Source organism: Nuphar pumila, chromosome 8, assembly GCF_984573655.1.
Source record: "Nuphar pumila chromosome 8, dmNupPumi1.hap1.1, whole genome shotgun sequence".
NCBI classification, from domain to species: domain Eukaryota; kingdom Viridiplantae; phylum Streptophyta; class Magnoliopsida; order Nymphaeales; family Nymphaeaceae; genus Nuphar; species Nuphar pumila.
Window position 1 is genome coordinate 126,320,715 of NC_143256.1, and position 144,179 is coordinate 126,464,893.

At 38.8% G+C, this 144,179-nt stretch overlaps 3 protein-coding genes across 7 annotated transcripts; 1 reads left to right on the plus strand and 2 right to left on the minus strand.

The window, feature by feature from the left end:
- Positions 1–17,809: 17,809 nt before the first annotated feature.
- On the minus strand, positions 17,810–98,301 carry LOC149830669 (uncharacterized). 3 transcript variants are annotated; one of them, XM_090016674.1, is made up of 43 exons: positions 97,993–98,301; positions 97,227–97,412; positions 83,384–83,473; positions 83,235–83,308; positions 82,962–83,117; positions 82,706–82,826; positions 82,439–82,494; positions 82,041–82,095; positions 81,888–81,944; positions 81,648–81,749; positions 79,153–79,233; positions 79,018–79,070; positions 77,364–77,433; positions 75,584–75,647; positions 60,417–60,565; positions 60,203–60,330; positions 60,065–60,122; positions 59,881–59,978; positions 58,260–58,344; positions 58,073–58,138; positions 57,920–57,979; positions 57,461–57,547; positions 57,148–57,376; positions 55,758–55,801; positions 55,544–55,675; positions 55,327–55,455; positions 55,172–55,224; positions 55,007–55,055; positions 30,181–30,239; positions 29,734–29,897; positions 29,413–29,606; positions 28,805–28,933; positions 28,641–28,726; positions 28,424–28,539; positions 28,207–28,319; positions 27,434–27,557; positions 27,224–27,345; positions 26,531–27,042; positions 20,957–21,278; positions 20,733–20,872; positions 19,943–20,064; positions 18,729–18,933; positions 17,810–18,282 (listed from the first exon to the last, which is right to left on the minus strand). In XM_090016674.1, exons 1-43 carry the CDS (start codon positions 98,095–98,097, stop codon positions 18,195–18,197), a joined length of 5,133 nt encoding a protein of 1,710 aa, XP_089872800.1. In that variant the 5' UTR covers positions 98,098–98,301; the 3' UTR covers positions 17,810–18,194. The 3 variants fall into 3 exon arrangements, with proteins under 3 accessions (XP_089872800.1, XP_089872802.1, XP_089872801.1); XM_090016675.1 differs by having other exon boundaries at positions 18,123–18,282; positions 18,781–18,933; XM_090016676.1 differs by lacking the exons at positions 82,041–82,095; positions 82,962–83,117; positions 83,235–83,308; ... (1 more) ...; positions 97,227–97,412; positions 97,993–98,301 and having other exon boundaries at positions 82,706–82,736.
- Positions 98,302–103,917: 5,616 nt separating this feature from the next.
- Positions 103,918–105,470, plus strand: LOC149830670 (transcription repressor OFP16-like). Its single transcript, XM_090015897.1, has one exon. It carries the CDS (start codon positions 104,254–104,256, stop codon positions 104,872–104,874), a length of 621 nt encoding a protein of 206 aa, XP_089872023.1. The 5' UTR covers positions 103,918–104,253; the 3' UTR covers positions 104,875–105,470.
- A 1,229-nt stretch (positions 105,471–106,699) lies between these two features.
- LOC149830671 (uncharacterized) lies at positions 106,700–138,556 on the minus strand. Of its 3 annotated transcripts, none has more exons than XM_090016679.1 (3): positions 137,458–138,553; positions 132,904–133,211; positions 106,700–106,814 (listed from the first exon to the last, which is right to left on the minus strand). In XM_090016679.1, exons 1-3 carry the CDS (start codon positions 138,441–138,443, stop codon positions 106,765–106,767), a joined length of 1,344 nt encoding a protein of 447 aa, XP_089872805.1. In that variant the 5' UTR covers positions 138,444–138,553; the 3' UTR covers positions 106,700–106,764. The 3 variants fall into 3 exon arrangements, with proteins under 3 accessions (XP_089872805.1, XP_089872803.1, XP_089872804.1); XM_090016677.1 differs by lacking the exon at positions 106,700–106,814 and adding an exon at positions 119,603–120,174 and having other exon boundaries at positions 137,458–138,556; XM_090016678.1 differs by lacking the exon at positions 106,700–106,814 and adding an exon at positions 119,603–120,161.
- Positions 138,557–144,179: the final 5,623 nt, after the last annotated feature.

Consider the following 144,179-nt stretch of genomic DNA (forward strand, 5'->3'; position numbering starts at 1 on the left):
TCAATAAATATATTATGAGTATGATTAATTCTTTAAGTTGAGAGCTTGTCTATTACATTACTTTTTGGGAGTTGAAGTTATGAAAACATATGAGGGACTTCTCTTATCTCAAAGGAAATATGCCATGGATTTGCCACCCGTGAATACGCCTTTGTCTAGTATTGTTACTCTTACAACTAACTCTGACCCTACTCTGTATCAGAGTTTTATGGGGTCACTTGAGTACCTCACTCTCACTATATCAGATATCTCTTATGCTAAGGTGTGTTAGTTTATGCAAACACCCACTGTGGATCATTGGACTTTAATTATGAGAATCTTTTGCTGCGTCAAGCACACTATCTACTATGGGCTTCAAGTTAGACCAATTTCATAGTTTGTTTTGACAGCTTATTCAGATGTTGATTGGGCAGTCTGTCTAGATTATCGGAGGTTATACGGTGTATATTGAACTAAATGTTTGATCATGGAGCTCTAAAAGCATACCACATTGCCTGTTCAAGCACTGAAGCCAAATATCATGTGGTATAGCTAATGCTGATTGTGGGTTCAGTATTTGTTGAAAGAAATGAGAGTTGCTCACTTGCAGGTCGTCCATTCTAAGCAAGTTGCTAGACTTGTTGAGGAAAGAGAATTCTTGGAAGCTAGGAGTTCTAAAGTTTCTCAAAGTCTTGTAGCTGATCCTAAAGGAAAATCTAAGCTGTTTTCTAATGAGCTGAATTGTCACAATTTTCAATGTATGAACGAAACATCTATCTCTCACGTGCATGCATGCATGTGCATGTGTGAGTGTGCGCGGGTGTGTGCTTCTATGGTGGCAAACAATTGATTTACATTTATATAAATTCTACTATTTTCATATATTAAAGCGGATTCGAATATGATGTTTTATACCACCATTTTCATTATTTGTGACTTTATGATTTTTTACTTTTTCAATAATGAATTTTATGGATAAAACTTTCTAAGATATTAACTAAACTATATCAAAAGATCTGTATGGGAGTATGTACTACTATAAGGTATCATGTTACATAATTTTTTCAGGTTTTTTTGTTTTATTTGTGTTAAATGAAGCATGCTAAATATTTTTTTTTCAGCCTTTTTTTGTTTTATTTTTAATTTTTAACCATACAGATGTGATCTATTTACTTGATTTTATAGGGATGAACTTTTGAAGCATTCTATTCTGACACATGAGTGAGTTTTTATAAAGTTCAAAAAATCAATGGTTCACTATCTTTGTAAATTTTCGAGGCTTCAAATATCATTTTTTCTATCAAAAACACGTGATCCCGGTGTGGATTCCTAATAAATCTAACATGCCCAACACATTTATGGGGTCGGAATCACAAAAAAAGATGAAAAAAAACCAAAACCTATTTAGCATGTTTCATATATATATATATATATATATATATATATATATATAGAGAGAGAGAGAGAGAGAGAGAGAGAGAGAGAGAAACGGTCTGTGCCAAATGGTGCTCTTTCGATGTTTTTCCGTAGTTTCGACCCTATAAATGTGTTGGGCATGGTTGATTTACGACTCAAAGGTACCTTTTGTCTAGGGTAAAGATGTCAATGGGTTGGGTTTAACCCAATCTGTACCAAGGTCATGTTTGATGATAGAAAGAGGTCCGATTAAAAAATTGGTTAAAGGATCCAATTAGTATATGGAGTCGATTTATGAAATTTCATTGTAAATAAGGATCTGACCTGAGTTTCAAATAAGACTCGTTATTTTTCTTTAAAAAATAAAAAATGTTATTTTACCGAATATGGATGAGTTTGTTCATGTAATCCTTAATGAACCTAAGTCTAGATCCGATACCGTACTGCAAAATCAGATTCAGACTCACCTGGGTCTGGAATAGATCCGACTTGTGAAAACTCCTAGTCAGGGATTCCTCTGAGGCCGCTCATCCACGTGAATGAATGGCACGGATCCACAACGAGGTTTTCATTTGTTGAATTTATGTTTTGATATATCACCTAATCCAATTAGGGGTTGTATTGGACCCACCTCAAGTCCAAAAGCGCTTGAATGGAAGAGCGTCTAACGGATCTTGGATGCCGTTCATAATAAGATGAACGACACTTACAGCCCCACGAAACTGAAGGCCCCCACAAGTCATTCTGATGCCCTTCATTTTCAGATGAATGGTGTGGGTAGCCGCAAAATGAACGAATGGGAATTGTTTCAAGCACTTTTTCATCAAAATGAACGGTATCCAGCGTCCTTTGGTTGCTCTTCCGTCCAAGGTCCCTGGATCTGGATCCTCTATAATCCTTTTACCGCATCCAGTTCTATAACGTAAGATTTGGATCTGGATCTAAGTCTATTGTGATTGGGATCTACTGCTAAAAATGTTATTTTAAATTCCGATATATCAGGATCCAGACTTTACCAGACCAGCTCGCACCATTATATATTCAATTATTGTTAATGTTAGATACAATTGGACCCTATTATTATTGGTAGGTCAATTGAGACCCGAACCATTTACATTCCCAGATCAGTCCATCGCAATACCTTAAGCACCCCCGCACGGTTGGCGAAAACTGTCATCACCGCAATAGATAATCACCAAAATACCACAACCACCGACCTTTACACACATGTGAAGCAGCGTGGCGTGGTATGAGACTGGCACGTTGTTCACGAGATTGACACGTGCCATGCAGAATCGAACGTGCGTGTTTGTACGTGCACGATGTTGCCGCCATGCACGTTACTATAAGACCTTCCTCCTAGTTTCAATTTCAGTGACTCTTCACATATGAGAATTTGTTGTGATTTATGAGATACCACCATGTAGCGATTTGCAAGTATCATTGTGTACCTGTTGCGATTTATGAAATACTACCACAGAGTGATTTGTAAGTATCATTGTGTACCTATTGCAACTTATGAGAATACGATTTGCCACAAGAAGAATTCAATCATTCTAGACCTACGTCCACAGCAAACACTCTCACTCTCTTTTTCTTATTATTGAATCATCAAGGGATACAATATTTATAATGCACAACATGAACTAACTTGAAAATTATCACAATGGTATGGTATGCAGTTTTCATAACCAACTTGATATGCAGAGATATTCCTGTAACCGTTTTGATGAGATGAGATTGAATCCCTTAAATTAAGGAGAGAGAGAGAGAGAGCGAGGTGAGAGGGTATCGTCAACACTCCCCCTCAAGTGGGGTGTAGATGTTTGCACAACCCCACTTGTCGAGAAGGCCATGATGATGATCTCGACTCAGTCCTTTGGTGAATCCGTCAACAAGTTGTTATGCACTTTTAGTATATGGAGTAGAGATCTCTCTTCTTTGAACCTTTTCACGTACATAATGACAATCAATTTTGATATGCTTAGTTTGTTCATGAAAGACTGAATTTGTTGCAATATGTATTGATGCTTGATTGTCACAGAACATGAAAATAGGTAAATCGACTGACATCTTCATTTCTGTTAGGAGTGTTTTGGCCCATGTTATTTCACTGGCAGTAGTTGCCATGACCCTATACTCGGCTTCTGCACTAGATCTGGCAACCACCCCTTGCTTTTTGCTTTTCCAGGTAACCATATTGCCCCCAACAAATACACAATATCCCACGATAGACCTTTTGTCTGAACTTCCTGCCCAGTCTGCATCTGTGAACCGCTGAATTTCCATTTGTACCATAATCCTTGGTCTGGTGTTTTTTTCAGATACTGCAATATTCGATTTACAATTTTTCAATGTAGTTCATGAGGAGCATGCATACATTGGCTAGCGAGGTTGACGTCATATGTAATGTCCGGTCAAGTAATAGTTAAATATATTAGTTTTCCAACTAATATTTGGTATCCATCTTTATTAATTGTTATATCATCAGGAGAGATAATAGATTTTTGTCCACTTTCCATCGGAGTTTCTACAGGCTTGCACCTGATTTTTCCTGCACTTTTAAGGAGATCTAAAGTATATTTCCTTTGAGATAAAAACAAGCCCTTTTTTGAATGAGTTATTTCAATGCCTAAGAAGTAGCGAAGTTTGCCTAAATCTTTTATGTCAAAGGTGTCATGCAGAAGCCGCTTTGTTTCTTGAATGCCTTCATTATTTGTACCTATCAAAATGATATCATTCACATATACCAAGATAATAACCAAATGATTTCCTTCTCCTTTGACAAACATTGAATTTTCAGCATTACTTCTGACGAATTTATGTTTTTTAAAGCAACTGCTGAATCGATGGTACCATGCCATGGGAGATTGTTTTAAGTCATAAATGGCCTTATATAGTTTGTATACTTTGTCAGTATTTTCTTCTTCAGGATGTCCAGGTGAAAGTTTTATATATACTTCTTCTTTTAAGACTCTCTGCAAGAAAGCATTTTTGACATCTAATTGATAGAGAGGACAATTGTAGTTACAAGCAACAAATAAAAGAATTCTTACGGTATTCGTTTTGGCAACGAGAGCAAATATTTTATTGTAATCGAGACCTTGAGTCTGAGTATACCCTTTAGCCACCAACCTGACCTTATAACTTTCTATCATCTCGTCGTTGTTATGCTTTATCTTATATACCCAGCGACATGCGACTGCCTTTTTTCCAAGAGGTAATCAAACAACTTTCCAAGTCTTATTTTTATAAAGAGCTTGCAACTCTTCATTCATAGCTCGAAGCCATATTGGATCAATTCTAGCCTCCTCATACGTGGATGGCTCCTTAACCTGAGAAATGCGACTGATGTAGGCTTTGTGAGTCCTGCTAACTTTGTGATACCCAATATAATTTTCAATAGGGTACATGATTGAGAATGTAATATAATCATTTAAATGAACAAGAGCTCTAGATTGACGCTCTCACTTCTTAGCAATGGTTGATTTTCAACATTTTTTGTTTCAGAGTTTGCCTCTTGCGATGAATCCAGAGTTCTTCGTATGCTGGTTGCAATTTTCTCATGTGTCGGTCCTGAGGGTAGTTTTTCTCAAATGTGTCCCTAGTTATTGTCTCTCCCTGTCATTGATTTTGCTAAAAGTATGAAGCATTTTTGTTGAATTCGACATCCCTGAAGATAAAAAGATGTTCTTCTACATTATAGCATTTATACCCCTTTTGAGATGCAGAATACCCCAAGAATACACATTTGAAAGCACAACTGCTAAGTTTATCCGATCCTTGTTTGGCTATAAATGAAACACATTCAAAGGTTCTCATGTGATTTAAATTGAGTTTTCGTCCCTTTAGAATGTCAAGAGGAGAGTGTTTCTCTAAGATCCTGCTAGGCAGATGATTAATAATGTAGCAAACAGTCAGAACTGCATCACTCCAAAAAAATTTGGGAACATTCATTTGGAATAGTAGGGCCCTGGTAACTTCAAGCAAATGACGATTTTTCCTTTCGACTACTCCATTTTGTTGAGGAGTACCTACACAGATAAATTGATGATCTATACCCTTTTGTTTTTCAAAATCGTCAATTTGAGTATTTTTATACTCAGTGCCATTGTGAGATCTTAGGATCTTGATTTTTTGTGCCATATTGGTTTTCTACCATAGAGAAAAAATCTTTAAATTTATCAAGGACTTCATCTTTGGTCTTAAGCAAATAAATCCAGGTAGCCTTTGAAAAATCATCAATGAATGTAAGATAATATCTAAAACCAGAATAAGACGTCACAGGAGAAGGTCCCCATACATTGGTATGAATTAGATCAAATGATCTTTCAACAACATTATCTAATCTAGAAAAAGAAAGTCTAGTCATTCGAGCATATCTATAAACATCACACAAATGACAATCAAATTGAAAATCAGGAAACAAAATGTTCAACGACTGGCTTGATGGGTGTCCTAGGCGTTTATGCCACAGACATCCTTCATATTTTCCAGCAAGCATGGCCCTTTCATGTCTTCCAAGCACATAAAGACCATCTGAAAATTTTCCTTCACCAATCACATTCTTCGTCGCTCTCTCCTGAAATATCACATTATATGGTAAGAAAGTGATATCGCAATTAAACTCATTGGTAATTTTTGAAACAGATAATAAGTTAGTTGACAAACTTGGGAGTACCATAACATCCAGTTCTTTTGCACGATCAAATGGCTGAAATCTACTAATACCTATTACCTCAACTTTTGTTTCATCTGCAATGACAACATGCTTGCTGCCGAAAATTGATCTTAGCTAGGATTTATCGATTATGGTCGAACACATATGTTCACTTGCTCCAGAATCAATGACCCAACTTTTATCATTGTGAAGAGAAACATGGATTTGACAGAGAGGATGTGGAGGCCATCATAGCTACTTGATCATTTTTCTGACAAACGATTTTAAGAAGCTCGACAATATTCTTCAATTGAGTAGACAAATCTTCTGAGCTAACTTTATCATTCGGATTTGAAGTGGTAGCCACATGATCGGATGGTATGACTTTATGAGGACGTCGAGCTGGAGCAGTTTCTTGTTTACCGTGAAGGTTCTAGCATCTATCCCGGGTATGTCTATTTTTTTTTACAAAAGGTACAAGAAATCTTGTTTCTTGGTTTGTGTCCTGACAATTCATATTTTTTTGTTGCACAAGTTACAACATCAGCAAAAAGAGCTCTATCGGATGCTTTAGGAAGAGACTTTTTCTACATTCATTACTCGACAACGAGTTTCCTCGTTCATTATGATAGAACATATATTGTTAACCGATAGTAATTCGGTTAATAACAAAATCTGGCTTCAAACTTTATCAAATTCATTTCTGAGCCCAGCAAGCAATTGGAATGCCTTTTCTTTTTCATGAAGATTTTTGAAGGAAATCATACACATGCATGCGGATGTATAAGACTCATATTCATCCCATAAACGCTTCACTGTTCCAAAAAAGTCAGAGAAACCTTGAGTATCCTTCTTGAGATTATGAATCTCGCAGAACAATTGATACATACGAACTATATATTTCTTTAGCAGTGGTCCATATTTCTTAGGCGGTATTTGAAAATAAAAAACCCTCAGCAATTCAAATTTCCATCGAGTTAAGAAGCCAAGACATAACAAGGTCATTGGCAGACCTCCAATCACGATATTTGAGGTCATTTATGCTTGACCTAGTTATTTCTCCATTAATATATCTGAGCTTAGATCTATCGCTTAAGTACTGAGAAACCGATTTGGACTAAGAAAGATAATTTATACCTTTCAATAACATCGATGTGATTTTTGTATTAGCTAGGTCCCTAATCCTGAATGAGGATCCACTCTGTTGATGATGGAGATTGAGGTTGTTCTGATGAGTTGTTCACCATGAGAAGGAGATGCACACAGTGAATAGAAACACTTGACAGTGACGAGAGAAGGACGCAACAACCAGAAATCAACTAGGCTCTGATACCATGTTGCAATTTATGAGATACCACCATGTAGCGATTTGCAGGTATCATTGTGTACCTGTTGCAATTTATGAGATGCCACCATATAACGATTTGTAGGTATCATTGTGTACCTATTGTAATTTATGAGAATACAATTTGCCACAAGAAGGAATTAACGTAGTTCAGTCATTCTAGACCTACATCCATGACAAACACTCTCACTCGCTTTTTCTTATTATTGAATCATCCAGGGATATAATATTTATAATGCACAACATGAACTAACTTAGAAATTATCATAATGGTATGATATGCAGTTTCCATAACCAACTTGATATGAAAAGATATTCCTGTAACTGTTTTGATGAGATGAGATCTGATCCCTTAAATCAAGGAGAGAGAGAGGTGAGAGGGACTTATTGTCAACAAATTTCTCTATAGTTTTCAGTGACTACCCTCTTGCTAGTACTCTAAATTTAGCCAGAATCTGAGACTTTTTGCCGAAAAAAATAAGCCAACAACAGCCCCAGAGACCCACCAACAACGCATAAGGCCGATCTCAAATCGAGTCCATCAAGTACGATGACATGTTTGATGTCTCCAGTAGGGTCGCGGACCAGCCAGTGGCCCCGAGGAACACCACGACGATGCAGTCGACCGAGAACCTGGTGCTTGGGGAGACCCCCAAGGGCGATGTCGCCTCAACGATGCAGTCGACCGCAAGGCACAATGAGAATGCCAGACTGGTGGGGGCACACATAGAGCTCTCTGGTGGCCAGCGGCGAGGTGATGGTTGTGACAGAGAGGGACATCTCGGGTCTCCAGATTGACCGAGTCGGTGGTCGGGAAGGTGGTGGAGCACTTCTCGATGCCAACACCAATGGACGCTCCTTCGAGGCAGGTGGTGATAGATGCGTTCACGATCGGTGATGCGTTGGAGGCCACAACCATGACCTCCTGTGACAAGCCGGTGATATAGAGTGGTGCAAGCGCGATTTAGGCGATCAAGGTGTGCACCACCGAGAGGACTGTGATCACTATTAAGAAAGAATGTACTATTCAAGGAAAGCCTAATCAGACCTCTCAACGCGAATCTGCCATTCATAGAAAGCCTGATCAAACTGCCCAACATGAACAAGGAAAGTTGTCAGGCCCACGTATTTTGAGAACCATGATTTTATTGTTGATAATGATTGTGAAAGGGACATACACGAAAACACTCTTCATAATAGTTCAACAACCTCAAAATTTTTAAGAGACAAACATGCTTGATCAAGACAATGATCAAAACATTTTTCTGAATGCCAACAATAGTTTGGTGCCTCAAGAAGGCCCCAATACTGAAGCTGTCGAAGATAATATTGAATTTGAAATCAATTCTGGTAACAATGAGATGTTTGTTCCTGAATCTAAGACCGATAATAGACTCATGACCAACATAGTTGAAGCATATATTGATAATAGGGTTAGCAACGAAAATTGGGTCCATACAAAGTCAATGTTTAGGTCGGTCCCTGAAATGTAGTATGATGTCACAACCAACAATAATAATCGTGTTTTTACAAGATACATGCATGGAATTATTAAGCCAAATCCCAAATATCTTGGGTTACATGATCTTGTTAGATCAATTCCTAAAGAACCGCAAAGCATTAAGATTGCTCTCTCTTATCCTGGATGGAAGCCAGCCATGGATGAAGAGATGAAAGCTCTTCTCACCAATAATACTTGAGAACTTGTTCCTAAGAAAGCCAATAACAATGTCATATAATCAAAGTGGATCTACAAGGTCAAGCTCAAACCTCATGGGGTGATCAACTTAAAGCCCGTCTTGTTGCTTAAGGTTTTACTCAAATCAACGGGATAGATTTTTATGAAACTTTCTTTTTTGTGATAAAACCAAAAAGCATTAGAACGATGCTCACAGTTGCCATCATTAAAGGATGAGACATTTGTTAACTTGATGTAAAAAATGTTTTTCTTTATGGGTTTTTAAAAGAAAAAGTTCTTATGAAACAACCTTCCGGATATGAAGATGTGACTAAATCTAAGTACGTTTGCAAATTAAAAAAGGCTCTCTACAATCTCAAACAAGCTTCAAGGGCCTGGTTCCGCAGGATAAGTATTTTTCTAAAAAATCTTGGATTTCTCTGTAGTACCGCCGACCCATCAATGTTTGTTAGCCATAGTTCATATAAAACTCTTATTTTACTTATATATGTGGATGATATGATTTTGACCGAAAGTAATGAAGATCTCATAAAAGGATTTAATAAGAAAATAGGGCAAGAGTTTCCCATTAAAGACTTAGGACAACTTCATTTTTTTGTTGTTGTGGCGTATAAGGCATTGTCAAATTCTTTTTGATTCCATGTTCTTGACAATATGACTCAAATTCCTTTGAGTTGTATTCCCCACCTCTATCTGTTCTCAACACCTTAATATTCTTTCCAAGTTGCCTTTCTACTTTCATCTTGTTTGAAGCAGTCAAATGCTTCTAACTTAAGAGAGTTTTAGTAGACATAGGCAAACCTTAAAAAATCATCTATAAATGTTATAAAATATTCCTTGTTGTTGTACGTCTTTGTACTTAGAGGGCCACAAATATTCGAGTGGACCAACTCTAATAATTCCTGTGATCTTTTTCCTTCTAAGAAGGGTTTCTTAGCCATTTTTCTGACTAAACAATGTTCACAAGGTGATAAATCCACCTTAGTCAAACCTGGTATCAAATCCATTTTGACCATTTGTTCCATTTTAGATTTTACAGGATGACTCAATCTAGAGTGCCATAGATCATATTCCGACAAAGTACACAAGGAATACTCAGAAACCTCAATATTATTATTTTCAATGTCAATTACAGGGATATAAAACAAATCATGTTCCGAGATAAACTTTCCCATGGCAAGTATTTTCTTGTCTTTCCCTATTGACATTTTTCCGTTGTAGAACCTAACTTTTAGGCCTCTCTTCATCAATGCTAGCATAGAAATCAAATTTCTTCTCATTCTAAGTGCATAAAATACATCTTTGAGGACCATGATGTTGTCCCCAAGATCCAATCTATAATCACCAGCACCTTCCACATCTAGGTAGGTGTTGTTTTCCATATACACCCTTTGTTCCCTAACATTGACCTTCCTCATCGACACCAACCCCTTTTTCATTTTTGCTATGTGCCGAGTAGCCCCTAAATCAATCCACCATTCATTAGAGTCGACTAATGCGGCATTGCATTCAATCACTCCAATGAATTCTCTCTTCTCAGTTCCACCAACATTTTGTGGTCTATTCCTCCCTCTATTTTCTTGCCTGATGGGACAATTGGCCTTGAAGTGACCATATTTCTCACAGTTGTAACAGGCACCTTGGGGAACCTTCTTGCCTCTTGATTAGAATCTTCCTTTGATTTGTGGCTTCTTGGTTCCAAGTGGACGGTTCTGGGCCATGGGCTTTTGGTGTGCATGGTTGGCCTCTTCCAGGTTCACCTCTAGTTCTCTTCGCCTGGCTATTATGTCCTGCTCAATTGCTAACCAAGCTAGCAGGTCTGTGTCACTTAGAACAAAACCACTCATTCTCAATGTTGTGGCTGCCATATCGAGTGAAACTAGTAAACTATTCAATATAGTTGCCACCTGCATTTTCTCTGGAATCTCAGTTCCAGCAGTTTTCAACTCTTTAGCCATGACAATCATCTTGTCGACATGCTCAACAACGCTATCACCTTCCTGCATCTTACATGTATTGTATCGATGCAATAGGAGTTGAGTATTCACCTTAGTCTTGGTGTCATACTTCTCCTTGATAGCTTTCCACACTTTATTGGAGGTTTTGTAAGTCTCAATTTTTTTTATCAAATTGTCCTCCATGAACATGAGCATAAAGCTCTTGGCTTTCCTGTCATTTGTGTTCCATTGATCCCATTTTTTTTTTCAAATCCGTAGATTTATCATTAATTTCTGGTTCAATGGTATCGATGACATGTTCCACATTGTCACAGATAAGGCCAAATCTGACTTTTCGGTGCCACATATCAGAGTTGATTCCATTTAGTTTATCCAATTTAGCGAGTTCAGACGCAATGAGCTTGCTAGCCATTAGAACTAGGACTATTCTGAATATAATATTATTTAATTTCATGAACATCATGCTTATCAAGAACATAATGATATTTAATAACATTCTAATAGAAAAAAAATATTATTCATGCTAAAATGGAATTTGAAATTTGAAAACATGCACATTAATTGGAAAATAATATATTTGCAAATTTTAATTAAAATTATGCATGCTATGAATAAAATAATATATATGTATATAAATATATTATATGAGTCAAACAACATGCAGATAATAATAACATATGTTAGTATATGTAAACTATATATATCATATATAATCATGCATGTCATAGATAAAATATTATATATTAACATGTTTGTATATATTAAATAATATACACATGATGAATAATATATGTTATTATATTGTATTTAATATTGTATCTAACTTTATCCAATTTTAAAGACATGCTTATTAAGAATAAAATAATACAAACTAGCATTCTATATTATTTTATTATTTATTATAGCTCTATATGTTTAAATAAATGAAAAGCGTACCTTGAAAACGCAGTTCACATTAGGCTTGAATCGACTAGGTTGTGTAGGCTCGGTGCGAAACGGCTTAGGCGGATCCAAAAGATAAAAAAACTAGCAACCCTTAAAAACAAATATGTTTCTGGAAGGGGGGCGAAAGCAAATTTCTCAAAAAAAGTTTGGGTTTGGTGGAAATTTGTAAGTTTCTTTTGGTCAATATGTGAAAGGCAACTATAATGGTGAATATGTTGGAAAAATGAAGGGTCTTTAGGAAAATTTTCAAAATAGGTTTTATAAACCCGTGTGTTGCGTTTTTCTGGAAGCTGCAAAAAGCGGTTGGGTTGGGTCACTCAATTCAGGGTGGATCCAGAACCAAAGAACAAAAGGGATGGCCTTAGGGTTAGGTTCCCGTTTTGTATTTCGACATAAACAAACAGGAAAGAGAGAGGGAAGGCGGGAAAAAGGGTTTTGCGGCGCAGGGGAGAAAAAGTGAGAAAGCAGCGACGGATGGGTGAGGGTTCTGCCAAAGAGGCGCGGCAGGGGCAACACACAGGAGGCGTCGGGATACCTTTGTTCTTTTGTTGCAGACAGCCTGAACAGGGCAAGGGTGTAGTCGACGAAGGGGCTGGACGGAAGGCGCTTTGAGCAAAGGCGGTCTGGCGGCAAGGGGCATCATTGGTGTTCGGCAAGGCGTAACACGGAACCGAAGGGGCACAGCGGCAACAAGATATGGCAGAAGAGCGGCGGCAGTGGCTCTAATACCAGTGTTAGAATGTACGAAGGGGACTCCGACGTTCAGGGATTCTTGTAAGTTTTTCCTTTTTTGTGTGTTTCTGTCGATGGATAATCCATCTATTTATAGGGGCTTCCCCTCAACCCCTCCGTCCCCATCATAACCACCCCTTTACGATGTATTGGTTTTTGAATTTCTTGAGATTTTTGCACGATTCATGGCCCTGATTTTTTGCCATTATCGGTAACGGTCATACATTACCAACAAACCCTTTGGGAGTTTTCAGTTCTTTGAAGTCGTGGAGGCCAGACTCGGCCAGTGGATGAGTAGCTGGTGAAGTGGGTATGGGAGGAGTTGAATCAACTTGCTGAGAATGGTAGGAGCGAGAGACCGCTCTTCTTCTTAGCAAGCAGAGATGAGAAGAGAGGGTGGTGGTGCATCGGCGTTCATATTCGTCCTTCATACAACCCCCTGACTACCGCCTTAAAAATCTTCAGAACAAGAGCTATTGCTGAGCTTGACCTCAAGAATAGCTAAAACCCAATCTCTCCATCATCAAGTCCCTAAATCTCTCATAAATCAATAGATTAGTCCAGTGTTCTAAGCAAAACCATAGAAACAGAGAGCCTATTGACCAAAACACTAATCTGAAGCACACAGAGAAAGAACCAGAGGGATCATAGAGAAATCAAAGTTGGTGTTGTATTTGTGCATGAGACTCCAATGGAAGAAGAATGGATAGCGATGAATGGAGGTGGGGAAAGGAAAAAAGATGACTCCCGCACCTCTGCCACTCCAATGAAAGACAACACAGATGAAAGGGTTGAGCGATGGTGTAAAGGAAAAGGGTTCGAGGCACGAGAGAGAGAGAGAGAGAGAGAGAGAGAGAGAGAGAGAGAGAGAGAGAGAGAGAGAAAGAGAAAAGCAAAAAAAGGGGACGGAGAACGGGAGAATGAAAAGGACAAAAGAGGGGGAGGAAAAAAAATTCTCTACCCACAGGAAAAGACGGACTTTTACCGGTACCGGCGCAGATGTGTGATGCGCCAGGGAAAAAACGTATTTCTGGCACAAGTTTAAAATACGCAAGGGAAACATTATTTTTTTCTAACGCAGTGCAGGGTTGCGCCAGAAAAGATATTCCACTGGCGCTAAGTTTTTATGCGCCAGTAAAATGCGTTTTACACTGGCACTACCGCTCAGGTGCATCAGTAAGACTCATATTTTTTATAGTGAAAGGATGCACAACGGAGCCAGCTCAGGGTCTACCGGTTTAATTTTGGCTCAAGCTTGTCCCTGAAAGTAAATGACGTGTGCTTGTACACAAGTCCAGGCTTGATCTAAATAAATGCGCCGAGCTTGATCAAGCCACTAAACTCGATAAAATTTGAAAAGCTAGATTAAGCTAGTAAAACTAGTATATATAAAATATACTTGCAAACAATAGTTAGTGTTTTTCCAACGGGCAGGCTTTTGACCTTTCATCTAAAGGTCACGGTATTGAATCTGCTGTCAGTATATTTTTTCATGTTTTACAATAACCTAGCTCGTGTTTTTAAAATATGTATTATTCTTCATCATAATAGTAAAAAAAATGGCCAGCTTAGTCTAACAGTGAGCCATTTGTACACATTTTGAAGAGGTTGGGGTTTGAATCCCACCTCTTCAAAAGTGAAAGATACATTTTTTTTTAAACTCTGGTAAAACTCAGCTATGCTCGAGCTCAAAACTGAGTCGAGTTTGAACAAGTTGTTTAAGCTTGGCTCTTAGCTCGAGCCGAGCTTGAACACAAGCATTTCAAAACGAGTGGAGTTCTTACAACTCAGGCTCGAACTCAGCTCGTGTGCATGCTCTCTCTCTCTCTCTCTCCTAAGAGAAGTAAGCACTCTAAGGCAAGACTCAAGGAACGACAAATTATTCGACATGCGTGCAATGTGGACAAATTATTCAACAGTCGTGCTCGGAGTTTTAAGCTATCAGAACAATTATCGTAAGTACAACAGGCAGAGCCAACGTGATTAGGCTTATGATATTGAGGTGGTTTTTTTCGAGTAAAACTCAAAAGCCATTCAAAGGGGATGTCCGGGCGTGTGGAGTGTGTAGGGATTTACAATGTGGACAAATTATTAGCTTGTTTGTTTCATCTGCATATGAAAATGGGGGGTTTGTTAACCCTCAATTTCATAACCTTCATTTTCATGTGTAAATTGGGTGAAACAAAAAACGTTCAAGTGTTTGATCTGGAAAGACGGTATGATCAGTAATCCATAAGGCTGGCTCTGATGCCCGCTCACCCATCTTGGATGAACGGCATCCGAAAACAGCGGTTTATCTTTGATTTCAACCGTCCATTCCTGTATGGTTCTGTTGCCATAAAAAAAATTGCGAAACCCATCTAAGAGGCAAGTATTCAAAGGGTGGTGCCCCAACGGCCATTCATCTTATCCAGGTTGCGTCGACCTGATCCGCTCTCTTTGACGAGTTCTTTTCTGTATTGAGTCTGGTTCCAGGGAGCGGCTATATGCCATGGCAGAGGGGAAATGGGGAGCTCCATTTTGCCTTTCGATATTAGAAAAAAAGGATTAAAAAAGAAAAAAAATAACGTTCTCTCCTATGGAGGAGTCCGGTTTCAGGGAGCGAACCAGTTCGACCAGTTGCTGCCGGAATACCGACCGGTTGCTGCCAGAATACTGGCCGGCAGGGAGCCCGATTTGTTATTGACTTACACAGATTGCAAAATGAAGGTTTTTCTTCTCTTTCTGGAGAAAAAAATATTTTTTATTATTTTTGCAATGATTTTCATACTGAACCGTGTTCATGGTTTTCGTTTTATGTTTCTGTTCGGTTTTTTGGAATAGTTTGGTTTTGATTGAAATCTTGCATTGCCTTCTTTTGTTCTTGGGTTGTTTTAGAGTTGTAATAGACGATACCCATTTTTTGGTTTTTGATGTTTTCAGAGATATGTGGCATTGAAGTTCAAAAAATTGTGCAAATTTTATTTTTTGGGCTTGAACCCAAAAAATGTTATCATATATTAAAAAATTTGGGGTCCAATGCCTTTTTTTTCTGGGTTGCAGTGAGAGAGTGTGTATGGAAACGTCAGGCCAGCAACAGGACTCCTCTCAGGGAGAGAGAGCCATTTTTTTTTCAAAATAGAGAGGCATCCTCTCCATTTCCCTCACACTCAATGCCTTCACACATGGCGAGCTGGTATATGTACGGCTCCCTGGAACCGAACTCGCTCTGTGTTTCATTTACCCTTATAAAGTATGTCAAGTGCGGAAATCTTTCGATTGTGAATTTTTATGCACAAGGAATTTTTAGCGTCTATCGGTAAACAGTCGGCTTCTTTGCAACTTCGTATCACATTTTTCCTCAGCTAAAATTATTTTTTAAAGCAAGTTTTCAAACGTAATTTCCATCATTTTTTGCCAACTTTGAAACATTCCGTCCATTTGGATGACGTTCAAAATGAGGTTTTTGAAACTATTTTCTTTTTCCAAGACTTCATTTTGAGGATGTGTGGCTGACGTTGCTATCAAAAAACCTTTTTTCAAAAGTCTTTTGAGCAACTAAAATCAAGTTTTGGAAAAAGGAGTGAGACCCGTTTTTTCATAAAGCGCGTTATCTTATCGGGGTGGGGGTGTTGGCTCCCTTCTCTGGGATACCCTTTTCGTTTTTCACTCACTGCAAGACAGTGACTCTACACGCCCCCTTCCCGTTTTCAACACTAATCTGGCCATAGTTTGGAGAGAAATGCCGTTAATACCACCTCTCCATGTTTCCTCCAAATTATTGCGGGAAAGTTCTCCAAAAAAACTACAATAATATCCTTTTCCATCAATAAGTATTTCACATTTTTTCGGCCATCTTATGCAGGAAAATTACTGCAGTGCCGATCAACAACACATATTAGCATGTTGCCCCCATCATCCTCATCAATTTTGGGCAAAATTGTTGTCAAAAACTTGCCAAAAAAGTGACTGGCAGGGGTGAGGAGAAGGTGCAGGCTAAAATTAAAACTCAATAGAAGGGTAAAGAGGTGGCACGAGAACATTTGATGATGGACTGTGTTTTATAAGGTGTTGACAGCTGAAATCAGGGGTGGATAGCAGATTTTTATATACCGGTAGTTTGTTTGGGAGTTGGTCGGAACTTAGACCCAAGGGGTTGGGTGTAGTGGGATGGAGCCTAGGCCGTTTGACAGGCAGTCTAGGTTCAAATCCCATGAGCATCACCCACGCATAAGCCAAAGCTTGGCGACTCCCTGGGGTAGAAGGGTAAGCCCTCAGGGTTTTACGCTGACAGGACAGCGACCATAAGTACAGCAGGCTGAGCCAGCGCACCTGGGGCGGTTTCTCTTAAAAAAAAAAGAGAGTTGGTCGGGGCTTGAGGAGATGGTTTGGAATGACATCTTGAAGATGAGATATAATAGGGAGATGATTTTCTAGCAAGTTGTTTTCCAATGGGGGAGGGTGAGGGGGAGATGAAGTAGAGGTGGGTTCTTAATAAAGAAACATTTTTCCGATCGGTACACTGAAGAAGAGAACTGCAGTCACCGCTTCGGTCTAGGGATGGCAGTGGGGCAGGGCAGGGGACAAGGTCTCCACCCCCGCGCTGCCTCAAGATTAGAACCTCCACCCCCTCCTTCATCCCTGTTTCATGTCCATCCCCGGTTCAAACGAGGATGAGGCAGGGAAAAGTGGGAGGGACGGGGCGGGGATGAGGCAGGGAAAAGGGTACGTCCATCCCCGCCCAAACGGGGATGGATTTTAACCTTCGTCCCCGCCCCTCCATCCTCGTTTCATACCCTTCATCCCCATCCAAACGGGGCGAGGCGGAGCCCCGCTTTCCCCTGGTCCACTGCCATCCCTACTTAGATCCCGTTATTTTATGAAAAATAGGTTTCACAACCAAACACATCAAAATTCAACTCGTAGCTGTTTTCTATTACCAGCCCATTTCTTGACAGGGAGTGTCCGGTTAAACCGAATCATTCAGACCACCAACTTATCTTTGGGTTCAAACTTGGTTTGATCGAAAGTGTCAAATTTGGAAAAAAAAAGGCATGCATAGAAGTAGGAAAAAGAGACGAGAAAAATTGAGAATATTTTTGTTTTTCAGGGTGACCAACAAAATCCTTTCAAAGAATGGACTCTGGTTAAACCCACCAGTAACAAGAAAAAAGAGTTTGATATTCAACCTAGCGTGTCAAAACAAACTTCTATAAAGATTTCAAAACTTGACTCAGCTTACATGGCATGGCTAGAAGGTGATCAAATATACATGAATACACGGGTCAAAGAGAGGAGGGGAAAAAAAGAAAAAAACAAGAGGGAAATGATATAAATACAAGACCTACAACTGAGATATGCCACAGAAGGGTGAGAGAGAACTTGTGCCCCAGGTTGCATTCCATGCGTTGGCTGAGATCTCCAATGACGGCAAGAATAGGGAATCTGATACAAATGTTAAGTACCATCCTCTATCGGATGCTAAGTAGCCAAGTTTCCTTTCTGTAGCCCCAGTTCTGCCGCGACAAGTCGTAGTAATACCTGAACCAGTTCCCTCACTCGTGGCACCCTACAAAATTTGCAAGAAAGACTTGTGAGCCACCATAAACAATCTGAATTTTACCTCAGTGGCAGGCGAGCGCCTCCCCTGGGATGTATATATTACAAGTCATAAAGCCATAGTGCTGGTGGATTTCAGAAAGCTGTAAATGTCTAACAGTTCTGCAGTTCCATGACGCCCACGATTGCCTACTAGTGGATAACCACTCTACTGTTCGTGGAAGAATGAACAGATGAACAAAAAACAAACTGCAAAATTACCCAATCAAAAATCTAAACGGCTAATATTGGACCCTTGATTCAGCATAGGAGAGCACCAAAATCATTCTATGGTTAGGATGATTAGAATGTTTTGAAATGTCCACTCAAGGAAAAACTATCTTCACCCTATTGTGCTACCGAAGGGAGTGGTGGGGAGGACCGGAGAAGAAGAAAGGGAGGGCCGTGGTTGCATACTTCGAAACAACAAGCTCACAGAATGACGGGAAGAGGACCAGCAGGTGAGTACATCTATCGGTAAGATCACGCTCCAGCAATGCAGCCCTGATGTGTGGCTGCAGAAGAAGATGAGAGGCAGTCGCAGGATGAAGGACAAGGCGGGCAAGCTCTTTAAGCACGTAAAGTGTCTCCTCAATTCTAACAGATGGAAGAGGCAGCTCACCTGCGAAAAAACAACCATAAGAGAGTTAACAATTGGGTTCAAGTGCAAAGAAAGAAAAAACAGAACTAGGAACTCTCCACTCAGTTCTTAGAATTTTGACTTGCCAAACCTCAAGTTGGGATGACATCATCCTTCTCTGGCCCAGCACCATAGCCTATACTCTATGTCACAGGGATTCGGCTAGGAGGGTGCCACACCCTCATTTTGGTCCAATTTTCGGACTTAAAAAAAAAAAATTGCCAAGAAATTTTTTTTTGCCCTATATGTCACAGGGATTCTCCAACTAGGTGCCGCACCCGCACCCGATGCAGTCAACCTGACCCTGGGTGCAGTCAACACACCCAGGGTCATTTATGTCCAACTTTTGGACTATATATATATAATTTTTTATATTTTTTCCGCACCCCCGCACCTGGCTTTTTGAAAGTGCCGCACCCCCGCACCCGCACCCGCACCCATGTGATAGCCTATACTAGAGAAACTTTCATTGACAGACAGGAGCATGTACTGGACATGAACATTCCAATGAAACAGATTTGTTGAGCCCTAAGCACTTCTTTGAGTCTAACTCGGACATCAAAGTATACTTAGAGTCCAAAGGTGTGTATGCCCAGTAACTCTTGGAAAGCTACAAAAGCTTCTTCCCTTTTGACATTTGCAAAGTCCACTTTTCACATTTTCTGTAGTTTCTCAAGGTTTAGAATTACAGAGGCATTTGGAATGGTAATCAAGACTCCCACATCTGTAGAAACTTGTCGTGGCTGTTTAATTAGTCATGAGTTTCTTAATACCATTCCAATTTTCCACTGTTCCAAACACAATATAATCGGCTAGGCCATACCCATTGAGTATGTTTGTGGGAACCTGTCCTTTCGATAAGGCAACAAGGAAACCTATGAAAGCTGGTGACTAACTCAAGAGGTGCCTCAAAGTCTGTAGCCATGTTGCTGTTGCAAGATTTCACACCTCCCCGTTTCAAGTTACAGGAAGAAGTAAAACAAAGTCATACCTAAGTCATTTTCATCAATCAGAAACCGATCTAGGATGAATTCACATCTTCTGATAACTAGTGTTACTGCAACATTAGAAACTTCAAACCTTGATGTGTGCCACTCGCTGCCCTGCTCATAACTGTCAAAAAAGTAAAAAGTAATCGAGGATCGTGCTACCAACATGGAAATATTCTGCAACATATCTTTGTGTTAAAATAAAATTGGAATCTACTCAAGCAGGAGAAAGGAAAAGCTAACTAACAAAGTCTAATCCAAAAGATTATTTATGGTTTCGATGAATGTTTTCAGATCAAGAATGCCATCACTTTCCTACTACCAGATGAAAAGCACAATTTTTACCTGCTGCAAAAGAATTGAATATCTTTTGATTCTGAGGATCTAAAACTACATTGAAGCCTTAAATGTCTTACAGCACAACCAATACATTTATTTACGAAAACACTCATCAATGACCTGTTGGAGCTGATCAAGTAGTCTTCTCTTCATTTAAAGATAACGAGCATAACTATGTCTGAAAATTAGTTGAGATCATTGTATAATATCTTTAACATGTTTTTGGGATTAATTTTTATGTGTTATATTGGCCTCAAGGAACAAAAAGCCAGCGAGTATAAGATGATAATCTGTGGCTATAAAAACTTTAATGAGTTTGCTTGGACAGAAGGCATTGTGGATATGCTGTTACCGCCAACAGATAGACTTGCCTACAACTCAAACTAACAGTGCTTTGCTCTATAATGAGAAAAAAATGAAAAAAGAAGCCACTTTCCAAAATTAAAATTTTACCTGCACAATGAAAAAACTTTTTGTAAGCAAGCTAATGAGAATCTGCTGCAATGTGAAGGCAAGAGTCCTACACTTTCAACCGGCAACGAAGCAGTTCTTGATGCACAGCGGTCCAAAGTAGAAACTAGTCGTTGCAATATCTGCAGAAATTAAACAGCAGAACATGAAAAGCTTGAAAGACAAGTAAGAAGCAGCAAAACAGATTCTAACAAAAAGAGATAAACCTCAGCTGGAGCATCGATGTTTGACTTGAGCATCTTATCACTCAAAACATCTAGAACAGCCATTTCAAGCGCCTCATCTGCAATAAGGGCTGTCGGTGAACAAACACCTGATGGAAGTGCACGCCCACATGATCCAACAAGAAACATTTCATAGACATCTGCAACTTCTTTCCAGAATCGTGTCCTGGCTGGCCTGCTTATATCCTGATCCAACTTGCCATCTTGCAGAGTGTTGATATCATCTATAAGAACACGGTTGAATCCTTCAACAGCACGTCTCCAAAGCTCACCATCTGGATGGTCTCTTCTTGTTGTCATGCACCTTCATTACATAAATATAAAACAAAAAATCATTATTAATTTGAATAACGAGCTTCATAATGCAAGTATTTATTAGCTCTATGGAAAAATCTAGATGTTTTGATGGTAAGAGCTTGCCACCAAGTTAAAGAATTAACTAAATCTATCTTACAACATGGGTACAAGCAGGTCAGCATGGAAACATGTGCTTGAGTCCTGAGTGCCAACATTTGGCAAATAATAATAATAATAATAAAGCAGAGGGTTATATATATACACAAAAAAAGAGGTTCATAGTGGAAACAGTTACAGATGATTATATATATATATATATATATATATATATATATATATATATATATATATATATATATATATATATATATATATATATATATATATATATATATATATATATATATATAAAGTTTTGTAATAGGTAATGTCCTATAGGGGCATTTTTGTATTTTTACATCATGTAATAGGACTGTTCATTAGAAACAGATTTTTTCCTTTTATTTATTATTAATTTCTTTTTTCCTTTTTGAATTTGTGCATGGGCTCTATGGTCTTTTGACCATAGAGTCTCCCAACGACTCCATGTGGGAGCTCCCATGTGGTCTCTCTCCTCTAGTTTGTGTATAAATAAGGGTGTTGCCCCCCCTTATTCTTAATGCTTTTTAGCTCAAGCATTTTCTCAATAAACATATATTTTTTATCTTTTGTGTAGCCATTGTTGACTTTTGTATTGTCCTATAAGTGGGCTTGTGCATGTGCACCTTGTGTTTGTAATTTTGTAAGACCTTAGAGGCCTTGTGATTTATATTTATGCATATTTCATTACATGATATCAAAGCCATAGTGCTCTTGATCTTGTGGAAAGTGGTCATCAAGTGTTTATGATCGCGAGAAATCATCTAACAGTGCTTTTGATCATGTACGGGATTTGCCTCGAGTTTGAACAAGTTAGATCTTCTCTTCTCCATAGATCTAAACTACGAAGCAGCTGCCGAAGTATGCTAAGAAGAAACTCGTCTCGATATGGGTAAAGGAAGAGATGAAGTGTTGGTGGTATCTAAACCTAACAAACATGTGAACTCTTATAGGCCTCCACATTTTGGGAGGCAAAATAACTGTAGTAGAAATAATAACTATAGGAGAGGTAGAAAAGTCACTTGTCACTATTGTAATGAGCCAGGACACATAAGACTCAATTTGTCCAAAGCTCAATAGTAACCCCAAGTCCAAAGCGGCTTTCATTGAAGAATCCATACCAAAGAGGGAGGCTAAAGAATCGTTCTCTATTTCTCAACTATCAAAGGTACTTCAACAATTACTCAAATCTCCATTAACTTTGGGTGCCACGATAGCTTCATCCTCTCCTCCAAGTACGTGCTCTTGGATTCTTGATTCGAGAGTCTCATTTCATATGACACCACATGAGAATGTTCTATCCGATATATGCACTAACTCAAAATTATCTTGTATTTCTACTGTTGATGGTACATCTTTGTAAATCAAAAGTATCAGAACCATAGTTTAAAAACTCATCGGTTTGACCCGGTGATTCGGCCCGGATCGCCCAGTCTCTAGGTCAAAAAACATGCGTAACTCGGTCTACGTGGTTGGTAGGAGCTGTCAGTGCACGTCTCCTTGTGATGGAATGTTGCAGGTTCAAACCCCAGTGGTCGTTGAATGATAACTAGTGGGGGTCTGCCTAACCCCAACTTGCTTTTCAAAATAAAAAACGTGCTTTTTACAAAACTCGACTGAGTCAAGGCTGAGCCGAGTGACGAGTCACCAGGTTTTAAAACCATGATTCGAACATTAGGCTCTAAAAATTTGCAATTTTTTTGTGTTCCAAAAGTTAGGGTGATTTCAAAATTAAATTTAAATCTTATTTTCGTTTCTAAAATCTTCGACTATGGATGTAAAATTTTCTTATAATTTAAGACTGGCTATGTGCAGGATCTCCGATTCGAGAAGCAGATTGGGCAAGGCTATAAGAGGAGAGATCCCTACTTCATGGACTCTTTAAATCTTCCTTCAAAATCTTTTTGTAATTATGTCCAAGACAAAGACATAGAAACTTGGCATAAAAGATTTGGATATCCAAGCTATTATGTATCTCTTCCCTTTTGAGGAGAAATTTTGTAATGAAAAAAATGTCATTTGCAAATATTGTATTCTTGAAAAGATGAAATAGACTCTATTTTCTAATAGAACCTTTGTTTCTACAAAATCTTTTGAGTTAGTGCATTCATATGCATGGAGACCTTCTCCGATCATATCAAAAGGGAGTTACTCATATTATGTTACATTTATTGATGATTTTACTATATATGTGTCGGTTTACTTCCTCAATTTCAAGTCCAAAGTATTTTCTTGTAATGAAATATGCAGAAACACACAATAGTCACTAAGGGCATACAAGTGCACATACTCAAGTCCACTATGGGACAATACAAAGAACAATAACACAACAATAAGAATGCAAGAATATAAAAATTATAAGTCTTTATTGAACAAATGCTTAACACGAGAATTAAAGAAACAAGAGGAGTTCACCCCTATTTATACAAGGTAGGGGCACTTAAAGGGGAGGCCATTGGGAGCTCCCAAAAGAGTCGTTGGGAGCTTCCAATGGTCATAAATATGACCGTGCACTTAAAGGGGAGGCCATTGGGAGCTCCCAAAGAGTGGGAGCTTCCAATGGTCATAAATATGACCATTGGGGCTCCAATGACTCTTTGGTCCAAATGACCAAAGAGCCCCTAAGTCTTTTGATAAAAGACCAAAAAAAGAAAAAAACAATGAAACAAAGAGCCCCTAAGTCTTTTGATAAAAGACTAAAAAAAGGAAAAAATAACGAACAAAAAATGTCCCTAATGGACAAGTTCTATTACAAGGTAAAAAGACCAAAATACCCCTAACTCAGTATAAATCACAATTTTCAAGGATTTTTTTGTTCTTTTCTCTTGAATATAACCGTATAGATGTGATCTGCAAGTTTGGTTTTATAAGAACCCGCTCTTGAATCATCCGATTTTGATGCATAAATGAGATTTTTTTAAGGCTTTAAAATCAATGGCTCATAATCTTCATAAATATTCAATCATTTAAAAATCACATTTTTTCATCAAAAATACAAAATCCAGTGGTTGATTCCTAGCAAATTCACCATGCCAAGCACGTCCACATGGTTGGATTTGCAAAAAAAGTGTTGGAAATGCCCATATTTCTAGTTATCATATTTCAATTCTCATATTCTAGTGACTCACATATAGATATAATATTTTAACACAACTCCTCAAACTTACGGTATAAACACCAAAAGTTTGTTGAGAAGAAACAAAAAACGTGGAGCAACAAGAGCTTTAGTAAAGAATTCTGCAAGCTGGAATTCTGAAGTGAAAAAGGGCAACTCAACAGTTCCTCTCAAGAATTCATTATGGACATAGTGATAGTCCATCTCGATGTGTTTGGTGCCCTTATGAAAAGTGTGGTTACTGGCTATGTAAATTGCACTTTTATTATCACAACATATCTTGGAGGGTTTGGAGATGTCAACACCCATATCCCTAAGAAGATTTTTAAACCATACAAGCTCCATAGTTGTCATTGTCATAACCTTGTACTCGTCTTTAGTAGAAGACAACGAGACTTTTTGCATCTCCAAACAATCAATGAATCTACTAGAAAAACACAAAAACTAGTAGTTGATATTTTATTATTGAGATTCCCCCCAATCACCATCCATATAAACAAGTAAATTTAAAGATGAGGATGTGGATAAAAAGAGCCCTTTAGTTACAGTTTTCTTGATATATCTGACGAACTTCAATACAACACTCATATGCCCAGTTGTTAGAGCATGTTGAAACTGACTAGCAGAGTGAATTGCATGTGCTATACCTGGGTCTGGTGATAGACAGATAAGTGAGAGACCCAATTAGTTGTCTATAAGGTGTGGGGTCTTCAAGAAGAGTCTCATATTTAAGTCTTAATTTAGCATTCACCACTTCAGGAGTTTTCACTTTCTATCATATGAAATTTCATATTTAAAACAGATATTGGCAGCAAGTTTCATTTGAGAAAGAGTGTACCCTCTGAGAGAATACGCAACTTCAATTCCCAAAAAATATCTTAAAGACCCTAAGTCATACATATCAATTTTTTTTTAAAAACATTTTTAACATTACTAACACCATGTTCGTCACTTCCTATTATTATCATATCATCTACATAAAGATCTACATAAAGTAGAAAGATAGCAATATTAGTACCTGCACTTTTGACAAAAAGAGTAGTGTCAATATAACAAGAATGAAAACCCAAATTAATCATAACATTATTGAATCTATCATACCTATTTGGGAGCTCCCATGTGGTCTCTCTCTAGTTTGTGTATAAATAGGGGTGTTGGCCCCCCTTATTCTTAATGCTCAAGCATTTGCTCAATAAACATATATTTTTTACCTTTTGTGTAGCCATTGTTGGCTTTTGTATTGTCCCATAAGTGGACTTGTGCATGTGCACCTTGTGTTTGTAATCATGTATGCCCTTATTTATATTTCCACATATTTCATTACAAATATAAGAGCCATGGACTTCATAGATTTTTCTTTTTTTTAACTCATGGTTTTTATTGGATGATCATGAAAGATATTAACAATAATAAGTTTAAGATTAACAAGATTTATTATGTATAATTTAATAATAGAGTAAAGACTTACTTATTGACTGTAACTAAAAGGCATTTGTGAATTGACATTCTATAGATAGAAATGATGTCATATAAAAGGATGCAAACAGACGAGCAATGGTAACAAAGCAATCAAGACCAACAATACCCAAAGATCAACAGAAAACATTACAAATGGCCACAATCTCTGCCAATAATGAGCCAAAAAGATCCCTCATTCCATCCTCTCCTAGACCCCCCCCCCCCCAAAAAAAAAGGAGAAAATATAAACAATTTTAGATAAATCATAAATTAAATTAAAGTTCCTTCCTGTGAATACACATAAGAAGCCTCAACATGTTAAACATGATAAATACCAATGCATGTATCAAACTACAATACAGCACAGGGCATCTCACGTACAAGTTGAGAATAAAGAACCTAAATAAATATATATCTTGGGTATTTAGATTAAACAGGATAGACCATACGCCACAACAACTGAACATAAGTTAGACAATGATGCAAGGCTTCAAGAATGATAGACAGGAAACAGAAATAAGCAGAATAGCTGTTTGCAAAACTATTACCTTCCAAGACCTTGAATCAATTCTGGGAAAATATTCCATTTCTCTGCTATTGGAGCACGAACGAAAAGGCCCGCAACAACAGGTACAAGCTTTTCTGCGAACTGACTTGAGATGTTCAACGTTGTATAATTGCCAGTGGATGGCCTATTATGTTGAACCTGATCTTCTGATTTAGATTGAGAAATACCACGGCCACCATTAGGTATGTCATAGCTTGGTAACATTGATTTTCCATCCGGTATATTTTCAGGAACATCTGCAATGTCAGTTTCTGAAGGGGAGCCATGCTTGCTGTAGTCTTTGCTTGCTATTGAAGTGATAACTGAACTGTGGCTGGCAATTTTATGCCTCCGTACGATGCAGTCATCTGTCTCTTGTAAAGAGGGTTTGAATCCTGGAAGGTAAGAGAACAACTGCCGGAAAAGAGGTGACCACATTGAAGATAATTGTGGGCCAGGCTCCAACAAAGAAAGCATTTCTAACACAGTGCGTTGAACTGGAGTAATATTACCCTAAAAAAACCATGAATTTGTGAATAAGCATGGACTTTTCTCAGCAAAGAAGTAGAACCAGAAAGGCATATGTTCTTTAGCTTAGGAAGCTGTGTGATAGCTATAGAAGACTTAAGTGAACAATAATGATGCAGCCCATTTAGCAAGAATAAATGAAGTGATACTAAGTTTTCATGCTTACAGAATATGTGTCTGCATCATCACTGACAATCTTCGCATATCTAACAGCAAGATGCACAATTCCCAGCAATCTCGAGTACATAACATTGTCAAACATCAATTTTGCTTGATCATAGATATCTCCTGCCACGATGCAAGAGCATTTTTCTTATACAATGGAACAGAATCATCGAACAAAAAATTAAAGTGAGATCTCAGACTGGTACATTACCAAGGCTATGCAATATCTCCAGCTTCACCTTGATGGCAACCACACTCTTGTAGCTTGAGGAATGTTGCAGAATGAGTTCAAAAACATCAAATATGGATTTCATGTAAGCCATTGGCAGGTTTCCCTGATGTCATGAGAATCAGTATTAAAGTTTTCTGGTTTCTAATTCTTCTGAAACATAGTATGACAAATATCTTGAGGTAATCCTGATTGATCACTGTGTTATATAGATCATCTTCCATGACCTCTAAGAAGCTATGGATGCATAAAAAAAATCTCAAAATATACTGATTAAAAGCTGAGCCCGTCAAATAAGAAACCATTGTTCTTTATATATATATATATATATATAAATGGAAATTTGTTGGTATTTTTTTCAAAATTCAGACCATACAGATGTGTTCAGCATGATTGATTTACTATAAATCGACACTTGGATCATGAATTTTAGATAGAAAAAATGGTATTTGGAGCTTCAAAAATTTATGAAAATTGTACGCCATTTTTGAAACTTATAATAACATATCCATGCATCAGAATCAAATGCTCCAAGAATTGATTCATATAAAAACAAGCATATAGATCACATCTGTACAGTCGGAATTTTGAAAAAACACCAAAAATCCAATAAAACGTCCATTGAGGATGTTTGGGAGGGTTTTCCATTGGGGAGGTTTTCATTTTCATATATATTAATATATATAATCAAACATGCAGGGAAAGGAATTAATGTTTAGGAGAACTGTTATCAAACAAAACAGTTTGGAAATCACCTTTGAGCCATGAGAGAGAACAGTTGTTTGTAAGCAATTTATAGCTGCAACAGCAACCTCTTTACTACCATTTGAGATGCTGTTTCTAACAAAAACAAGCAAAGATTCCCAACCTGAAAAGATGAAAAATGTGCACAACATAAAACATATACACTGAAAAGTTACATAAGCTAATAAACAAGAATCCTCATACAACTAGGACAAGTGGTGGACTCACCAGCCCAAAAGTTGTTTAGTGTAAGAAGGAAAGGGAAGAATGAACGAAGAATGCGTGTTATTCCACCTAATACTAAGACAAGTGTTTCATCCCATTGTTTCTGAGCAGTATTACGACTGCAAAATGTTGCCCAAAAAATCCAAAAATATAAATTCTATGAGGTCACCAAGAGAACATGAAAACAAATAGAAACTCTTGAAGTAACAGAATGGGTTACCTATGATGTATAAGCATGTGAACTGTTTTCCCTCCTCTCACTCCTAATTCTTTTCCCTGCCACTCATCTCTAGAAGATCTAGCTGCCTGCAAAAGAAGAATTTAAGTAAAATTCATTCAGAAACTCACAAACAAATGAAGCGATAGCAAAGTAGTTTAACCTACCAAAGAGGCAACATTATCCAAAATAGGGAAGACATAATTCCAAAGGCATTCCTCCCACATGCTTCTTGACAGTTTCTGTCCATGAGTGCTGAGAGTTTGAAAGAGAGTTCGGATTGCAGAGTTTCTCACCTGAAATTCATGGGCGCTCAATAAACCAAATGAATGAAATGCTCATAGTAAAAGATTGTCCAAGTTTACATTGACAACAGTAAGCAAGACTGATACATATACTGAATATGACTATGGAACATGGTTAGAAGATGGAAGTAGATTATATGACAAAAGCTTAGTGATAAATTACAATTTTATGCAGTATTTTGTTGAATGATTGATTGAGCGACAAAATATACCAACCAAATCATGCCATCCTTAATCCTTGTTTCAAATTATATGATTAAGAAATATAGTAGCTAAAAGAATCAGAAAATTTCATTTGTGATCAGAGAGAGAATTGTTTCCATATAATGGTCAACAAATCTTGTAACTGCAACCAATACAAATACTTGTGTAGCTTTCACTAGTCAACATATTTGCTTGTCCCCTTTTTTTATTTTCCATGGAAATCACAATGTTGAAAACTGTTACAAAGAAACTAAGGGAGTCATTACCTCTGGCCTTTCATCTGCTCCTAGCTTTTGGAGTATGGAGAACACTAAAAACAGAAGTTTATCACAATCACCTTTATCCACCATCAGCAGAGCTCGGTCATAAAGATCACGAGTTTTAGTTATAGGATGTTCATCTTGCCCTTGAGCACCATGTTCCAGCTGCTTTGGACTTGACTGCTGATCAATTGTATCCCCTATGGACAACAATGCACAACTACTCTTGAATATAAAATTAAGCCTGCTAAACGAAGTGATTTTAGATATCCAAGAAAAAAAATGAATTTATTTGGTAATGATGAAGTAATACCAATAAGAACATACCTGCTCCCTTATCTTCTAGTTGTAGGTGAGTAAGTCCCTCTTCCTTGGTACTCCATAGTACCTTGGCAACAAAATCAATGGCAGTCCACAGAAGACCAATGGCAGTCAAGCTGATATTGATCTCCGTCTTCTGTGCACCATATGCGCCTGTAACTTCAATACACCTGCAGAATGTGAGATCTAAATGGATTGAAAATCTTAGTGAGATTTTGGTACAGTCTAGTAAAGTTAGTTGCATGTGCCCCCAAGTCTGGTACAACCACAAGTTGGTGAGTGACCCGAAAACTAAACAACACAGCTAAAATGCAAAACTCGTGAATGGATAGTAACTAAGAGAGGTAACATGGCACTACCAGGAGAAGAAAAAAAAACAAAAAAGCAGAAAAAATATCAAGCAAAGATCCAACTGTGCAACCAAAAAATGTAATCAGATAGGCAAATCCTTACATGTGCAAGCAATGCGGAGGAATTGTTGAAAGTGCGTCATTCATGATAACACGAACACTCTGAGACAGAAACACAACCAAAGGAACTTAAACCAAGACATGAGAGTAAATAATGTGAAGGTCAAAAGCTCCTGAAAGTGGATCAATAACAAATTCGAGCTCCCAAATTTCAATTGATGAAGTGCTATCAAAACAGTAATGTGGTAATATGAATACATAGATAGGTAAACTGTAAGATACAGTAAAGAATAATAAAATATTTAAATGAAAACAAACAGACCAATAATAATACTTTCTCCAGTAAACAGCAACACGACTATGTGTGTCTCACAGCCTGGTTTCCTACATTGTCTTTATAATGAGATGGCAGGTACCAAGCAATAGGCATTTTGATTATTTTGGATGAGATTCCACTTCGATATAATCAAGGACTCTTCAAGCTTAATTGCAGTTCTCTTGAATGCAACCCATGCTAGTGCTTACCAATTGAAGGCAAAACTTGCTTCACACAGAATAAGGGTGTCACAGACCATTGAAGATCCACACTCTGCCAGGACGCACATATACATGCGCATGGATAAAAAGACTAATTGCCAACAAGTTTACTAAATTACTTGCCTTAACAGTTGTTGAAATGCCAAAGTAGTCTTACATTATTTGCCATCACTAAAGGGTGTTTTGATAACTTTAAAAAGGTCAAGTTTTACCTGTTATGATTTTTAGTGCATGGCACCAACATGTCATTTCAGACAATGTTTAGTACAACGTTTTTAATTTGTAAGCATAAATTGAAGTTCATGGATTCTCTAAGTGATTCTCAATGACTTATTTCATAAAGCTTCTCTAACGCTTCTACATGTTCAAGACCAATCATTTGTTGTTGAAAACATGTTATTAATTCATTTCCGTTTACCGAAAAGATCGGAAAATCATCGAGAGAGCTCAGATCGAGAACCTCTTCCTGATTTTCCAAGTCTTCCAGTTCTTCGTCAGTCAGCCTTTCAGTCCGTGTAAGTTTACAACCTTATGGGAAATAAATTTCAAATTTTATGTGTGTACTCTGTTCTTTGTTTTTAAGTTTGCTTCCGTCCGTCTACCTTCCCGGTTTCCGATCTTTTCGGTTCGTCCGCATATGATCCTGCTATGCAGGATTCAATTATTAACCAACCTGGTTATACCCCTGCTACCGGTCAGACTCCTCCTATCATTCCCCATTTCGAAGGAGCCTCAAGTAGCAAGACGAAGTTCAAGAGGGGATCAAACAATGAGATGTGGGATTTGCGCTCCGCCAAACAAACCCAAGGTGCCATCTTTGTGATTCCACAACAGATAGGCATGTTCCATGACGTATTCTCCAGATGGGAGTCTATCACCAGAAACCTCGTTGCTGATAAAGGTTTCACAGACGCCCGAGACAAAGCAGATTTCATTGAGAATCTGCTCGGAGAAATTGAAAAGTTGATATGGGTACAGTGGCGAATGAAATATCAAACGGAGTATGAACATCTCATCACGACGGCGGATGGAAGGGAAGGGACCAATAATATATTGGCCCAGATGAGACTTGTCTTTACGCTTGAAGACCCTTCACAGGGTACAACGGGGATTCAAGATCAAGCGTATAGAGATTTAGAGAAACTCTCTTGCAGCAATATCAAATTCATCGTTCAGTACATGAACGATTATCTTCATTTAGCTGCAAAAACAGGTAGAGTTTGGATCTCTGATGAAATTTCAGAGAAGTTCTGGATGAAGATGCCGGGTGATCTAGGAAGCCGCATCAAAAGAGGATTTGATGAGCGATATCCGACTGTTAAAATCGGATTAGTTCCTAGAATACTATATGCATATCAATATTTGGAACAAGAATGCAAGGATGCTGCATTCAAGAGATCGTTGAAGAATTTATCCTTCTGTTCTCAAATTCCAATCCCGGGATACTACAAAGAATCCAGAGAGAAGAAGAAATACGGGTACAGGAAGTCTTCCACATATAAAGGGAAGCCTCATCCTACCCACGCCAGAATAGAGAAGAAAAAGCATTTGCTGCGTACCAGAAGATGCAAATGCTATCTTTGTGGCGAAGAGGGGCATTTCGCAAGGGAATGCCCAAATTATGAAAGAAACATCAGGAGAACAGCAATCTTTGAAGGATTGGAACTCCCTGATGATTATGAGATTGTATCAGTAGATGAAGGCGAAGCTGTTAGTGATGCCATATTTTCCGTATCGGAAAATGAAGACAACGATGAATCGTTGGAGCATCAGCTTCAAACTCTCAGTCTGAACATGATCCGACGTCTTGGTGAAGACAAGGTGGATAGCTACAGGCCTAGTATACTGCTCAAGCCAGAGCAGATGTACTGCAACCATGACTGGCAACACAAAAAGGTAGTAGAAAATCCAATTTGTTGCTGTTGCAGGATAAAAACAATGAAGAGAGCAAGAATCAATTGCTCTAATTGTGGAATTGTAGCCTGCGGACTATGCGGTCCGCACTACTTCAACAGAAACGTGCCGGTTGAACCTATTCAACAAACGCCGGAGGAACCCACAAAGTTCCGAAATATTATCAAGGCACAGGTGGAATATATCCAATGGCTGGAAACTGAAAACCAGCGGCTACAAAAAGAAGTACAGTATCTGAAGGATCAGCTACTTATCCAAGACCTGGAAAAAGATTTCAAAGAACTTGGTCTGCAGGATAAAGGAAAAGAAATAGCTAAAGCTGAAGATTCAGATGATGTGTTTGTTCTTTCTACAGAACACACATTCGCAGCGGAGTGTGGTGGATTCAAGCCAGGCGGTAAAACAGTTCGAAACCGTCTCTATAATTTGAGTGTTAGCTTTGAAATCCTGGGCACTCCAGTTTTTACTGTCAAGGCGATCCTTGACACAGGCGCTACTACATGTTGTATAGATGAAAAATCTATACCAGCTTCAGCCTTGGAAGACAATACTTTTACTGTGCAGTTTACAGGTGTCAATTCCAAGCAGAGCGCCAACAAGAAGTTGAAATATGGGAAAATGATCATCGGAGACAATAGTTTCCGAATCCCATATACATATGCATTCCCCATGCAGCTTGGTGGGGAAATTCAAATGATAATTGGGTGCAACTTCATCAGAGCCATGCAAGGCGGCTTGAGAATAGAAGGTGATATAATCACTTTCTACAGAAATGTCACGACTATACAGACGCAACAAACTGCCCAGATCTCTGCGTTTGTTCAAGAAGTGGATGAAGTTGAGTACATTCAACTGCAGGAGGCAGTCATGTACAATTCAGGACCAACACCAGAGAACTTGCAGAAAAAGTTCTCTCCAATTATACAAAAACTAACGGATGCTGGTTTTATAGGTGAAGATCCGTTAAAACATTGGTCCAGGAATCAAATTACCTGCAAAATCATTCTGAAGAATCCTGACTTCTTAATTGAAGACAGGCCATTAAAGCAGGTCACCCCGCAAATGAAGGAGTCATTTGCAAAGCATGTAGCAGCTCTGCTACAGCTTGGAGTCATTCGGCCTTCCCAAAGCCAACATAGAACAACAGCTATCATTGTACATTCGGGAACTACTCAGGACCCGAAAACAGGCGTTGTTAAGAAGGGAAAGGAGCGCATGGTATTCAACTACAAGCGCCTGAATGACAATACTGAAAAGGATCAGTATTCGCTGCCTGGGATTAACTTCATTATTAAAAAAGTTGCAGGCAGCAAAATATATTCAAAATTTGACCTGAAGAGTGGTTTTCATCAAGTAATGATGGATTCATCATCAATCCCATTAACCGCTTTCTGGGTACCACAGGGACTGTATGAATGGCTGGTAATGCCATTCGGTTTAAAGAACGCACCTGCCGTCTTTCAAAGAAAGATGGATAATTGCTTCAAAGGTACTGAGGAATTCATTGCTGTCTACATTGACGACATTTTGGTGTTTTCACAGTCTGAAGACGCCATGCTAAACACCTCAGAATCCTTCTGGAGAGATGCCAGCAGCACGGATTAATTCTTAGTCCAACCAAAATGACGATTGGACAAAAGAAAATGGAGTTCTTAGGCGCAATCATCGGAGAAGGTGATATCTTTCTACAGCCTAACATCATCAAAAAGATTCTTGAAAAAACAGATGAAGAACTCACAACAAAAGCTGGTATGCGTTCATGGTTGGGAATTCTAAACTATGCCCGGAATTTTATTCCCAACCTGGGTAAATTGTTGTCTCCCCTGTACGGCAAAACAAGCCCTACAGGAGAAAGAAGAATGAACGAACAAGACTGGGCTCTTGTTCGAAAAATCAAGCAGCAGGTTCAGAACCTGCCACCATTATCCATACCCCCACAAGATGCATACTTGGTTCTAGAAGTGGACGGGTGTATGGAAGGCTGGGGAGGGGTCATAAAATGGAAGCCTCGAAAATATGACCCTAAAACTATGGAGAAACCTTGCGCTTATGCAAGTGGCAAGTTCAATCCCCCAAAATCATCAATCGATGCTGAAATACATGCGGTGATGAACAGTTTGGAAAGTTTGAAGCTATATTATCTTGAGCAGAAGGAATTGTTGATCAGAACAGACTGCCAGGCGATTATAAGCTTCTTCAACAAAACAAATGTAAACAAGCCATCAAGGGTTCGATGGATTGCATTTGTAGATTTCATCACAGGATTGGGCATCAATATCATCTTCGAGCACATTGAGGGAAAAGAGAACGTGTTAGCTGACACGTTATCCAGGATGATTACAGTAATCATCCAAGAAAAGGGGAATTTTCCTAATGAAAAATTGTCAATTATTAACAAATTTTATGATTTTTCGCAGGAATGGAGATCCAAAGCATCCCCATCTCAGCAAATGCAGAAGGAGGCCCAATTGCTGGGCGCTCAGGTAGTGACCTTGTTGCAGAATACAAGGCCACAATTGAAAGACTTAACCCTCCTTTCCGGTTCGGAATCTTCAATGAAGGACAATCCATGGAAGAGTGCAGTCGACTCAGCGGTATTCTACGCGACTTAGAAAATTTCGCCCATAAACATGCTGAAGAAGCCCTAAGGACTATAATTGAAATACAGGAAATAAAATTACAAACCTGTATTAACAGTTCAACAAGAGATAATTACTGGGGCGACATCAGAGCAATAATTCAGCAGTCATTATCAAAAGTAAAAGAAATAACCTTGACTTTACTAAAAATTCTCGCAAGAAATGAAAAAGTCATGATATAAAAACTGCTGGGGGCCACTACCTACGGGCAAAACTTTTATTTTGTCATATTGTAGTTGTTGTCTTGTAATAATTCGCCTGCGAGCGAATCTGCTTTTTCAGTTTGTCGTTTTGTAGTTGTCGTCTTGTAATAATTCGCCTGCGTGCGAATCTTTTTAGTTTTTGTCGTTTTTCGCATGCGTGCGAATATTTTACTTTTTGTCGTATTCGCATTATTGCGAATAACTTTGTTGGCCGCATTATTGCGGACCCACTTTGTCGTCAAGCTGCATTATTGCAGCCAGCTGTAAAGGCACTGCATTATTGCGATTCCCTCGCATTATTGCAGGCCTCTGGAGGTTATAAATACCTCCTCAGTCTGCCTTAGAAAATCATCGAGAGAGCTCAGATCGAGAACCTCTTCCTGATTTTCCAAGTCTTCCAGTTCTTCGTCAGTCAGCCTTTCAGTCCGTGTAAGTTTACAACCTTATGGGAAATAAATTTCAAATTTTATGTGTGTACTCTGTTCTTTGTTTTTAAGTTTGCTTCCGTCCGTCTACCTCGCGGTTTCCGATCTTTTCGGTTCCGTTCCCTATTTGGTATCAGAGCGAGTAGTACGACCCGTCCGGCATCTCCACCAAATAGGGAACGAAACCGAAAAGATCGGAAACCGGGAGGTAGACGGACGGAAGCAAACTTAAAAACAAAGAACAGAGTACACACATAAAATTTGAAATTTATTTCCCATAAGGTTGTAAACTTACACGGACTGAAAGGCTGACTGACGAAGAACTGGAAGACTTGGAAAATCAGGAAGAGGTTCTCGATCTGAGCTCTCTCGATGATTTTCTAAGGCAGACTGAGGAGGTATTTATAACCTCCAGAGGCCTGCAATAATGCGAGGGAATCGCAATAATGCAGTGCCTTTACAGCTGGCTGCAATAATGCAGCTTGACGACAAAGTGGGTCCGCAATAATGCGGCCAACAAAGTTATTCGCAATAATGCGAATACGACAAAAAGTAAAATATTCGCACGCAGGCGAAAAACGACAAAAACTAAAAAGATTCGCACGCAGGCGAATTATTACAAGACGACAACTACAAAACGACAAACTAAAAGTTTTGCCCGTAGGTAGTGGCCCCCAGCAGTTTTTATATCATGACTTTTTCATTTCTTGCGAGAATTTTTAGTAAAGTCAAGGTTATTTCTTTTACTTTTGATAATGACTGCTGAATTATTGCTCTGATGTCGCCCTAGTAATTATCTCTTGTTGAACTGTTAATACAGGTTTGTAATTTTATTTCCTGTATTTCAATTATAGTCCTTAGGGCTTCTTCAGCATGTTTATGGGCGAAATTTTCTAAGTCGCGTAGAATACCGCTGAGTCGACTGCACTCCTCCATGGATTGTCCTTCATTGAAGATTCCGAACCGGAAAGGAGGGTGAAGTCTTTCAATTGTGGCCTTGTATTCTGCAACAAGGTCACTACCTGAGCGCCCAGCAATTGGGCCTCCTTCTGCATTTGCTGAGATGAGGATGCTTTGGATCTCCATTCCTGCGAAAAATCATAAAATTTGTTAATAATTGACAATTTTTCATTAGGAAAATTCCCCTTTTCTTGGATGATTACTGTAATCATCCTGGATAACGTGTCAGCTAACACGTTCTCTTTTCCCTCAATGTGCTCGAAGATGATATTGATGCCCAATCCTGTGATGAAATCTACAAATGCAATCCATCGAACCCTTGATGGCTTGTTTACATTTGTTTTGTTGAAGAAGCTTATAATCGCCTGGCAGTCTGTTCTGATCAACAATTCCTTCTGCTCAAGATAATATAGCTTCAAACTTTCCAAACTGTTCATCACCGCATGTATTTCAGCATCGATTGATGATTTTGGGGGATTGAACTTGCCACTTGCATAAGCGCAAGGTTTCTCCATAGTTTTAGGGTCATATTTTCGAGGCTTCCATTTTATGACCCCTCCCCAGCCTTCCATACACCCGTCCACTTCTAGAACCAAGTATGCATCTTGTGGGGGTATGGATAATGGTGGCAGGTTCTGAACCTGCTGCTTGATTTTTCGAACAAGAGCCCAGTCTTGTTCGTTCATTCTTCTTTCTCCTGTAGGGCTTGTTTTGCCGTACAGGGGAGACAACAATTTACCCAGGTTGGGAATAAAATTCCGGGCATAGTTTAGAATTCCCAACCATGAACGCATACCAGCTTTTGTTGTGAGTTCTTCATCTGTTTTTTCAAGAATCTTTTTGATGATGTTAGGCTGTAGAAAGATATCACCTTCTCCGATGATTGCGCCTAAGAACTCCATTTTCTTTTGTCCAATCGTCATTTTGGTTGGACTAAGAATTAATCCGTGCTGCTGGCATCTCTCCAGAAGGATTCTGAGGTGTTTAGCATGGGCGTCTTCAGACTGTGAAAACACCAAAATGTCGTCAATGTAGACAGCAATGAATTCCTCAGTACCTTTGAAGCAATTATCCATCTTTCTTTGAAAGACGGCAGGTGCGTTCTTTAAACCGAATGGCATTACCAGCCATTCATACAGTCCCTGTGGTACCCAGAAAGCGGTTAATGGGATTGATGATGAATCCATCATTACTTGATGAAAACCACTCTTCAGGTCAAATTTTGAATATATTTTGCTGCCTGCAACTTTTTTAATAATGGAGTTAATCCCAGGCAGCGAATACTGATCCTTTTCAGTATTGTCATTCAGGCGCTTGTAGTTGAATACCATGCGCTCCTTTCCCTTCTTAACAACGCCTGTTTTCGGGTCCTGAGTAGTTCCCGAATGTACAATGATAGCTGTTGTTCTATGTTGGCTTTGGGAAGGCCGAATGACTCCAAGCTGTAGCAGAGCTGCTACATGCTTTGCAAATGACTCCTTCATTTGCGGGGTGACCTGCTTTAATGGCCTGTCTTCAATTAAGAAGTCAGGATTCTTCAGAATGATTTTGCAGGTAATTTGATTCCTGGACCAATGTTTTAACGGATCTTCACCTATAAAACCAGCATCCGTTAGTTTTTGTATAATTGGAGAGAACTTTTTCTGAAAGTTCTCTGGTGTTGGTCCTGAATTGTACATGACTGCCTCCTGCAGTTGAATGTACTCAACTTCATCCACTTCTTGAACAAACGCAGAGATCTGGGCAGTTTGTTGCGTCTGTATAGTCGTGACATTTCTGTAGAAAGTGATTATATCACCTTCTATTCTCAAGCCGCCTTGCATGGCTCTGATGAAGTTGCACCCAATTATCATTTGAATTTCCCCACCAAGCTGCATGGGGAATGCATATGTATATGGGATTCGGAAACTATTGTCTCCGATGATCATTTTCCCATATTTCAACTTCTTGTTGGCGCTCTGCTTGGAATTGACACCTGTAAACTGCACAGTAAAAGTATTGTCTTCCAAGGCTGAAGCTGGTATAGATTTTTCATCTATACAACATGTAGTAGCGCCTGTGTCAAGGATCGCCTTGACAGTAAAAACTGGAGTGCCCAGGATTTCAAAGCTAACACTCAAATTATAGAGACGGTTTCGAACTGTTTTACCGCCTGGCTTGAATCCACCACACTCCGCTGCGAATGTGTGTTCTGTAGAAAGAACAAACACATCATCTGAATCTTCAGCTTTAGCTATTTCTTTTCCTTTATCCTGCAGACCAAGTTCTTTGAAATCTTTTTCCAGGTCTTGGATAAGTAGCTGATCCTTCAGATACTGTACTTCTTTTTGTAGCCGCTGGTTTTCAGTTTCCAGCCATTGGATATATTCCACCTGTGCCTTGATAATATTTCGGAACTTTGTGGGTTCCTCCGGCGTTTGTTGAATAGGTTCAACCGGCACGTTTCTGTTGAAGTAGTGCGGACCGCATAGTCCGCAGGCTACAATTCCACAATTAGAGCAATTGATTCTTGCTCTCTTCATTGTTTTTATCCTGCAACAGCAACAAATTGGATTTTCTACTACCTTGTTGTGTTGCCAGTCATGGTTGGAGTACATCTGCTCTGGCTTGAGCAGTATACTAGGCCTGTAGCTATCCACCTTGTCTTCACCAAGACGTCGGATCATGTTCAGACTGAGAGTTTGAAGCTGATGCTCCAACGATTCATCGTTGTCTTCATTTTCCGATACGGAAAATATGGCATCACTAACAGCTTCGCCTTCATCTACTGATACAATCTCATAATCATCAGGGAGTTCCAATCCTTCAAAGATTGCTGTTCTCCTGATGTTTCTTTCATAATTTGGGCATTCCCTTGCGAAATGCCCCTCTTCGCCACAAAGATAGCATTTGCATCTTCTGGTACGCAGCAAATGCTTTTTCTTCTCTATTCTGTCGTGGGTAGGATGAGGCTTCCCTTTATATGTGGAAGACTTCCTATACCCGTATTTCTTCTTCTCTCTGGATTCTTTGTAGTATCCCGGGATTGGAATTTGAGAACAGAAGGATAAATTCTTCAACGATCTCTTGAATGCAGCATCCTTGCATTCTTGTTCCAAATATTGATATGCATATAGTATTCTAGGAACTAATCCGATTTTAACAGTCGGATATCGCTCATCAAATCCTCTTTTGATGCGGCTTCCTAGATCACCCGGCATCTTCATCCAGAACTTCTCTGAAATTTCATCAGAGATCCAAACTCTACCTGTTTTTGCAGCTAAATGAAGATAATCGTTCATGTACTGAACGATGAATTTGATATTGCTGCAAGAGAGTTTCTCTAAATCTCTATACGCTTGATCTTGAATCCCCGTTGTACCCTGTGAAGGGTCTTCAAGCGTAAAGACAAGTCTCATCTGGGCCAATATATTATTGGTCCCTTCCCTTCCATCCGCCGTCGTGATGAGATGTTCATACTCCGTTTGATATTTCATTCGCCATTGTACCCATATCAACTTTTCAATTTCTCCGAGCAGATTCTCAATGAAATCTGCTTTGTCTCGGGCGTCTGTGAAACCTTTATCAGCAACGAGGTTTCTGGTGATAGACTCCCATCTGGAGAATACGTCATGGAACATGCCTATTTGTTGTGGAATCACAAAGATGGCACCTTGGGTTTGTTTGGCGGAGGGCAAATCCCACATCTCATTGTTTGATCCCCTCTTGAACTTCGTCTTGCTACTTGAGGCTCCTTCGAAATGGGGAATGATAGGAAGAGTCTGACCGGTAGCAGGGGTATAACCAGGTTGGTTAATAATTGAATCCTGCATAGCAGGATCATATGCGGACGAACCTTCGGTTATGGTGGCTGCGGCTACAGCCTTTCTTAAATGAGAGAAGGACGGGTAGTCCATCTCCTCTTCGAGGGCAAACGTTTTCTCACCGGCAAAAGGATTGATAAAATCATCTTCGTCGCCGTATGAGTCCCACTTTGGCCCTTCGCTTTCCTGAACATTGCACTGAGCTGCTAGATAGTTGTGATAACTTTCGAAGTCATCATCATCTTCTTCCGAGAAGAACGCCAGTACATGCTCTGTTTCATCATTTTCAGGTTCCTGAGAGTAATCCCCAAACCTGACTGATACTCGACCATCTATTAAATTAGATGTCGATGCTTCATTGGGGGTAGAAGGTGGCGGCAGTACCGTTGAATCAGCAATGATCCAATCAAGGCTTTGAGAATTTTGATTCGTGAGCCTTCGGCCGGGAAGAGCAGTGACTCCGTGGCTGTTTAAATAGTCAGTCACATGACTGATCTGATAAGCGAACGCCATGTTAGGAGTGTTTGACAATCTCCCAATTAGACCGCGAGTGATGATGAGGTTGGCCTCACCATTCCGCCAGTTTTGATAACCCCTGGTTCTAACAGAGATTTGGAAGTGCTGGTAAAAATCCCGCAAGGTCATTATTGTGTCTGGCACAATAAAAACAATTTGGCGACCTCTGGAAAGATCCACTTCCATTGTGGCAAAGATCGATTGATCGTTCTGCCACCTTGTATCTCTGAATACAATTAGGGCTTGTGTGCCCTCATCCATCCGATGTAGAATTTGAAGCCTTACTTGTGCCAAGCCAATATGAATGAAGCGAAGATTGCTTCTTCGCAACTCTTGGTAGCTATCAGGCTGAATGAATTGACGATCCACTTGATGGCCGTCAGTACATGAAATGGCTTCTTCGGACAGGTGCTGATACACCCGATGTTGGGTTGTATCCTGTCGGGAGTTGTATAGTACCTCTGCAGGTACCATATTAGCACGTTCACGTAATGAACGCTGCAACTGCTGCTCCGGTCGGAGTTGAGACTCCAGAATTTCTAAATGAGGCCGGCGATGCAGTATTCGATTAACTCCCCTCTGAAGGTTATGTAACCTTCTTTGACCAGTTCTGTAATCTCGAATCTGGTCTTCAAACTCAGTTGTTGTTGAAGTAGAAGTTGATGGAGCGTTAGAGATAGCAGCAGGCCTTCGGTCCATCACAGCTTTACTTTCTTTACTTCGTCACTGAGGATTGTATACGGATCTTTGAACACCTTGAACTTTCCTTTCTTTTCAGAAATAGAAAGCCCTTTGAACTTTTCCGAAAGTTCCTTGATGATCACGTCTTCCTTAGACTCTGTTTGAGTACTAAGTGCTTTCAACTCAGCAACTGAGGATGCTAATACAACTTGATTAGCGATCACTTGAGTTAACAACTGGATGATCGAGTTTCCTTGCTTTGCAAGGGATACGAGAGCGGTTCCAGTATCTTTCAATCCGCTAGGAGGGATATAGGTTACAGCAGGGGGGTCTATAACACTAGTTTCAGATACTGCTTTCTTAATAGCAGGGTTATCAGACAGACTAGAAGGTATAGAACTTGACGAATTACCGCTCATTAAAGGAGCAGAGCAACTAGAACAACCATTCGGTAAGAGGATAGTCTCAGAAAGTACAGACTGGAGACACTAACAGCACCGGCTTTACGAGACTCCTTTCTCTACGCCTTAGCTTCTGCAATCCAATAGGTAATTTCTTAACTCTCAATACCGGACGGGTCGTACTACTCGCTCTGATACCAAATAGGGAACGGAACCGAAAAGATCGGAAACCGGGAGGTAGACGGACGGAAGCAAACTTAAAAACAAAGAACAGAGTACGCACATAAAATTTGAAATTTATTTCCCATAAGGTTGTAAACTTACACGGACTGAAAGGCTGACTGACGAAGAACTGGAAGACTTGGAAAATCAGGAAGAGGTTCTCGATCTGAGCTCTCTCGATGATTTTCTAAGGCAGACTGAGGAGGTATTTATAACCTCCAGAGGCCTGCAATAATGCGAGGGAATCGCAATAATGCAGTGCCTTTACAGCTGGCTGCAATAATGCAGCTTGACGACAAAGTGGGTCCGCAATAATGCGGCCAACAAAGTTATTCGCAATAATGCGAATACGACAAAAAGTAAAATATTCGCACGCATGCGAAAAACGACAAAAACTAAAAAGATTCGCACGCAGGCGAATTATTACAAGACGACAACTACAAAACGACAAACTGAAAAAGCAGATTCGCTCGCAGGCGAATTATTACAAGACAACAACTACAATATGACAAAATAAAAGTTTTGCCCGTAGGTAGTGGCCCCCAGCAGTTTTTATATCATGACTTTTTCATTTCTTGCGAGAATTTTTAGTAAAGTCAAGGTTATTTCTTTTACTTTTGATAATGACTGCTGAATTATTGCTCTGATGTCGCCCCAGTAATTATCTCTTGTTGAACTGTTAATACAGGTTTGTAATTTTATTTCCTGTATTTCAATTATAGTCCTTAGGGCTTCTTCAGCATGTTTATGGGCGAAATTTTCTAAGTCGCGTAGAATACCGCTGAGTCGACTGCACTCTTCCATGGATTGTCCTTCATTGAAGATTCCGAACCGGAAAGGAGGGTTAAGTCTTTCAATTGTGGCCTTGTATTCTGCAACAAGGTCACTACCTGAGCGCCCAGCAATTGGGCCTCCTTCTGCATTTGCTGAGATGGGGATGCTTTGGATCTCCATTCCTGCGAAAAATCATAAAATTTGTTAATAATTGACAATTTTTCATTAGGAAAATTCCCCTTTTCTTGGATGATTACTGTAATCATCCTGGATAACGTGTCAGCTAACACGTTCTCTTTTCCCTCAATGTGCTCGAAGATGATATTGATGCCCAATCCTGTGATGAAATCTACAAATGCAATCCATCGAACCCTTGATGGCTTGTTTACATTTGTTTTGTTGAAGAAGCTTATAATCGCCTGGCAGTCTGTTCTGATCAACAATTCCTTCTGCTCAAGATAATATAGCTTCAAACTTTCCAAACTGTTCATCACCGCATGTATTTCAGCATCGATTGATGATTTTGGGGGATTGAACTTGCCACTTGCATAAGCGCAAGGTTTCTCCATAGTTTTAGGGTCATATTTTCGAGGCTTCCATTTTATGACCCCTCCCCAGCCTTCCATACACCCGTCCACTTCTAGAACCAAGTATGCATCTTGTGGGGGTATGGATAATGGTGGCAGGTTCTGAACCTGCTGCTTGATTTTTCGAACAAGAGCCCAGTCTTGTTCGTTCATTCTTCTTTCTCCTGTAGGGCTTGTTTTGCCGTACAGGGGAGACAACAATTTACCCAGGTTGGGAATAAAATTCCGGGCATAGTTTAGAATTCCCAACCATGAACGCATACCAGCTTTTGTTGTGAGTTCTTCATCTGTTTTTTCAAGAATCTTTTTGATGATGTTAGGCTGTAGAAAGATATCACCTTCTCCGATGATTGCGCCTAAGAACTCCATTTTCTTTTGTCCAATCGTCATTTTGGTTGGACTAAGAATTAATCCGTGCTGCTGGCATCTCTCCAGAAGGATTCTGAGGTGTTTAGCATGGGCGTCTTCAGACTGTGAAAACACCAAAATGTCGTCAATGTAGACAGCAATGAATTCCTCAGTACCTTTGAAGCAATTATCCATCTTTCTTTGAAAGACGGCAGGTGCGTTCTTTAAACCGAATGGCATTACCAGCCATTCATACAGTCCCTGTGGTACCCAGAAAGCGGTTAATGGGATTGATGATGAATCCATCATTACTTGATGAAAACCACTCTTCAGGTCAAATTTTGAATATATTTTGCTGCCTGCAACTTTTTTAATAATGGAGTTAATCCCAGGCAGCGAATACTGATCCTTTTCAGTATTGTCATTCAGGCGCTTGTAGTTGAATACCATGCGCTCCTTTCCCTTCTTAACAACGCCTGTTTTCGGGTCCTGAGTAGTTCCCGAATGTACAATGATAGCTGTTGTTCTATGTTGGCTTTGGGAAGGCCGAATGACTCCAAGCTGTAGCAGAGCTGCTACATGCTTTGCAAATGACTCCTTCATTTGCGGGGTGACCTGCTTTAATGGCCTGTCTTCAATTAAGAAGTCAGGATTCTTCAGAATGATTTTGCAGGTAATTTGATTCCTGGACCAATGTTTTAACGGATCTTCACCTATAAAACCAGCATCCGTTAGTTTTTGTATAATTGGAGAGAACTTTTTCTGAAAGTTCTCTGGTGTTGGTCCTGAATTGTACATGACTGCCTCCTGCAGTTGAATGTACTCAACTTCATCCACTTCTTGAACAAACGCAGAGATCTGGGCAGTTTGTTGCGTCTGTATAGTCGTGACATTTCTGTAGAAAGTGATTATATCACCTTCTATTCTCAAGCCGCCTTGCATGGCTCTGATGAAGTTGCACCCAATTATCATTTGAATTTCCCCACCAAGCTGCATGGGGAATGCATATGTATATGGGATTCGGAAACTATTGTCTCCGATGATCATTTTCCCATATTTCAACTTCTTGTTGGCGCTCTGCTTGGAATTGACACCTGTAAACTGCACAGTAAAAGTATTGTCTTCCAAGGCTGAAGCTGGTATAGATTTTTCATCTATACAACATGTAGTAGCGCCTGTGTCAAGGATCGCCTTGACAGTAAAAACTGGAGTGCCCAGGATTTCAAAGCTAACACTCAAATTATAGAGACGGTTTCGAACTGTTTTACCGCCTGGCTTGAATCCACCACACTCCGCTGCGAATGTGTGTTCTGTAGAAAGAACAAACACATCATCTGAATCTTCAGCTTTAGCTATTTCTTTTCCTTTATCCTGCAGACCAAGTTCTTTGAAATCTTTTTCCAGGTCTTGGATAAGTAGCTGATCCTTCAGATACTGTACTTCTTTTTGTAGCCGCTGGTTTTCAGTTTCCAGCCATTGGATATATTCCACCTGTGCCTTGATAATATTTCGGAACTTTGTGGGTTCCTCCGGCGTTTGTTGAATAGGTTCAACCGGCACGTTTCTGTTGAAGTAGTGCGGACCGCATAGTCCGCAGGCTACAATTCCACAATTAGAGCAATTGATTCTTGCTCTCTTCATTGTTTTTATCCTGCAACAGCAACAAATTGGATTTTCTACTACCTTGTTGTGTTGCCAGTCATGGTTGGAGTACATCTGCTCTGGCTTGAGCAGTATACTAGGCCTGTAGCTATCCACCTTGTCTTCACCAAGACGTCGGATCATGTTCAGACTGAGAGTTTGAAGCTGATGCTCCAACGATTCATCGTTGTCTTCATTTTCCGATACGGAAAATATGGCATCACTAACAGCTTCGCCTTCATCTACTGATACAATCTCATAATCATCAGGGAGTTCCAATCCTTCAAAGATTGTTGTTCTCCTGATGTTTCTTTCATAATTTGGGCATTCCCTTGCGAAATGCCCCTCTTCGCCACAAAGATAGCATTTGCATCTTCTGGTACGCAGCAAATGCTTTTTCTTCTCTATTCTGGCGTGGGTAGGATGAGGCTTCCCTTTATATGTGGAAGACTTCCTATACCCGTATTTCTTCTTCTCTCTGGATTCTTTGTAGTATCCCGGGATTGGAATTTGAGAACAGAAGGATAAATTCTTCAACGATCTCTTGAATGCAGCATCCTTGCATTCTTGTTCCAAATATTGATATGCATATAGTATTCTAGGAACTAATCCGATTTTAACAGTCGGATATCGCTCATCAAATCCTCTTTTGATGCGGCTTCCTAGATCACCCGGCATCTTCATCCAGAACTTCTCTGAAATTTCATCAGAGATCCAAACTCTACCTGTTTTTGCAGCTAAATGAAGATAATCGTTCATGTACTGAACGATGAATTTGATATTGCTGCAAGAGAGTTTCTCTAAATCTCTATACGCTTGATCTTGAATCCCCGTTGTACCCTGTGAAGGGTCTTCAAGCGTAAAGACAAGTCTCATCTGGGCCAATATATTATTGGTCCCTTCCCTTCCATCCGCCGTCGTGATGAGATGTTCATACTCCGTTTGATATTTCATTCGCCATTGTACCCATATCAACTTTTCAATTTCTCCGAGCAGATTCTCAATGAAATCTGCTTTGTCTCGGGCGTCTGTGAAACCTTTATCAGCAACGAGGTTTCTGGTGATAGACTCCCATCTGGAGAATACGTCATGGAACATGCCTATCTGTTGTGGAATCACAAAGATGGCACCTTGGGTTTGTTTGGCGGAGGGCAAATCCCACATCTCATTGTTTGATCCCCTCTTGAACTTCGTCTTGCTACTTGAGGCTCCTTCGAAATGGGGAATGATAGGAGGAGTCTGACCGGTAGCAGGGGTATAACCAGGTTGGTTAATAATTGAATCCTGCATAGCAGGATCATATGCGGACGAACCTTCGGTTATGGTGGCTGCGGCTACAGCCTTTCTTAAATGAGAGAAGGACGGGTAGTCCATCTCCTCTTCGAGGGCAAACGTTTTCTCACCGGCAAAAGGATTGATAAAATCATCTTCGTCGCCGTATGAGTCCCACTTTGGCCCTTCGCTTTCCTGAAGATTGCACTGAGCTGCTAGATAGTTGTGATAACTTTCGAAGTCATCATCATCTTCTTCCGAGAAGAACGCCAGTACATGCTCTGTTTCATCATTTTCAGGTTCCTGAGAGTAATCCCCAAACCTGACTGATACTCGACCATCTATTAAATTAGATGTCGATGCTTCATTGGGGGTAGAAGGTGGCGGCAGTACCGTTGAATCAGCAATGATCCAATCAAGGCTTTGAGAATTTTGATTCGTGAGCCTTCGGCCGGGAAGAGCAGTGACTCCGTGGCTGTTTAAATAGTCAGTCACATGACTGATCTGATAAGCGAACGCCATGTTAGGAGTGTTTGACAATCTCCCAATTAGACCGCGAGTGATGATGAGGTTGGCCTCACCATTCCGCCAGTTTTGATAACCCCTGGTTCTGACAGAGATTTGGAAGTGCTGGTAAAAATCCCGCAAGGTCATTATTGTGTCTGGCACAATAAAAACAATTTGGCGACCTCTGGAAAGATCCACTTCCATTGTGGCAAAGATCGATTGATCGTTCTGCCACCTTGTATCTCTGAATACAATTAGGGCTTGTGTGCCCTCATCCATCCGATGTAGAATTTGAAGCCTTACTTGTGCCAAGCCAATATGAATGAAGCGAAGATTGCTTCTTCGCAACTCTTGGTAGCTATCAGGCTGAATGAATTGACGATCCACTTGATGGCCGTCAGTACATGAAATGGCTTCTTCGGACAGGTGCTGATACACCCGATGTTGGGTTGTATCCTGTCGGGAGTTGTATAGTACCTCTGCAGGTACCATATTAGCACGTTCACGTAATGAACGCTGCAACTGCTGCTCCGGTCGGAGTTGAGACTCCAGAATTTCTAAATGAGGCCGGCGATGCAGTATTCGATTAACTCCCCTCTGAAGGTTATGTAACCTTCTTTGACCAGTTTTGTAATCTCGAATCTGGTCTTCAAACTCAGTTGTTGTTGAAGTAGAAGTTGATGGAGCGTTAGAGATAGCAGCAGGCCTTCGGTCCATCACAGCTTTACTTTCTTTACTTCGTCACTGAGGATTGTATACGGATCTTTGAACACCTTGAACTTTCCTTTCTTTTCAGAAATAGAAAGCCCTTTGAACTTTTCCGAAAGTTCCTTGATGATCACGTCTTCCTTAGACTCTGTTTGAGTACTAAGTGCTTTCAACTCAGCAACTGAGGATGCTAATACAACTTGATTAGCGATCACTTGAGTTAACAACTGGATGATCGAGTTTCCTTGCTTTGCAAGGGATACGAGAGCGGTTCCAGTATCTTTCAATCCGCTAGGAGGGATATAGGTTACAGCAGGGGGGTCTATAACACTAGTTTCAGATACTGCTTTCTTAATAGCAGGGTTATCAGACAGACTAGAAGGTATAGAACTTGACGAATTACCGCTCATTAAAGGAGCAGAGCAACTAGAACAACCATTCGGTAAGAGGATAGTCTCAGAAAGTACAGACTGGAGACACTAACAGCACCGGCTTTACGAGACTCCTTTCTCTACGCCTTAGCTTCTGCAATCCAATAGGTAATTTCTTAACTCTCAATACCGGACGGGTCGTACTACTCGCTCTGATACCAAATAGGGAACGGAACCGAAAAGATCGGAAACCGGGAGGTAGACGGACGGAAGCAAACTTAAAAACAAAGAACAGAGTACGCACATAAAATTTGAAATTTATTTCCCATAAGGTTGTAAACTTACACGGACTGAAAGGCTGACTGACGAAGAACTGGAAGACTTGGAAAATCAGGAAGAGGTTCTCGATCTGAGCTCTCTCGATGATTTTCTAAGGCAGACTGAGGAGGTATTTATAACCTCCAGAGGCCTGCAATAATGCGAGGGAATCGCAATAATGCAGTGCCTTTACAGCTGGCTGCAATAATGCAGCTTGACGACAAAGTGGGTCCGCAATAATGCGGCCAACAAAGTTATTCGCAATAATGCGAATACGACAAAAAGTAAAATATTCGCACGCATGCGAAAAACGACAAAAACTAAAAAGATTCGCACGCAGGCGAATTATTACAAGACGACAACTACAAAACGACAAACTGAAAAAGCAGATTCGCTCGCAGGCGAATTATTACAAGACAACAACTACAATATGACAAAATAAAAGTTTTGCCCGTAGGTAGTGGCCCCCAGCAGTTTTTATATCATGACTTTTTCATTTCTTGCGAGAATTTTTAGTAAAGTCAAGGTTATTTCTTTTACTTTTGATAATGACTGCTGAATTATTGCTCTGATGTCGCCCCAGTAATTATCTCTTGTTGAACTGTTAATACAGGTTTGTAATTTTATTTCCTGTATTTCAATTATAGTCCTTAGGGCTTCTTCAGCATGTTTATGGGCGAAATTTTCTAAGTCGCGTAGAATACCGCTGAGTCGACTGCACTCTTCCATGGATTGTCCTTCATTGAAGATTCCGAACCGGAAAGGAGGGTTAAGTCTTTCAATTGTGGCCTTGTATTCTGCAACAAGGTCACTACCTGAGCGCCCAGCAATTGGGCCTCCTTCTGCATTTGCTGAGATGGGGATGCTTTGGATCTCCATTCCTGCGAAAAATCATAAAATTTGTTAATAATTGACAATTTTTCATTAGGAAAATTCCCCTTTTCTTGGATGATTACTGTAATCATCCTGGATAACGTGTCAGCTAACACGTTCTCTTTTCCCTCAATGTGCTCGAAGATGATATTGATGCCCAATCCTGTGATGAAATCTACAAATGCAATCCATCGAACCCTTGATGGCTTGTTTACATTTGTTTTGTTGAAGAAGCTTATAATCGCCTGGCAGTCTGTTCTGATCAACAATTCCTTCTGCTCAAGATAATATAGCTTCAAACTTTCCAAACTGTTCATCACCGCATGTATTTCAGCATCGATTGATGATTTTGGGGGATTGAACTTGCCACTTGCATAAGCGCAAGGTTTCTCCATAGTTTTAGGGTCATATTTTCGAGGCTTCCATTTTATGACCCCTCCCCAGCCTTCCATACACCCGTCCACTTCTAGAACCAAGTATGCATCTTGTGGGGGTATGGATAATGGTGGCAGGTTCTGAACCTGCTGCTTGATTTTTCGAACAAGAGCCCAGTCTTGTTCGTTCATTCTTCTTTCTCCTGTAGGGCTTGTTTTGCCGTACAGGGGAGACAACAATTTACCCAGGTTGGGAATAAAATTCCGGGCATAGTTTAGAATTCCCAACCATGAACGCATACCAGCTTTTGTTGTGAGTTCTTCATCTGTTTTTTCAAGAATCTTTTTGATGATGTTAGGCTGTAGAAAGATATCACCTTCTCCGATGATTGCGCCTAAGAACTCCATTTTCTTTTGTCCAATCGTCATTTTGGTTGGACTAAGAATTAATCCGTGCTGCTGGCATCTCTCCAGAAGGATTCTGAGGTGTTTAGCATGGGCGTCTTCAGACTGTGAAAACACCAAAATGTCGTCAATGTAGACAGCAATGAATTCCTCAGTACCTTTGAAGCAATTATCCATCTTTCTTTGAAAGACGGCAGGTGCGTTCTTTAAACCGAATGGCATTACCAGCCATTCATACAGTCCCTGTGGTACCCAGAAAGCGGTTAATGGGATTGATGATGAATCCATCATTACTTGATGAAAACCACTCTTCAGGTCAAATTTTGAATATATTTTGCTGCCTGCAACTTTTTTAATAATGGAGTTAATCCCAGGCAGCGAATACTGATCCTTTTCAGTATTGTCATTCAGGCGCTTGTAGTTGAATACCATGCGCTCCTTTCCCTTCTTAACAACGCCTGTTTTCGGGTCCTGAGTAGTTCCCGAATGTACAATGATAGCTGTTGTTCTATGTTGGCTTTGGGAAGGCCGAATGACTCCAAGCTGTAGCAGAGCTGCTACATGCTTTGCAAATGACTCCTTCATTTGCGGGGTGACCTGCTTTAATGGCCTGTCTTCAATTAAGAAGTCAGGATTCTTCAGAATGATTTTGCAGGTAATTTGATTCCTGGACCAATGTTTTAACGGATCTTCACCTATAAAACCAGCATCCGTTAGTTTTTGTATAATTGGAGAGAACTTTTTCTGAAAGTTCTCTGGTGTTGGTCCTGAATTGTACATGACTGCCTCCTGCAGTTGAATGTACTCAACTTCATCCACTTCTTGAACAAACGCAGAGATCTGGGCAGTTTGTTGCGTCTGTATAGTCGTGACATTTCTGTAGAAAGTGATTATATCACCTTCTATTCTCAAGCCGCCTTGCATGGCTCTGATGAAGTTGCACCCAATTATCATTTGAATTTCCCCACCAAGCTGCATGGGGAATGCATATGTATATGGCAACACAACAAGGTAGTACTGCGGCCGAAGGCTTCGAAAGTTATCACAACTATCTAGCAGCTCAGTGCAATGTTCAGGAAAGCGAAGGGCCAAAGTGGGACTCATACGGCGACGAAGATGATTTTATCAATCCTTTTGCCGGTGAGAAAACGTTTGCCCTCGAAGAGGAGATGGACTACCCGTCCTTCTCTCATTTAAGAAAGGCTGTAGCCGCAGCCACCATAACCGAAGGTTCGTCCGCATATGATCCTGCTATGCAGGATTCAATTATTAACCAACCTGGTTATACCCCTGCTACCGGTCAGACTCCTCCTATCATTCCCCATTTCGAAGGAGCCTCAAGTAGCAAGACGAAGTTCAAGAGGGGATCAAACAATGAGATGTGGGATTTGCGCTCCGCCAAACAAACCCAAGGTGCCATCTTTGTGATTCCACAACAGATAGGCATGTTCCATGACGTATTCTCCAGATGGGAGTCTATCACCAGAAACCTCGTTGCTGATAAAGGTTTCACAGACGCCCGAGACAAAGCAGATTTCATTGAGAATCTGCTCGGAGAAATTGAAAAGTTGATATGGGTACAGTGGCGAATGAAATATCAAACGGAGTATGAACATCTCATCACGACGGCGGATGGAAGGGAAGGGACCAATAATATATTGGCCCAGATGAGACTTGTCTTTACGCTTGAAGACCCTTCACAGGGTACAACGGGGATTCAAGATCAAGCGTATAGAGATTTAGAGAAACTCTCTTGCAGCAATATCAAATTCATCGTTCAGTACATGAACGATTATCTTCATTTAGCTGCAAAAACAGGTAGAGTTTGGATCTCTGATGAAATTTCAGAGAAGTTCTGGATGAAGATGCCGGGTGATCTAGGAAGCCGCATCAAAAGAGGATTTGATGAGCGATATCCGACTGTTAAAATCGGATTAGTTCCTAGAATACTATATGCATATCAATATTTGGAACAAGAATGCAAGGATGCTGCATTCAAGAGATCGTTGAAGAATTTATCCTTCTGTTCTCAAATTCCAATCCCGGGATACTACAAAGAATCCAGAGAGAAGAAAAAATACGGGTACAGGAAGTCTTCCACATATAAAGGGAAGCCTCATCCTACCCACGCCAGAATAGAGAAGAAAAAGCATTTGCTGCGTACCAGAAGATGCAAATGCTATCTTTGTGGCGAAATTACCTATTGGATTGCAGAAGCTAAGGCGTAGAGAAAGGAGTCTCGTAAAGCCGGTGCTGTTAGTGTCTCCAGTCTGTACTTTCTGAGACTATCCTCTTACCGAATGGTTGTTCTAGTTGCTCTGCTCCTTTAATGAGCGGTAATTCGTCAAGTTCTATACCTTCTAGTCTGTCTGATAACCCTGCTATTAAGAAAGCAGTATCTGAAACTAGTGTTATAGACCCCCCTGCTGTAACCTATATCCCTCCTAGCGGATTGAAAGATACTGGAACCGCTCTCGTATCCCTTGCAAAGCAAGGAAACTCGATCATCCAGTTGTTAACTCAAGTGATCGCTAATCAAGTTGTATTAGCATCCTCAGTTGCTGAGTTGAAAGCACTTAGTACTCAAACAGAGTCTAAGGAAGACGTGATCATCAAGGAACTTTCGGAAAAGTTCAAAGGGCTTTCTATTTCTGAAAAGAAAGGAAAGTTCAAGGTGTTCAAAGATCCGTATACAATCCTCAGTGACGAAGTAAAGAAAGTAAAGCTGTGATGGACCGAAGGCCTGCTGCTATCTCTAACGCTCCATCAACTTCTACTTCAACAACAACTGAGTTTGAAGACCAGATTCGAGATTACAAAACTGGTCAAAGAAGGTTACATAACCTTCAGAGGGGAGTTAATCGAATACTGCATCGCCGGCCTCATTTAGAAATTCTGGAGTCTCAACTCCGACCGGAGCAGCAGTTGCAGCGTTCATTACGTGAACGTGCTAATATGGTACCTGCAGAGGTACTATACAACTCCCGACAGGATACAACCCAACATCGGGTGTATCAGCACCTGTCCGAAGAAGCCATTTCATGTACTGACGGCCATCAAGTGGATCGTCAATTCATTCAGCCTGATAGCTACCAAGAGTTGCGAAGAAGCAATCTTCGCTTCATTCATATTGGCTTGGCACAAGTAAGGCTTCAAATTCTACATCGGATGGATGAGGGCACACAAGCCCTAATTGTATTCAGAGATACAAGGTGGCAGAACGATCAATCGATCTTTGCCACAATGGAAGTGGATCTTTCCAGAGGTCGCCAAATTGTTTTTATTGTGCCAGACACAATAATGACCTTGCGGGATTTTTACCAGCACTTCCAAATCTCTGTCAGAACCAGGGGTTATCAAAACTGGCGGAATGGTGAGGCCAACCTCATCATCACTCGCGGTCTAATTGGGAGATTGTCAAACACTCCTAACATGGCGTTCGCTTATCAGATCAGTCATGTGACTGACTATTTAAACAGCCACGGAGTCACTGCTCTTCCCGGCCGAAGGCTCACGAATCAAAATTCTCAAAGCCTTGATTGGATCATTGCTGATTCAACGGTACTGCCGCCACCTTCTACCCCCAATGAAGCATCGACATCTAATTTAATAGATGGTCGAGTATCAGTCAGGTTTGGGGATTACTCTCAGGAACCTGAAAATGATGAAACAGAGCATGTACTGGCGTTCTTCTCGGAAGAAGATGATGATGACTTCGAAAGTTATCACAACTATCTAGCAGCTCAGTGCAATGTTCAGGAAAGCGAAGGGCCAAAGTGGGACTCATACGGCGACGAAGATGATTTTATCAATCCTTTTGCCGGTGAGAAAACGTTTGCCCTCGAAGAGGAGATGGACTACCCGTCCTTCTCTCATTTAAGAAAGGCTGTAGCCGCAGCCACCATAACCGAAGGTTCGTCCGCATATGATCCTGCTATGCAGGATTCAATTATTAACCAACCTGGTTATACCCCTGCTACCGGTCAGACTCCTCCTATCATTCCCCATTTCGAAGGAGCCTCAAGTAGCAAGACGAAGTTCAAGAGGGGATCAAACAATGAGATGTGGGATTTGCGCTCCGCCAAACAAACCCAAGGTGCCATCTTTGTGATTCCACAACAGATAGGCATGTTCCATGACGTATTCTCCAGATGGGAGTCTATCACCAGAAACCTCGTTGCTGATAAAGGTTTCACAGACGCCCGAGACAAAGCAGATTTCATTGAGAATCTGCTCGGAGAAATTGAAAAGTTGATATGGGTACAGTGGCGAATGAAATATTCCTGCAACATGAACTAAATGATTCAATATTTTACTTGTGGGTTTATCAACACCTGAAACTAAAATGAATGGAAACTATGGCCTTCAGAGATCAGGAGATGATACTTACTTGGAACCCTAGTGGAATGAGATCTTTCTCTGAAGAATCCACGATTAACCTGGAAAAAAAGAAATCTCAAAATGAAAATTCACAAATCATGACAATGAAAGTGATAAGCTAGATGATTCTTATTTGACAAAGATCAGATAAAGAACAAAAACCCATGAAACATACCTCAGCATTTCAAGGATTCCTTGCCAACTGTGGTACAACTTTTCTCCATGCCTCTGAAAAGTTAAACTAAATTAGCACAGAAATATCTAAACGCAGCTTTGCTTTACAAGAATGTATTATAAACTAGGAGTTCATGAAAGCAAACAAAAACTTACCTCCAAAACATGCAATAAGATTTTTGCTGCTCCAACACGAACTTCATGTATTTGGGTAGACGTATAGAGAACTTCCAATGGAGAAATGACATCACACTCAAATGATTTTTCTATACCAGCAGCCCTGATCTGGATATGGAGCATAAATACAAAGATTTAAAAAGGCCAGTTCGTGGAAGCAGGGCATGTTAACCAACTCGTGAATGCTATTTCTCACTTGGTCTGTTTCCAATGAGTGCATAGACAGAGATAGTTCATGAAATTGATCGGAGCTTAAGACTGCACAAATTGACTGGTCTAGTGCATCAAGGGCTATATTTCGAATTTGCAAATTGGAGTTTTCTGCTAGCTGCAATATGGGAGGCATGTAAATAGTAAAGAAGAAAAAATTACAATCTTTTTATGTGAAACATATGCCAATTTGAACAAACCTCAAGGATCTGACCAGCAACAAGATCCCACAAGGGCTCCACCCCTGTTCATAAAATTAATGAAAGAACTTTTAGCTACACAAACAATCCATTAAATCCATAAGAAAGCAAGGGACAGTGAATTATAAAAAAAAGTAACATGCAATGACACTTCCAACAAAGATAAAGCATCAAATGCTATTTTTCTTGATTAAAAAAGAAACTGATAACACATTTTTAACATGTAATATGCACTCATAAGAAAAAGGATATTATCACGCAATAAATCACAAATTTCTATATGTACCCATAAGAAAAAGGATATTATCATGTAATAAATCACAAATTTCTATAGCAATTGTCTCAAGTCTCAACTAAATTACATCTAAAGAGCAGTAATGCCAATGCCACCGATGGAAAGTGTGCTTTAAAAATACCTTTTGTTGATAAAATCATAAAAAGCAACAGAAACCCAGTACACACGTCCATGCATAATGGAAACTGAAAAAAAACACAAGTTAACCAACACTATCAAACTTCTACAAGATAGTACTCTAGTAATTATTCTCAGCCAAAAACAACCAGGTCAAGCATATCTGATTCACAGATCATGCTTCCAGATATTTAGGAGTGGCAGGAAGAATATACAAAGGTAAACACCTACTCGCATCAATGTCCATGCACTCATCTGCACAAAGGCATCAATGCCTCCATTTCCATTGTATATACAAGCACAACCAGAGTGATCGGTTTGTATGTGATCCGCTGTTTTTATTTGACAATAACAAGTTCAACACCAAAGGCATTTTAGTAATTTAAAGGAAAGAACTCCTTAGATTCCAAAAATACAACAAATACACATGCTATGAAGTTCATGTAAAATTAATCACAATTGGTCCAAGGAAAAAGTGTTGAAATTGCTTACATCCATTAAAAAGCTCTCTCTCTCTCTCACTCACACACACACACGCATGTGTGGACAGAAGTATGTATGTATATATAGAACGTATTAGAAACACATTTGTGAAGAAGATACTTCCCATACAATTATTAAAAAGTTGGGAAGTGATATACTGCAAATATCGTTAAACAAAACAAAACATGATGAGCAACAGATGGCCAAGGAATTTTTTTTTATAGAAGGGACTCTCTGAAGCCATCAGCCAACTGAAGCTCAGAATGAACATCAAAGTGAGATAAATCTTGAAAGAGGTAACATTCTGATCATCCCAATTTTGTATTACCTGTGGCATGTCACCTATTTACTAAAACAAAAGGGGCAATTTCTTTACAAAAGAAAAGAGGGAGATAGGAAGAGAAAGGAAAGAACACTTTTTTATTAAGAGTATGCAAGTGAAGAATTTGATGCATCACACTAGAAACCTCTATAAGCACATATTAAGATACATACGGTGCAGGTTGTTTGTGAGTATCGCTATCATTCTTTCCACAGAAAATGTGATGCTTCCAATTTGCTGAGCTGATCCAACAGAAGCATTTGTGCCAGAAAATTGGTGAAATCCTGATGCTTGCCCAGAAGCATGAGTGCGTACAACACTGCTTTGACTAGACAACTTTCTTAGTGCAGAAAGGAGAGACTTGACTGCAGATATATGCATCATGGCAGAACTCTCGAACAGCTACACAGAAAATTAAGATTTATGAGTTAGTAACCAAGATAATTATTTAACAGAAGGAATTACAAAAAGAGGTTTGCTACTAACCTGAGAATTCAATGAAGACAAGATGTTGAAATCAGGGTACTGACCAGAGATGTCCCTTGTAAGCCTTGAAACCATTGGAGAGACTTCCTGAGCATACAGCAAGGAATTGGAACAAAAGTAAAAAGGCACAAACATCACAATGATATGCACTGTTTTAGGAAACTGCCACACAGGAAAGCACCTTATAACATGGGCAGCCAGTGATCATTCTGGAAGTTTGAACTATTTTACTGACATGAAGTCACAAGTTGAAGGAAATAAGTTCCATGATGTAGGTTCACACTCACACCGAGATGGGAGAATATGGATGTTCGAGAGGTAAAAAGAGAGCGAGCCTATTATTGATTCTAAATTTTGAACAATTGTGCCACTATACAAGCGCAGATAGGAGGAAATAAATTTTGCATTTTTTGTTATAACTAGCACCAGAACTGACAAACAAGAGAGAGGGTTCATTACTTGAGTAGTAGCATGTGGAGAATGAATAGCTCGATCTAAAGAAGCCAATGTCTCCAAAACCTACAAGTGTCACAAAGCTATTGTGTTAAAAGACAAAGCAAATACAATCTTACTTCAGCAACAACGTCATTGATATGAGACCATGTAGCATACCAGAACCCAAGATGGTCCCAACACATTATGCAGTCTATGTGCAATGTTGAATAAAGTCCTCAAAGCCTAAAGAAATCAATCATTATTAGAAATCAAGAATCACATTCAAAATTGGGAATTACATGTCAACCATTTACTTGTACCTTACAATTAACAAAACAATTACGCATGAAGAATGAGAGAATACCTGCACATTCTTTGTAGTAAGGACAATACTATCTCTCTGATCAGATAAATGTTCAAGACGCTTTGACCCAGGTGACATTGTTGCACTAATAATACATCAAGTAGTATAATGCTTTTAGTATAAGTAGAAGATGAAAAATCAAATGAAAACCATTAAAAAAAATCATTTTTTATACTAAAACCAAATAACTTAATATAGGTACCTAGGAATCAAATACATGACGCAAAATTCAGAGCATCAAAATCATAGCTAGGCCCAAAAGATATCCACCTTATAACATATAACAAACTTGGGAAAAGGACACAGTTTTAAAAGTATCACTTTCATCCTCCACCAAAGGAAATAGAGCCTAATGAACATTTAGGAAAGATAAGGTAAATGAGCAATTTCTTGCTTGAGTAAATGATATGCCATCTTCATAGGATAATGGGAGAAATCTACTGTGATAGCCGATAAGTCAGACGTGCTCTAACTAGTTTCCAGTACTGTAATCATAGAGACCTTAACTTCCAAAAAATATAATCTGCGTGGTTGTACCTAATATACAAGTGTAATCCCAATCTTATTGTGTAGATGACCGCACCTTAATAAAATAAGTAAGCTCCTCAAAACAGCACAGACATGAAGAAAAAGGTGCATTTGTTTCAAGGACATTTAGTGTCTGGATCTTTACAAAAACAGTCAACTTCTGGGTATGTTTATTTATTGTTTATAAATATATTTAAAAGTAAATAGACTCGCTTCCTATTCAAAATAAAGGGAGAAATTTTCTAATTCTGTTTTTTTTTAGAAAGCTCTTTACTCCTCTCCTCTGAACCCACTTTTTTATCTCTTATCCTTGATTGTGTCAGTTCCTCCATCCCCTCATAATCTCTACAGCCAATTTCTTCTTTGTCATTGCCTTCTGCTACCACATAAAGCTTCAGAATTAAAAGTTCACCCTCTCCAAGATGCCATCCTCCTGCGCCACTTGGTGAAGTTCTTCCAGTGACACCTAATTGGTGTACCATTATTTTCCTGTCACCAACCCTGCACCGGCCTTTAGTAGTGTCAACGCTTACCTTGCAGCAGTGATGACTGATGAGCAAGATGATCTGTTGTGCACCACTAATTGGTTTTTGAATTATACTAATATTATTTCATGCTCTAAAATAACAAGTTCAGTGTCCAAACTAATCGAGAAGAAAAAAATCTTACAGCAATGGACTTTTCTAACTTTCATTCATAAGAGTCCTCGTGATCCTAAATGATCCAGTAAAAACAGGCAATTCAGATATTCTAAAGAATTCTGATAACTTAGTTGTCATCTTACATCCTAAGAGAAGGAATAAGAACCCAAAGATGTGATTATTGCAATGGAAGATATGCCTTGTGTTTCTAGCATTAGAGAAAAATGAAGTCCATTATTTTTCTCCTCAGAGGTTAAACATCTCAACCATAACTATGCAGTAGATAATTTTAAATAATATGACAATGGGAGTGCAACCAAGATTTTTTTCAGATCCAAGCTATCAGCAGTGACATAATAAACTATTAGTGGCAAAGCATTACTATGTAAATTAAATGTATTGCAGCTGTTAATTATTTTGACCACATTTATCAGACTTTGCCAACTACATACCTTTTCTTTTCAAGATCATCAGGAAAATTGATAGTAAATTTGCACAGAGATGCAAGAAAAGAGTTTAGAGGTTCTACAGCACGAAGAACTCCACATGCCTGTGGCACAAAGAGAAATTCATAGTCTAATAATAAATTCTAGACATGGAAATGCTCAATTAAACAGCTTCAGATGTTCCTTATACCTGAGTAAATGCTTGATATCCTTTTAAAATTTCCAAAATAATAGCTTCTCCTTGTGATCTTCCAAGGCATGACTCCATGTTAGAATAAAGATATGAGATTTCACTTACTCCTGCTTAGGTAAACAAAACTCAACATACCTCATCAAGATAAGGGAAAGAGCATCCAAGATGACCAACCACAATGAGTCAACCAATGCCATAGATAGGCTTGCAGTCTGACCCATCCATTTAGCCGGTGGATCATTGTCACATCTTGGGGATTCCAGCTGGAAGTTTCAGCAAGCAAAATCAGAAATAAGATCTCTCGTAATTTTCTCAAAGGAAAAAAAAAAGAAATCGCATAGCATCTCACTTCACCAATGTCCATAGCTTCATCTGTCAGAGTAGCTACAGTAAACACAACTCCCAATAGCCCTTCAACAGCCAAGGTAATTGCATGAGCTTCACTAGCAACCACAACGGCAGCATTAGAAGCATCATTGTCAAGACTCCACTCCACCCCTGCAGAGAACATTGAATAAAGTTGCAGCTGCCAAGTTAGAGCCATGAACCATATCTATGTAAAAACCTTACAAAGTATCAAACACTTAAGTTTTTAAGGAAGTGTTATACATCACAAAAGGAGTATCCAACACATCACATGTCATGTTCAAGTTCAACATACACAACAGTTTTGGACACTTCTGAAATTCAAATTCAGTCACATGTAAGCCACATAAAAAACTGTTGATGTTGGCGTTTGTTTCAGACATGGCTAGACAATAGTATGTTTCACCTTTAAAAGTATCAAGGGAACACAATTGACAATTAGATGAAAGGCTTTGATTCAAGATTACTTCAGGGGAGACAGACATATAACAATTTATTACTGTTGCATTTGCATGAAAGGTCATCTATTCACACTATTAATTGACTAAAATTGTTGGTTCTTTTGTTATTACTTTTTACTTATAAATAGTTGTTCTTTAGTATGACCTGCTGCTGCATTTTCTTTTTATTAGCTAGACACAGTTGAGTCCCCTAGGGGCTCTATTCAGCATGTTTAGCAACAAATAGTTTGTTGTTGCCCCAGTTCATGCCCAGAAGTAGGTACGTGAAATTGGCATCTGGAAGGTTTTCAAACTTGAACATTTATGAGGCAATTGATTCTTTCATTTGATTTCTAATTACAAGTTTTTGGCATATTAGATACAAATAGTCTGTTGTTGCTCCAGCTCAAGCCGAGAAGTTGGTACTTGAAACTGGTATCTAGGAGGTTTTCAAACTTGAACATTTATGTGACAGCTGATTCTTCCATTTAATTTTTATTTATAAGTTTGCCATAATTTTTTTTGTATGTTTTTACTTCTTAATGGTAAAAGTTTAACTTCATATCTTCTCAGATTTCTTTCGTGAAAATCTGATGGGATCTTACTCTTAATTTGTACATATATATATATATATATTTGTGTATATGATATAGTATATATGTATATGTACATAGGAAAACCTGTATGTTCGAACGGGTTTTCCTTCGAACACGGTCGAACGTGCGGCATAATGCCGTGCATTCTTTGTTTTTTTGAAAAAATGACAATTAGCATTTTTCCACCCAGAGATTTAGTGGTGGTCAAAACCACCGCCAAATCTCGAGTGCAAAGATAAATAAAAAAAAGACGAATTGTCGCCATTCGATCAATGGTGACGCTTCGTCCGAGTATCATCAAACACTTTATGTGTTTGATGATACGGGTTACTCTATGTACATATATATGTATATATATACTTTTATATACATACTATATATATTTATCTATTTTGTAATATTATATATATATATATATATCATATATAAATATATATATATAATATATAATTGGGGACAAGTCAAACTGATTTGACCTTGACCCCAACGGCTAGAATTCTAGCCATTGGAGGCCTCTCTCCCACTTGTTATGCTCACTCTCTCTCTCTCTCTCTCTCTCTCTCTCTCTCTCTCTCTCTCTCTCTCTCTCTCTCTCTCTCTCTCTCTCTCTCGTGTATAAATAGGGGTGTTCTCCCCTTTGTAAAGTTAAGCTTTTGCAAGCTTGTTTCATTGAATAAAGTATATTTTTTATATTGTGTGCCTTATTGTGTGTATTCCCTTTGTGGGATTTGTGAGTGTGTTCCTTAGGAAACACTTTTGTGATTCTCTTTGTGGGATTTGTAAGTGTGTTCCTTAGAGAACACTTTTGTGGTTATCCACTCAAGTTGGAGTTGGGGGACTACTGGAGACTCTTTGAATCTTTACATGGTATAAGAGCTAAATTCTTTTTTTATTTTCATTCAAGTGTTCTTGATTGAGACATTGGTGGAGTGTTTGTGAGATCGTGATTGTGCAAGTATGCATCATTAGAGCATTCAAGTGCTTGCGTGATATCGGTGGAGTGCTCACATTCTCCTTTTTGTTTTTTCTCTTCTTTTCTATCTTCTTCTCTTTATCCCTCTCTCAAACCATTCTTTGTAAAATGGATGACAATGAAAATGTCACTATTAAACCCGTGAAACTCAATGATTTAAACTATGTAACATGGGCGTCTATTATAAAACACCTTATTTGGGGAAAAAGGTTGTGGGAACTAGTAGATGGGTCTAATCCAGAACCCAAGCTAATTTTCACCAAGGTAGAAGGTGAGAAACAGGTTTCACTAACCGAAAGTGAAAAGACTAAAGCCATTACCAGCTATGAGAAGAAGTTGAAAGAATTAACAATGGGACATGCCAAGATTATGTTTTGACTCATTAATAGTGTAGATGTTAAAAAATGCTCTAGACTTGCCAAATTCGAACATGCAAACAAGGGTTGAGAGTATCTCAAGAGAATGTATTCTCTTAATGATATTGCATGTGTGTGTAATGTGTAAGATAGAGTTCGACCCAAGGTAAAAAAAGCATTAGAGAATACTATAATGATTTGTCCGAACTTTGGAAAGAATTGGCTCTTTTAGAGCCAAAATGGCATTGCCCCGAAAGTATTGAGCTCCGCCAAAAACAAATAGATGCAAAGCAAGTTTGAAGAGACTAAGCATATTCTTCTTCATAGAGGAAAATTATATTGAAGACACTATAGAGGAGTTGAGTATGAAAGAAAATAGGTTGAAAAAGTGTGTGGCAAGAAATGAAGATGACTCAGTCTTAGTTGTCTCTAAACCAGAAAATTATGTTTGTGCATATAAACCACCTCATTATAGTAGACAAGGAAATAACTATGATAGAAAGAAAATTATTTGTTATTATTGCTATGAACCGGGATACACCAAACCCCAATATCCTAAGCTAAAAGGGACGTTAGAAAAGAAGGTTGTTTCGGTTGGCTCTACACAAAAGTCAAATGACATTCCCACTGTTAAGATGAATATACTTTTATATGTATATATGTATGTACATATATTAATATACAACAACAACAACAACTACGCCTTCATCCCAAAACAATTGGGGTCGGCGATATGAACCAAAAAAGAAAATCATTATGGGTCTTCCACATGAATCCTTCTCCTCCAATCATTTCTATCCAATACCATGTCCTCGGTGAGGTTCAAAGCATTCATATCATTTCCTATCATCTCCATCCAAGTCTTCCTAGGCCTACCCCGACCTCTTTTAACTAATATATTTTCCCATTTCTCCATCTTTCTAACTAGAGCATCATTAGGCCTTCACCGAATATGTCCAAACCACCGTAAACGATTCTCTCTCATCTTATTTTCAATGGGTGCAACGCCTACCTTCTTACGTATCTTCTCGTTTTGAATCTTATCTTTTATTGTATTTCCACACATCCATCTAAGCATACGCATCTCAACTACACTCATTTTTTGAATATGATGTCTCTTGGCAGCCCAACATTCCGTACCATATAGTAAAGCGGGCCTAATAGTGGTCCTATAAAACTTTCCCTTCAACTGCAATGGCATTCTACGATCGCACAACACTCCAGTTGCACTTTTTCATTTCATCCACCCAACCTTTATCCTATGATTTACATCTTCATCAATTTCTCCATACTTTTGAATGATAGATCCCAAATATTTGAAACAATCATCCACCGGTATTTCTTGCTCACCAAGCTTCACTACACTCCCATCACTACTTCGTTGATTACTAAACCGACATTCCATATATTCTGCCTTACTCTTACACAACATAAAACCTCTTGCTTCCAATGTCTGTCTCCATAATTCTAACTTAGCATTAACCCCAGCTCTAGACTCATCAATCAAAACAATATCATCAGCAAACAACATACACCACGGCACATTTTCTTGAATTGATCTCGTAAGCTCATCCATCACTATAGCAAATAGGAAAGGGCTTAAAGCAGATCCTTATTGTAACCCAACCGTTATATGAAAATTGTTTGTCACCCCTCCGCAAGTGCGAACATTGGTTACTACTCTTTCATACATATCTTTAATTATACTAATGTACTTGAGAGAAACACCTTTTTTCATCATTGTCTACCAGAGAACGTCCCTAGGTACTATATCGTATGTCTTCTCCAAATCAATAAAAAACCATATGCAAATCTTTGTTCCTCTCTCTATATCTCTCAATAAGTTGTCTAAGAAAATGTATAGCTTCCATAGTTGATCTTCTAGGCATAAAACCAAATTGATTCTCCGATATTATGACAACCTTCCTTAACCTAGACTCAAACACCCTCTCCCAAAGTTTCATAGTATGACTCATGAGTTTTATACCACGATAGTTTGTGCAATCTTGTATATCACCCTTATTCTTATATAGAGGCACCAAAGTACTCTTCCTCCACTCATTAGGAATCTTATTTGTCCGCCAAATCTTATTAAAAAGATTTGTCAACCATTCTAAACCTTTCTCTCCCAAACATTTTCAAGACTCGATAGGTATACCATCTGGGCCAACTGCCCTTCTTGATTTCATTTTCTTCAAAGCCTCTGCAATTTCTTTCTTTTGAATCTTGCGCATGAAGTCACGATTCATCTCATGAAAAGGAATGGAGATGTCTCCAAGATCCTGAGCATGACTTCCATTAAATAGTTTATCAAAATAATCTTTCTATCTCTCCTTAATCTCCTCATCTTTGACTAAAACCCTTTGCGTTTCATCTTTGATACATCTAATCATACCCAGATCCCTCGATTTCCTATCTCTCATATTTGCAAGCCTATAAATATTCTTCTCGCCCTCTTTGGTATCCAACTTGTCATAAACCTCCTAATATACCTTATCCCTCGCATTTCGAACTACTTTTTTAGCTTCCTTCTTTGCTATCATATACTTTTCCAAATTCTCATTATTACCACTCTTACTTAGATTTCTATAACACTCTCTTTTAACCTTAATAGCTAATTTGACATCCTCGTTCCACCATGATGTATCCTTACCTAGCGGTGCATCGCCTTTAGACTCACCCAATACTTCCTTAGCCACCTTTCACATGCCACCCACTATCTTATTCCACATTGATTCTGAATCATCCTCGAGACACCAATCAGCTTCCTTAACTACCTGCTCTACAAACATTCCTTGTTTAGCTCCTTTCAGTACCCACCACTTAATTCTAGGATCTATCATATGTCTATCCCTTTTGCGGCATTGTCTAATTCTAAGATCTAAAATTAAGGCTTTATGTTGTGTAGCTACACTTTTTCCCTGTATAACCTTACAATCGATGCAATAACTCCTATCTCTCTTTCTAAGTAGGAAAAAATCTATCTGACTCGTATTAACCCCACTTTTAAATGTTACTAGGTGAGACTCCCTCTTCCTAAACCAAGTGTTTGCTAAGATCATATCATAGGACAAACCAAAATCTAAAATCCTTTCTCCACTTTCGTTTCTTTCTTCTATACCATAGCCTCCATGGATACTCTCAAATCCATCCTGACTAATGCCTACATGTCCATTAAGGTCATCGCCGATGAAAAGTTTTTCTCCATAAGATATCCCTTGTACTACTCCATCTAAATCTTCCCAAAATTGATGCTTAATGAAATCATCTAAATCTACTTGAGGTGCATAAATACTAATAATATTAATAATATCCGTACCTAATACTAATTTAATAAGTAAAATCATATCACCCTTCTTACGAACCTCAACTATATTATCTATAAACTCACGACTCATAACAATCCCTACTCCATTCCTATTCCTATTTATTCCTGTATACCAAATCTTATATCCCCAAGGTTCTATCACTTTTGCTTTCTCACCTACCCATTTGGTCTCTTGTAGACATAAAATATCAATCTTTCCCCTACACATAACATCTACTAACTCTACCAACTTACGAGTTAAAGACCCTATGTTCCAAGTGGCTAACCTAATTTTATGGTCTTGGACCAACTTCTTTACCCCCACCCGTCCAACAAAGTGAGGGAACCCTTGCCTATTTGACACCACACCCGGGCGCCGATGTGACGCGTCGCTTCTGGGCGACGACCTAGCAACCCTTGCTCATTTATCACTGCCTTCGGGCCTATAGAGTACAGCGCATCGCTCAGTAGGGAACGCCCCAACGAAATTTGGTCATCCTAGGTTGACTAAGATTGGACCTTAGTCAACCTTGGTTGACTATGTCTAGCCGTTGGACTAGCCTATACGTATGAACATATATTAATATATATATATTATATATTTGGTCATCCTAGGTTGACTAGGATTGGACCTTAGTCAACCTTGGTTGACTATGTCCAGTTGTTGGAGGCTAGTCCAACGACAATAACTAGCTTCCAACTACTAGAAAGTTCTCTTGCTCCTCCTTTAATCTCTCCATCTTCTACTCTTTTGCCCATATATATGGGTGGGTGAGTCCTTTTGTAGCTTGAAAGAGTGATGGCCACTATTAGGTATTTCATGCGTGTTTTGAGAGTAATATGTTTCATCACTTGAAGCTTTTTTGGAGTGCATCGGAATCCATGTTATTTCATGACACCCATATCTCAAGAATCATCTATTGGAAGAATGTTTCTAGCTCAACTAGTGGAAGCACTTCAACCTCTTCTCAAGGGAGCATTTTCTTCAATTAGAGCCTTTGTTTCATCTTTATTCAACCCTCGTAAATTTTCTTGGCATATCGACTTCGGTACATCATTTCACATGACCCCAAACCATGATATATTATATGAATATCATAACAACTCAAGTGTGTCAAATATATTTACAATCAATGGTATATCTCTTCAAATTGAAGGAATAAGAAAGTTTGAAAAGGATTTTTCAAAATAAAAAAGGTTTTTTATTCTAAACATTCGACACATTCCTAAATTAAACCTAAATCTTTTATTCGTCTCTCAGATATTCAATTATGGGTGTAACATTTTTTCTCTTCAAATGAATGTTTGGTGTAGGATCGCCAATCGGGAAAGCTGATTGGGCAAAGGCCATAGAGAAGAAGGGTTATATTATATGGATTTTTTAGAAATACCCAAAGATGTTTTTTGTTGTGATGCCCAAAAATTAGATTTGAATACATGACATAAAAGATTAGAACATCCAAATGTATCAAAAATCTAATATTTTTCAAATTTGAAAAAAATTTGTAATCTTAATGATTCTCTTGTGAAGACTATGTTCTTGGAAAAATGAAGAGATTATCATCAATGATAGAACTTTTGTTTCATCTAAACCACTTGAGCTATGTTTCGGATCCCGCACCCATATTATCTAAAGGTGAATATGCATATTATGTCATATTTGTGGATGACTTTACTAAACACACTTGAATATAATTAAGCATAAATTTGAAGTCTTTTTTTATTTTCAAAATTTTCATAAGTTGGTTAAAAATAGGTTTGAAAACGAAATTTCTAAAATTCGTACTGATTCAAGGAGAGAATTTGTAACAAATGGTTTTAAAGATTATCTTAAATTTTATGGCATCACACATCAATGATCTTGTCCTAACACACCAAAACAAAATGGTTAAGTAGAAAGAAAACATAGGCACATCATTGAAACTTCAAGAACCTTGCTTATTGCTAGTCATATGCCAAAGATTTTTTGAGCAAAAGTTGTCTTTAACAGTTGTTTATCTTATAAACAGAATGTCATCATCCTCTTTACAAAATATTTCACTGATTGAAAAACTTCTTAAACTCTCTCCTGACTATGCTAGACTACGAATCATTGGTTGTAAATGCTTTGTATTAACCAACAAAATGAGAAGTTTTCTCCGGGAGCTATTCTGTGTGCCTTTTTCAACAACCAAAAGAGATATCGGTGTTACGATCCTAAGACTGAAAATTATATATTTCTAGAAATATCTTTTTTGGAAAAATAAAATTTCTTTGATAAAGATCAAGCTAAGGAAGTAACTAAGTAATCATTTTTATTTGATCTTGGTTCCAACCAAGATATTGATGATTGTGATTGTGATTATGATTTTGAGAATGTTACTGAATCAAGAGATAGGGAGTCTCTTGATGAAGTTCCTCATGATAATCAAACTTGTTTACAATACTCTAGACGGGGATGTCCTAATCATCCATGTGCACTTGAAAAAATCTCTAATTTAGATAAAGAACTACAAATTAGGAAACCATCTAGAGTTTCAAAGAATCTATCAAATTTTGTTTTACATGATTCTTTTTCATCTAAATATCAAGCATGCATAGCCTCAATTCACTCATATGTAGAACCTTCATCTTATGTTCAACACAAAGAATACTCTGAATGGGTTAAATCCATGAAGATAGAACAAAATGCATTAGAAAATGCTCAAACTTTGTCTATTCAAGATCTTCCACAGGGAAAGAAACTCATAGGTTGTAGGTGGGTATATAAGATAAAAACCAAGAGTGATGAGACTCTTGAGAGATACAAAGCTAGGCTAGTTGTCAAAGAATATGCACAAGAATATGACATAGGTTATGAATAAACATTTGAACTTGTTGCCCTCATGATCACAGTTAAAACCCTCATTGCAGTTGCTTCAATTAAAAATTGGTTCATATATCAAATAGATATTAAGTATGTATTTTCAAATGACAATCTTATGGAATAAGTGTACATGGAGGCGCCTCCAAGTATGGGTATACCTCAAGGGAAGGTTCTTCGCTTGCTTAAGGCATTGTATGGTTTGAAACAAGCTCCCAAAGCTTAGTATGATAGATTTAGCAATATTATGCGTGATATTAACGTTAGATCCTGCGTGATTGACATTGCTTTATTGGTTAAAGAATTTTGATGCAGGTATTGTCATTCTACTTCTCTATGTTGATAATATGATACTCACTGGAGGAGACACACAAGGAGTTCATCATATTACAAATATTCTTAAAACTAGTTTTGAAATGGCTAATTTGGGTTTTCTACGATATTTTATAGGAATAGAAGTTGCTTATTCCCTTAGAGGGTATTTATAATCTTAGTCTAAGTTTGATTCTAATATTGTTCTCAGGTCTAGTATATCACATGACAAGAAGGTTGACACTCCTGAAGTAACAAATGTCAAAATGAAAATTGATGATCCAACTCCTTATAGACAGCTTATCGGAGTTCTTCCTTATTTGACAATTACAAGACCTAAAATAGCACACGTTGTACACACAACTAGTTAGTTTCAACACACTCCCACATCTGTTCACATAGGAGTTGTTTTGCGTATTATTAGATATTTCAAAACTTTGATTTCTAGAGGTATGTTTATGTCTTCCTTATCTGCAGTAGACTTACTTGCATATACTGCTGAAGATTGAGGAGGTGATCCTAATAATCGGCACTTAACCACGAGTTTTTGTGTTTTCTTAGGTGAATTGTTGATTTCGTGGAGGTGTAAAAAGCAACAGAAGGCCTCTCTCTCTCCTCAACAGAAGCCGAGTACCGAGCCATGGCTACTATCACAATGAAGGTGGTGTGGCTGATAAGATAGATGGTTGATATGGGGATAAAGACTCTAGGAGCTTCAAAGATGTGTTGCGACATCAAGAGTGATATCTACATTGCCAGCAACAATACTTTTCACGAAAGAACGAAGCACATCGAGATGGCCTACCATTATGTTCGAGAAGAATACCTTCAAAGGACCATTGATTTGCCCTATGTCACATTTGAATATCAGCTAGCAGACTTTTTTACCAAATCTCTCCCTGTTGTTAGGTTTCACTTCCTTTTAGGCAAACTTTTGGTAATCCTTCTGTAAGTTTGAAGAGGAGTGTTAAATTATGTATATATATATAATGTATACGGTATAGTAAATACGTATATGTATATATATACATATATATATATAGTTTTATATACATACTATATGTATATATCCATTTTGTAATATATATTATATATATTTATCATATACGAATATATATATATATATAATATATAATATAATTGGAGACAAGTCAAACTGATTTGACCTTGACCCCAATGGCTAGAATTCTAGTAGTTGGGAGGCCTCTCTCCCACTTGTTATGCTCTCTCTCGCTCGCTCGCTCGCTCTCCTTTGTAACGTTAAGCTTTTGCATACTTGTTTCATTGAATAAAATATATATTTTATATTGTGTACCCTATTGTGTGTATTCCCTTTGTGGGATTTGTGAGTGTGTTTTTTAGGAAATATTTTTGTGATTCCATTTGTGGGATTTGTGAATGTGTTCCTTAGAAAACACATTTGTGGTTATCCACTCAAGTTGGAGTTGGTGGACCCTTGGTTCGTGATTGAAGACTCTTTGAATGTAAAACCCACGTTCTCAAAAAAAAAAAAAGATGTTGGGTCGGACCCGAGACACGCGAACGGGGTACTCCACCCCACCCCCCCCCCACCCCCCGCGATCTCTTTTTAAGAGAGGGCACGGGTTAGGGTTGTCAGGTAGAAGAACCCTAACCCTCCGCCGCAGTTGCTCGCCCTCGCCCCTCTTCGGCGTCTCTCCTCTCCCGTCTGAGCTTCGGCGACCCATCGGCCGGCAGGCCCTCCCCCTTCCCGACGACCCGGTCGGCACAACCTCGTCGACCTCCGATTCTCCGCCCTCGCTCTCAAGCGTCCCGTAACCTGACAACCCCCTTTGTTCCCTGCAGCTCGCTAGAGTCCTCACTGGGCGACCGACCTCGTTTGACCACCTCACCCTCCTCCCTCTGGTTCCGATCAACACCATTGCCATCGCCGACGACCTCGTAGGTAAGCCGCTATCCCTCTCTCTCTCTCCACCTCTATCTTCTTCTCCCTCTCCCTCTGTGTTAATTGGAGGGCCGATAGGAGGCCGATAGCCCCCTGTCGTGCCCTCCCTCATGCTCTGTCTGCTAGAGGGTCGGCAGGAGGACCGCGACCCCTGTCGTGCCTCCCCCTCTCTGACTTTGTTCGTCGGAAGGCCAGTAGGGGGCTGAGGTCCCTACCACACCTTCCCCCTCTCTTGGAACCCTCGTCGGAGGGGCGGCAGGAAGCCAATAACCCCCTGCTGCACTCTCCCCTTCCTCTATTCCTTGTCGATTGACCGACAGGGAGTCGGTAACCCTCTGCCGCATCCTCCCTTCTTTGTGATCGCCAGGGGAAGGGTAGAAGCACGACAGCCTCTGTCGTGCCCTTTCCCCCCTCTCTCGGTTGAGGCCCTGTCGCCTCTCGATCCCGACAGTTAGGGTCTCGCCCCTGCTTCCTCTCGGGATCCTGGTGACAGGGGCATGCCCCCTATCGCCTCTCGTGTCCGACAGAAAAGGGGTGAGGCCTTTGTCGACTCCCGTTTTCTAGCAAGCAGAGGCAATGCCCCTGCTACTTGTCTATTTTCTGCTGGCAGGTGGCTCGCCCCTGCCGCCCTTCTGTTACAACAAGCAGGACCGACTTGTAACCATGTCTGAAACCCTTGGTGTTCGGCTCGATTACCCGGTTGTCCCTCCCTTGTTCGCTATTAATTGTATAGCATTTTAAGTGTTTTCACCTTTGGCAGTTCTCGCGACGGATCTCACTCGTGCCCCATGTCCCAAGCGTTGGTTCTGAGGTACGGGTTCTTTCTTTTGAATCATGTGAGAAATTGAATACTGATTCGATTTTCATGCAATATTTAGTGCAAATCCATGGTTAAAGAGTGATTTTATGTATTCACTCAAGATTACATGGATGAGGATTCATAGATCGTCTTTTATATGGGTGTTTTAAGTTCTTTACATATAAAAATTCTGTGTATGGGTTTTTTTATACAAAAACAAACTCATATTGGGTTATGATCGAGATTTATTTCTATTTGTTATGATCAAGATTTATGCTTATATATATACCTTAATTTGCGTTTTCTGTTCTTGAATTGGGTTCATGCTAGATATAGTTTGAATGACTTGATCGATGCTTATAAAACTAATTTTTATAGGCACAGTTAAGATCAGTGCTTAGGTGATGATTAGGTTTGCAAAATTGTTTTCAAGTTCATTGACTCAGCAAATTGCATATGGCTATATACAGATTCTCATATGAAAAGTTCTCATGTTATCCCCTGATTTATATGGGTTAAAGATTTAGTTTTTCTTTCTACGCATGTGAATGTATGGACATGTGCATGTATTGAATACATGGATTGTGAAAGTTTATTGTTATTGCACTCGCATGGTTATATACTTGTATGCATGTTTTGCTAGAGGTGAATCAAGGAAAGAATGATATTTCTCTTGTGCTTAGAATTGACATGTTATGCTTGATTTAGACATTAGTGCAAGGTTGCTTGCATATGCATGTGCATACATGAAATTGATGTATTTTGGCACGTACCTCATGGCGTGCATGTTCACATATTTTAATTGGAACTGGTTCATGAATAAAAGTATGTATTTGACTTGAGTATGCATCTGAATTGAACAAAGACGTGCTTATGAATATTTTTGTGGCATACACATGATACATGTTTGCATTTCTGAATGTGCATATAACTTATCAGAATGTGTGGTGTGCATGTATTTTGGTTCTTGAGATATGTCAAGATTTGGAATTATTTATATGCTTTGACTTGATGTGATGTGCTTAAGCATCATACTATATGAAGTTTGTTTCAAATGCATGTACATACATGCATTGATGTGTGTTTCCCATGTAGATAAATGCATGAGTTGTTCACTTATCCCAATTGAGATGATTCATGAGTGAATGCATGTACGTGGAATGATTTTATAAAAGCACATGCACATAAATGGTGAACACATGCATATGAATGTGACATATCATGCACATGGTTAAATTGACATATATAAATATGCATTTGGAAGCATGATTGCAAGTTGTTATAGTTTTTGCGTATGATGCATCAATGATCTAAATGAATCATCACAGGCTTGGAGAGTCTTGAACTTTGGTTGCTCTTTCTTTAATTGTTTTAATGCATCACAAAAATCACATTTATATTATGGTTTTAATTGCGTTGTTCTATTGTTGCCATGGGTGGTAGACCGTGAAGAGCTGCGCATGTTGATTTGCGAGCTTATGGTTGCATGTTGATTTGCAAACTTATGTTATTAATTTTGTATGTTGATTTGCAAATGTAAAAGAGATGAATTAATAACAAGATAAAATGAAAGTAAAGAACAATGTAATTTATGTTTCCTTGATGTCTCTTCTTTAGTGTGAGAATCTTGGAGGTTGTGGTTTGGAGAAAACCGTAAAGATACAAAAACTCGGTGATGTTCTTTTTCCTAGCTACGGTTTTAGGGAGAGTCTGTCACTTTGCTTGGGGGTGGTGACACAGCTGTTGTTGTTTTGGTATACCAAGAAAAATGACACTTGTGGATGCTGATATTCCAGGTGTCCCCGATAGGAATGACAGTGGACCGGGGGAAAGCGGGGCCCCGCCTCGCCCCGTTTGGACCGGGGATGAAGGGTATGAAACGGGGATGGAGGCGGGGACGAAGGTTAAAATCCATCCCCGTCCGGGGGTGGAGGCGGGGATGGACGTGCACTTTTCCTCGCCCCGTCCCCGCCACGATCCCCGCCCCAACCTCGCCCCGACCACTTTTCCCTGCAATATCCCTGCCCCGCCCCGCCTCATCCCCGTTTGAACTGGGGATGGAGGACATGAAACGGGGATGGAGGATAAAATCCATCCCCGCCAGGGAGGCGGGGCGGGGGTGGAGGATAAAATCTTGAAGCGGGACGGGGGTGGAGACCTTGTCTCCCGCCCCGCCCCACTGTCGTCCCTAATCCCCGACATTAGATGTTGTTTTCTAATGTTCCGATGGATAGTGTTGTTTCCTGATATCGGTCGAGGGATAAGTTTAGAACTCAGTAATAAAATATAAATTGTGTGTTAAGCTACTTTGGGAATCTAACTTGACCTCGGGGATTTTACCTGTTTGGTGTATCCGCGGGCAACGGTAATTGTATGCATTTAACAAGGCATGCATATGGAAAGGAAAACTTTAATGAAAGATAATGAAATGTTCATGCATTGCACATAAATCATGCATATTCCTGCTAAGCATTAGAACATGCACATTTTACTTGTTCCCTTAATCGTTACATGATGGTGAATGCATTAGGTTTAATTTCTAGTGCATGTTAAATGTCCTGCTTATTTAAATTGTGATCCATGATATTGCTTAATGATTCTTCATGCTTAGAAATTATTTCTTGTTGCATGAATGCTTAATTGAAATTATGAAGTTGTCATAATTGTTTTCCTCTAAATAATTGTATGAAATCTTATTTGTATTCGTTATGCTCACTTATTTCATTAGAAGTACATGTGCTCAGGATTTCGGTTCTGGCACCCTACTTCTATGGTTTTTTGCAGCCGCAGGTGATCGGTGAAGCGACTGGTCTATGGGAGAGTTACGAGTGTCACATTCTTGCTGGACGGTTCATAGAGGGACAATGTGGCTTAGTTTTTCGTTATTTACTTTTATGTCATTTAAATAACTCTAATATGTCTCTTGCAATTATTGTTTAAACATTCTTTCTTCCAAATAAATGAATAATGGTTTGGTTTGGTATGGATGATAAGTGTAAGCTCTATTGTGGTGTGTGTGGTTATCCAATTGGGAGCGGAACTGTAAAGGCCTCAGATCTCTGAGAATATTTCCGCATTTGTTTAAAAAAAATCGCATTTTCAAGGGTATCATGAGTTGGGGTCATTACATTGAATCTTTACACTTACCCTGCCAAGAAATTGGTGATAAGTTCGCCAAACACTAAGGTCCTAATTGCATAACAGTCAAGAAACAAGACAACTGAATCACCCTATTGGCACGATTAGACCCCAATACACTAGTTTTTGTGCATCATATGTTCATTGTATGCTTGAGGTGCGTGTAAATCTGCTGCTCCGCACTATATGTCTGTAAGCTACTAGTCAACAAATATTCATACTCACTATCTCTCACGTTGTACAGGACAACTGATAAAGAGATTGTGGTGTTTCCAATAAGAGACCCGTCTACAAACTGGCATCATACAAGTAAACCATTCCTAGAGGAAAAATCTTGCCAACTAGAAAGGCTGCAGGGATAAATCTAGTGACATGACAAAAAACTGCACAGTACAAAAAGGAAAAATAGAAGCAGGTGGAGTATGGCCTAGTGCCTTGGTAAACCATTAGTATAAGAGCATACCTTTAGCCTTGCTGTTAAACATCCCAGCAACAGCTGCAAGACTTTCCTCACTTGTATCTGGAACCTAATAAACAATTTGAGACCCAGGTCAAATAATGGACAATGTCATCTTGTAGAATAATCTGCCCCTCAAATTTACATCTCACAATCTTACAATGAGAGCAACATTCAATGTTAAACTGAAAACTTAAAGGTCTGGCACAGTTTTAGCCAATCCATGTAGAAAAAAAGAACATCTTTAGTTAATTCCAACACTTCATATCATCCTATATAATGGATTTCTGGTATTTGGGAAAAAAAGATAGAAGTTAGCTCTGAGATTATTACTCAATAAATTCTGAGTAAAGAGTAGGAACCGCCCATTGGTCAAACAAGGAAAACTCCCTAGTTACATATGGCTGATAAGAAGGCTTTCCAATTTTATGAAGGCATATGAGAAACGGGCTGACAGAGTCATTATGTCCAGCAATGACTACATTATTAGAAATGCAGTACACTCCAGCCTGTAGTATTTTATTATAGTCTCAACTTGAATTGTTTATGCCTAGTAGCCAAATTGAGCAAGCCATGATGTTTCAAGTCCTTACATGTTCAGTTTTTATAATACTTTTGGACTGTTTATCATGGACTCACACAGAATTGCTAGATGATGTAAGTGTAAGAAAGTGAAAAATGCACTACAACAAATGTCTCTCAACAAGTTCTCACAAATACACCACAACAACCACAAGGGTTCACAAAGAGAATTCAAGAATACACACTACACGGAAAGGGTATACAACATGAAAAATAAATAACTTTATTGAGTTGGGATAAAAATCCCACACAAGAGATGGATTTACAAGGGGAATAGCCCCATATTTATAGAGAGGTAGAGAGGAGCCTTAAGGGAGCTGTTGGACTCCCCAACAGCTCTATTAGAGCCGTTGGGGGGTCCAACGGCTCCTTTGGATTTACCTTTTTGAGTCAAAAAGGTACCTTTTTGACTAGTCAAAAAGGTAAAGGCCAAATCAGTCCAATGAGGGACTGGTTTGGCTAATCCTAGTTGTATTTCAACTAGAACTAATTAAACTAAAAATCCTAACTAGAAAGGAGATAAAACATTACATGTCTATGAGATTACATATGAGATATTATATGAGATTACATATTTTAACAGTAAGAGCCAGCTTCATTCGCCATCAAGGCATTGACACTCTCCTAGAAAGATAAGAAAAAACAAATACAGTGCAAAAGCTTCACCATGTGTTCATCTTTGTATATAATGCAATAAATATAAGGCAAATATTGCAATTTTTTCCTTCCACTAGCAAGCAATCTAAGCTACTTTTAGATGTCAACAATTACTTCAGCCAATCAATAAAAAAAAACACAGATCAGGCTCTTCCATGTGCAATGTGTCATTTGAAAGCCAATTCTAGAAGGGGAAAAACACTAAACCGTGATTGCACAGAATAGAATCTTGAATCAAAATTTACATTTCATAAAGTTATCAATCTCCAAGTTACTAAACCTAGGAAAACAATAGTCACTGAAAAACTCAAGGAATGACAAGTTCCTACCAAGAAAGAACACATGCTATACCACCCGGATTATTTTGACTTTCATGAAACCAAGATCAAACAAGTAGACCTTGCATATAACAAATGTATCCAAATGCATTTGAAGTAAATCATAACAAATGTATCCTTGCATATACAAATCTGAAGTAAAATATGAATGCCAGAAACTAAAGGGATCAAATAAGTAAGGTAAGCTATATAAAAAGAGTTCATTTAACCTGTATACTAGAAACAACCCGAGCCAATGCTCTAACCATGCCCTCCACAACGTTGGTGTTTTTAGGGTTCCTACAAAAGATTAAAATAAATATAAAATTCTCACACATGTTCAAAAATATAGAACACAAGTAAAACAGATGAAATCAACAGTATCCAATTATAAGTCTAAAACGGACCAAAAAATATTACAAGTCTAAAATGAACCCCAAAAAACTTTTATTTTCCGCAAGCAAAGAAAAACAACAGCCATCATGAAATGCTTAATTATACAGCATTACAACTGCAACAAATTAAACCCCTATTGCCATGAAAAATGTAACAAGTGACCATATAGAGGTTGACAAACATCACCACATTAAATGCCATTTGTAGGACCAAAATTTTTCCAAAAGACGTCGGTTTAGTCTATATGTGATGCTAATTTGCGTTGCTAGAGAGAGAGCATTCTGATACTAAAAGAAGCAATAGAAAGGAATCCTCCCTTCAATTTATGATGAAACAGTGTATACTGATGATAAGATTGTTTTATTTCTTTTCTGTTAAGATAATGACAACACAGCTAAGAACTCAAGACCGACAGATATATCTTGAAACAATTGTTTGAGGAACAAAATTTTGACATAGAAGAGAAAACAATAACCAAATGGATCCATCCGTGGATGCAAATCCAAACATGGAACCGCATCAACTATGAACAAATAGCATCACGGATCCTCTTCATATAATTAAAATGCTTGTCCATCCATAGATATTGTGTTTTAAAATGTTTTAAAAAAATCAAAAGGAAAATATTGAGATATCATGAAAATATGATAATATTGGTTAAGTAATATCAGAAATAACAAAAAGTATCAAAATATTTGTTTCTATGTCATTGATTTACATTGGCTTTAATATTTTGAAAATTATCAATAAAAATAATATTATTGGTTTTCCTTTCTCCCTAGAGTTCCTTTTTGCCAAGATTTTGCCAGGACCAGTATGTGTGCCTATAATAAATGATCATGATATTGTTAAAAAAGAAAATTGTAAAAATCTCCCTTGACATCTTTTATTGAAGACATAACACAGAGCAAGCGTCTTTACCAAGAACCCCTAAGCAATCATACTACTGGGTTACCAACAAAAAAAAAATTATATATACAGAATAACAACTATAGTTACAGAGTTTCCAACCAAATGAAGGGATCTCCTTTATACTTCACCCAACTAAATGAAGGGATCTCCTTTATACTTCACCCAATTCACTAACTCAAAAAATGAAGGGAGTTTAATCTTTAACATCCCAAGCTCAGTGCACTTTTCAAAGATTGCATGGAATATTACAAGAGTGGACAGCCAAAAGATTTTCTAACGCCTTGATGTCATTATCAAAAGGAGACTAATCTAGATAAAGTGGCAAGCCCATTAGGATTCATGAAGTCCTATGAAGTCCCATATGAAAAAAACACATTTTACATATAAAGTGACAAGCCCATTAGGATTCACAAATTACTCTGCACTATGTGAAAAAGTATGACACTTCTGAAATGTCATCTTTTACACATTTACCAACTATAATGCCACCAGCCATGAAATAATTACATCATCTAGGAATGATTCATTGATTAAGCAATACCACACAGAACAGCATATTTACCAGAGGTTACTCACATATCAAAATTTTGGAAAAGAAGGTGCAAGGTGCGTGCTTCCACGCAGAAACCCTGTAATAAGCACAAGATCAGTCTCACCGCAAAAGCCATCAATGGGGTCATACATTTGAAGAACTCCTGGATCAAGGATTACCCTCAAAATTTCAAGGACAAGGATACGGTGCCACAGTGGCAAATCCATTGATGTAGATTTGACCAACATATTGAGAAAAACCTACAACACAATTTAAATATAGATGTCAATGTAGCCGTCACAATAAAGACATAAGCCTACAAAAATAGCAATTTGTACAAGTTCACAATCCTTACATTGTACTCTATTAGAAAGTCAAAATCAAAGACACGCAATGGAGAACACTTAATATGAAATAGTTCCAATATAAGATGTTTGGCAAGAATACTGTTCTATGAGCAAAAACTCAAAACTAAAAGCTTATCTATTCTAGTCTATGTCACAGGGATTCGGCCAGACAGGTGCTGCACCCGCGTCGACGCGACGTGGGTGCGGCACCCGACCCTGGGTGTGGTCAACACACTCAGGGTCATTTTGGTCCATTTTGGGATTTTTTTTTAAAAATTGCCCTATGAAATGGGCTGCGAAATTTAAAAAAAAATCTTTGGGGGGGGGGGCTGGACCCCCACCCGTGCAGCGGGACCCGCGCCGAGGGGAACCCCGGACCCCCCTTCTATATATATATATATATATATATATATATATATATATATATATATATATATATATATATATATATATATTTTTTTTTTTTTTTTTTTTTGCCGCACCCACACCCATGTGACAGATTCTAGTATACAGAGGAACAATTTTGCACGGAAAAGCCTATCAAGACTGAATTCCTTCTATGTAGACCAATCAAGGCAGACTGCATTCTTGAAACCTATCTAAGTTCACTCTCTTCCTCCTTTCCTCCAGGGTGTTTCATCTGCTCACCCCAAGACACAGTACTTATCATCTGATTCCATTAGATTCACGTAAACTATGCACGGCCTTCGATCCACATCACTTTTTTTCTCATTTTTACCATGTATATGATCATATATGTGCATACATACATAATATATACATAAAAATCTATGTCACAGGGATTCGGCTAGCAGGGTGCCGCACCCGCGTCGACGCGACTCGACGCGGGTGCGGCACCGGGTGCGGTCAACCAGATCCTGGGTGCGTTGACCGCACCCAGGATCATTAAGGTCCATTTTTTTTGGATTTTTTTTTAAAAAAATTTGCCCAAATGGGCTTCAAATTTTTTTTAAAAAAAAAATATGCTGACAGTCTGTCAGCTGATGACAGCTGCAGCAACTGTCTGTCAGCTGCTGACAGCTGCAAAATTTGAAAAAAAAACCCGCCTATTCCCCCGACCCCCTTTATATATATATATATATATATATATATATATATATATATATATATATATATATATATTACATTTTTGCCCCTGCCGCACCCGGGTTTTTTGGAAGTGCCGAATCCCCGCACCCGCACCCGCACCCATGTGACATAGATAAAAATATATATGATACATATGTTCATATCATTGTAATAGGTAATACCCAATAAGAGTATTTCAGTCTTTTCACTGTATAGGTTGTGTCCATTAGGGGAACTAGTGTCTTTGTATATTTTTTGTTTCTTTTATTTTTTACTGTTTTGTAAATTTTTATTTTTGTAATGGACAATATTGTCATTGCCCAAATATAGCTGTTGGGAGATCCCAACGGTTATATTTATAGTTGTTGGGATGCTCCAAACATCCATATTGGCTCTCCTTTGTGTATATATAGGGGTGCTTACCCTTAGATGGGTATTGCTTTCTCAAGCACCCAATCTCTCAATAATATTCATTATTTTTAGTTGTGATTCAAGCCCATACGTTGGCTTATGTGTATGAGTTTTGTATTGACCCATAAGTGGTCATTGTGTTCTTGTGTTGTTGTGTTCTTTTAAGCCCATAAGAGGCATCTATTTGTATTTTTTTGCTTTCATTACATGGTATCAGAGCCTTGGTGCTCCTTGATTGATCTTTGTATTTGAAGATAACGTGGTGAACCGTGAAGATCATAGGAGCGTTGATTTGTTGCTTCAGGAAGTGTGCCATCAACCATCTTCACCTTTTTCTCTTCTCCCTCTTCTTTTCTCTCTTACTCTCTTTTATTCTCTTTTCCTCCATGACCGATAAGGAAGTTGTAACCGTTGTTCCCATCAAATTTTGAGCAATTAACTATGACCATAAGCATGCATGCATGCATATGTGTATATTGTGTATACATGCATGTGTACGTACATGTCTCATGAATAATGATAGGATCAATCTAAAGCATGGAAAAAATTCAAAATATTAACCAGTGGTAGTGCAGATATTTTACATTCAAATTTATGGTTTCATAGTTTATTCAGAAAGCTGAAATGCCCTTGTTTCCACTTTAAGACTGAGAAAATGAGAACAAATGAAAAACCATTCACATTTAGGAATGTTTATGAGATATGCTGCATACTGACTTATTTATCTGTTGCGATTAAACATAATGATTTATTCATTCATTGCAGTTGTATATTGAAAGTGAAAAAAACCAATTACATAGGCAACGAAAACTGCATGATTTTCATACCTCACATTCTGTGATGAGTGATGAACTATACAGCCTGACAACATGTGCAACTGATCGTAAGACCAAACGACGGAAATATGGTTCCCCAGCTTCACCTTCTAACTGATAGCAATGCGAACGGTAAAAGATGAGTTTAAAATTTGCCATAAATAATGAAACTGCCAAATGGATTAAAAAACCTAAATGGGCATAGCTGTTCAAAAGAACATAATACATGCAGGTTCTTAAAACCTAAACTACCTCAGCATTAGTACGGAAGGAGGTCATAAGTAGTGAGCATATCTGATGGCGCAAGACCTGATCAGTGGCACAATACTTAGTAAAAGCATGCATGAAACTAATATGTAAACAAACTCAGTGCTTCCTAACAAGACAACCAAGAACAACAATTACATGTTCATAAGGTATGAGTTGTCTGAAGATCGCAACATAGTTTGATAGAACGAACCTGTATATTGAAGAAGAAATTTGTATTTAATTATTTTCGACAAAGAATTGCACCTCAAACACAACTTCAATTTAAAAACGGTGATCTAACAAGAATTTTAACATCATTTTATTTTTTAATGAAGCCAAACAAACAAAAAATTTCATCCACATATAGAATATTATATAGTCCTGACTACTAAGAGGGCAACATGGGGCTTTGAACTTAAAGGCCATGAAGGTATTTGCCAAGACACCAACGGTGTACAAACAAGATGTTCAGTATGTAGCATAAACATAAAATTTTAACAGTTTCACCTTCACCAACAAAAATAAATCATATGCAGAGCCAATATACAACTCACTCTAATATATCAAGTGCAAATGCCCGCTGAACAGAATTGACTCGTAGCCACAATCCCTAGATTTAAATGAAAAGTATAACTTACATCAGTATGATAAACTAAAAAACAGAAATCAATCCAAATAAAAGTAAAAAATTGTGTTGCGAATAACTTCAACATCAGACACAGTAAGTTATTTAAGCATACGTTGGAGTTTGCAGTACCAGCAGTATAACAAATCTAGAAAAGCTTTTGATAAACAAAGACCAAGATCCTATGGGCACATACAGATCCACCTGCCGCAAGAGCTGTCAGGTCTTCAAGTAATTGAAGTCCAAGTCTGCCTTCTTCTGTTAGACTCTTTCGTGAAGCTGATTGGGTAATGGAAACAAGATCACTATCCAATGGCCTGTAAATAATTGGGTCAGAAACCCAGTGACAAATGAGCCATTAGATAAGTTATAGTAATAATTGTAACAGTAGTAGCAGAATGGCAAAAAAAGGCATAATCACAAGAGGTTTAGAATTGCAAAAGGTGACTTACAACGAATTATGAATACTGCGACTAACATCACCAGTGACAGAATTGGTCCGAGGTATGTGACTTCCCAAACCTGCCTTGCCAGACGGAAGAGACTCAGCATGAATAACGTGATCAAAAATCAATGCAGAGGCTTGTCTGAATGTAGCTGCTGCAGTGCTGAAATTGCAAGACAATCTTAAAAATTCCATCCAATAACCAAACCAAAGCACAGCAACTAAACAAGCCAAATAAGTATCTGGGAAAAGATGGATCTAAACGTCCGAGTTAGCTTACTTGCGCACGCTGTCAGGGGATCGACTATTCTCAAGCAGCCTAAGAATGATTCCAAGCGATTGAGCCATATCATCCTGAACAACAAGGTAAGCTTTCTCCTCAAGTTACCTTCCACCAAAATTTTATGATAGACTAGAAATGATCCGCACCTCATTTTTTGGATGCAAATGTGACTGAAATATTATCAGTATAGTTTGCAGTGTTTTGAGTTGAACATTATCATCTGCCATTTCAGAATGCTGAAGAATGAACATGAACAGGATATGTTAGGAAGTTGTGACACAAAGGGACATGCAGCATCGAAACCAGAAACTGAAGGTTAGATACAGTAAGAGCTTATAAGCTAAGGATTATGAGACTCTCTCACATATGACAAACATAAATTAAAATTACAATAAGCATTAAGCAGTTCAACTGTAGAAAGCCAGTACATTGAAGTAACTGAATATTCACAAGCAGCTATTATTCAGAATTCAATACAAAGAGAGCCCGTCAGTTTGATGTCATTGGATTGGTTATGTTCATTTTGGCAATTAGTTGTCTATGGGGTAGCGTCTGTTTTGTTTGGGTGATCTCCCACCACCTACTTCTTCTTCTTTTTCTTCTTCATAGAGAGAGAGGAAGAAGAAGAAGTCCTCTCTCTCTCTAGATATATATGTAATGAAACAAGCGGAAATACAAATGGCAAATCCACAAAGGGATTACAACAAACAAAAGAAACTACACAAGCAATAGTCCACTATGGGACAATACAACATTCAAATGAGAACAATCACCAAGGCACAATATGTGCATACAAAAAGCCACAAAGTGCACACACAACACAAAAATAATGATCTTCACTCATGAAAATGCTTAAAAAGCATTAGGGAATACAAGAGACTCCAAGACACAAGGGGACTGGTCCAACAGCTAGTTGGACCAGCTCCAAAAGCTATATTTTACAAAAGAAAAGTAAAAAAGAAACAAAAAATAAAAAAAGACGTCAGTCCCTAGTGGACCGACACCTATTACATGGGTGAAATGATTGAAATATCCCTTATGGGTATTTCAATTTATATATATATATATATATATATATATATATCTTAACACTTCTCATACTTACGGTGTGATCACGGAAAGTTTGCCAAGAAGAAACAGAAAACGAGGTAAAGGCAAGGTCTTCGTAAAAAAAATTGTCAACTAACATTCAGAAGTGACATAAGGCAACTCAATAATTCCTCTCAAATGTTCCTGTCGGATATAGTGGTAGTCCATCTCTATGTGCTTGGTTTGTTCGTGGAATGTGTGGTTCATTATAATGTAGATAGCACTCTTATTGTCGCAACACATCTTCGAAGTACTAGAAATGACTAAGCCCATATCTTTGAGAAGACTCCATAACCAAATAATTGTCATAGTTGTCATTGTCGTTACTATTGCTCGATATTCAACTTCGGTGGATAACAGAGAGAACTTTTGTTGCTTCTTACACCTCTAAGATACGAAATAGTCCCCTAAAAATACACACAAACCAGTAGTTGAGACTCTATCGTTAGGATTACCTCCCTAATCTACATCAGTATAAGCAATTAAATCTAAAGAAAAAGAGGAGGATAAAAATAATTATTTGGTTATAGAATTCTTGATATATCTGACAATCCGTAGAACAACACTCATATGCACCGTAAATAGGGGTGGCAGTGGGGCGGGGCGGGGCGGGGGACAAGGTTTCCACCCCCGCCCCGCCTCAAGATTAGAACCTCCATCCCCGACGGGGATGGATTTTAACTTCCACCCCCGCCGGGGATGAGGCGGGGCGGGGATGAGGCAGGGAAAAGTGGCAGGGACGGGGCGGGGCCGGGGTCGGGAAAAGGGTACGTCCATCCCCGCCTCCATCCCTGAACGGGGATGGATTTTAACCTTCGTCCCCGCCTCCATCCCCGTTTCATACCCTTCATCCCCGGTCCAAACGGGGTGGGGCGGGGCCCCGCTTTCCCCCGGTCCACTGCCATCCCTAATCGTAAAGGGTGTATGTTGGAACTGACTGCCTGAGTGTACTGCATGGGCAATGTCTGGTCTTGTGATGGATAAGTAGGTCAAGGATCCAACAAGTTGCCAATATGGAGTCGGATCTTCAAGAGGGGTTTCATCCTCTAATCTTAGTTTTGCATTTACAACTTTTGGCATGTCAACCTTCTTATCATCAGAAATTCCATATTTGACAATAGTATTTGCAGTCAGATTCATTTGAGACAATATATATCCTTTAGGTGAGTAAGCTACTTCAATACTTAGAAAATCAAGGTCAGACATATCAAAATATTTTTTAAGAACATTTTTAATTTCACTAACTCTCTTTTTGTCACTTCCTGTGATGATCATATCATCAAAACATATAATAAAAGTATGACAATATTAGTTTATGTATTTTTAACAAAAAAAACAGTGTTAATATAACATGACTTATATCCTAAGTTTAACATAACATTGTTAAATATATCATACCAAACTTTGGGAACTTGCTTAAGCTCATACAAAGCTTTCTTTAATGGAAGAATTTTTCCTCTCTCAACCTCAAGACCAGGAAGAGGATCCATGTACACTATTTCATTTAAGTCACCATTCAAAAAGGCATTCTTAACATCAAGCCGGTAAACGGGTTATTTTCTAATGAATGCTCAAGCAGCAAGTGTTGTAACACTAATCATACGAGCTACGAGAGCAAAGGTCTCTTCATAGTCTATCTCGTATTCTTGGGAATAACCTTCGGCCACTAACCTAGCCTTATATCTTTCTAATGATCCATCCCTTTTGGTTTTGACTTTGGATATCCACCTGCATCCTATAGTCTTTTTCTTTATAGGTAATGGTTAGATTTCTCAGGTCTTGGCTCTCTCGAGTGCCCCTAACTCTAGGTTAATGGCATCAATCCATTCGGCAAATTTTTTAGCCTCTTTGTAGGTTGAGGGTTCATAGAAGGAGAGAATAGACATAAGACAAGCTCTATATCTAGGTGAAAAGTTTTCATATGACACAAATCTTTCAAGATGTCTAGAAGTTCTACTAGATTTCCTAGTATTAGTTTTTCCTAGATTTTGGTTTTGAGAATACTTATCTAGTGCACAAGAAGGGTGTTCAACATTTTTTCTAGAATAGCTTTGAATATCTTGATTCTGGGTATCTTCTATGAAAAACCTAGAGTCATCAATATGCATATCATCAAGATCATTATCAACATGAAAAATTTCATCAACAACTTTGTTTGGCAACAACTCAAATAACAAAGAATACTTAAGATCATTCTTAGACTTATCAAAACCATTTTTATTTTCGAGAAAGTTAAAGTTTTTCAAAAGGGAAAAATTTTCATAAAAAAGATGAAGGCATTTGGTTGATAAGATAGACTACAGTTAAGGCATCTTCAGCCCCAAAAATTTTTGGAACATTTTTAGAGATAAGCAAATTTCTCGTAGTTTCAATTATATAACGATACTTTCTCTCAACCAAACAATTTTGTTGAGGGGTATTTGGACAAGATTTTTTTATGTGAAATCCCACTTTCTTTCAAATAATTTTTTAAATCATTGGATAAATATTCTAACTCCGCCTGTGTAGTTATACACTGCCGGTCCCAAGCCCGGATAAAGGAGGAGGGTTGCGGTAGGCCTGTGACAGCCAGCATAAAAACTGTCATATCCTATGAAAATGAACCAATATGAGAATTTCGTTAGGGCGTTCCCTACTGAGCGACGCGCTGTACTCTCTAGGCCCGGAGGCAGTGATAAATGTGCAAGGGTTGCTAGGTCGTCGCCCAGAAGCGACGCGTCACACTGGCGCCCGGGTGTGGTGTCAAATAGGCAAGGGTTCCCTCACTTTGTTGGACGGGTGGGGGTAAAGAAGTTAGTCCAAGACCATAAAATTAGGTTAGCCACTTGGAACATAGGGTCTTTAACTGGTAAGTTGGTAGAGTTAGTAGATGTTATGTGTAGGAGAAAGATTGATATTTTATGTCTTCAAGAGACCAAATGGGTAGGTGAGAAAGCTAAAGTAATAGAACCTTGGGAATATAAGATTTGGTATACAGGAATAAATAGGAATAGGAATGGAGTAGGGATTGTTATGAGTCGTCAGTTTATAGATAATGTAGTTGAGGTCCGTAGGAAGGGTGATAGAATTTTACTTATTAAATTAGTATTAGGTACAGATATTATTAATATTATTAGTGTTTATGCACCTCAAGTAGGTTTAGATGATTCCATTAAGCATCAATTTTGGGAAGATTTAGATGGAGTAGTACAAGGGATATCTTATGGAGAAAAACTTTTCATCGGCGATGACCTTAATGGACATGTAGGCATTAGTCAGGATGGATTTGAGAATATCCATGGTATAGGAGAAAGAAATGAAAGTGGAGAAAGGATTTTAGATTTTTGTTTGTCCTATGATATGATCTTAGCAAACACTTGGTTTAGGAAGAGGGAGTCTCACCTAGTAACATTTAAAAGTGGGGTTAATACGAGTCAGATAGATTTTTTCCTACTTAGAAAGAGAGATAGGGGTTGTTGCATCGATTGTAAGGTTATACCAGGAGAAAGTGTAGCTACACAACATAGAGTCTTAATTTTAGATCTTAGAATTAGACAATGCCGCAAAAGGGATAGACATAGGATAGATCCTAGAATTAAGTGGTGGGCACTGAAAGGAGCTAAACAAGGAATGTTTGTAGAGCAGGTAGTTAAGGAAGTTGATTGGTGTCTCGAGAAGGATTCAGAATCAATGTGGAATAAGATAGCGGGTGGTATGAGAAAAGTAGCTAAGGAGGTATTGGGTGAGTCTAAAGGCGGTGCACCACTAGGTAAGGATACATCATGGTGGAACGAGGATGTCAAATTAGCTATTAAGGTTAAAAGAGAGTGTTATAGAAATCTAAGTAAGAGTCGTGATAATGAGAATTTGGAGAAGTATATGATAGCAAAGAAGGAAGCTAAAAAAGTTGTTCGAAACGCGAGGGCTAAGGTATATAAGGAGGTTTACGACAAGTTGGATACCAAAGAAGGCGAGAAGGATATTTATAGGTTTGCAAAGATGAGAGATAGGAAATCGAAGGATTTGGGTATGGTTAGATGTATCAAAGATGAAACGCAAAGGGTTTTAGTCAAAGATGAGGAGATTAAGGAGAGATGGAAAGATTATTTTGATAAGCTATTTAATGATAGTCATGCTCAAGATCTTGGAGACTTCTCCATTCCTTTTCATGAGATAAATCTTGACTTCATGCGCAAGATTCAAAAGAAAGAAATTGCAGAGGCTTTGAAGAATACGAAATCAAGAAGGGCAGTTGGCCCAGATGGTATACCTATCGAGGCTTGGAAATGCTTGGGAGAGAAAGGTTTAGAATGGTTGACAAATCTTTTTAACTTGATTTGGCGAACAAATAAGATGCCTAATGAGTGGAGGAAGAGTACTTTGGTGCCTTTATATAAGAATAAGGGTGATATACAAGATTGCACAAACTATCGTGGTATAAAACTCATGAGTCATACTATGAAACTTTGGGAGAGGGTGATTGAGTCTAGGTTGAGGAAGGTTGTCATGATATCGGAGAATCAATTTGGTTTTATGCCTGGAAGATCAACTATGGAAGCTATACATCTTCTTAGACAACTTATTGAAAGATATAGAGAGAGGAACAAAGATTTGCATATGGTTTTTATTGATTTAGAGAAGGCATACGATAGAGTACCTAGGGACGTTCTCTGGTGGACAATGATGAAGAAAGGTGTTTCTCTCAAGTACATTAGTATAATTAAAGATATGTATGAAGGAGTAGTAACCAATGTCCGCACTTGTGGAGGGGTGACAACCAATTTTCCGATAACGGTTGGGTTACATCAAGGATCTGCTTTAAGCCCTTTCCTATTTGCGATAGTGATGGATGAGCTTACGAGATCAATTCAAGAAAATGTACCGTGGTGTATGTTGTTTGCTGATGATATTGTTTTGATTGATGAGTCTAGAGCTGGGGTTAATGCTAAGTTAGAATTATGGAGACAGACATTGGAAGCTAGAGGTTTTAAGTTGAGTAAGAGTAAGACTGAATATATGGAATGTCGGTTTAGTAAGCAACGAAGTAGTGATGGGAGTGTAGTGAAGCTTGGTGAGCAAGATATACCGGTGAATGATTATTTCAAATATTTGGGATCCATCATTCAAAAGTATGGAGAAATTGATGGAGATGTAAATCATAGGATAAAGGTTGGGTGGATGAAATGGAAAAGTGCTACTGGAGTGCTGTGCGATTGTAGAATGCCATTGCGGTTGAAGGGAAAGTTTTATAGGACGACTATTAGACCCGCTTTACTATATGGTACGGAATGTTGGGCTGCCAAGAGACATCATATTCAAAAAATGAGTGTAGCTGAGATGCGGATGCTTAGATGGATGTGTGGAAATACAATAAAAGATAAGATTCGGAACGAAGAGATACGTAAGAAGGTAGGTGTTGCACCCATTGAAAATAAGATGCGAGAGAATCATTTACGGTGGTTTGGACATATTCGGCGAAGGCCTAATGATGCTCCAGTTAGAAGGTTGGAGAAATGGGAAAATATATTAGTTAAAAGAGGTCGGGGCAGGCCTAGGAAGACTTGGATGGAGATGATAGGAAAGGATATGAATGCTTTGAACCTCACCGAGGACATGGCGTTGGATAGAAATGATTGGAGGAAAAGGATTCATGTGGAAGACCCAAAATGAATTTCTTTTTTGGTTCATATCGCTGACCCCAATTGTTTTGGGATGAAGGCGTAGTTGTTGTTGTTGTTGTATTGGATAAATATTCTCCCCCTGAGTTTGATCGAAAGATGATAATATTACTTTGAAATTGATTTTGCACAATTTTGTGAAATTTTTTAAAATAATAGAATACAACGAATTTTTACCTAAGAAAATAGATCCAAGTATACCTAGTATAATCGTCAATGGATATAACATAATAGGAGAGCCCTCCTTCTGACATGACCGGAGTCTGTCACCATACATCCGAATGCACAAGTTAAAAAGGTTTGATGGTTGAGATAAAAGTTCTAAGATCAAAAGGAATTTTCTTCATTTTTCCAAGAATACATTCATTACATGTAAACTTTTGAAACAGAGTTTTTCAAAAAAGGAAAAAGAACTAAATTAGATATATTAGGATGGCCTAATCTTTAATGCCACACAAAAATATCTTTTTTCTTAACAAAATTACAAAATGATTCTTTAGGAAAACAAAAAAAGTCCATGTAGCAGAGGTTTTTCCTCCTATATCTTTCCCCAATCAACTTCCTTGACTGGTGATCCAGAACCCAACATTTTTTATGAGAAAGAAGCGTACCCATAATCAAAAATTTGAGAAACAAATAATAAGTTTAAATTGAATTTTGGAACAACTCTATTTAGGAATTTGATTTTTTTTTAAATATTTGAAAATGTTCCAATAGTTTTGATTTCTAAATTAGTTTCACCGACCGTAGAAATACAAGAATCATAAAAGGATTTTGTTCAATCGGATATTAGGGGTAGGAATCATGTGAAAGGAGACACCAGAGTCAATAATCCAAGAAAGCATACATGAAAGAGAGAAAGTAGACACGGCGGTACCGAAAGTAGAAGTGGAGGAGCTCTTAAGGAATAGTTGAAATGCTTTTGTTAAATGTTTAATAGAATCCTTAAGTTTTCCTTTCATGTTACCTTCACCACCTTTTTTGGGTGGTGTTTCTTTATGGTTGCTACCTTTCTTTTGAGCTTGAGACAATCTGGTCTAATGTGTCCCGCTTCTTGGCAATTATGACAAATAACTCATCTTCTTCCTCTATTGTTATTTTTCCAAAATTAAGAAGGTTTATATGCTTTGACATTGTTACCGGGTCTTAACACGACAAGAACCTCCTTACTTTCCTTAGTCATGCCAAGTCGGATCTTGGCTTGGTATATCTCTCCAAGAGCATCATCAATAGAGGTTCTTTCAGTCCTATGTAAGATATTGGACCTAACTTGCTCAAACTCGGGTCTTAACCCATATAGGAAAGAAAACAAATGTTATTCCTCGAGTTGCTTTTGCCTCATTTCAATAGCAGGATCATCTCACTTAGGCTCTAGTAATGCTAACTCATCCCAAAGAGGTGAGATAGTACCATTCGAATCCACTTAGATTTTCCAAAAAACTCACATTTCTGGAAACATGCAGTTTATCACTTTTGACATCATAACAACGAAAACCCTTTTGGGTTTCAGAATAGTCAAGAAAGGCACAAGGAATGGCTTTAGGCGAAAGTTTGTCATTCTTATCAGTAAGAACAAAACATTTACACCCAAAGATCCTTAACCTGCTATAATCAGGTTCCTTATCGTATAGTTTTTCAAAGGGAGAAATTTTATTTAAATTCTTTGATGAAAGTCTGTTTATGAGATAGACAGCGGTAAGAGTTGCCTCAACCCAGAGATTCTTTGGAATGTTTTGTGAAATGAGTAAAGTCCTAATTGTTTCAATGATGTGTCGGTGCTTTCGTTCGGCTAACTCATTTTGTTGAGGGGTTTTCGGACAAGATTTTTGGTGAAGAATACCAAAATTTTCAAGATATCTTTTGAATTCATTTGAGAGGTATTCTCCTCCAGAGTCGGACCTAAGGATTTTTAGGCATCCATTGAATTGATTTGAAATCATCATATGAAAACTTTTAAAAGTTGAAAAAACTTCATGTTTATGTTTAAGAAAATAGACCCAACAAAACCTAGTGTAGTCATCCACAAAAATCGCATAGTATGAAAAAACTCATTTTGACATCACAGGAGCCAGACCCCATACGTCGGAATGAACAATCTCAAATGGTTTTGTCGTAAACATGGATCTTTGAGAAAAAGGCAAGCATTTCATTTTCCCAAGAATACATTCATTACATAGAAAATCACTTTTACAAAGATGTTTAACAAAAGGCAGATAGGAGATTTTAACAATATTGGGATGACCCAATCTCTTATGCCATACATGAATATCTTTGTTTTCAACGACGTTGCAAAATTGACTCTTGAGAACTTGAAGAAAATCTACGTAGTAGAGGTCTCCTCTTCTAGAGCCTTCCCCAATCAATCTCCCGGACTGGCGATCCTGTATCCAACATTTATTAGAAGAGAATTTTATATCGCAACCATGGTCCGAGAGTTGGGAGACGGAAAGAAGATTTAAATTAAGTTTTGGGATAAAACGAATTTTTGGAATAAAGAAGTCTTGTCTTTCAAAATTACCTATTCCTTTAATCTCAAGAGATGTTCTGTCCGCGGTTGAGACAAAGGATGGAAAAGAATTTTTAGAAAGATTTGAAAGAGAGCAAGAGCTAGGGGTCATATGAAAGGATGCCCCGGAATCTAAAAGCCAAGATGTCTTACCGGGGGAAGGGGATGACATAGCGGCTCCAGAAGTGGCTCCCTTGAGAAGAGGTTGTAATGCTTCTACGATTTGTTGAAGGGAAAGAGACTCACTTGATGATGGAGGTCGTTCTTCTGCTTGGGATGCCATAGCCGTTGCAATCAATTTCTTCCATTTAGGACACATAGGTTTGATATGTCCTGGTTCTTTACAAAAGTAGTAATTCAATTTGCTATAGTCTCTTTTGCCATGCCGATCATTTCCTCCTTGACCTTGGTTTTTGAAATGAGAAGGTCTATAGGTCTTCATGTTATTCCCCGGTCTTGACACGGCATTAACCATTTCACCATCTTCTTGAGTAGAAGAGGCAACAAGAATGCTAGGATTATTCTTGATAATCCCCATACGTGTTTCTTCACCACTTAGTTTGGTGATAACATCTTCAAGTGCGGGAGATGTGAACGCGGAGAGAAGAGAGGACCAAACTTGTTCAAATTCGGGTCTAAGGCCATTTAAATAATTGAAGAACCGGTCTTCCTCAAGTTGTTTGTGCCTCAATTCGATAGCTTCTCCACTCTATTTTGGTTCAAGAATTGTGAGAACGTCCCAAATAGAGGATAATTCGGCAAAATACTCCGGAATGCTCATATCATTTTGTTGAAGGGTCAAGGCTCTCTTTTGAAAAAAGTACTTGTGGGATAAATCTCTTGAAGTGTACATTTTCTCAAGATACACCCATGCTTCGGAAGCCTTTTTGAATTTGATGATATTGGCGTTTATCTTGGTTTCAACGGAAGAGAAAATCCAAGATAAGATTTTGAAGTTCTTCATTTCTCAATCATCATGTTTTTTGGAATACTCTTCAAGAGCCCTTTGTCTTTCCTCCCCTTCAAGAATCTTAATATCTCCTCCTTCGATGATGGTGATTTTGGGTTCCGGTTCCGATATAGATCCATGAACGTAACCCCAAAGCCCCTTTCCTTTAATATGGGCTTCCATATTCCCGGCCCAAACATGATAGTTTGAGCCATTAAGCTTAAACCCAAGAGAGAAATGAAAGTCTTTTTCGCCCATTAGGGAGGAAAGAAGACAAGAAATGACACGTACCTCAAAACTTTTTCGCGTCTTTCTTGTCAAAAGAAGCTTCTAAAATATTGTCCGAAGAAGATGATCCACTTCGATTCAATAAAGCTTGAAGGCACGTTTTTCGAGGAACGCAAGTGAAGGCGAATCACAATCCTTCTTCTTCAACCTCGCTCTGATACCATGTAAAAGTATCTTCAACAAGATACTCTAATCGATTCCTTGAGAATAAATGTGTAAACATACACACACCAAGAACACTTAGAACACTTGTGCAAAAAAACACAAGAACACAAAATCACAAATGTGCAAAGGCACTCATAAGATTCATAAACAAGAAAAGGTTGGGCAATAATCCCAAAACCCTTGAAGAAATACAAGAGAAGCAGCCCATATTTATAGGGCATTTAGGAGGCCTTGGAGGGGGGCTCCACATAGTCGTTGGAGGGGTCCAACGACTAGTGGGTTGGGCCCCTCCCAAGGCAAGTACAAGCTGCATTAATTAAAGAAAAGAAAAAGAAAAATTACAAAACATATTCACGAAAATGAATGTGTAAAATGCCTAAACTACCCTTAGAAATATATATATTATATATATATATAATAGGTAGATACATATACATATATAATATATATGTATATGTATTACCTTATATATAAAATATATATACGAAAATACAAGATTGATTTACATAATTTAACAAGTTATTTCTCACACTCTTATCACCTTGTTTAATCATACGAATTTTCTCTTAAAGAAAATACTTTCATGCCAAATCTTTTTACACAAACATTTTCTTGAGAAAATTTCAAGTCTCACATGTTTTTTTGAATTTAACTATACTTGCTGCAATTTTGAGTTTCATACTATTAAGGAACTAAGAGAGAATTTGGGCATTTTCGGCTTCCTAATTCTCCACTTTGATGAGATGATCCTTAAGTGCTTTCTCTCTTGCTTCTTCACCATCAATTTTTGTGAGAGAGAGTTGAGGTTCACATGAAGTATCACTCACATGTCCCATAACTTCTTTCCCTTGATATGATGCTCCATAACAATGGCCCACATCAAATAATTTGAGTCATTTAGCTTGAATGCAATCGCCGACATGGATTATTTTTCACCCATTTTAATAGAGAGAAGTTGGAGAAGAAACCTTCCTTGTAATCATGATCTTTGGAGAAGAGTTTGGAGAAGTCTCTTTCCTTGTAATCACGATCTTTGGAGAAGTCTCACACAATCCCAAGAGCCTACCATGTAATGAAACAAGAGGAAATACAAATGGCAAAATCCACAAAGGGATTACAACAAACAAAATAAATTAGACAAGCAATAGTCCACTATGGGATAATACAACATTCAAATAAGAACAATCACCAAAGCACAATATGTGCATACAAAAAGCCACAAAAGGCACACACAACACATAAAAATAATGATCTTCACTTATGAAAATGCTTAGAAAGCATTAGGGAATACAAGGAGTGCCTTTAAATAGGGAATACAAGAGAGGGAGTGCCTTTAAATAGGCACTCCAAGACACAAAGGGGCTGGCCCAACTAGCTATTGGACCAGCCCCAATGGCTATGTTTATAGCCGTTGGGACTGGTCCAACCGCTAGTTGGACCAGCTCCAACAGCTATATTTTACAAAAGAAAAGTAAATAAAAAAAGATGTCAGTCCCAAGTGGACTGACACCTATTACACAGGAGAAATGGTTGAAATACCCCTGATGGTATTTCAGTTTATATATATATATATATATATATATATATATATATATATATAGAGAGAGAGAGAGAGAGAGAGAGAGAGACGCACCCCTTATCTATAACATGTAAAATCATTGTCCACAAACCAATCATTTTTATAAGCAAGGAACCTTGCATGTCGAACACATAAAATGACCACAGTAAATCATATGGCCAACTCAAGACAAAGAAACTGGGCTATCAAACAAGCAACAGTTAAGGCATGGAATTATGGAACTCGAAAACTATGATTTCTTCAAAAGAAACATTCACTGAAAAACCTTCTAAGAAATAAAATACCATATGATTCTCAAGTTGAATAACATAACATGCTCCAAGTACAAGACAATGCATGTTTCTTAGCATAATACTGTGCACAGTTTAATTGCTGCATTGAATTTAATTGTGCAAGCTCCACCAATACTATGTGTACAAAATGTTATAAAAGCATATTTAACTACTGTAAATCATAGATTAAGAGTTGAAATTGAGAAGTAACTGATGGTTATAAAATTTATAGTTAATTGTTTTTAAATAAAGCAAACACAGATAAAAATATTTAAGCAACACCTAGACATAGCCTCCCAACTAGGCCCTCCTCGGCAAGGGGCAGCTGCCTAGCAAGATGCTAGACCCTTTTACCTCTGTATTAGATCATCAAATGTAATATATAGTTTATGGTAGCATGATGAAGGCTACAACAGAAATTGCAACATAAGATACCGGCTATGCTTATTCAGAACAGAAGCTATGGTACTTTCACAATCACTAGGAAAATAGCAAAGAAAGCCATTGGTTTTGAGTGGGTTTTCAGGGTAAATTACTAAGCCTAATGGATTTCCAGAAGATATAAATGTTGTTCATAGGGCAAACTTTATCAAAGCATAAGATCAACATGAAACCCTGTTAGCAAGAATGATGTTAGAACTCTTATTTTAGTTGAATATATATATATATATATATATATAAACCTATAAATAATTCAAAGTGAAAGGATCTAACCAGCAGCATCTGAGGGCCTGGCATTTTGACACCAATGAGACATCACCTGTGAGTGCAAGGATATGACTTTACCCAAACTATATGCAAACAATATGGTTCTCCTATGAAGAAATAAATTTTACTAATATGAGTGAAAAAATAAAGCACATAAACAAGCAGTTAAAACAGCCAGGGCTCATTGTCAGTCAGTCTGAAAGTATTTTAAACTCTTTTGTAATCCAAGGGGACAAAGAAATACACCCAACCCACATTAGGCTCTGAGCTGAAGCAACACAGGCAACCACAGAGAGCAATCCAAATTTTGAAAAAGCAAAGGTAGTTTTCGCTCATTAGTCAACAGAAGTCTTAAAACTCTAAGAACTTAATATGTTAATTCTAGAGTCTTTACTGATGACAATTGTGGTTTTTCGAGGGAAAATGTTGACAGAACTGCATTAACAGAAGCAAGACCAATCTAGAAGTACAAATTTCAGTTTCAGGTCAACAACCCTATCGACATATCATCTAGTGAGGTTTAACCAATTAAGAAAGATGCTTATTGAGAACTTTTCATGAACCACGCTGATAAAAATGGAGCTCAGCTCTCAACATATTTTTAAAAGGGAGGAGTTATATGACCATTAGACTGGAGTCTGATTGTCTGGGAGACTGGAACATCAGGCGATCACAGAATTGTCATACAATGGTGGATACTGCATTCAAGTAATACGATATGAAGAACGACCAGCATCCAATACGGAGCAGCATAATGACGACTCAACACTACTTACATCTTTTAGGGTAGCTAGTATCTCCTTCAAAGCAGATTGTGCAACAGCATCATGTGAAATCAGCTTCTGCAAGCACGAAAGACCAATGACACTCAGCTTGACCGTCTTGACCTCGCATGCCACAAGAAAGATCCGCAGTATGTCCTCATTCTGAGCGATGTCACTAGGGTTCGACGATGAACGAAGCTGCAAAAAGCATGAAGCAAACTTCATACCTAGTTTCACATAGCTCACGAATAACAGTTCATACTCAAATAGAGCAAAATTCAGCAACCAAAACCATATACAATTCCGCTTCTCACTAAGTCTTTTGACTCACTCCATTAAAAAGTATCAAGTAACCCAAAAGATCCCGTTAGAACAAAAAAATTGTTAATCCTAAATCTAAACCTACATTTATTGACATTCTATACACAGAATTCCAAGTATAACTCCAGAAAGTTTCGATAGATGACATCAATGAACTACAAAAAAGCCAAAATTTCACGCATTTGATCCCTAAATCAAAGAACTCTTCTCAATCTTCGCATAAAACAACAAAAACTCAATCCAACTGCTCCTATTTCGTGGTTTCAGACGAAGACTCTACAAACTCCCGGAGGCAAGTGAAAGCCACTAAACCTAACCCGAAACGAACATCTATCATATGTTTTTGCACGAAATAATGCAGTGATGCTACGATGACACAATTTTTTTCCGAATCAACTAGAATTCAAGAACAAACGGAAAAAAACTACTGCAATCGACACCGATTCTCAACACTAACCATCAAGATGGCGTGCTCGGCCGCGTCCTTGATGGCCGGATACCGTCGGCGGGCTTCTGCAGAGAGAGCGCGCAGATCGGATTCAAGAACCGCCATGAACGCCATTCTTCCGCGACGCCGGCCCGCCTCAACCCTCTTATTCTCCTTCCTCTCCTTCCGGGACGGATCTTAGGCTTTCCGACTACGAAGGCAAGAGGACAGTAAGATCGAGATAGGGATCTGCATTTCGAGGTCGGCTAGACGCACGGGATGAAATTGGCGCGGATAAACAAGAAGAGGAAGTGTGAGACCGAACGACGGACGCCCAGCGGATCTTAGGAGACGAACGTCGGTTTATATACGCGCTGAGGCACGTGCCGCGGAATCGTGCCAGAGGTTGAATGACAATATAAATAAATAAATGATCGCTTGACCCTTTGATCAATTTGAAAAATAAGCTCTCCAACTATTTCCTGCCACTTTTCGTTCGAATTAAGCTCACCCACCTCCCAATCCGTGATATATATATATATATATATATATATATATATATATATATATATATATATATATATATATATATATCGTCGATATTTTGTAAACATCGGAATTTTATTATGAAATTTTTAGACTGATATCAAAAACTTTGGTAGGCAAAACTTTTTTTCGTATGAAAGTTTTTCATAAGATGAGAGAATCGTTTACGGTGGTTTGGACATATTCGACAAAGGCCTAATGATGCTCCAGTTAGAAGGATGGAGAAATGAGAAAATATATTAGTTAAAAGAGGTCGGGGTAAGCCTAGGAAGACATGGATGGAGGTGATAGGAAAGGATATGAATGCTTTGAACCTCATCGAGGACATGGCATTGGATAGAAATGAATGAAGGAGAAAGATTCATGTGGAAGACCCATAATGATGTTCTTTGTTGGTTCATATCGCCGACCCCAATTGTTTTGGGATGAAGGCGTAGTTGTTGTTGTTGTAAAGTTTTTCTCTCTTCCAAACTTTAGTGTTTGCTTAAGAACAACGTTGCCTTCTCTTTATCTTGTTATATTGCTTGTTTTGAGGATGGAGTTTGATAGCTTCTAAACGGGAACACTTTGGGGCATTGGGCCTTCTTCAAGCGCGATGTTCTTCTGTTGGACTCTGCTAGCAGGTGGGATAAATACGATGGACAGAATTCAAAGGCATGGTTGCCACCTTGCCAATAGATGTTTTATGTGTGAAAGGGAGGAGTCAGTGCCTCATCTTATGTGGTTCTGCCCAGCTTTTTACTTTGTATTTCATATGTCCTGGGCTGACTTTAAGTTTCACATCGATCACAGTTCTTGCTTAGAGAAATTGTGCTTGGGCCTCAAGAAATTACTACTTCAAAGAGTTGGAGAAAATTCTGGAGATGCTTGTGTGGAAAGAGAGAAACAACAGAATATTCAAGGGCCCAAAGAAGAATCTCAAGTCACTCCCATGATCTTATCTATTCAATTTGATGTTTTTTTCTCTCGGCTAAAGCCTTCTGGCCAGGCACGGATCTTTATTGGATTGGTCGGCTGCATCTTGTTCCTTTTCTGTCAACTTAATCATTGTATTATTTTGCCTTCTTGGTGTCTGATGAATACCAGAAGCTGTGTGCTTGGTTTATTTTATTTTAATGAATTTTTCTTTCACTTAAAACACACTCACTTTATCTAAGGCCACGTTTGAAAATGAGAGACATAGGAAAAACGATACAAATTGGAAAAACCGTATGGATTTTTCAACCTTTCCAAATGAGAGAATTTTTCTAAAAAGTATACTTTTTGATAAAAAATATTTCTCCACCATATGAAAAAATGTTTTCACTAAAATTTTTGTAAGCTCTCTCTCCATCTCACCACCATCATCACTTACTACCGTCCATCTTCACTACCACTACCACCACCATCACCACCATTCATTTCACAACCACCCGCCTCAGTTAAAACCGCCCTTCCCATGATTTCTTACCATTCATGATCACCACCACCACTACCACCCATCTCACAAAAAAAAATGCACAGGAAAAGCTTCACCCCATGATGATTTTTCATCACCACCACTCATCTCACCATCACCCACCTTCCGAAAAACCACCCTCCCCACTATCCATCACCATCAGCAATCACCACTGCACCATCACCTACCTCTCAAAAAATTGTGCCAAACAAGCTCCACTACCACCCATCTCTCGAAAAAACGCATCGGAAAAGGTCCACCACCACCCTCCTCTTCTATCTCATTTTTTTAAGATTATACATTTTATTTTTCTCATACTACCCAAGCAAGTAAAATGTTTTTATTTTAAAAAATATAACATATCAAAACTTCTAGTAAGCAAAAGTTTCTTTTACTATAAGAGTTTTTCTTACTTCCAAACATGCCCTAAAACGTTTTTCTTTCTCCTCTCTCAAAATATCTCCAAAATTACATATTATACCTCTCTCCCTTTAATTTGATTTATTACCAATGATTTTTTTTACTTTTATTCTATCAACAGTTGCCAAACCAAACCGGTCAGGAAAATTTGACATTACATGAACCAACCAAAGGGCACGCCCCCGATGCATAACGCCTATTTGACCCAGCCACTCACATTAATTAACCTCTCTCTCTCTCTCTCTCTCTCTCTCTCTCTCTCTCTCTCTCTCTTGACCATAAAAGCACTTGTACAAGGGATTGCCCAAGGGACGTCCACGTATCATTAAATCTTATTGCAAGGTGGAGGAAATCAAACGGTACATCTAACATTTTGATTGAATAAAGATGATCTCTGCTTTTATAATCTGGTTCTGAGACGTGTTTTTTTTTTTTTTAAAGCAAGCTGGGGTTAGGCAGGCCCCTACCAGTTATACAACTATACTATTGGGTTTTGAACCTGCAACCTCCCAACACAAGGTGACTTGCACTAGCTGCTCCTATCAGACAAAGGGTGATTTTTCATTGCACATGCATGGGATTCAAAGTTCTGCTGTTATATTTATCTTCTCACGTGCTTGACACCCTCACACAAACAATCAGAAAATATAAACTTTTAAAAGGTAAGTATCTTTTGTCTTCTGCATAAGATTTTTAATTTTTAATCATTATTTCTTATTTGACTAATGCTCAAGTGAGAAGGTCTATGTATAACGGTGCTTTTGTGTGTATTTTTTTTAGTTATATAGTTGCCCATGTTTTTTCGTATTTACCTTCCAGAATTTTTGCTGTACATATTTTTTTCCTTCTCAGGTATGAAATGTGTATATTAAATTAAATTAAGATGGTAAACTTACTCTTTCTCTAATTTTTAGATATCATATTGTTTCTTCTCTACCAGTGTAGACCTGATCTAGTACAAATAGATATAAACCAAAAAAATACGGATAAGTTGAAGATGAATCCGATCTTAACAAACCAAACTAAAGCGAAAAGTCCAAAAACTCAACAAAATACTCGACCCAAATACACATGGGTCCAAATAAGAAGAAATGGATCTGATCGGTCTACAAAAAAAAACAGATCTAGGTCAGTCCGTAATAGGTTGGTTGAAGTTATTTATAATCAAAGTAATGACATAGGATCTGATGATCGAGTCTTTCATGCGATGGTATGCAGATCTCCATCCCATCGATTTAAGATAGTGTGTAATTTTTTCTCAAACAGCTTTTGATTTTTTTGTTGCATGTTTTGAGACTTAAAAATAGGCCATGGTATGTTAATGAGATCATATTCTCTGTCATTATTCACCTTATTAGTGACAAAAAAATCAATTAATAACTTTTAAATGTATTTTAACAAAAATAAAAAATGTATTGTTTTTAATTTGCATATCCATATATGGGTGTGTGTAAATATTCATTTTATTTATCATAAAAGATTAACATAAACATGATTTATGTAGGCCCGTCCATATAGACGGGCCCGTTAAATTATGCTAGTATTAAAATAATAAGCATACAAATCAGTATCTGAATGATCAGCATGTCTACGCTTGTCACTATGGACACGCGTACGTGTCCCTGTGACAGCCTACAAGCTCCCACTTGCCACGATTATTCACGGGGAATTTTACATTCCATATAGGGACCAACGCCATTAATGCTATCTTCAAGCATACTATTCTACCATATCTTATAAATTATACGCTTCAATCATGTAAATGCATTATTTATTCCATGATTTCTTATGAAAGCGTTACTAGATAACAACTTGCTATCCACATATATATATATATATATACACTGTTTTCTACCATGCTAATTGTATATAAAAGAAAACTATATTTCCCACGTAGCCTTCATGGATGATAGAACTTGTACATAAGGGTGTCAATGGGTCAGGTTTAACCCGGACCTGAGCCATACCAAACTTTATAGGGTTAGGGTTTGGTGATAAATAACAATGTTTGATTAGAATCCAGCTGGTCAGACCCGAAAGATCCAATTAATATATGAAGCCGATTATGGTTTGTGAAATTTCATACCAGAACCCGAATTTCGGCCAAGATCCGCAAATTTTCAATGTAAAAAACATAAAAATAGTATTTTATCGGGTAAAGACTGGGTCTGGTTCATGTAATCCTTATATGATCCGGGCATGATTTATCTTATGGTGGATCCAATTAAACTCAGGTCCAGACCCAATACCGGTATTTCAAATCAGGTTTGGGTCTGATATCACCTGGGTTCGAACCAAACCCGACCCATTGACATCCTACTTGCAAATCAAGGCCGACAGGATGAATTAATGATAAAAAGCTTATAAAGATCATACATCTACAACAAACCCCCTTTTATCAAAAATGTTATTTCCTTGTTGAATTGTGGGGGAGAAGTGGCCTTGTCATTGGATGGTGACTTTAAAGTGGTTGGGATGTCAACAATGATTATATCCTTTAAGACGTAGGATCTATGTTAATCCTGTTCGTCCAATTGAAGCATGTAGACAGTTAAGATTAGTCCACATCCATATAAGATTATGGACTATTTTTTTTCGTGTGCACAAGAGAAATACATGGGGTTTAGAGGGGGAGGGGGGAGAGGGGTGTGGGAATGTGTATCCAATAGTTGGTGTACCCTTCAATCAAATTATCAAATGGTAAACAAAACTCAAATTACATGGTTTGTTTTACAACAATAAGCTACATATATAGTCTCTCGTACAAATGTGTATAGGGTATCAATGAGTTGAAACTTGCAATATCTTATTGCTCATATTTTTTTAAATGAATCTAACCTTACAGATATGATCTAGATGGTCTTTTGGCCAGAATCTACTTTTGAATCACAGGAATATAATGTATTTACATTTTTTTAGTGATTAAAAAAATCAATGGTCATAAATGCACTAATTTTTTAAAGCTTAGAAAATGTATTTCTTTTCAAAAAAATGTGATCCAAAAGTCGATTTCTAACAAATTGACCATGCTCAACACATCAAAATAACTTACATCTATGAGTTTCAACTCATTCATACGGTATGCACATTTGTACTAAAACCTTTTTTTTTAGGAAACATTCATGCTAGAAACTTATCCTCTCTCTCTCTCTCTCTCTCTCTCTCTCTCTCTCTATATATATATATATATATATATATATATATATATATACATTTTTTAGTACCACACTCTCCAGCTAAATTTCACAGGTGGAAACCTCATTTGATGAATCTAACTCAACAAATGCATTCAACATGGTCTATTTATTAGGAAACATACTTTAGGCCAAGTGGTTTAAACAAAAAAAACTTGCTTTTGTTAATCACATTACCCATTGTCAACCATTGAAATTCGAAAAATCCAAAAATTAAGTTTATACAACCCGATCAAACTATCTAAAGCGTGTTCTTGACCAAACAAACCATATAGATCGTATCCACAAGCTAATTGAAAAATAAAAGTTCGAGGAAAAAGTGAGCTGTTTCTAATAGAGTGTACTGTACATTCGAAGGTAGCCACTATGAGAGAGAGAGAAGCTAGTTGACACCTTGGCTTGAATAGATCCTGCATTATCTCCCGCACGCTTTCCCCCCTCAGAATTCAGACCCCACGCTCCGCCTCCAAAAAGCAAGTCAGCTGCATCATTTAATTCCCTCTCTCTCTCTCTCTCTTAAATACCCACCACCTCCTCTTCCCATCCTCTCCACCACCTCCCTTACGTTTTTCTCTTCTTCCTCCTCCACCCACCTCTCCCCTTCCTCCTTTCAGTCTTCCACCATCACCACCCACCTCTCCTCTTACTCCTACCACCACTACCCACATCTTCTACGCCTACTACTTTCACCAAATGTCAAAATCTCTTCGCCTGAACCTCCACTTCTGCTTCCACCGCCCCAAGAAATCCCACCACCACCACCGGAAAACCACTCCAACCATCATCCCCACCTCCACCACCACCGCCATCCCCCTCGACTCCGACTCCGACTCCCCTCCGGAGTTCACCTCCAAATCCGCCACCACGCAGTCAAGCACCACCTCCTCCTCCCTCGCTGACCTCCCCCTCGACCTCGCCAGCGCCCTCTCCTCCCGCCGCTTCTTCTTCTCCCCCGGCCGCTCCAACTCCCTCCTCGACGACGGCCCCCCTCCGGGAGAGAAGCTCCCGGCGCCGGTCAAGATTCCGGCCTCCCCTCTGCCGGAGGTCGTCGTCGACGGCGGCGTCGCCGTCCTGACCTACTCGCCGGACCCCTACAGCGATTTCCTGGCGTCGATGCAGGAGATGGTGGACGCTCAGGATCTTGACATCTCAGCAGACTGGGGTTACCTCCAGGAGATGTTGGCCTGCTACCTCGAGCTCAACAGCAAGAGGACCCACAAGTACATCGTCGGAGCCTTCGCCGATCTCCTGATGAGTCTCATGATGGGTCGCCGGAAAAATGGCATCTCCGGCGAGTATGAGGTTCTCCGGTGAGTCTCATTGGTGGGAGCTCCCCTGATTCTTTCTTCTGGTGATGGCAGCTTGCTTGGTTTAACTAATAGTTTTGGTTTTGTATTCTCCTTCGGTTTTTGGGATCTTGGTTGTTTTTTTGTTTATTTTAGTGTATAATATATGGTTTTTGTATTGTAGTCTGGACAAATCCAGATCTTCTCTTTTTGGGATTTTGTATTGTTTTGTTTGGCTTTTGGTGTTTATGTTGAACATACAAATGAGATTTTCTTAGTTGTCTCATTGAATTTGTATTATTGTAATTATTGGTCATTTTTCAAACCAAACTTTTGTCCCTTTAGCATGTGAGCTTATGAAGGTTCATCTGACATGTTTTATGGATTCTCAGGTCTGCTGTTGCATTTTTTTTTATGTTGTTCTATTTATCCCAAAAATGTACGATGATGATTCTTGTTTTTTGTTTTTCCCCGAGAATGAAACTATGATGATTCTTGTTTTTTTAATTATGATAGATGTATCCTAAAAAGTATGCAAAATGTGGAAACTGTGATGCAACTTCTCCAAATAAAGTCTTCTAGGTTGTTACCTTTATCTAGATAAATGAACTTTTTATTTTATTGGAAAAGTAAATAAACGAATGTTTAGTGCTAGCAGCACTGATAGTGGGTGGGAGGTGACAAAGGTGATGAGAAAGTGAGCAGATGTGGTAGGGCGAGCTTTGAATTCCAGCATTTTCTTGTGTTTGAAAAGTTTTCTAGTTACTAGAACCACAAATTTGAGTGGTCTGTGCCATACAACTGGTGCCCAAATTGGAGGGAGGTCTAGTTGGAGCCATAGTCACAAAAGTAAAAAAACTGAAAAAACTCGTGAGAAGTAATTTTGTTTTGTAAATCTCATGTTTTTTTTGGCAAAATCTCGACAATAAAAAAATATTTTTTATAAATAAATAAAAATTCTAACAATAAAATATTTCAAAATAAAAAACACATAAATATCGTGTTTAAAATATGATATGTATGTTTCTGATGAAAAAAAAATCGTGAGAAATTGAAAATATGGCAAGAAAATGCTGACTTTAACCTTTTTTTTATATATTTACACAGAGAAACCACTCCCATGATTTGGAGACCTAGCCTCGTTAGCTTTGCCTGTACTGCTGTTGTCCTGACACCGTAAAACTCCATGGGCTTACCCGTTGCATCCAGAGAGTCGCCACTCTTCAGCTTGTAAGGGGTGACTCCCATGAGATTTGAACCTAGACCAGTGCCTAGCGGCCTAGGTCCCATCCCACCATGCCAAACCCCTTTGGGGTTGCCAGTTTTAACTTTCAGGTAATTCTTGAGATATTTTCACACGAATTTCCTAAATCTCGCTAAGATTTGTCACTGTGGTTGGAGCTTCCATAACCAAATTCCATTTTGTACCAAAAGTTGCCGTTTTATGAAGTTCATCTTGAAGGAGTAAAGTTCGCTTGCACTATGTTTTATCCTTAAACATGAATTGAAAAAGGATTGTTACATTAGCTCTTGCTTGGCATCCATCAAACCGATGAGGAGAAAGGGACTGCAAATGAGTAGATTTTTTGATTGACTGTGTTGATTGGATAATTAGGGAGATAATTTTAGGAATTGATTAACTATAAAGTTCATATAAATTGAAGGTGTAAATGGGGCCTGTAGAGGACCTAAATCAATCATCCAAGCCGCATCCTAGTGGAGCTTAAGTTTCTTTTCTTTTTTCCAACACCATGAGAGAGAGAGAGAGAGAGAGTTATTGAATCAATGAAATGTCCAACACAGGATATTTGGGTGGAATTTGCGAATACGGATCCCATCGTTTGACATAAGACGGTTCCCTCTTTAATTGATCCGGACCCATCCCTTCTGTAAGGGAGTCCACTTTCCAGACCTTATTCTAATCAGGTACAAGCACTCCATTCTGCTGCAGCAGATTGAGACCACTTTCTGTCATTATAGTAAAAAGCTGTCTGTTAATAAAACAGAGATACTCCCACGGATTTTCATCCTACAGCTAATCCAAGTGGTCCAATCAATGGCTAGGATTGGCCCACATTATCACCTGGATGTAGATTGATCCTAGCCGTCCAGATGCTGGATGGCTAGGAAAGACGTAGGATCCTTTGTATCTATGTCGAAGGATAGGATACTTTTTTGGAAATTTGCACCCATGCAAAATGGCTCAATACAAACGCTGGTGATAAACAAAAAAAAAAGAAAACATGAGACTGTTGTGGATCCAGGAGAGTGGATCGGGTCAAGGGTGCACCTGACGGGGTCCCTCAAATGTCTTTCATCCATGCAATGGACAGCATCCGACCACCATGCTTGTGATGCCGTTCATCAAGAGCATGAATAACTCCGGATGAATTTATGGGACCCATCCTTGACAAGTTGATATAAGCAACTCATCCATGGTGGCTAATAAATATGGATCCGGTTCTTCTGCTCTACGCCTGGCGATCAAATATAGGATCTGGATTTTATGAACAAAGCATCAAACTCTGGGTTCAGCACTGACTCCAACCTGCAAGTCATTGCCTAGGTCCATATATGAATCATAGATAGAGAATGCCAATAGCAGTAGGGCACCAACTAATCTAGTAACCCGGAACTAATATCCTACAGTTTTGGATCCTAGCCTGCACAAACTTAATATAACTCATTATTTGGACCTTGTCTTTGAGGTTACTGGATTCTTGATGGTTAATAAATATTGATGATAGCCTTACTACATGAAATAATTGTAAAGTACAAAAAGGCTTGGAGTTGTAGATGTTAATTAAGCCATTAACCGGTGGCGGAGCCAGAAGTTTTTCGTTGGGTGGGCAGACTTTGGGTCTCGGGGACAATGCCATGGTCTTGAAGGATGATCCATTTATTCGGACCAGTGGCGGAGCCAAAAAAAATCGTCGGAGGAACCGTCGTTCATGGAGAGATAAAACTTAAATAAGCCTTTAAATTAAAATAACAATTGTTACAAACACAAACAACTAAATTTATGAACATAATAAGATAAAACCTTAAATTATACTTTTAAACTAAAATAAAGATTGTTCACTTAAGAAATACAAACAACTAAATTCATGAAAATTTTACAATTGGCATCTTCTATTTTTTATATTTTGAAAACAATTCATAATTGCATCATCACTGATGGTATCAAATGTCTCTTTCTCTATGTAAGTAACCAAAGCATCATTGATCCATTCATCTCTCATTCTATTACGTGGATGACTTTTGATATTGTTCATAGCTAAAAATGTTCTTTCAACACTTGTTGCAACTGGCAAAGTTAATGCCAACTTAATCAATAGATACACATGAGAAAATACAATGTGCTTTTGAGTTGCTACCATCATCTCTGCTAGCTTTGCTAAAGATTTTAAACTTGAAAACTGATCACTGTTTCGCATTTCTGCAATATATATCCAATTGATTTTCAAGTCTAATTATGTTTACTCTAGAAAAGTCCTTAGGATAAAGCCCAGCAAGACGAATGAACTTACCTTTATCAAAAACAGAAAAATAATTCTTTGGACTCAAGCATGCCATTGAAAGAAGGAGCTCTGTATTTGCTTCAGTGAAACGATTATTCAACTCTTGAAGTTGCAAATCAATAATAGCATAAAACACATCAATACGATAATGATGCAATGTGGTGATCTTTTCAACCTTAAGTCTTGGTCATCTTTGAGGTGTATATGAGTCCCTTAGATCAGGAATCAGAATATCAAATCTCTTACCAAATATGAACACTTTGTTTATGAGAGAGTCTCATCCATTGTCTCTCAGACCTTGAAGGCATTGTTTTGATGTAGTGACTAAACTCATAGCATTCACAATGTCTTGATCTTTTCGCTAAAGTGCTTGTGAAAAGTCATCAATTATTCTCAAAACTTTACACATCAAATGTAAGCAAAAAATAAATTCAAAATCTTGCAACTGATGATATAAAATAATTGCATCTAAACTTTTTTCTGAATATGTATCTTCTGCAATGAAATCTAACACTTGAATAACAGAAGAATACATACTGAGTAAATTAACCAAAGCATCGTAATGAGAACCCCACCGAGTATCACCAGGTCGTTTGAACTTATTTCTTAATTTAATCATAATCATGTTTCAAGTTCACCCAATGCAAGTGCTTCAGCAATTCGCATAAATTTTGCTTCTCGAATAAGCTCAGATCTCTTGCATGAAGTGGAGAAAAAAGTTGACAACCTGCATAATATATTGAAAAATACATCAAACAATGATTTTTTTTTAGCAACACCAACTAATGCCAATTGAAGTTGATGTGCAAAATAATGAATATAATATGCAGATGCATTTTTATGTAATATAAGACTTTTCAATCCATTAAACTCTCCTCTCATAGTACTTGCTCCATCACAACCCTGTCCATACAAACTTGATATGCTTAAATTATTCTTACAAAATGTTTCTTCAAATGCTTGTTTGAGTAACATAGAACTTGTTTTAAGAACATGCACAAGAGTAAAAAATCGCTCAACCACTCGACCTTTTTCATTAACAAATCGTAAAATAATAGCTATTTGTTCTTTAGTTGATACATCATGAGAATCATCAAGTAAAATAGAAAAAAAAAGTATCTCAAAGTTCCATGATAATAGCATTTGTGGTTTGTATAGAAGCAGCCTTGACAATATCCTTTTGTATATCAGGAGATATCAATTTATTATTTTCTGGAGCACTTTAAAATACAACTTTATTTATGTCATCATTGATCTTTACAAATATCTTCAACAACTCAATAAAATTTTCTCTATTAAGAGATTCTTCAGCTTTATCATGCCCTTGAAATGTCAATCATTAACTTAACAAGTATCTTATTACATTAACAGTTGCCCAAAGGCGAAGTCTATATTCATCTTTCTGTCAAACACTTTTTTATAAAGTATAGCATCAATATGTTGTTTTTGTTGCATCAAATTTTGACACTTCATTCGTACTGAATTATGAAAACTGCTAGAGCTTCCAGCATGTTTATCAAACCTCTTCTTGTCTTTCCAGTTATCAAATCTTTCAGATAAGAATGTCTATGCACTAATCTTATTTGTGCTTTCTGGACTGAAAAGATAACACTGCAAACAATATGTTTTATGCTTACTTGTACTATACTCCAACCAATCCTTATACTCATCATACCAAGCTGGAATGAACCTTCATTTTTTGTGGTTTAGATGAAACATACAATTTCGAGGTTGACAAGGACCTCGGATCATATATGCTCTACGAACATTATCTTGGATATTAGGATGATAACTAGAAATAGAAGGACAAAGTGTAGGGTCTGCAGGTAACTCTAATTCATCAATTTCTGTTTTGCTTATTTTCTGACTTGGTTCTCCTTCTCAAGTTACAGAAGATTTATCAAAGATTGGCTTTTTCATTATAAACTTATTCATTCCTATGCAAAAAAAAAAAAAATAAGATAATGTTCTATGAGCCAAATCTCATTGCAAAAAAGGATCGAGCAAAATGAAAATGACAATCTTCTATAAAGCTAGTAATATGTCGTTATTCTTAAAACGTTAGTAATATGCCGCTAAAAGAATAAACGCACAAGCATAAGCCGAACCTTAACCCATCACCGTATGATCATACGAAAGAGCTCGGTTCTCCGCTTGCAGGCAACAGAGGCTCCCTGTCTACAAGCTGCATAGGCAGGGGCAGAGACACTGCACCCTGCCTGCAAGGGTGCCAGGGGATGGGGCCTCACCCATGCTTGGCAAAGAGCAACAGAGGCAGGGAGCAAGAGCTCCCTGCTTGCCAGGACAAGGAAGGTAGGGGTGGGAGAAGGGATTGCCTGCCACAACAGAACAGGGGGGCGCAACCCCCCCTGCTGGAAAGGAGAAAGGCAGGGGCTCCACCCCTGCCGACAACAAGAACAAGGCAGGGGGCAAAGCCCCCTGCCGCCAATCAGAGGAGGCAAGGGAAGCAGAGCCCCTGTTGACAATCGAGGGACAGGGCGGGCAAAGCCCCCTGTCAGGAAGGGCTCGCAAAAGCAAGGGGGGTGAAACCCACTGTCGAAAATACCAACAGAGGCAGGGGGCACCCCCTGCCGAGAAACAGCAGAAGAGGCGAGGGGGGGGGGGGGGGGGTCACCCCTGCTGGAAAAACATCAAGGAGGCAGGGGGCAGAAAACATAAGAGGAAAGGGGGGACCTCGCCCCCTGCCGAGAAACAAGGGGACAGGGGGCCCCTGTCGGGAAACATCACAAGGCAAGTGGGAGTGAAGCCCCTTGTCGAACAACATCAAGAGGCAGCCCCCCCCCCAAAGCCCCTGTCGACCACACCTGCCGGCAGGCCGCGCCCTGCCAGAAAATGGAGCGATAGGCAGGGGCTTCAGAAGCCCCTGCCAATCGACTAGAAAAGCAAGAGAGAGGGGGTGGGGAGGTTACCTGCGACGATCGACGGCTGGCAATGGTCACCGACGAAAGGAAGATGATGAAGGAGGAAGAAGGTCCGACATCGACGGCTCGCATTGCCAGAGCTTGCAGCAGAGATGGAGAAGCTCAGAGGGGGGCAGCGCGGGTTCACCAAAGGGAGGCCGACGGCGCAGTCGCCAGTGGCTGCAAAGCACGAGGGAGGAGCACCGACGAATGTGGTCGCGGTGACAGATGGGGAACGAAGGGGCGAAGCATAGGAGAGAGGGAAAGTGGTGAGGGTTTTACCCCTTGCCCGCAGGCTCTCGAATGATCGAGAGCCCGAGTCCGGGTCTGGCTCGGATCCAATCCGGGTCTGACTTAAGGGAGTACCCTCGACACATGCCTGACACATGGCCGATTTTTTTTTTCCGACTCGATTTCTAATTCTGGGGTGAGCGATCGCTCACCCATGCCCATCCTTGGCTCCAACACTGCCATTAACATTCAATGAGAGAGAGAGAGCTCTTAAAGTTGACATAAAGTAGTTGAGACTGAGATGAGCCACAAAGGGCTTTGGCGTAGTGGGATGGGGCCTAACTCCCTAGCATGGGCATTGTCCCTTCTGCAAGCCAAAGCGTGGCAACTCCCCAAAGGGCAAGAAACAAGCCCACGGAATTTTATGCTGTCAGGATAGTGATCGTAAGTACGACAGGCAGAGCCAGCTTGCCATCACCATGGACATTTTTGTGAACTAAAAACAATATGATTTCTAAAATAAATGTGCCATCATTGTATGCATTTTTTTTTTAAATGTATGATCGTGTAAAACCAGAAATAAAGGGACTAGATCTTAATGGTACTTCGCTGACTTATAATTCAGACGAGGTTCACTTCACACAAATCTTCCAGACCCGATCCCATCAGCTTATTGAACCTATTCTTGTGGGTCCAAATCCAATTGATTATCAGATGTTGCATGACATCCATTGGCAGTCCTAACAGATTTAGCATTGAGAAACATTTATAATCAAACTTGTGGTTCTATCAGGCCTCAGTGGACGGCCCACTGTCGGTAGCTTTTTTTTTTTCCTTTTATGACGAAGGAAAACCCTCACTGAGAATCAGGTCACTTAATTGGCTCACATCCTTGCGAGGTAAAACTCAAAGTTGTAGACTCAACTGCCTAGCCTTACATGCCCTAACCACAATAAAGCATCGGCAGCCTCCATGTGCCAGAGGGATTCAATCCCAAGCCTTCAGCTTGGCACAGGACCCTGCTGACCACATAGGTAACCAACCACCAAGGTAGTGGGTTGGTAGTTATTAAACTAACTGTTTTTTTCCATATAGGAACGGGGAAACCACCCCAGAGGACTGTAAAGCTGAGAGCACCCCTTGACCCCAGGGAGCCACCGGCTTCCGCTTGCTCAAAGGGAGTAACACCCAGAAGAATCGAACCCCAACTGCCCGTCAAACAGCCGAGGCCGGTTCCAACTACGCTACCGTGTTGTTTTCCATGCAGAAACATTACCACGGTCCATCTTTCTCACATTATTTCTGTAGTTTTGTCAGTAGCTTCTCAATATAATAATTAGCAGTTAAAATCAACACTTTTGGTGTATTTTCAGAATTTTCAATTTCTGGGGTTCTCGAAGAGAATATCTGACGAAAATTTTAAAAAATAAAAATAACAAAACAAAATAAAATTTTAATTAAGCAGAGAAGACCAAATCAAGTTTTATTCTACAACACTTACTCATAATTGGACCAGTAGAAACACGATATATTCAACAACATATCACGATTTTAACGGAGTTAACCGCTATGGTATAGTGTTATCTTTATATTAATTTTTTTTATATCACACGTTTTATGATTATCCTTGTCACTGATTGGGCCTGCACAATCCTCACTGAGTACTTTTTATCATGTTTCACAGTTCCAAGCGGGCCCTTGATATTGATAAAAACCAACGGTTCAGAAATAGGGCTGATAAATTACCTCATCATGGGTTGTTTATGCTCCATTCTGTTACAGACCCATTCTCGCTCCAGGTCTGACCCAGAGAATCCGCCCCTTGTCCTAGCTTGAGAAACCACTCCAAGGTAACCAGCCCAGTCTGAAGTTTTACTGAGGATGAGACTCTGATCGGACTGCAGTTGTGCTAATTACTCTCTTAACCTCACGCTACTATATATATATATATATATATATATATATATATATATATATATATATTGTACTTTACTTTATTCTTTAAGAAAGATTATTGAGTGATTCTTCTTTCTTCATTGGCGTCCGTATGTGTGATTTGCCTTAGAGAGAACGATTCTTCCTCGTCACCCATCAGACATCGTTGGCCGGTCGAGAATGTATTTATCTCTTCCATCTGTGCCTCTTGCCATCCACCTCGTCTTCAAACCCACAAGGTGAGACGTCTCTCTCCCTGTTGTTTTTCCCTTGCTGTATCCCGTGCCCTGGGACGCGCCCTTGCCATACGCCCACCACATGTCATGACCGTGTCCCCTGCATGGGACACGCCCCCTCTTTAACTTCCCGCCTAGTCGTGTCCTCCTCTGTACGACACGCACCCAGGTGCTCCCTGCCCATATGCAGTCCGACATCTACCCGGATATGCCGCCTCACCCTGCACCGTGGCTGTTGCTATGGTTGTGTGTTCCCTATTGGTGCAGCATACCTACTAAACGTTGATCCACACCCGAACCTTAGCCGAGAAGGTGCCGTCTCTTCCCGAGCCTTGATCGAAGTTTCACAAGCCAGAACCACATAACCGACCCATCTGGGAATTGGGTCCCGACAGGTTCCACAAAGGTTACACCCTTGATGGGGCTTGGCTCATGAGCTCGTGATGAGTTAGCTTGCTTTCTAAAAAAAAAAAAATCAAGTGTTTTGTGAAGCATGATAAGATTAAAATATATAATATATAATGCATACAATACTTTTGTCACATGCCTATTAACTTCAATAGGTCAGCACGACGCGACGGTCCTTCCTTACCGCCGCAAGCCTACTTGTCAGCTCGCTTGCCAATCGCGAAAGCAATCAGAGTGCATGAGAGAATAGGAGGAGAATAATTGCAATCACAAGAAACAATCACAATGAGGGTGAACAAAAGAAATCTCAACGCATTTAATTCATTCATAATTTTGTCTGAGAGCTATTACAGTTCAAGCATACGGGTTGCCCCTTCGGGGTATTGATTCACCTGAACCGGACAGCTTACATCAGACTCAACAAATGCAAAACAGACTCTAAGCATAACTTTATAATGTAAGTCGCAAGAGAACATGCTCCCCCCTTCAAATCATGCGCCGTCCTCGGCGCCATCTGTTTCATGGTAAGCCCTGACTTCAGTCGGGTAGCGACTGTTCAATCGAAATGCAGGCTCCCACGTTGGTTCTGTTGTTTCCTCCCACTACACTAGATATTTATTCGCTTTGCCCAAGTAGTCGACCTTGTGACGAAGGATCTTACTGATGTGCTTCTTGGCCCGTTGTGCTGCCGGGGCCCTTTACATGATGAGAGCGCGTTGTGGCACGTTGCGTTCTGGATCTCCATCGTCTGGATGGAACTGCTTGAGGTTGCACACGTGGAACACCGAGTGCACCTTGAAGTCTGAAGGCAACTCCAACTTATACGCCAACTTGCCCACCTTCTTTGTAATGGTGAAGGATCCTTCATACTTTCTAAGCAGTCCGTGGGTACGCCCGCGAAAGATGTCTGTGCGCCCTGGATATAACTTCACCAACACTTGGTCCCCAACTTGGAACCCAACGGGCCGACGATGCTTGTTTGCCCACTTTTTTATTATCTTTGTCGCTTTGTGTAAGAATGTCTTTGCCAACTCATTCTGCTCATGTCAGTCATAAACAAACTGATAGGCGAATGATGACCTTCCCTTTTCTTGTGCGCCAAGAGTGTGCGGAATCAGTGGTTGTTGTCTCGTGGCTATCACAAATAAGTTGTGGCCTGAAGACTCGCTCTTCTACAGATTGTAACAAAATTGTGTCACATCAAGGAGCTTCACCCAATTTTTCTGTTTGACACTAACAAAGTTCCTAAAGTACTGCTCAAGTATCTCGTTGATATCTTTCATCAGTTTGTTGACAGTTGCAACCATCTCTTCTTGGCCTCGAGGTGAACCCATCTCATCAGCTTTGGCAACTGCATTGCCTTTGGTGTTGCGCAAGTTTTGATAAATCACCACAATGCCTTGCTCACAAATCGCAACCTGTCGGCGTGTCTGTCAACACCGACTCCAGAGTCCCTTTCCCAGTACGAGAACAAGCTCTAGTATCACTTATCACGGGCTTATTTACTTCAATTGGTCAACGCGGCACGACGTTTCTTCCTTACCACCGTAAGCCTACTTGTCAGCTCGTTTGCCAGTCACGGAAGCTTGTAATCAGAGTGCAAGAGAGCAAGAGAGAATAGAAGGAAAAGAATTACAATCACAAAAAGCAATCACAACGAGGGTAAACAAAAAAAAGCTCAACACATTTAATTCATTCAATATTTTACCCGAGAGCTATTACACTTAAAGCATACGGGCAACCCCTTTGGGATATTGATTCATCTGAACCAAGCAGCTTACATCAGACTCAATAAACGCAAAACAAACTCTAAGCACAACTTTATAATATAAGTCACAAGGAAACAACTTTTATAATATTGGTAATATAACATATATAAAATATTACATATACATAAAATATTTTTTTTATGATAAAAGAAAACCCTCACCAAGAACAGGATCACTTAATGGGACTGCCTCTTTGCAAGGTAAAATTCAAGATTGAGGACACGACCACCTAACATGGGCATGCTCCAACTGTGATAAAACAACAGGCCCCAGGCACAAATGAGTTCTATCCTAGGCCTTCAGATTGACAGAGGACCCCGCTGATCACATGGGTAACAACCACGGTGGTGATGTACAAAATATATTATATGTAAAATAAACCTATACGAGCCTGCCATGCTCGTCGCTTCATTTATCTAAACATGTTGCCTCATAGTTCGGCTCATGGAGCTCAATTTCTGAGCCGAGCTGAACGGCGAGCTGAGCTACTATCAGATCTAACCCAAAATTGAATGGGGCCAACCCTCGAAACTCTGTGGCCAATTATTTCCCACCCAGAAGACAAAGGTCATCACGTGTCAGTATAGAAAAAATAACGGGTTGTGCTGTCATTTACGTCCTAAGAAACCATCCTTCAAAACGTTATCCCCTTCCACTTCGTAGTTCTGACAGAGACGTTCTTCACCCTACGCCATCTTTTGTAGAGAGAGAACCAAATTCCACCACACAAACCCTGAGAGAACCAAATTCCACTACGCAAACCCTCTTCATCATTTCCACCAAATCTAGTGGGAGACCCCAAATCCATTCTCACAGAAGACCAATTGGAGAGAGAGATGGCCACCCATCATCTCTAAAACTACTAAATCCTTCCCTCCCTTCGTCCTTCATCCCCACCGCACCCACCAGGCTCAGGCTCAGGCTCAGGCTCGGACTCAACCCGGGGAGCAAGGCTGGGCCCTTACCGAAAGTAAAGAGCTACAAGGTGAGGATCGACCACAAGGGGAGGAGCACGACGGTGGAGGTGGGCAAGGACGAGACCATCGTGGCGAGGGTGCTGGAGGTGCCACACGACTGCAAGCTCGGGGTGTGCATGACGTGCCCGGCGCCTCTGGTGAACGGGGACGTCGACCAGAGCCAGGGGATGCCCAGCGACGACGTCGTCGAGTGCGGCTACGCGCTGCTCTGCGACTCCTACCCGCGCTGCAACTGCCACATCCAAACCATCCCCGAGGAGGAGCTCCTCTCCCTGCATCTGGCTACCGCCAACGACTGACATCTGCTGCTTCCCTTGGCTTCGCTCGCTTCCTTTTGTTCATTTATTTGTCTTCTAAGCAAGATTCATGTTTGCTTGTTGGCTACACTGTTTGGTTGTCTTGGTTGAGAGAGATTTTGGAATGTAAAGTTTTGGTGTACTGATATAAGATTTTGGATATTTACGAATGATATCTAGGGCTTTTTCTTTTCAATTTTTTAAGATATGGATAATGTCTGAGGTTATTCGGTGGCTCTCGCTTGCCCAAATATGAGAGAGAGAGAGAGAGAGAGGAAGTCTGGTTCTGAACCAGTACTTCGATGGTTCTCCACCGCCAATATGGATGTGGAGCTACTCTGTTTGGGATCGGTAGCTAGGGCGTTTATGGAGTTTAGAGGAGGTAGCTGCCAAATCCATTAGTGTAAATACAAAGGAGAAAAGGGCCTCACTTCCCATCCTAACGCCAAGATTCCAAACGGTACCACCATGATACCATGGGCGTTTGACCAAGATTTTGCCTAGGGAACACCAAATGCATAAGCGCCCATCCCAGCTCCGAGATTCCAAACAGGACCCTAGTTGTCGGGCTCTTTATAAAAACTATGGTGACCATTTTGAGTGAATAATTGCCCGTTTAATGATGTTGAGGGCATTTTCTTCAGATTGACCAGAGAAATCTCCCTCGTCTTTTTCTTTCAACAATAAAATTCCAATAATGGTGGCACTCAAGGCAGAAATGAAAGCCACATCTCTTGAACTTGGTCATATTTCATGCAACACCAAATGCCTAAAATTGGGGATATGCAAGAAAATTTTAACATTTGTTTATCACAACCCTTATCCATAGAAGAATATCTACCAGTTCTCCAGGGAAATGTGTTGGTCTTGCAGTAACAAATAGGGGTTTTCAATTGGCCCTTCCAGGATAGTTTTCCGAACAAGCTTTTAATTTGGTAGATAATATAGAAGAAGCTACAGCCAAGGCTATGAACTTAAATGTCCCTAAATCTAGGTACTGCTTAATAGAATTATTTGGATTCAGATATGAATGAAATCATTTTATCTACTGTTCATATCATTAACTCCTACTGTTCATAAACTTGACCGTATTTAGCCAGAGGCGGCAAAACAATAATATGTAATAAAAAAACTTGGCAAAAGCTAGCAGGCAGTTCACTCAGAAGGATGGAGTTCTAAGAGTACCTTCAAATGCAGTAGTTTGAAGGCCAACTATAACTTCATGAAACCATGTGAATACGATCCAGTGGTTATCATGGTTAAGGTGATGGCCGGTAATCTCTTGTAACAACAAACCAAACAGGCTCCCCAAGAATCAGGGTTTCCGAGTTGTTGAACTTAGAAAAAAGAACAATGGAATAGTGTCCAGATAGGAACTGCTAGATGCATAATGACTGCAATTGAAATTGAAACTTTATCAAGAACTGCAGAAGAAGATATTGAACTCCCTTTTTCACAAACCCCAAGCATTCCGTCGTTCCACTCACAATTTAGATAGTAACCTTCATTTTCCTAGCAGGAAACACACCTGATTTCACAATCAGAAAAAGAAAAACTAATGAAGGGAATTTGAACTTAAGTTTCCCAAATTCCCCCCATTAATATTATGGTATTCCAGACAATTTGGTTATCTTCATTCTCGTCGCAGAAAATACTGCTAGTTCACAGACAGGTAATCGAATTCCCATTGCTCTACATTCCTGAGAATTGAACTCCATAATCCTCATCATCCAAAGCAAGGTGCATTCAAATTACTAAAAGAAGCAAGGAACCAAAGGCTAAAGTATGAAAATCATGCAAAGCTTTTCCAGATTATGATAGGCTGGTCTGCAAGCAGTCCACTTAAAAGTCAGATAGCAGTCGACTTAGAATTCAGATACAAACTGGCCAGAGCATTGATGCTAGAGCTACACAGCACAGGAAGAATCAAACTCCTCGAAAACATGATATCAGGATCTTTAGAAGTCCCAAGCAAAATGAACTTGAAAAGAAAAGGGCCAGAGCATTGAGAGTCAAATGCAGCCATCAGATGAAAGAAAAAAGGTACTCAAAAAGGGGAAGGACGGCCATTGCAAGGCAAATACGACCATCAGATAGAGCTAAATAATCTAACAGAGCCCCTCCAAGCTTCATTTTTGAAAAAACAAAAGCAAGACACAATAGGCAAGAGAAACCCTAAATGCTAAGCATCTTCCAAAAAAAAGACACAATAGGCAAGAGAAACCCTAAATGCTAAGCATCTTCCCAATACCCCGAGCCCCCAAAGAAAGGAATACTTCAATGATGACCACAAATCTCTACATCAAAATACTAAAAATTTTCTTAAGGTTACATAACATCGAAGTAAACGATAGTAGTGCTACTTATGCTGAGCGTTGGGTGGAATAAATGTCTAGGTGGCGAATCCCCACAAGCCTAGGGTTCTAATTTCACAAGGGCTTAAAAAAATAAACAAACAAACAAACAAAAGAGAGCTACCCCACAATCCATCAAGCAACTCATGTTCCTTTACATAGTCCAAAGCAAATCTGCAAAGGTGCCAATTACTGATACATGCATTTCTAAATAATTTTAAACTGATCTATTAGTGAAGTATATCTGGCAAAAATTTAAAACAAGGGTAACGCCGTAACGGTCTTATAGTGCTTAGGATCAAAGGGTTGCATCATCCCTTACCCCCACAATCAATACTGGCATCAGTCTGATAGATCAAAATCCCTTCTGCTCTTGATCACAGCCTTCTTCCGAAGATCAAAATCCACTTTTTCCAAGTCAAAAGCAGTACCAATGTACCCATAAAGGACACGCTTCTTCTCACTCACAAGGTCAGGATTCTTGTCCTCATCGCCACCTGAATGTGATGCTTGTACACGTGCCCAGGCCCTACGCCCATGATTCTCCTTCTCAAAGAACTCAGCAAGGCGCTCACACTCACTCAGCCCTGCTGGAGTGGCAGCAAATTTCACCAATGTGACACCAAGATGGCCATCCTTGCCATACATGGACTTTGATTTTCCATCACTGAAACCAAGTTCTAGAATACCAGAATCACAAAACTTGTATTAAGGACAGATAGACTGACCAATGCCGAAGAGTATAATCATAACAAATGATGCAAAGTAAATAATTGAGAAATGGATTCAATTTATACAACATGATGTCATGTCTCCAAAACACCGCTTACGTACTTACTGCAGACTCCTGGGAGATGACATTTCCACAAACAATTAATAGTGGAAGATGGATGCCAAGATTATCAGCAATCTTTGCAAATTGCAAGATGACTAAAGACGCAGGGACACCATGACAAGTTTGTTAATATCACCAGGTCACCAAGGATCCAGAGACATTGACAAGACTTATATAGTATATACCTAGAACTTGGCAGTCTATCATACCATTGAATCTTCACCTTGGTAAATGTATATAACTGTATATTTTGACATACACCATGTATTTGAGTGTCCAGTTCTGGAGATAGAGAACCAGTTTCCTAAAGACCATATTCCAGCAGAGATGCTAGGATGATCACATCGTGACTCAAGGCAGAGCATCCTGACCACACTGAAGAATGAGAAAACAGAAATTTAACTGCAAGATGCAGATCTATGTCAAAAATACCTCTCGACTCAATTCATTTTGTCCAACAGCAAAGCACTATGTCGAGCGATGCAATAAGTGGCAGCCACTGGTCAGTAACTGACTGCATTCATTTGCTTCATATATTCAAGTAGCACAATGTGGATTGTGTAAAACAGGACATGCTGAAGCAATATTAATGGCATTCACTATCACCTAATCATTGGCTAATACGAGTTGAAACATGCAATTCCCACAAGGAGGAGCCCCCCCCCCCATGCCTACAAATAAAAAGGCAGCAGGAGCACCAAACGACTGACAAGAACAAAGACCACTAAGGCTACAACTCCCTTGCAATACTCTAGCTAGTTCAGGCTTGACTATTTTCCCTATTTGTTTTGACCAGAATTTGGCAATACTTGGAAACGAGCAGGATTACAAGATGGGAACCAGCTTCATATTAACTTGGAACAGAGTAAAGTGTGTATATGAAATGAAAAATCATATTCTGCATATCTGGTATTACAGATAATTACTAGAGCGGATAATGGAAGTCAGGTATAATCATATAGGATTCCCATTCTGAAAACACTCAACAGAAAATGAAGATGATTGACTAGGTTTCCCGTAAAAAATGGATTGATAAACTAAAACAACCTAAATATAAAAGAAGATTTCCTATAGCTGTTAAGTGTACCAAATGATGCATGATCAGAACAGGAATGAGACCAAGTTCGCAAAGCAACACAACAGTGGCACAACGGAACCAAGAAAAAGTTCAATAAGCACCCAATAGAGTGGACTTAGTCAATTTGGTAGCCAGACCATCATAGGTCTGCTTACAGATATACTAAATAAGATGCATGAAGATTATTGTCTGCTAAATGAGAATCCATTCGCTATAAGTATCAAAACTAAGCCAAAAAAAGCAATCTCATGCCTGCTCACGAGGGAAACTTTGAACAACTGACACAAGAAGGAAAGGAACCTTTCATGGTGTTGTATGGAAACAACAATATATTACACAGAAAAGGATGAAAGTAACACATGCATCCTAGAATTCACTCTTAGCAAATAAGCAAGAATAGATGCGTCATGATTTCCAATAAAAATGGAAAGAAAACAAGGCAAGTCAAAAACTATGTGACAGGGACATGGCTGCATATGAGGATATATCCATTTTTATGGAAATCTCCATTCCGGTGCTATGCAAGGGAATAAGGAGAGTAAATATAGAAGATCAGTGTGAAAAAGACCACAAAATCAAAACAGGTCAATATAGGATGAGATTCAAGTCCAAAAAGAGCTGAATAGAACAGTGGTGGCTAAATCAATCATCATAAAGATCTCCCTTTATATATAATTTAGCTTTCAGCACAATACCCAATTCTAAGGAACATCACATGGGGGCATAGATTAGAAGGAACCAAGTTGGACATCTAATTAGCATTCTACAATTGCTAGTGTAGCAATAATCTTTCGAGGAACCAGGCATATTCCACACAAAGGATGCCTTCCACCAGAAAGCAATCTCATTGAATCAGCTTCTCTCATAGTAGCAGATAACAGTTTCAAGTTTCAACACTATCAAAAGAAGAACGAAAAAAGGAAAACCCCACACAACATAAATTCCTTCACCCAATAGTAGTAGTAAATACACAAGGTCAAACAACATGGGCATATAACGGAATGTACTCAAACTAGAACAGAACCTTGGAAACCAGTATTGTGAATCATGGATTGTATATATCTAGAGACCTCGAACACTGCACAACTATATAGGTGTGGGTGCGGAAGTGGGTGCCGGTACGGGTTCGGATGCAGCACTTTCAAAAACTTGGTTATGGGAGAGCAGGGAGTATATATACAGTCTTAGTTTACACATACATTTTTACATTAATAAAATAAAAACAATTATTATCATTTCATCATCACCCGAACCTAGACACGGTTGCGCGAGCCCGGGTACACCCTTAACCCAAATGAGGAGAGGAAGAGGAAGAACAAGAGAGGAGGAGGAGGAAGAAGGAGAGGAAAGGAGGTGGGAGGAACAAGTGAGAGAGAGTTACCTCGTTGGACATTGTGCTTGTGCTGAGGAGCGTAGAGAGGAGAGCGCCAAGAAGGGGAAACTGAGTCCTAATTCCCTTTTCTGTATTTTTTTTTTACTTTCTTAATGCTAGAAAAAAGAAAAATTGGACTCGGTCAAATTAGACACATAGTCTCAGGTGCGGCTTGACCAACACAAATTTGTGCGATCGGGTTATCCGGGCTTGAATCTGGCTCTTCCTGCGGAACATCCACCGCACGCTCGGGTCCCAAAGCTTCTCAAACATTTAGCCAGGGTTGGATCTTCTGTAGGTAGGGGCTCAACACGTAGATGGATACCTAGGGAAGTCACCCACGGTGGAGGGGCCTGAAACAAGGCAGGAACGCACTTCCGGTATGCTCTACACACGTGGCAGAGCCCCGGGAGGTTTACTGATTCCCGTAGAGGGTGTCGAGACCTCCAACGGGCCAAGAAAGCTCTTGGGGGTTGCTAGGCACTCTGCTCTGCAGTTGGATGTATGCTACGTTGTGGGGAAGGCAGATGATACAGATCTGGACTCACGAAGCACAAAACAGTTTGTGGTAGGCCAAGGGCCGGCTACAGCACGCTACATGCACAAGGCAGAGCCTCCAGAGGCTTACAGCGGTCTTGGATGGATACCCCAGCCCTCACGCCACCCCTGGAAAGACCTAGGGGTGCTGCAACCATAGGGGGAGGCGTGAGAAAGAGAAGGAGAGGGAGAGGGAGAGGGAGAGAGGGCTGAACGCCCAGTGCAACAAGGGGGTGCCAAAGGCAAGGGGTGTGCCCTTGGGTGGGTGAAAAGGAATGAAAGGGGAGGTAAGGAAAGAAAGGAGGAGAGAGAGAGAATAGGAACGATGGAGGGAAGGAACGAAAGAGAGGGGGGGCATTCCAAGGGGGAGAGAAGGAAAGAGATGGGGAGAGAGAGTTACTAAAAAACTACCTCAATTCATTCAAGCATGCCTTGGGGCTCTCTCATAAGGTGTTCATATTAAGAGAGTTGCCCAAAATGGATCCGAATCTACACAAAAGTTGGGCCTCAGATCTTATTCAAACAAATCCAAACTCCTAAAGCCATAATTGAAAAGACAATAAAAGCCAAAAGATAGGCCTAATGGTCTAGGGTGCCAACACATAGTCATGTGCTCATGTTGTGAGTGTGGGCTCATCTTCTTCGGATGCATTCAAGCATGCCTTGGGGCTCTCTCATAAGGTGTTCATATAAAGAGAGTTTCCCTAAATGGATCCGAATCTACACAAAAGTTGGGCCTCAGATCTTATTCAAACAAATCTAAACTCCTAAAGCCATAATTGAAAAGACAATAAAAGCCAAAAGATAGGCCTAATAGTCTAGGGTGCCAACACATAGTCGTGTGGGCATGTTGTGAGTGTGGGCTCATCTTCTTCGGATGCATCACTCTGTGAGGTGAGACTCGTGTCCTGCTGCACTCGCAGGGTGTGTTAAGCTATATGAAGAGTCCATGTGGCACAGCTGCCCAACCAGTCGCCAATATATCTTTGAAAATAAACTTATCTAGCCAAGAATTGGTCAAATGCTGTCTTGTCGAAAAAATGATTCATAGCTACATATAAAAGCAAAAATATGGGTGCACATGTAACTTATGGGTCATATAAGTTGCCAAATATGGAGAACTATTGCATAAAGATCCATGATCCAGTATGTTGCAGATCATGACCTAAAAGAAGGAAATCTGGCAACCATGGCATGGAAATCTAACCCTTAAACAAAAGTCAGCTTTGTAACATAAGAAATATGCACACAGATGCACCATCAGAAAGCATGAGCATTGCTAGCAAATACTAGGTTAGTGGAATAGCCATCTAGTGTCAGGGAGAGTTCAGTAAAATGTGCTCATTACATAGAAGTTGCAATTATCTAAGATAAACAGCAAAAGATGAAAAACAAGGTATCAGATGCAAGGACAGGCATATAGTCACCTTTGGCAAGTGTTATAAGAAAGCAAGAGTAGCTCTCCATCCAGGTTGAAGTGATTGGACAACCAAAGCTGTGGAAGTGAGGAGAACGTGTCTTCAAAGCATAGTTTTAAAACCTAGTGACTCGTCACTCGGCTCGTCCTTGAGTGACTAGTTACTCAGTCGGGTCAACTCAGTGACTCGGCCGGGTCATGTTAACTTTATATTTTTTATAAAATATGTAAATATATGTACATACCATGCATATTTTATAATATGTTACCAATGTATAGTATATAATATGCATTATATGATATTTTTTATAATATGTTTAATGCATAATTTTATTAATATATATATAACCATATTTTTATATATAATAAACATAATATTTATATTATATTTTATATAATATATGTAATTATATACAAAATATATTATATGTGCAAGACTCGGCTGAGTCATGGGCAAACTTGGCCGAGTCATACTAAAACTCAACTTACTCAGCTGAGTCAGCCCATGACTCGGCCGAATTTGTACTGGTTTTGACCCAGTAACTGGGTGATCCGGGCAGAGTCAACCAGTTGACCCAGCGAGTTTTCAAACTATGCTTCAAAGTACTGGCAGTTGAAGGACTAAACCAACACTTCTATAGGCTCTTCATGCTACAGGATTTCGAGATCGTTAGAGAGCAAAGCTGTTAGAATATGCAGAACTGGGCAAGATAAAAAGGTGCAGCACCAAGCCTTTCTAACATGGAGTTCAATGACTCCACAATCAGACAAGCTGCTATATCATCTCATCAACTAGTGCTATCTGGTAGAAGAAAAATCTGTGCATATATCTTTCACAGAATCATTACCAAATCTACTGAATCACCATTTTCACAAACAATGCTCTAGAAGATATCACAGAGCCCAATTGTTCATTGCATGGTCGTCATCAACCATAGCAAGCGCTTAACTCCAGATATCAACAGGCTCTTGTAATGAGTTTGACAAATCCACTTATAAAAGAATTCCCAGAGTTGTATTTCGTTTCTCACCTACCTGGACAGAGTTGGAAATAATCAAATTCACTCAGTTTCTCTAGGATGCAGTTGCTTGCTGAATAAAAGAACATAGGAGAAAGAGTTGAAATGACATCACAAATGATGGATCATCTTAGACCGTTAAAGAGCTTGGCCAGAAAGGAATACCATTCTTAAGACAAATTACACTTGAAAAGTAGAGGATGGTCCATCTCAACTTATGGCCAAAAGAAAAGTTAAGGGCAAACACGACCTTGCTTCTGCGGGTGTGGGTGGATTTTCAAGAAGAGAATTAGTAAGTTCAATCCAAACAAGTCAGACATACAACATGCTAGAACTTTCAAACACACTGAGGAAATGGCTAATGCACAAAATAGAAAACAATCAAAGGCCTCAATGGACAAGAGGGAACTCCACAATTAAGAGACCAGATGATTAACTCAATCCTCAGAACAACAATATAGAGAACATTGTGAAAATGTCTATAGAGGAAATATGTGCAAAAAAAGCACAAATATTCATGATAAGAGGTGTGCACAAAGGCACAAGGAGAACACTCACAAGTCCACAAAGGCATAAAAAAATACTTCTTTATTGAATCACCAAAGAAAGCTTTTCAAAAAGCCTATTTCATCTAAAGGGGGATGACCCCTATTTATACAAATGGAGTCATGGGAGGGCTCCAACATATACGTTGGAGCCCCTCCAACGGTTATAAATCTAACGGTTGGAGGGGGTTCCAAAGTATATGTTGTGGCCCCCCTCATGGCCAATATGAAAAAAATAAAATAAAATAAAAAACCAGAAAATTAATTAAAAAAAAGACAAATTACAAACATATTCTCAAAAAAGAATGTGTAAAAAAGACTGTAAAAAAACACTGATATATATATATATCAGTGTTTTAAAACTCGCCGAGTCAACTCGTTGACTCGGCCCTCCAGCGAGTCAACCCGGCAAGGCAAACTCGGGCTTGACTCGGGCCTAACTCGCCTTGACTCGGGCGATTTTTGGGATGTTTGAAATTTGATTTTTGAGTTTCAAATTACAGTTTCGAAATATATAAGTACATATATTTTAACAAGGGTTACCCCCAGATTTTGTATAAAAATGAAAATAAAAATCATTTAAAGATAAAAAATCATTTAAATCCATAGAATAAAATCGCCATGCATCAACTTATTCTAGCAAAATATTTTAAAGAAATGATTCTCACTATATATGGAGGGTCAAATGTGCCTATAGGAAGTCACATTTAGGTTTCATCATCCATTTGTTATGTGAACAAGCATTGTACAGATTCAAATATTAGTAGTCTTTTTATAGTTGTGCCATTAATATATTTCCTGCATAGTTTTCATACATGAGAAAATTGCTTATTTATGTTGATATTAGGCATTATGTAAACTTTCAATATGCACATATATCCCTATTTTACATTTATAGATTTGTTAGAGAGGGAATTGAAACTTTTAAAACAAGCTAGCATATATGATTGGCCATTTTAGGAACCGTAGGTAGTAGCAAACTGAACTCATGGTGACCACATCCTCTAATTCAAGTCATGAATTAGTCAAAGTGCTTGTATAGATATCAAATGCAAGCAAACCTCTATAGCTCTTTGCAGTTTTTATATTCTTACAGACATTTGGAGACTACATGTTTACTCAAAAACATGGTTTGAGACAAATTATATATTGTTTTTCTTTTAAAATCAAAAGTTAACAAAACTTGGTCCGAGTCACCGAGTTGACCCGCCGAGTCACGAGTCAATAAAGAACGAGTCGAGTTCCGAGTCACGGGTTTTAAAACCTTGATATATATATATAAGAAGAAATTACATATTACAATTTAACACCCCTTCAAACTTAGGGTGAAATAACCGAAAGTTTGCCAAGAAGGAATTTGAATCTAGGAGAATAGAGCGCCTTGGGGAAGAAGTATGTCAGTTGGTATTTTGATGTTACATAAGGAAGATCTATAATTGTTCTTAGAAATTCTTCATGAACATAGTGAAAATCCATCTCAATATGCTTCGTGCGCTGATGAAATGTGTGATTTTTGGCAACGTAGATTGCACTTTTATTATCACAACATAGTTTTGTGGGTCCTTGAACTCGTATATTCATATCTTCCAGCAATCTTTGAATCCAAACAATTTTCATGGTAGTGGTTGTCATGGTTCTATATTCAGTTTCGGTGGATGAGAGAGATACTTTCTGTTGTTTCTTGCATCTCCAAGAAACTAAGGATTCTCCTTAAAAATACAAAAAATAGTGGTGGAGTGACAGTTATTTGGGTCACCTCCCCAATCAGAATCAGTATAAACAATTAAATTTAATTTAGAAGAAGAAGATAGAGATACTCCCTTGTTTACGGTTCCCTTTATGTATCTGACAATTCGGAGAATGACGCTCATATGTACTGTAGTTGGGCATGTTGAAATTGACTAGCAATATACACGCATGAGAGATATCAGGTCTACTAATGTTGAGATATGTTAGTGATCCAACCAGTTGTCTGTAAGCAGTGGGATCTTTCAAATGAATCCCATCATCAATCTTCATTTTTTATCCTACTATTTCAAGAGTTTCACAGACCTTGTCATCTGTAATTCCTGATATGTCAATAATCTCACAAGCAAGTTTAGTTTGTGATAAAAATAACCTATGTGAGAATAGGCAACCTCAATACCCAAAAAATATGTCAGTGTCAATATAACATGATGAAAATCCATTTTCTAACATCGCATTGTTAAATTTGTTGTACCAAGCCTTGGGAGCTTGCTTTAAACCATAAAGAGCTTTTCGTAATCAAAGAACTTTTCCTTTAGGAATTTTCATACCTAGTGAAGCATCCATATAAACTTCTTCATTAAGATCTCCATTCAAAAAGGCATTTTTGACATCCATTTGAAAAATATTTTATTTCTTAATTGAAGCGATAGTGACGAGACATCTAACATTGACCATGCATGCTACTTGAGCAAATGTTTCATCATAGTCAATTCCATATTCTTGACTATACCCTTTTACTACTAAGCGAGCTTTATATCTTTCAAGAGATCCATCACTCTTAGTTTTGACTTTAAACATCCATCTGTATCCTATGATTTTCTTTCCGTTAGGGAGATTTTGGAATTCCCATGTGTTGGCTTAGGAGCTCTAAGTTTGTTTTTCATAGATTCTTTTCATTCAACATATTTTTTTAGCTTCCTCAAAGTTTTTAGGTTCAAAATATGAGTGAATGGCACTAAGACAAGCTCTATATTTATGTGAGAATGAATTGAAGGATACGAATCTAGAGGAAACTTTCCTAATTCTTCTAGGATTTGTATCAAAAGAGGAGGTAGATTCCCCAGGTTCACTATATTGTTCAATTGCACTTCTAAAAGTGCCTCTATCTCTATATGTATAAGTGATAGGATTATTAGATGTCCCTCTTTTTTTATGATGGTTGGTAGATGGATTGGAATCATTGTTGTTTTCATCCATTTCATGATCACTAGTATCATTACATGATAATTCACCATCACTAATATCATCATTTCTAGATAATAGGTCAAATAAAAAGGAATAGTCGACATTATTTTCATGTGATTCACATTTTTCGAAACCACTATCATTTTTCAAAAATGTCACATTCCTTAAGACATATAGTTTGTCATTTGAAACATCATAACATCGAAACCCTTTTTGTGTTTCGAAATATCCAAGAAATGTGCACGGAATGGCTTTTGGTGAGAGTTTATCATTTTTGTTTGTAAGTACGAAACATTTGCATCCAAAAATTCTTAAACTATTATAGTCAGATTCTTTTTTATATAATATTTCAAAAGGAGAAATTTTGTTTAGATTTTTGGATGGAAGACGATTAATAAGATAAACGGAAGCAAGAGTCGCCTCTGCCCAAAATCTCTTTGGAATGTTTTGAGATATGAGTAAGGCTCTAGTGGTTTCAATGATATACCTATGTTTTCTTTCTGCCAACCCATTTTGTTGAGGGGTTTTAGGACATGATTTTTGGTGAACAATACCGTAGTTTTCAAGGTAACTCTTAAATTCATTGGAGAGATATTCACCTCCAGAGTCGATCCTAAATATTTTTAGGTTGCCACTAAATTGATTCTTAATCATCATATGATATGATTTAAAACACGAAAATACTTCATGTTTGTGTTTAAGGAAGTATATCCAACAATATCTAGAGTAGTCATCCACAAAGATTACATAATATGCAAAACCTCCTTTTGATATAACGGGTGTTGGTCCCCAAACATTCGAATGAACAATTTCAAAAGGTTTAGTGGTAAACATAGATCTTTGTTCAAAAGGCATACTTCTCATTTTTCCAAGAATACAATCATTACAAGAGAACAAACTTTTACAAAGATTTTTGACAAAATGTACATAAGATAACTTGGTGATGTTTGGCTGACCAAGTCTTTTGTGCCAAACATTTATTATGGTTTTGGTATTTGGAGAGAGTCCACATAGTATAAATCTCTCTTCCTAAAGCATTCCCCAATCAACTTCCTGGACCGACGATCCTATATTAAACATTTATCAGATGAGAATTTTATATCACATCCATGGTCCGAGAGTTGAGAGATGGAAAGTAAATTTAAATTCAATTTTGATATAAATCTAATTTTGGGGATAAAGAAATGTTGTCTTTCAAAGTTTTTAATGCCTTTAATTTTAAGAGAAGTGTCATCCGCGGTTGAAACAAAAGATGATGATGTATTTTTTAAATATTCGAAAAGAGATAAAACATTTAGAGACATGAAATGATGCACCGAGTCTAAGAGCCAAGAGGCTTTACCTGGAGGAGGAAATGTAGACACGGTGGCTCAAGAAATAGCTCCCTTGAGAAGAGGCTGAAGTGCTTCCATAATTTGATTTAGAAAGAGAGCTTCATTTGTGGAAGTAGATGAACTTTCTTCTTTTTGCGGTTTGGATGTGGTGGCCATGGCCAACAATTTCTTCCATTTAGGACATACCGGTTTGATGTGCCCTGGTTCTTTACAAAAATGACATACAATTTTGCTATAGTCCCTTCTCCTGCCTTATCCACTATTAGTTCCTTGAATTTGATTTTTAAAATGAGGAGGCTTGTAAGCTCTTAAATTATTTTCCGACCTAGAAACGACATTCACTCCATCATTTTCTTCTTGATTTGAAGGCGTTGCAAGAACACTTGAATTGTACTTGCTTATGCTCATACGAGTTTCTTCCCCCACTTAATTTTGTAATAACATCTTCAAGAGAGGGAAAAGTGAAGGAAGACAAGAGAGAAAATCTAATTTGTTCAAATTCGGACCTTAGACCATTTAAAAAATTAAAGAATTGATCTTCTTCTAATTGCTTACGATGAAGTTCTATGGCTTCTCCGCTAAATTTTGGTTCGAGCATAGCAAGCTCATCCCTAATAGAGGAGAGTTCGGCAAAATACTCTCTAATGGTCATTTTGCCTTGAAGAAGGGTCAAAGCCCTTTTTTGAAGGTAGTATTTATGGGACAAGTCCCTTGAGGTATACATTTTCTCAAGGTATTCCCATGCTTGAGATGTCTTCTTGAACTTTATAATGTTTGTGTTGATTCTAGTTTCAACGGATGAAAAAATCCATGATAAGATCTTAAAATTTTTCATTTCCTACTCCTCATGTCTCTTGCTATATTCTTCAAGAGCTTTAGTTCTCTCTTCTCCTTCAAGAATCTTAATCTCTCCTCTTTCTACCAAGGTGATTTTTGGCTTCGGTTCCGGAATTGAGCCTTGGACATAACCCCAAAGCCCTTTTCCTTTGATATGGGCTTCCATGTTGCCACCGCAAACGTGATAGTTTGAGCCATTAAGTTTAAAGCCAAGAGAATATTGATAATCTTTTTCACCCATTTGAGAGGAGAGAAGAGAGATAAAGATATGAACCACAATAAGTTTTTGGAGCGTACTTGTTGTGGTATACTTCTCACGAATTGGATCGCAAAGATGTCTTCATGCCAATCACCAAAAAAATTGGATGCACGTCTTTCGAGGCACCCGATAATGTGAAGAACTACATGATCCTCTTTCTTTAAGAACCTCGCTCTGCTACCATGTGAAAATGTCTATAGAGGAAATATGTGCAAAAAAAGCACTATATTCTTGATATGAGAAGTGTGCACAAAGGCACAAGGAGAACACTCACAAGTGCACGGATACACATGCACAAAGACATAAAAAATACTTCTTTATTGAATCACCAAAGAAAGCTTTTCAAAAAGCTTATTTCATCTAAAGAAGGATGACCCCTATTTATACAAATGAGGGGGGGGGGGCTCCAACATATACGTTGGAGCCCCTCCAACAGTTATAAATCTAACCGTTGGAGGGGGCTCCAACATATATGTTGTGGGCCCCTTCATGGCCAATATGAAAAAAGAAAAAAAGAAAAAAGAAAATAAAAAAACAGAAAACTAATAAAAAAGAAAGACAAATTACAAACATATTCTCAAAAAAAGAATACGTGTAAAAAGACTGTTACACCCTATCGGGTATATATATATATATATATATATATATATAGAGAGAGAGAGAGAGAGAGAAGAGGCAATTACATATTACAATTTAACAAACATGAACATCTAGGAGTCCAGGGTAGTTGCCTTCGTAAGATAAAATCTAGTAACATTGAATGTTATTGCAGAAGAAATTGTCCAGTGAATAAGCACCAGGACAACTTTAACCATGTCAAAAAGAAAAAAGGATGTGGCACCAGTACTCCTCATGAACAGGTCAGAACAACATGGTTGCAGTGTGTAATTATGATAGAAAATGGGACAAACCAAATAGAACTCACTTTTGTATACGTTACAATTTAATTCAACAATCACAAAAAAGAAAAGCATTAGGACCAAGTTACAACAAACATAAGGCAGATTTCCAAGAAAAAATCCATAATGATAAAAAAATGAACAGGCCAGAACAACATGGTTGCAGTGTGTAACTATGATAGAAAATGGGACAAACCAAATAGAACTCACTTTTGTATACGTTACAATTTAATTCAACAATCACAAAAAAGAAAAGCATTAGGACCAAGTTACAACTTACAACGAACATAAGGCAGATTTCCAAGAAAAAATCCATAATGATAAAAAAAGATGAGTATTTCACCTTTAAGTCTGGTATCCATCTCCTTGTTGCCCATCCCATCCATGCGACCATCCTTTCTCCTTCCAGTGCTAGTGTTTTGAATAATGACTAGTGGTGGCCATATAACAAGATCGTCTCTGTTTGCTGCTGCATCATCAGCAGACAGAGACTGGTATACTTTTGAGTTTTCTGGTTGCTTTGCATAGCTCCATCCCATCAAAACACACAAAGATTTGTGTAGGCCAAGGTGATCAATGCGCAAGTCTGCATTTTGTGCATTATACGCATGCATAATAAGACTATGCAAATCCACAAAATCCTTTGAAGTCCTGTGCCGTTCATATCACAAATAAAAGACAATTAAATATGACTGGCATGAAAATTCCTTGAGAGATTATAAACCAAGAAGAAAAAAAGGATGCCAGGTAACTCACAGTTAATGGGTATAAGAACATGGAAAATATACAGAAATTTCAAGCTAATACGACCATAATACTTAAATCATCAAGTGGCAATAAATTTATTACAATCAAATGACATGCATCTTAATGGAAGTGAACATAATTCAGTGTCATAACACTATAGATACACATTGTTCCTGACACTCGTCTGTACTTAATATAAACATGCATGCTTTCATACAAGAACACACCGCATTGTTTAAAGTCAGAATCCCGATATACATAAGCAAAAGATTAGCCTAAGTTGCATCCTACAGGAATCACACGGGTGAGCAAGGCCAGTAATGGATACTTCTCAAACTCCAAATAGTAAAGACATAGAATATCTAACATTACAAAAAATAATCAATTAAATCACCACATGAAGAGTGATCATCATCATCTTGGTACCTATTTCAAATAGTAAAGCTAACAAATACACATAATTAGTATAACATATCCCCAGATATTCCATAGCATTTCATCATTGAGCAAGGATTTCACGGAAGACTGAATACTTGTAAGGCCACCCAACAACATGTTCAATTTAGCACAATATTCAGGAGCTAATATTACAATGCCGAAAACTTCACATATGTTACATATTTAGTTACATTATAAAAGATTTTCAAGTTTGAATCTAGCTTAGCAAAATACAGAACATAAAATATCAGACTGGAATTTTATTTGGCCTGGCAATAGTAAGTATGTATAGTTGCTGTCATTCATGGCAGAAATTGCAAAGCCATCTGTTCACATCCAGCAAAAGAGAATTACAGTGACCACAACATCACTGCAAACGTAAAGCAGTACTGTAGTAGTATGAGTACACAAAGAGACATGCACTATCACCAACAGTTTTTTTTATCACGCAACATGATTACAAACATACATCTGCAACATGTACAGGAGCATGACCAGTCTAGAACAAGATCAAAAGGAGAAACTGCCTATAAATCAACATAAGCACCCAAATACATGTATATGTGTGCAGGCACACACACATTCTAAAGACAGAGAAGGCATATAATATTTCTGCTACATCTTGGCGTGGTTACAATTAAAATAGTAAACGATCTCAAGAAATAAGGTAAAATAGAAAAGAATGGAGGATTGTACACAATCCAATAGAATGAGGAAGAACTAGGAGAAGGAAAGAGATGTAAGACAGGATTATACTACAAACTGAAACTGACATCAATATAAGATATCTTTTTACGCCTGTAACAAATATATGGATAAATTGGATACTCCATCAAAATCATTAAATTGGTTGTTCAATTACAAAATTGTCCTTGCTTAGAAGACACAACCTTAAATGGATGCTTGCAATCAAATTGATTGTTAAATTACACAGCTATTCTTGCTTACTGGACACATCCTACAGCAAGAACAAGCAAAAAAATCAGTAAGTCCCTGGTACACAAGTCTAAGCTCACATCAAGAATATGCTTCGGTAGGACCAAAGAACAGTCTATATAAGATTTCATTTTAAGCCTGTAACAATTATATAAGTAAATATGGTGTTTGCAAACAGTTAATTCCCAGTTCATATCTAGTCTAGACTCACATGAAGGATACGTGCAGCAGGAGGAAAGAACTGTCTATATAAGATTTTTTTTAAAGTCTAAGAAATATATAAGTGAATCGGTTAATCCATCCAAATCATTAAATTGATTGTCAAATTACAAAAGCATCTTTGCTTAGTAGATACATCCCCAACACATGAAATACTGCAAGAGAAATCAAACAACTAGCTTGTCATGCACATCAAGCATAGACTAACATGAAGAATGTGCCTCAGTAGGAGCAAAGAATAGAAAAAGTTTCTAGAGATGTACAGGAGACATAGTTCTGGAATGCTCAGCAAGAACCAACACAATGCATATTTGGACTGTGCACAAGATAGAATAACCCAAAGTTACCAGACTAGGAAGCGGAAGCGGGAAACGATACAGAAAGCGGAAGCGAGAAGCGCTGCATTTTAAAATATATAGGAAGCGGGAAGCAAAGAATAAATAAAAGAAATATAAAAATTGAATGGAAATCAAAATGAAACACAAATAAAAACTAAAATAAAAGTGACAAATATTAAATTTCATATTTTTTTAGTGTAAGAATTAAATGTTTAACAAAATCTAAAAATGATGACTACCAATTTAGAGAAAGCACATGGAAGTGAGTGAGAAGAGTGAGAAAACACATAAAAAACAAGAAAAGTTGAGTAAGAGAGCATATAAGAAGAATAGATGAAGTGTGTGGAAAGCATAGGAGAAGCATGCGGGAATCGAGGTTCTCATCAAGTTTCGGAAGCGAGGAGTATCGTGCTTCTGAAGCGAGTTTCCAGGAAGCGAGCTTCCCACCTATCTAAGAAGCTTCCGGTAACTCTGGAATAACCAATCATCAAACAGTACAAACAAAGAAAGGGAGAAAGATGCAAGAAACAAGAAATTTTGAGATAAATAGGACTGAGGACCCAATGTAAGTAAACAAGCAGCATCAAGATTACTTCTGTGTCATATACATATATTGAATTGGGTTTGAAGGGAACAAAGAAGGATGCAACATAAACCCAGTATGTGTTCAGTTCAGATTGAATGAGGATTATGACAAACTACCAAGAGAACAAAAATCCACATCCATATATGGACATCCAGTGGGTTGAAGCCATCCAGCATGACAACGTGCTGCATTGCTTGAAAAATTAGATTACACAGAGAAATTTATTCTTAGAAGTTGTTTAATGATGACAATACACAGTTCCAATTTGTATGCCATTCTGTACAAAGTTTGACACTGTGGCTAGTACAAACAAATTGGAAAATGCTGGGTTGTCTGCAATGTGAAAGCAAATGGTTGAATCAAATGATCACAGGAAACACCAATAACTAGACAAGAGAAAGGGAAACTGCAGCATGTACAGCACACTATTCTTTTGAAAAGAAATTTAGAACAAATAACACATTTTCAAGCATGAAGAACAATACCAAATTAGCACACCAAATTGAACAAAGAAAATCAACAAGATAAATGTAGAAATTGCATAACAAAAACTGCCTTAACCACTCTAATATAAACAGCAGAAACAAAACTCAAACAGATGCACTTCTCCAATAACAGAAGAAGATGACATGTTCAGAATATGTAGTCTGGTACCTATTTAAACTCTTTCATATACATAAACATTCGCCAACCTGTAAATATGCATGTGAATCCGATGTTGTCAAGTGGTGGCGAGGGGTAATAGTGATTATCAGTAAAATACTAGTAGCAATAGAACTAAGAAAAAAAGAAATGCTGCCCCAACGAAAACCACTAAGGTTTCGTTGAAGCCCTTTAAGAATGTAGCTCCATGTGCATGATTATGGAAAGATCATGTGCATGGCATCCTCACTTGTTTATGCCATCCATGCCCACTGACATCTTTACTTTTTTCCTCAAAGCAATCAGCAGGCACTATCCATCTAACATTTTTTAACATGCAGTCTTATGGTATCTCAAACAGAAAAATACACAAAGAAAACGCTACAGCACATCTCATGAGCAAAAAACGATAGTAATAACATGGAAATCGCCAGTTTCTTTTGCATAACCTGCCAAGAAACGCTGTTACCAAATCAAATAAATGCTAGACTACAATTGGAAGTATCCTCACAACATTGACATCTCCATTCCAATTTCACATGGCTCCGCATCTATCCAAACCTTACAAACTTGCCTCCTGAACCCATTGATTTCACTGATCTCTCCAATTTTCGCCATCTTTTGAGGCCCACCACCTATCCAGAGAATAGAAGACAACCTCCCAGGTTGTACAACAAGAATATTTTGAATCCAAAAAAAGATAGGTAATTCCCATAACTATTACCACCAACCATGCAAATAGACCTGATATTTTAAACGCAAATCCAAGCAATTCAAGGGCATGGAGAGCTTTGATTGTGTTTCTGTGATAGGCGTCAACACTAACCACAATTTTCCAATAGAACACCAATCCTAAAACAAAATCTTTTATAAAACCTCCCATTTTTTTACGACATAAAATCCTTTTAATTGAATTGGGGATGAGAAATAGAAGGACGATAGGAAAGCGAAACAAATAATCAGTTCAAACCCATTTGTTCTACAAACAAACCTGCCGCAGACGATGCACCGTAAAGGGCCTGATTTACCATCGTCAAGATAATCTTTCCTTTGTGTCACGCTCTCGTTCACAACCTTTGTGAGCCTAAGAAAAGCTTTCCTTAAAGCAACCTTGTCCACATCCCGCAGTGCGTCCACCGTGCTCTTCCCCTCGCCATCATCACCACCATGCCTTGGAACCTTCCGCAAGCGCAATCCATCCACCCCCCTACCGGAACCCGGTCTTGGAGGGCTGCTGGAGGCCCCCGGGAATCCATTAGGGTTTCCATACTGCAGAAGCTGCTGCTGACGCTGCCGCGCAATCTCCTCATCCCGAAACCGTGAGCCATAGAACCTATCAGGCTCGCCTCCGAAACCTGCATCGTCGTCCCCATACTTCCTCTTCATAGGATTATCCAAATTCCAGAAATCCTCGCGGTCCCTTTCTCGCTTAAAACCGGAATCTAAACCTTCAGGGCTGAACCTCGGGAAGGGCTTATCCATCCCGATTCGGTCCAGGCCCCGGGGATCACCTAGGCCGGGGTGAGGATGACCATACGGGTAGAGCCTGTCCTCCGGCGGTGGCCGGCCAGGGGCGAGATCAGGGACACCACGCGGGGACGGGTAGTCAGGCGGGAGAGCAAAGTACGAACGAACGTTTCCATCCGCCAAGACGATCGTCCGGCGCTCCAGCATGTGGAATCCGTACGCAGGGGCCGGGGGAGGGAGCGAGAACCCGCCTGCGCCGCCAGGACCAGCATCTGGCAAGGAGAAGGGAGGGCCGCCGGAGACTTGCGGAGGCGAGGGATGTATGGGATGCTTCGACGGACCTGGGGCCGCAGCGGCAGAGGCAGGAGAGCGGGCGAGATCCTCCTTAGAGGGTTTGGGTTCGGCGGAGAACTTCTCCCTCGGGGGATTGTTCCCCTCCCAGCGGCTCTTCCGGTTGGCCGAGGAAGAGGAAGAGGGTGGGATCTTCTGAGAGGAGGATTTTCCTGACATGATTCCGGCGAGCTGGGGCAACGTGGACGCCGGAAAAAAAAAGGGAGGAAAAGAGAGGAAGAAAGAATCTATCTCAGCGTCATCGTTTCTTGCCGAAGGATGAGAGACTCTAGGGCAACAAAAGCGAGCTCTCTTCGACAATAAATAGACGACGCCGAGACAATAAAACAGAAAATTTGACGGGTTTTCGGTAAAAATTTTCATTTTACAGAAATCTCGGAAAGCCACCTTTCTTTTCTACAATTACGGATTTCTTGATTTAGAAAACCTCAGAAAGCCACCTGTGTTTTAGCCTTTTAGGGGTACAAACGGGTGGTGTTTTGTCCAATGCTCGATCCAAGTTTGACATTATTTCCGGACACGGTTTCTTAAACAAGATTCGAAATTGTGCACTCGAATCTGATTGAAATTTAGTTGTGCTTGTGTTTTATTTGTGTGGATTTTTTAAAAACTCACATCATGTCTTATTATTTAGATCTTCTGATCTTTCCACCTTTACTAAGAGTGCTAACTTGAGTATATTGACGGTAGATCCTATAAGCCAGATACCTTGTTTTGTATACCATGAGTACTAAGAGATTCAAAAAATCTCATTTTTCAAAAATTAGATCTATGTGATGATTGTCTTGTTTAGACTCTTGTGTGCCCTATAACCCAAACCTATGGCCAAAGATCAAAAGAAGGACACACAATATCCTCCTAACAATCTAGACCATACAAAGAATGCCCTAGGTTCAAGTAACTTGGATTCTAAAATGGTCTAAATTTAGTCAACGGAATCAATCATGACCAATCACTAAAAGGTTGTCATGGATCATAATATCCAAGAGTCAAGAGATGATCCAAACAGTCAAGGGTTGGAGATAGTTTTGTAGTAGATCCATGTGATCAGTTTGAAGGAGGGTTCACTTATTCAGAGGATAAAGAAGAAAAATAAGTCTAATACATCTCTCAACCATCAATAAACTAAAAACAAATCCAAGATGGATCTTGATCTTGATCTAGAAGTAAGAGCAATTATGAGGATATAACGAGTGAGATATATGTCACGAAGACATTGATGAGGAAATTCCAACAAAAATTGGAAGACATTGAATCCCAATTAAAGATGAAGAAAAACAAGAGCAAGCTCGCACAGCCTCAACAAGGTCTCATGTTGTTAAGTAGAGTCCTTATTGTGGTCCAAACAGAACTTATGGCCAAGACCAAAACATGAAAAACTTGGAAAGTATGGACCGTGAGTTAAATCAGTAGGTATGTGGTAACCAAGGTGGGAGATAGAACTATACCATAGAGGATTTTATCCTATAGTAATTATGGAGTCTTGATATGTTGGTTCCCAATAAGCTTAGAGGGTGACACCCTTGCTTTGTTCAACACCTTGAACCTCCAGCAGATCCAAAAGTTCAATGGTATGATGAATTTATTCATATAAATGTTCAAGCACAATATAATTGCACCTCATACTATAAGTCATTTATATGACTTGAAGCAAAAGCAAGATGAAGGTGCTTATGGTTTCATAAGCAGATGAAGATTAGTATGCAATAAGATGAAAGATCTGATAATAGAATCACATCTTTTGACCAACAAAGATATTAAGAGCTTCTCCAAGTTAGTTAATCATGTGAATTATATCACGATGGGAATCAAAAGAGGTCTTTATGAAGGTATGATTTATAAGATTGGATATGAAAAAAGACAATGGATCAAAAAAATCTAAATCGAATAACCAAGTCAATATTGTTAGATCAAAAGGGTCAAGATGGGACCAAAACCAATTTGAGTTATCTCAAAACTTGATAAAAAAATCACAAAGTCAATGCAGACCATAAAAGCTCAAAAGCAAGGGCAGAAAAATTCAAAGTGAACTTGACAAAGGAAGTTCACCAAGTTTTATCAATCCTTCACAAAAATGTTAGAGTTTCTAATGCAATCAGGTATGATTGAACTTGCAGCAGTACAGAACCCTCCACAAGTCAAGGGCAAGGATCCTTCAAAGATCTGCAAGATTTACAAAGAAGTAGGTCATGGCACAAAACGATGCATTGCTTGGAGACATATTATCCAAGATTATCTTGACAAGGGAAAGATGGAGCTCACTAGAGAGGATAAACTGGCAGGTAACAGGGATATGAGAATTTACCAAAACCCTTCTCCTTAGCTTCGACAAGTTTATAATGTTGGAGCACTTGAAAAAGTGCATAATCCATGTCAAAGAATATTCTCTCAAGAAAAGTGGTCTATTGTGGTGGCTATACCACAAATCTATGTAGAGTCGAAAGATGTGCAGGTCATTCCAAAGTGGACCATGATACCTATCACTATGGTTGGTTCAACGAAAAATCCTTAAGTGAATAAGACATAATCCCTCCACCTCTTCATGTTTGCTCCATCCTAACCATGCTTGAAGGAGTTGACTATCAACTTATATCCTTCGCAAATCCTCAAGTTATTCCACTCTAGTATTAGAAGTCATGACCCCTATGATCATATTCTTTTCAGAAGAAGATATACCTATCATATCTACAGTGAAAGAAAGATTAGGTGAATCAATTAGTTTTTTATGATCAACAAGAAGACAGACCCATGGAAGTTGTTCTAGAGATGTTAGGGGATAATTTGCTCCGCCTGCGAGACCTTTTTTGTGGTTATAATCCTTAATATTTAAAATTTGAATTAGAAGATGTCATATCTTAGAACCCTAGGGTGGACCAAGAGGAAGGCCCAAGGATGTTAGAAGAAAAATACCTATGGGGCACCGGTTATAGGGAGGAAATAAGTGACCAAAAATGAAAAGACCCTCATCAAGATCCTAAACCTCTATTATTTCTTAATTGGAATGTTTGTCTTCATACAAGCCTAAAAGCAAAAATATATGGACAATATGTCTAAAACTCTTCCAAATATATGTCATTTATTGACAAGGCACTGAAAGTGCAAACTGAGTATGATGAGTGGGTGGAACAACAAAAGCAGAAATCTCCTAGTGAAGAAGAAGCAACTTTGTTTATGAGGAAGGAGTTAGAGATGTTGGACCAAGAATACAAGCAAAGAGCACTCCCTCCTCCATAATCTCTTGATCCAAATGATCCATGGTTAATTGCTATAAGATAAATGAAGGAAAGAAAGCCAAATAACCCATATGTTGAGTTTCTAACGGAGCGAGATTGGACTATGAGGTTAGCTCCTAAACAAAAGTTTCAATACCTTTAAAGATTTAGACATGGCATGGTTGAGAATGCATTAAATTAAAAAAGAGAAAGAAATGCAAATACTCTGATAAGGCCCCATATGAGACATTTAAGTATAAAGGCCTTGATTGGGAGCAATATAAGATTAATTTCAGGCCCGTTTGATCTATAATGGAAAAAATTTAAACTGAAAAACATATTACAAGTGGATTTGGACCTCATCAATGTCACATCTAAAATGTTTAAAAGGGTTCCTCATCTACTGATTATGGAAGGCCAAGGATGCCCCGATCTCTTGAATTGTCTTAACTCTCTTCTTGGTAACTTGAGTTGTTCTTCATAGCTCGCATAACTTCTGCTTGTTGACCGACGACCCCCGCTAAGCCATTCAAGGTGGTCATGATGTCACTGCATTTGCTTTGCCAAGCCATCTATATGAACATAACACAAGTAAGTGTGTGATACCTTTAGCACCAAAAAAGACATCACACTATAATACATAAAACAATTATCTAGAAAATGTTATGCTAACAGAAATATATATTAAGCCTAGTCACTTAGCACACTTTCGTACTAGTGTATGGTCCAAAAACTCAACATTGTTGGGTACCATACAAAAAGAAACCTATCTACTAGGAGTTTCAATGATTTAACTTTGAAAAGAAAACTTTTTGATGCACTAAGGTCGGTTGGAGAACTATTTGAGGTACTCCCTTCTATTTCCCATGCCTCAAATAACTCATTGTTCGACATCTACTTAAGACATGTTTAGCATCTCTAAGTTTCTTTTAAGTTCTATAATACTATATAATTATAATTATTCGAACAATAATAATTTAAGCAATAATACATACAACATGATCTCAATTGCATGATGGAACTTAAACCACTATTTTCATTTCTAGTTGGCTCTGATACCAAATCTATAATGCCTCGAGATCGCTAACTTGGGAAAAGCAGGGAAAATTTTAAAAAAATTTAAATTCAAACTTTATAACATAGCAAAAAAACTTTCTTTGAAATAAGTTAGCAAATCTTGGCGAGTGACAAGTGTAAAGTGAAACACGTAGGACTGGATCCAAACTCCTTTTAGGATTTGGATTCAATCCATCACTGAGAATTCTATCTAGAATCCTAGTTAAACCATTTTCCCTTTCAAATCAGAGTAAATAAATGCTTGTCAACAAAACAAGAACAATTTAAGCAAAACTGATATCATTCCGAATGTGTCATCGTGTGTCAGACTAAGAAGACCCTGCATACGGCGTTGTCTCGTGATGTGTATTAGTAGCTGGTGTAGGTGGGTCATGTGCAGACGAAATATCATTTATAGAACAATGAGTTAGAAATTCACATAATGCACATTTAAACTAATCAAGTATACAATTATTTAAATGATATACATATCGAAGCATTACGTGAAGACGAAGGCTGAGACAAACAATCACTAAGCTAGGATCCTATAAAGACGATTAACAAGTAACAATTTTTATATCAACATATGAGCAAAAACATAATGAATGCCTATATTTAAATATAATACAAAGACATCCACCTAATGTTGTCCCACGGCCTCCACTTGGTCCTCGACCACACTTGGTCCTCGACCACTGAGTGCTCGACCACTGTGACCTTCAGAAACCATATTCTAACAAATAAAAATGGTATTTAGATCAGTTACATAACTTCTGATCTTAGCATGAACATGACATATGAATGAAATTTAAAGATTTAAAGGTCCTACATGAATCAGTTTTATAACTTTGCATGAACTCTGCATGTATATGCTAAGTATGCATAAAATGTAACATGATATGTAATTTCATGAACTATTATGCATGCATTGATAATTCAATATTTTCATGTGTAACACCATCACATCATATTTACATACATCATATGGATATTTAGAAAGATGAAATCACATTCACAAACATGATACATTTATTTTAAGCATGTTTTTATGATACAATTTCACATGAAATGTATAATCAAATCGAAAATAACTTCATGCAAGCATGTATAGTCATGTTAAACAATGTAATACATTCAAATCATTCATATCACAATAATGTCAAACATGTACCTGCAGCAAACACGATCCAATATCCCGCTAACTACAACAATGACTAGCATGGTCTTCGAACTACAAAAATAAGAGCAGATGAGAAAGTGATGTGGTATGTATTACAAGATGTATTTCACTAGCTCGAGTATGCTTCCTCATAACTTATTTGACTTTCATATTCTTCTTCTTCCTCCTCCTCCTCTTCGTCCTCTTCATATTCTTCTTCATTGAGTGGTCATCCACTTGGTATATCATTTGGATCACATTCTTCCATATATGTGTCATCGGATAATGAAGATGTGACATGCAGATCATGTGTGACATCGTGACCATAAGAAAAGTTATACATATCATCTGATTAATAGTAATCACCCTCTTCAACAATCTTGTCTTCCTGTAACTGATCATATTTGGGGTATAGTTTAGACTTCACCTTGCAAACCGCCCACCATTCATTTTTTTCTGACTTACTTG

Excerpts from the sequence above, each read along its gene's own strand:
- LOC149830670 (XM_090015897.1), top strand. The coding sequence starts at position 104,254 with ATGTCAAAATCTCTTCGCCTGAACCTCCACTTCTGCTTCCACCGCCCC.
- LOC149830671 (XM_090016677.1), bottom strand. The coding sequence starts at position 138,443 with ATGTCAGGAAAATCCTCCTCTCAGAAGATCCCACCCTCTTCCTCTTCC. Across the intron at positions 133,212-137,457 it reads CGGTGCATCGTCTGCGGCAG|GACTTCAAAGGATTTTGTGG; the intron begins GTTTGTTTGTAG and ends TGAACGGCACAG. Across the intron at positions 120,175-132,903 it reads GATGGATACCAGACTTAAAG|AACTTGGTTTCAGTGATGGA; the intron begins GTGAAATACTCA and ends CTGGTATTCTAG.
- LOC149830669 (XM_090016674.1), bottom strand. The coding sequence starts at position 98,097 with ATGGCGTTCATGGCGGTTCTTGAATCCGATCTGCGCGCTCTCTCTGCA. Across the intron at positions 83,309-83,383 it reads ATTTGCATCCAAAAAATGAG|GATGATATGGCTCAATCGCT; the intron begins GTGCGGATCATT and ends CTTGTTGTTCAG. Across the intron at positions 20,873-20,956 it reads ACATCGATGCTCCAGCTGAG|ATATTGCAACGACTAGTTTC; the intron begins GTTTATCTCTTT and ends TAATTTCTGCAG.